Source organism: Anopheles gambiae, chromosome 3, assembly GCF_943734735.2.
Source record: "Anopheles gambiae chromosome 3, idAnoGambNW_F1_1, whole genome shotgun sequence".
In the NCBI taxonomy this organism is placed as follows: domain Eukaryota; kingdom Metazoa; phylum Arthropoda; class Insecta; order Diptera; family Culicidae; genus Anopheles; species Anopheles gambiae.
The window spans coordinates 54,985,435-55,116,874 of NC_064602.1; the positions used below are offsets into that span (position 1 = coordinate 54,985,435).

Sequence of the window (131,440 nt, forward strand, 5' to 3'; positions counted from 1 at the left end):
CGATTATGTCATCTAGGTAAACAAAGGCGATGGTTCCAATGTAATCTCGTAGAATGTTATTCATTGCGCGTTGGAATGTAGCGGGTGCATTTTTCAATCCAAACGGCATGCTATTGAAATAGAAATGTCCTAATGCAGTGGAAAATGCGGTTTTTTCTTTATCTTTTGGGTCCATTTCTATCTGGTGGAATCCGGATTGTAAATCAATTGTAGTGAAATAATTAGCTTAATAAAATAATCTGTGGGATCGGAAATTTTTCACTAATCGTTTTCTCATTTAATTTCCTATAATCTATTACTACCCTTATTTTCCGTTTGCCTGACGCGTCACCTTTCTTGGGGACTACCCAAATAGGAGAAGAATATGGGCTAGCTGAATGGCTTATGATACCATTTTTGAGAAGTTCATTAATTTGCTCCTCAACATCTTTGTTTGCCAGAGTTGACTTTTGTAATAAGTCATTTATTGACGATCTCCTAAGGCGTTTGTTAAAATTACTTTGATTTCGTCAAAATTTAGGGGGTTGCCTGCTAGGCATATTATATCCTTGGCTTTTCTCTCTATTTTATTAAAAATTGCTGTTACAAAGATATTAAATTGCGGTTCTGGAACTAAATTTTTAAAAATGTTTAGCGTGTTTTCGGCTGTGCTCAGCCACGCTGATAATTGTTTCTTGTTTCCGTCATAAGTCGGAATCGACTTTATGGGATCGGGAAAACGCTTCTGAAAAACGCTTCCGCACTTGCTATTACAGGTGGAGGCGATTGGTGACTCGTAACGGAGGTGTCACGTTGAACTAGTGCATTCAATGTTTCTTGTTGCTTATTCTGCTGAGCTTGCATAGCTTCCAGCATGCTTGCCATGGCGTTCATTTGGGCTGTGAACTGTTCCATGTTGTTAGTTTCTTGTTCTTGCAAGACAAGACCTTCTAATGTTACACACTGGTTGGTTGGAATGTGGGACAAATCTGCACTTTCTTCACTAGATAGCTCGCATTCAGAACTGCTATCTGTGTGAGTATTGAATTTGTTCCTACTTAAGAAGTGTCTAGTTTTTTTTAAGAATGTCAGACTGCTTAGAGTTTTTGGACATTTAAAAAAATCATGCCAATTTTAAACGCATTGGCTATAAGTTTATGCGATTACTGGAACGCAAAAACCGGAGAAGAAAAAAAAAATCCACTGTTTCACTTTTCTACCTACCCACCAAATGGTGTTGATTCGTTGGAAAAAAGAATGGTGTTGCTTCACTTCCCTATTTTACTGTGTATCTTTACAGATGATTTTAGTTCTGATTTCAACAATCATGTTTTTAACGGCAAATGCAACCACAAGCAAGCTAGAAATACGCAACTTAGGAAATGATCCCTTACTTTTGATTAAAAGAAAATAATGTAAAATCGTAACTGGAGTTATTAAAGTAGTTCATCCCATTAATCTGACAGTAATAGCAGAAAGCATAACGAAATTCAACAATATCGCTAAAAGCTTAGATAAAAAATTACCATTGACCAAGGTAGGTTCGACTCGCCGAGTCGAAACATTAATGTACAATTTTTATGAAATCAAAATTAAACTACTCATACAACTACCACTATATACTCATTATATATATATATATATATATATATATATATATATATATATATATATATATATATATATATATATATATATATATATATATATATATATATATATATATAAATATATATATATATATACATATATATATATATACATATATATATATATATAATTGGGTTTTTATTTACAAAAAATAACCTAACTTATCCTAACATAACCTAAATCCTAACTCCTAACTATAAAAAAATAAGAAAAAAAAACCTATCTCGTCCTAGACGTCTGTACTGCTCGGGAGATAACGGAAAAAGAGAGTTATCAGATCGTCTCTCGATCGAATGTCACCGTCACAAAGCTGCCACTACAGCCACGCGTATCACCGTTATACCAGTACCAAGGTTAATAATGGTTATACCACATAATTCGTCACGGGGGGAAAAGACGGACGTCCCCGGACGTATTACTATGACCTAATACGATGAATCTTATTTTTATGTCGCTTTATGTGTCTCGAATTCTCAAAAGTTATATCTGTTACATTGTTTATTGTTGTATTTCATGCTCTAGGGTCTAATTTTTTTCTTATGTTAGGTTTTACATAAACTTCTTGACCTTCTCGAATCAAAGGTGGAGTTTCTTTTCTAATATTTCCTTTCGTTTGGTTTTGCCTAGATCGTTCAATATTAGTTTTCGCATTCGCAAATATTTTTTCCGCTTGTTCGTGTATAGTTATGGGCCTCATTTCATTTGTTTGATTGAACAATATTTCGTTCGGCGTATACCCAGTAGCTGAGTGGACAGTTGCATTGTATAATGAAACTGCTATTGGTATAAGCGCTTCTGTGTCCATGTCCACGAATTTATGTTTGTTTGTATTATAAATTTCTATTATTGTTGAGTGCGTTTTTTCTACTTGGCCATTGCTCTCTGATGATGATGCGTATGTCAGCGAGCAACCTAAATTGCATAAGAAATTTTTAAGTTGGATAGATCTGAACGTTGTTTCGTGATCGGTAATTATTTGTAATGGAATCCCAAAAGTACTAAAATATTTGGCTAACGCATTCTTTACGTCCACCAGGTTTTTTGTATCTATAGGAATCATTTGCGCGAATTTTGAGAACGAATCTGCTAATGAAAGGAAGCTTTTCGATTTTATGGAAAATATATCCATATGAACACGCTCCATCGGTTTATCGGTGGCTGGCCTCGGTGAGATCTTGATGTTATACGGCTTTCGTTCGTATTTGTGCATGTTGCACACAGGGCATGCGTTGATAGCAGATTTGATTCGATCATGCATCTTTGGGAAAAAGTATGACCTCTTCATCTGATTTTCGATTTCGTGTATACCTCGGTGAGCTCTCTCGTGTTCTCTTGTTATTAGCTGGTTTTGCTCTTCAACGGATGCCACATCTTTGACTTGGGAGTGTGTCATAACGATGTAACCGCTGCAGCTAAAATGATTTTTATAAGAGTTTTGTATTATTTGTATTAGGTTTTGTGAAGCAAGAATGGCCGTTTGTTTCCCGTTATGGAATTTACGTAATATGTCTGTTATCTTTGATTCATCGTAGTCGGTTCTACGTATAATGGTTCTTTTGTAATTTGGAAATGGTATTTCTATTAAATCTTCATGTTGAGCAGCTAATTCAAAAACTATTTGATTGCGGGAGTAATTTAATGGCCTTTCGCTAGATTTAATATAAAAGTCGTCTGACGTACTTCCTGAATGATTTGTAGCTAAAATTGTTGTATTGGTTGAATTAATTTCGTTAGTATCTTCAGTTTTTCTGCTAAGGGCATCTGCTACAACATTAGCTCTTCCCTCTTTGTATTCTACAGAATATTGATAGTTTTCTAATTCTAGTCTCCAATTTAAGATTCTATTATTTTTGATAGAGGTTTTAATAAACGTTAGAGGTTTATGATCAGTGAAAAGTTTGAACTCATTTCCATAAAGATAAGCTTTGTATTTGCGGATTGCCCAAATTAATGCTAGTGCCTCCTTTTCTATAGTAGAGTAATTAATTTCTGCCTTATTTAATGTCCTACTGGCAAAGGCAATGGGCCTTTCAACTTTGTTTTGTATTTGCGAAAGTACCGCACCAACAGCAAAATCACTTGCGTCGGTGGTAAGAACGAAAGGTAAATTGAAATCCGGATATGCTAGTATTTGGTCTGATGCTATTGTTTCTTTTAATTTAGAAAATGAATCGATATACTCCGGGTCATTGATATTAATAGTCTGATCTTTTTTTAAGTATTTAGTTAAATGCTTAGTAATTTTTGAATAATCTTTGATGAAACGACGATAATATCCTGATAATCCAAGAAATTGTCGGATTTGTTTTTCATTGGAAGGTATAGGCCAGTCCAATATTTTTTTCACTTTTTCGGGGTTTGGTCTTATACCATCAGGAGATATTATATGACCAAGAAATTCGGTCTCCCTTTTTAGGAATTCGCATTTGTCTAGCTGTATTTTTAAATTAAATTGTGCCAATCTTCCGAGTACTGTTGAGACGTTTTCCAAGTGATCTTCTAAATTTGTTCCTACAATTACGATATCGTCCAAGTAAACATAACAGATTTTGCCAATAAGCTCAGCTAAAATGTTATTCATGGCACGTTGAAATGTAGCTGGCGCATTTTTCAGCCCAAATGGCATTCTAGTAAATTCAAAATGGCCATGGCTTGTCGAGAAAGCAGTTTTTTCTTGATGCTCAGGGTGCATCTCAATCTGGTGAAACCCAGATTTCAGATCTAATATCGTGAAGTATTGTGATTTACCTAAGCTATCAAGAATATCTTCAATTTCTGGCATTGGAAACTTATCGTTTATCGTTTTGTCATTTAATTTCCTGTAGTCTATGACAACCCGTACTTTCTTTTTCCCAGATGCATCCATTTTCTTTTGCACCACCCAAATTGGCGATGAATAAGGACTTGTTGAAGGTTGAATAATGCCAGAGTCGAGCATATCCCTGATTTGGGTTTCAACATCTTGCTTATAGACATGTGGGTAGCGGTATGTTTTAGTATAAACAGGCAAGTCATCGGTAGTGTTTATTTTATGTTTAATTATTGTAGTACTAGTTAGTTTTTCATTTAATTTCAAAAGGACGTTATGGTTTTTGATGACAGTTTCGAACAATTTCGATTTCTCGTAAAATGATAGATGATCTGTTCTTATTAATGTTTCGATTATTTTTTTAGTTGGAATGTCATTACAAGCCGATGGAATAGGTGTTAATGTTTCGAAATTATTTACAGTCAAGTTCAATTTAGGAATGTGTGGAGTTGTTTTACTGGTAGATAATACTTTAACGAAAGTTTTATTATCTATAGAAGAATATAACCCAGGTTCTATAATTATATTTTCTGATAAATTTTCAAAAGTTGGAACACACCAATCACCATTTTGATCGGTTTCAATTGATATTGTGTGGTGGTAAATTTTTTTTGAAGAAAATAATTTTTCGAACCAAATTTTTGTTTCGTTGATAACTACGACATTGTTTTTGAAATCTATGACGGTGTTTGTTTGACTCAAAAATTCAGTACCTATTATGCCGTCAAAAAAATCGTGAAATTCCATAATGTAATAAGTTTGTGCTGGTATGTTTGGGCCTAAAAGCTTACAAATAGCTTTTTCTTGAATAATTTTAGTACCAAAAATATTTTTAATACTCACTTGTTCTGTTTTAATTGTGTTTTTGATAATACCAGGTCTTATAATATTTTTATTTGCTCCTGTATCTATGAGCATACGGATTTGCCTGTTGGTTTTGCTGTCCTTCACTTTTATGTAAGGTAAAAAATTAGAACAGTATTTTATGTTATGCTGGTTGATGGCGAATCCAAGTGAAAATTTTGTTCACAATTTGCAGAGTTATCATCTTGTGAAGCAACCTCAAAATTATTAATCGTTCTTTTATTCAATGTGAGTCTGCTTCGCATTGAATTATCCACTTCCATAGGTTGTGGATAAGGTTCCCTATTGATGTTTTGATTTTGAGCAAAATGGCTTTTTTGAGTGGTAGCTGTTCTATTATTTTGAAAGAAACTATTTTTTTGTTGGTTGGGTGGTTTCTGGACCATGCAGTCTGCTGTTATTTCGTGTGATTTAAATTTACAAAGAAAAGCATAAGCCTCTTCAATGTCTTTGGGGCGGGCTGCCTGTATATGGCCAAAATGCATTCCTTTCAATCCTGAGATAAAAGCAGCTAATCCATCTTCGTCAATAAATTGATTAATTACAGCCCAGTTATCTTTATAAGCTTGGGTCTGCTTAGCAATAGTTTTAATGCATTGAATTATTTCTTTTGTTTTTTGGTAGTACTTATGTATTGTCATTCCGTCGACCATTTTGTTTTGCCACAATTTACATTTATAAGTCGACAATTCCTGCCGATCCCCAAATGCATCAAAAAGAATTTCTTTTAATGATACAAAATCGTTGATACTTCCGGCTAAACAAAGAATATCCCTAGCTTTACCTTCGATTCTATTTATTACTGCCGTTAAGTACATCTTAAAAACCTCACCAGTAACCCTATCTTTGAAAAGGTTAAGTGTTTCTTCTGTAGTAGTGAGCCATGTGGATAATTGTTTGCGATTCCCGTCAAATGATGGCAATGATTTTATAGGGTCGGGGATGCGAAAAAAAACTGGCTACATCGATAGATGGTTGGCTTTGCTGGATTGTCAAAACTGCAATTTTTTCTTGCAAATCTGCTATCGTCTGATTCATAATTTTAAGCTGCTCTGTTGGTTCCATTTCTATAGTGTTAATATTGAGTTGGTCTAAATTAGGAAGTGAACTGTCTTGTAAAGGTATATTCGAATATTCTCCGGATAATTCCGAATCTGAACTCTCTTCTGAAGCCGATAGATTTTTGAACAAAACGCTAAGCTCGATTCGAGGCTTTACGTTAGCTGAACTGTTCACATGCATGCGTGTCGATACAATTGTTATAAGCAGCGGCAACCGATGCCTCGTGCTCTTGCTATTCGCACAATACACACAACGCACACTACTAACAATAAGTTCACTCGCGGACAACACGAGGACGATTCTTCTTCGATAATCTGTTGACCTATCTGGTAGTATCAATACAGATAGTTTACGACGATAAATAAAAAATCGATCGCAAACTCACATGGACACAAATACACTGCAGTTATTTCAAGCCTATCTGGTAGTGCTTGAAACTAACCGAATACACATTCACTATGAAAAGATGAAACGTACTCACGTGCTTTGGATATAAAAAAAAATCCGATGGTCCGGTACCAGGTGTGTGCCGGGGGGCCCTCAAATCGAACAGCGGATGTAATCCTATAGCTGTTGATGCTGAATGCGGGAACCACTTACGTAACGAGGATTAATTCGTTATTTGCCACTATTTTTGCACTCTGGATTGTCTACAGCGCCAATTGCCTGCGAACAAACGGCGTCCACAGGCCTGCCCACGCCCGAAGGCAGAGCTGATGGCATACGATTCTATCTTCACCATTAACATGAGAGGGACAGAGCTTATACCCCGAACGTACCCGAAAGGTATGCATGCTTTACTCATCAGGATCTACAGGCAAAGACAAGGCAAAAGAGACACAGAAAAATTTCCTCACGGCTACACATGTCCTTTTGATGCGTTGTCTATGCGTCTCGCTCGGTATCACAGCAGCATACGGCAGGTAAGCAGTACAAATGCTGCTACCTGATACGCACACATGTTTATCGAACACAACTATTCGGTTCGGCTCGGTAAACTTCTCGAGGATGCCGGAACAAAAGGGCGCAGACTTTTTCATGATTTTGTATGACTTCGGCTGTTTTGGACCGTGCGTGTAGGCGCAGGCATTAAGTTTTTATTTACAAAAAAATAACCTAACTTATCCTAACATAACCTAAATCCTAACTCCTAACTATAAAAAAATAAGAAAAAAAACCTATCTCGTCCTAGACGTCTGTACTGCTCGAGAGATAACGGAAAAAGAGAGTTATCAGATCGTCTCTCGAACGAATGTCACCGTCACAAAGCTGCCACTACAGCCACGCGTATCACCGTTATACCAGTACCAAGGTTAATAATGGTTATACCACATAATTATATATCTCACTATATATAAAATCGAAAATCGCTACAATGACGTGAGAGTAAACATTCAGCGAGAGAGAGAAAGCGGTGAGAGCAGAGCTCTCTTAGCAACGCGCGTTGCTGCGAAAGGATTTGCTCCATGCAACACTGCCAGCCCGCGGGTAATGAGGGCAATGGTTACTTCGATTTTTTGTTTACACAAACCGAATTGAAAACACATGGTATTGGATATAATGATTTTTTTAATAATTAAAGTTGCAAATTAGCCACCTGATGATAAAGTGTCCCATCTCATACCCCTTCCCATTATTAATCAAGATATTCAAGGCAAAATAAAAAAAAACATGAAAACTATCCAAATTACCTTAATTGTGAAATGGTTGATATTCCAATTCATTCAATCATTAATAAAGCCACCCATACTCATTATTCGTGCTTAAGCACCTCGAATACTACCTACACCGTCGTCATCGGCAGATAAGTGTGGTACAGAATATCCTGTAAAACGGGTGGCTATACCCAGGAAGTCGAACATGTACACTCCCTCAAATCTTCTTCTATTTGGGCTAACGTGCTATGCGGACATGCCGGCCTGTATAGGCTTTCGAGACTTAATTCATTACCACGAAGCCGGATAGTCAATCCTTGCTACGGAGGGGCGGTCCATGGGCTTGAACCCATGACGGGCATGTTATTGAGTCGTTCGAGTTGACGACCACGTACCACGGGACCGCCCCAAATCTACTACTCCGCAATATTGGCTGAGTCGGGACAAGGACAACGCATGACAATAAGAGGCAGATGTAGCCGAGAGACCCTAAGCGGCCATATGCTAAAAAGCCTTGCTGAAATTCCGAGCAAGAAAGCGGTGGATGTTGATGCCTTGAAAGTTAAAATTGAATTTGTAACGATTTGCTCGCGGGCGGGAAGAACTACTTATTTCAGGATGTCCTTCCGGAACAAAGCACTAAAGGGAGAGATGGTTCATTGCACAACATGACTGCAACATACTGCGCGTTAGGTGAGACAACCGTGCGCACTGCATTTAGCCGGATCAGCATCAACTGCATAATGATCGACAATGAAACTATGCTTACTGTGACGTGCCCAAGAAGGCTGAAAAGATTCTGACTGTATCTATCAAGAGTGATGGCGATATCTACCATGTGATGCTATCACCGTACTATGGTGTTGATTAAGAACAACCACGTTATAATCAAGGGCACGTCAAATTAGAAGCAAAATCTGAAAAATGTGGGTCGTCAAGAGTAAATAAAGTAGTTTGCAAGTAAACGTGAATTTAGTTAATTGATGTGGAAAGGCTATAACAGTGTTGAACCATTCTTTTCTATAACAGTATAGATTGGAATATTAGAACTACACATTTGGAATGGTTATTTGAAGGGGATATGTTCACTGTTGAAATTTGATATTTGGCGCAACAATAACAATTGTCTCATACACAAATACCAATTCCATTCAATACTTCAAAACCAGTTTCAGGATAATAAAATAAAATTTTGACGGCGTTTTTGGAAATGACCTTTTTGAAATTTAAGACCGGGAAAATTTACATTGAAAATGTTCTAAGCAACGATTACTTATTACCTAACGTATGAAACAAAAGTCGAAAAAAAGAGTAGAAATGGAATTCGAACCACGTGCAATATCATATTTTTATAGTTCAATCTTACATCTATGGACACAAAAAACACAAAATGGATTGAAGTAGAAGTGAGCATTTAAAAAATTGTATGTTTTTAAGTACGCAATTGGGATTGGATCTAAACATGTTGTATATGTATTAGCGGCATCCTAATTGTTTTAATCCACTGCACATCAATACGTTATTCAATGATCGCGTTGTTGAGTTTACTACTTAGCTATGCTTTCCATAAAATCACGCCGATAACTAAAAAATAATAATCAAAAAATTATACATTTGTGTCAACAGAGGCATGGAACGTATCAGTTCGAAAATACTAAATTGCGTGACTTGGCTCAAAAGTAGCCTCAACGATATTTAACGTTCCTGCAAAGTACAGTAACTGTCCAAGAAGTTACAAGGTTAACACATTTGTGGTGTAGCGCATAAGAACAAATAGGTCTTTGAGTTATGGTTGTTGCCACTAAACGTGTAGTGTTTGAAAATAATTCTTAATTTGAGGACATCCGGTAGATTTTACCGGGCCTTAACTAGTATTTATATATAATTGCAAGTCGAGCGGAGTGAGTTTGAGATAACCTCTTTATTATACCGATCAAAACCGAATGTCGATCCCCAAATCCGATGTCGTTGGTGATGGTGCGGTTGCGGAGAATGCGGTTACAGGGTTACGCGGAATGCAGGGTTACGCATACGTAATTACTCTGGGGGGTAGAGAAGAGACGTCCTCGGCTCGTTGCATGCATTCACAATTAGAAGTTTTTCTTATTCTCTTTTTTTTCAAATACGTTATAATAGTTCGATCTTATTTCTACTTATTTCCTATCTTAGCAAAGACATTAACAGTTGGTACTAATTTTACTTAGTAATGAAAGATTTTTACTGATTTATCCTTTTCATAAATTTTTGTTGACAAAAATATTAGAGGATCACCTAATACTATTCATCATTTCATTCGTAGTTTGTTTTAATTCGTTTAATTTTTCCCTTACGTCTTTTGATGCCTCTTACATTTTCAAAAGTTCGTTCCTTTATTTGACATGCTTTTGTTTTGATTGCTCTTGCCTGGGTTTTTGTTCGTATGTTGGGTATTACAAAAACGTCTTGATTTTCAACGATATTTGGAGGGTTTATCTTAGTTTCGTTTCTAGCTGTTTGTCTTTTCGTAGCTTTATCTAAATTATGTTTTGCTTCTTTAAACAATTTATTTGCATTTTCTAGTATTTGAACTTCACTTCGCTCATTAGATTGGTTAAATGTCAGTTCGTTTGGAGTGAATTTTGTAGATGAGTGTATCGAGTCATTGTATAATGCTACTGATATCCTGACCATGGATTTTGTATCATGTCCAGTGTATTTATGTTTGTTGGAATTGTAAATTTCTGTTATGGTGCTGTGAGTTTTTTCTACTTGTCCGTTTGACTCAGAGCACGACGCATAATTCAGTGCGACGCCTAAGGAAGATAGATAATTTCTCAGTTGTACAGATCTAAAAGTAGTTTCATGATCCGTTATTATTTCTTTGGGAATTCCATAAAGCGCAAAATACTTGGTGAGTTTTTGTTGAACTTAAGCCATATTTTTGTTTCTTAAGTAGAACATCTGGAGGTGTTTTGAAAATGAATCTACAATAGACAAGAAACTGCAATTATTAGTTATATAGATGTCCATATGTACTCAATCTAATGGTTTGCATGTGACTGGCCGTGGTGATATTTGTATATGGTAAGGCTTTCGTTCGTATTTTTCTGTCATACAGATCTCACAACTGTTTACAAATTTTTTTATGAATTTCTGCATTCCCGGAAAAAAATAATTACGTCGTAGCTTATTCTCTACTTCTGCAATTCCTCGATGGGCTCTATTGTGTTCAGTTGATATTAGAAAATTTTGCCTATCTGTATCTGGAACGTCTTCTACTGTTTTTGTTGTAATTATGAAGTGACCTTTAATCGAAAATTTTTCTTTTACAGTATTTTGGATCAGTTGCAATAGTTCGGTTGGTGTGTATATTGCTGTTTGTTTTCCGTTGTGAATTTTGTTGATAAGGCTAACAATATCATCAGATTTGAATTCTTTTTTTATTATTGTTGTTCTATGAAAATACGGAAAAGGGATTTCATTTATGGTTTCTTCCCTATCTGATATTTTGAATATGATTTGATTTTTGTAATAGTTTATTGGGCGATGTGTCACATGAACGAAGTAATCGTCAGAATCATCAGCGGAGTGTACAGTAGAGCAGCTATCTATTAAATTTCTAGATATGTTATTTTCGTTGTTTGAAGAAGTATCTGTTTCATTCATATTTACTTCGGGAAAACGGCTTAAAGCATCAGCTACTACGTTTCCTTTGCCTTCCTTATATTTTACGTCATAATCGAAATCTTCTAGCTCGAGTCTCCAGTTTAATATTTTTGAATTTTTAAATGAGGTCTTTATGAACGTTAAGGGTTTGTGATCGGTAATGAGAGTAAATTTTTTACCATACAAATATGCTTTGTATTTTCTTACCGCCCAAATTATCGCTAAAGCCTCTTTTTCGGTGGTTGAATAATTGCTTTCAGTTTTGTTCAGTGTTCTACTTCCAAATGCGATTGGCCTTTCATGATTTTCTTGCACTTGCGATAGAACGGCACCTAACGCATGATTACTTGCGTCGGTTGTAAGAATAAAAGGTAATTCAAAATTTGGATAAGCTAAAACTTGATCTGATGAGATAATTGCTTTCAAATCATTGAATGATTTTAAGTATGAATCATTTGTATGATCGACTATTGCTTCTTTCTTTAGACATTTCGTTAATGGTTTGGATATTGCCGCGTAGTCTCGAATAAACTTTCGGTAATACCCAGTTAATCCAAGGAATTGTTTCAACTCTTTTTGTGTTGACGGAACTTTCCAATCAACGATTTTCTTTATCAAATCTGGGTTCGGTTTAACGCCTTCGGAGGTAATTATGTGTCCCAAAAATTCAGTTTCTCTCTTTACAAAATTACATTTTTTTAGTTGGATTTTCAGATTGAAATCTGATAAACGTTTAAGCACTGTATTAAGGTTATCAATATGAGATGTTAAGTTATTTCCAATAACAATTATAACATCCATGTATACAAAGCAAATTGTTCCAATTAAACCGATCAAGATATGATTCATAGCCCTTTGAAATGTTGCTGGAGCGTTTTTCAGGCCAAAAGGCATTCTGGTGAACTCGAAATGCCCTTGACTTGTAGAAAACGCAGTTTTTTCCTGATAATCTGGATCCATCTGAATTTGGTGGAATCCTGATTTAAGGTCGAGAGTTGAGAAATACGTTGAGTTTCCTAAGTTATCAAGGATCTCTTCTATTTGAGGGATAGGGTATCTATCGTTTATAGTCTTCTCATTTAGTTTGCGGTAGTCAATGACTACTCTAACCTTTCTTTTTCCAGATGAATCTATTTTTTTGGGGACAACCCAGATTGGTGAGGAAAAGGGACTGTTAGAATGTGTTATGATACCATCTTCAAGCATTTCTTTAATTTGATTTTCAACGTCTGTTTTGAAACTGTTTGGAAACCTATATGATTTTGTGTATGTAGGCTCATTATCTTTTGTGATTATTTTATGCTTTATAATAGAGGTTGAAGATAGTCTTTCATTTTCTTTCAACAGAACTTGTTGATTGTCTAGAATTGTTTTCAATAGATTTTTTTCTAGCAATGAAAGATGTTCTGTTGCAATAAGTTTTTCAATTACTAGTTCGTCTAGTTTTTCGTTATCTTGGAGCGGTATAGGGGAAATCCCAAATACCTTTTCATTAAGTGGCAATGAACTGCATGGGCTAATGATAAACACAGTTGTTTGCTTGTTTTTAGCGTGGTATAATCCGGGTTGAATTACAGCATTTTTGTAAAGGACTTGGTAGCTTGGTACAAACCAATCACCGACTGATAACGTGTTTATTGTTACTATATGATTATATAGCTTTTGAGCGGGAATATATTTCAAAAAAGGCAAGGAAGTTTCTTCTATTGTAAATGTTTCGTTTTTATAGTTCAAAATACCACCGGTCATTGCTAAATATTCTGACCCTAGAATACCATCGAAAAAGTTATGAAAGTTCATTTCGTAATAAGTTTGATCAGGTAATCGATGACCAAGTAGATTAATTGTACCTTTTGTTTTGATACAATAGTCACTCGTTATATTTTTAATCATTGTTTCTTCACAAAATTCAACGGAGGGGATGATTCCTTTCTTGATGAGATTTTTGTTCGATCCTGAGTCTATTAACAACTTTACTTCCTTTTTTGAAACACTATTCTCACACAGGATGTAAGGAAGATAGTCTACTTTGGAGGATGTTTTGTACTTGCCTCCCAAAAAATTACTAAAATTTTATCGCTTTCGCCCTCGTCGTTTTGTTTGCAGTCAAATGTTTCATTGTTATTGAATTCATTTCTGTTTATCGTTAACCTGGTTTTAGTAGTCGATGTATCCATGCCGTTTGGTGTACGAACTTGAAAAAATGATTTAGATGTTTGAGGTTGTGAGGGGTCGGTGCTATTATAATCATATGATCTTGTGCCATTTTTATTATAACTTTCCAGCACTCTGTTTGCATTCCCATTATTGCCTGAACTCTGTTGGCGATAAGTGCGCTTATGTTCCATGGGAAAAGATTCAAATTTGCAAAGAAAAGCATACGTGCTTTCCAGATCGAGTAGTTGAGCTGCTTGAACATAACCATAAAATGAATCGTTTAGTCCCGCGTCAAATGCAGCCAGGCTTGTTTCGTCGATAAATTCGTTAATAGCGTCCCAACTGTATTTGTACTTCTCATTTTGTTTAGCAATAACTTTGACTTTTTGTATAAGTTCCTTAGTATGGGTGTAGTATTCCGAAATGCGTCTACTTCCCATTTTATTAAGCCATAGTTTACTCATATACAAAGACAAATCTTTCCGATCACCTAGAGATTTTATCAGAATGTTCTTTACTTCTTCGAAGTTTTGTGGATTTCCCTCAGCGCTAATAATGTCTCTTGCCTTTCCTATTATTTTATTTTTTACTGCATCGACATAAACTTCGTATAGAAGAGGATCAATACGATCTTTAAACAAATTCAGTGCATTTTCAACCGTTTGTATCCAAGAAAACAATTGTTTTTTATTTCCATCAAAACTAGGAATAATTTTGATCGGATCCGATAGGCGATAAAACGCTTCAAGGGTTTGTGCTTGCTCTAACCGGGTTTGCATCACTCTAGCTGCATCACTTTGCTGCTGTGAAGCAACGACATTATTTAGTGCCGTCGACAGCTGCAAAATTTGCTTTTGCAAAGATTCTATAGCCGTATCACCCATACTATTTCCCTGCGGGTTATTCGGGTCACTAACACTAGGCTCCATTGTACTTATGCACAAATTCTCTAAAGGGAATTAAAGGCGATTGGTATAGAAATGTGTGCGAGATCGCCAGATTCTACGGATTCAGATTATTGTTCCGAATCGGAAGCGATATTATTCGGATTTCTCCACATAAAACTAATTAGAGCTACGTCTATTTAATAGTGCGTCTCTATTTTCAATAATAAGCGCCTCTAGAGCAACTCGTTTAAGAAATCGGATAGACCTATTTGATAGTATCTACCACGAGGCACGCAGCAAAAGTTTTTTTTTTCTCTATTACGATACACGCATATGTGTGCGTAGCACGAAGAGATTAAAACCGAAATTTTGCTTACCTGCGATGCTTGCGGACACGCTTGAATCCTAACCTCAATTCTCAGCTATTCTAATAGAGAAAAGAAGCTGGTTCTATTTTGTAGGAATGTTGGAAACGGCGTTGTCACAAGTCATCCGTGTTGTAAACGTTACACGGAGATGAAAATGTACCTCTATCTAATAGTGGGCACAAATCCGGACACACTGTGTAAGCTTTATTAATCACCTACTAGCACTGTTTGTTTTCTAACAATTTATCCTACCGGCTGCGCCAATTGCAAGTCGAGCGGAGTGAGTTTGAGATAACCTCTTTATTATACCGATCAAAACCGAATGTCGATCCCCAAATCCGATGTCGTTGATGATGGTGATGTAGAATGCGGTTACAGGGTTACGCGGAATGCAGGGTTACGCATACGTAATACCTGTTTATTCTAACTCCAAATTACAACTACTGGTAAACACGCTTCAAGCCCAGGTGGCCTGCGGGAGCCGCGTTGCGCTGACTTGCAACTGGAGACCGCTGTCGTCTGGTCCCACGGTCGATTGTCACTGGAGACCGCTGTCATCTGGTCTCACGGTCGCTTGTCACTGGAGACCGCTGTCGTCTGGTGCATTAAGCGATGGACTGTGTGACGTCTCCGGGGGTTGAAGAAGGACGTCCTCGGCCTTGGCTATTCTTATGTTTTCTGCAACGATGCTTTCTTCTTCTTCTGACATAGGCACATGTAGGCTATTAGTATAATCAAGCTTGTTGTTGTTATCGAAAGACCTCCAATAATGCTTAATATCCAGTTTTTATGCTCATACTGTGACAGTTTCAAATGATCCATCATTTTTCTGTGTATCATGTTTTCTTCCTTCAGGGTCTGCAGGTTGAGTGAGAGGCTTCTGTTAACTTCCAGGTTTAGAAAAGCTCCTTGTATATCTTCTTCGGTGGATAATATTGATTTAGAAACGAATGTCCGATTGTTAAGGGTTACGCTACAATTATTAAACGTCAACAGACTGTTACCAGATATGTAGCGGTCATGCGGACAATCAGAACGGAGTAAGAGCTTATATGCATTGTTGATTAACACCTTATTTTGGGCAATTAGATCGATAAGTGTGTTGTTGTCATTTGTAATGTGGCAGTGACTGACTTTCCCTTGTATAATGGAGACTGAACATTCGTCATAAATCTCTTGAAGGTACTCTTGGTACTGGACAAAATCGTTTGGTTTTGATGTGGTGTATAACTTTTCTGCTGTCTTTACGATTCTTGTAGGGATATTCACTATTCTAGTACCATTGATGATGGTGGCGAGTGGCTATCTTGGTCAATGGTAATTTTTATCTAAGCTTTTAGCGATATTGTTGAATTTCGTTATGCTTTCTGCTATTACTGTCAGATAAATGGGATGAACTACTTTAATAACTCCAGTTACGATTTTACATTCTTTTCTTTTAATCAAAAGTAAGGGATCATTTCCTAAGTTGCGTATTTCTAGCTTGCTTGTGGTTGCATTTGCCGTTAAAAACATGATTGTTGAAATCAGAACTAAAATCATCTGTAAAGATACACAGTAAAATTTATAAATTAGGTATTTTTCTTGAATCTTTTTATCTTGCTTTTGTTTCGTTTTATGTCTCTAATATTTTTGAATGTTTTATCAGTTTTATGATGTGCTGTAGTTTTATGAGCTCTCGGTTGGGTTTTGGTTCTTATATTTGGTAGTACAAACACGTCCTGATTCTCATCAATCTTAGGCGGATTTTCTTTTGTTGAATTAGATTTAATTACTCTATTATGTGACCTAAGGAGGTTGTTTTTGACTTCCTCAAAAATTTTCTGCGCATTGCTTCTGATCTGTTCTGGGTTTAGTTCACTATTTTGGTTGAATATTATTTCATTAGGTGTAAATTTAGTTGCGGAATGTATCGTTTCGTTGTACAGAGTTACTGCGATTTTTACTAGCTGTTTTGTTCCTGCACGTGGAAATTTGTGCTTATTGGTATTGTACAATTCTATTATTGTTGAATGGGTTCTTTCTATCTGGCCGTTGGACGCCGATGAAGATGCGTATTCTAAAGAAGTACCTAACTAGGTTAGAAAATTTTTAAATTGAAGTGAGCGGAAAGTTGTCACATGGTCCGTTATAATTTGACGTGGTGAACCGAAGGTGCTAAAATATTTTGTCATAGCCTTTTGTACATCTATTAGGTTTTTATGTTTAAGTGAATACATTTGGAGGTGTTTTGAAAAAGCGTCTATTACAGAGAGAAAGCTTTCGTGGTTTATTATGAAAATATCTATATGCACTCTATCTAGCGGCTTTTCTGTTATGGGCCTTATTGGGCTTATTTTAATGTTGTAAGGCTTTCGCTCGTATTTATGTGTATTACACACTTCGCAACTATTTGTGAATTGTTTTATGCGTTGCTGCATTTTTGGGAAAAAGTAAGATCTTTTTAATTTAGCTTCTACCTCAGTGATTCTTCTGTGAGCACGATTGTGTTCTGTTGATATTAATAGATTTTGCCTGTTTGTTTCTATGACGTCTTCTACTAGAAAGAAGCACATTACAAAATGTCCTTTAACTTTTAAATTTCTTTTGAATGCTTCTTGAATAGTTTGTATCAACATTTCAGGTGCGAGTATTCCAGTTTGTTTTCCGTTATGATATTTCAGTAAGTAGCCCGTTATATCCTGTATTGTGAATTCTGGTGGAATGACTATCGTTCCACGAATGACTATCGAAAGGGGACTCTACACTGATCGAACTAGAATGGTCAATTTTAAAAATGATTTGGTTTTTGTAGTAGTTCACTGGTCTCAGACTTGAATGAATGTAGAAATCCGACGAATCTTCCGCTGAATGAATCGTTTGTAATGAAGATGATTGTATTATCATATTCTCTGAACCGTTTGTGTTGTTGTGTGCTAAAAAAGAAGAAGGGTTATTGTTTTCTTCATGCGATGGGTTATGGTTTTACATTCTATTTTTCTGCTCAAGGCATCTGCCACGACATTTGTCTTTCCTTCCTTGTACATGATGGTGTAGTCATAATTCTCTAGTTCAATTCTCCAATTAAGAATCTTTAAATTTTTGTTACAGTTTTTTATGTACTGCAATGGTTTATGGTCTGTAAAAAGGGTGAATTTGTTACCATACAGGTATGGTTTAAATTTATTGATACCCCATATTATGGCCAATGCTTCTTTTTCTATGGTACTATAATTGGTCTCACACTTTGTAAGTGTGCGACTTGCAAATGCGATTGGTCGTTCTAGTTTGTCTTGAATTTGTGACAGTAGTATATATATATATATAATATATATCACCGGACGTTGCTAACGCAACAGTCTATAATTAAAAATAGTAAAAGTTGTGTAAAACTTAACAAAAAAAATTATTGTGTACAAGTCGAATTGAAACATTTACACGAATTTCCTCCTTTTCTTCCGGGCCAAAAAAACTGGAATTCAAATAATTTATCTTAGGATCAATAAGTAGTGCTGCTTTTACAACGATGTTTTCTTTGAGAACTTTAAGTCGCTGTTTCAGGACTTGAGATAGAGCCTCAACAAATCTATTGTTTTGAATGAAACTAATCTGCATGATAGTCTTCATCCACGTTAAATAAAATTAATTTAATGATGTATGTACAGCCTGCATCATTTTCGTTGCTATGTACACTGGCTCAAACGCTTCAACATATTCTTTTACGAATTGCCATTGTTCCATAAGGTCTGTATGTAAGTAGAATAAATTTTCAAATTAAAGTTAAAACCAACCTTATGATGAGTTTAATAATACAACCTAGCTCCGGGTACTATTGGCCCAGGTCACTGAATAGTTCCTCACGCTCACTAAAATATGTGTATACAGGTTCATACAGGTTGTTGAATGTCAAATGAATGTATCTTGAAAATGTATTTATGTCAAATGACAATTTTTGACGGTAATGTCAAATGACAGAGAGAAATGCGAATGGGAAGCTTCAAATCGAATGAATGTTTACAATTTTATGTCGATGAACGTCACCGTTCGCAATACTGAGCGGAATAGTCAAACATACTAGTGGTGATTTCCGAAACATTTTTTTTTTTTAATAACAACTTTTTATTTCGTCCAATCGAATAGCTGCGTCCATCCTTTCCTCCTCAATTTTCCTCCTCTCCTCGGAAAGCCTCCTATTTTGACACTTCCGTACGGATGTATCGCCTCTCGCTATCTCACTCTCTCTGCGATTAGCCTGATTTTTATTTTGAATGTGCCGATACTTTTCGTTAATCGCTATTCTATCTTAACTGTTTTCATGTTTTTACTTAATAAACTTATATTTGTATCTTCTTATCTGATTATCTGATTATCTGATATATATTTATTTTCCTTGCTGCTCTCGATCCCTACAATACTTTGAAAGAAACTGGACCACGGTTTATGGAAACAATTAAAATTGGTTGATATGGTCAATAAAACAAAAAGGAACTGCAAAACCCTCTCATCGGATGTAAAGACTCGAATTGCGTTCGCGCCCACTTCTCAGATATTATCGACTAAAAACGTGCAGAGGCGCAAACGTCGACTCGGACCATTTCCTGGTCATGGTAAAGCTGCGCCAGAAACTCTCCGTAGTTAACAACCAACGGAGTCAGCCCACCCCAAGGCTCAACCTGGACCGGTTGAAGTGTGCTGATGTGGCGGAGGGGTATGCGACAGCGCTCGAGGAAGCGAGAACAACATCGCCGCGATGCCCCTCGCAGACCACTGGCGTATGGTGGAACGAGCCATAAGCACTGCAGCCGAACACAAGATCGGCCGCTTACCACGTAGAGAGAAAAAGGAATGGTTCGACGAAGAGTGCAGACGAGCACTATCCGAGAAGAATGCAGCGCGCGCCCGCATGCTACGGCATGAAACCCGTCAGAACGTGGAGATCTACAGACGACTTAGGAAACAGCAAACCATGCTCTTCCAGACCAAGCAGCGCCGTTTTGAAGAGTCAGACGAACAGCTGCTGGAGCAGCTTTCTCAGTTGGGGGACACCCGCTTGTTCTACAGGAGATTGAAGGAGGAATGGAGCGGGTTTGCTCCTAAAACCGCAATGTGCCGGGATGCGGAAGGAAATCTCCTGACGGATGAGCGGGAGGTGATCGAAGGGTGGAAGTGCTACTACGAAGGATATCTGAATAGAGCAGAGTCAGGAGAGGCTGGTGCAAGAGGCAGAACAAGGCAACCACCACAGCAGCAGCACAGCAGTAACAACAGCAACAGCATCGGCAACAGCAACGACGAGGTGCCCCCGCCATCTCTGGATGAGATTGCCAGTGCCATCAAGCAGCTTAAGAGCAATAAGTCTGCCGGCAGCGATGGAATGGCGGCCGAGCTCTTCAAGAAGGGGTCGAAAAGGCTTACCGTCGAAATACATCAGCTGATCGTGAAAGTCTGGGAGCAGGAGGAACTACCGGAGGAGTGGAAGCTGGGTGTTATTTACCCAGTCCACAAAAAGGGCGACAGGCTGGATTGCTCGTATTTCCGAGCCTTCACTGTCCTAAATGCCGCCTACAAGATCCTGTTCCAGATCCTGTTCTGCAAACTTGCGCCCCTTACTACAAATTTTGTCGGCAGCTACCAAGCTGGGTTTGTCGGAGGCAAATCCACCACCGACCAAATTTTCACTCTACGGCAGATCCTCCAGAAGTGCCGAGAGCGCCAGATCCCAACGCACCACCTGTTCATCGACTTCAAGGCGGCCGACGACACCATAGACCGGAAGGAGCTATGGAGCATCATGCAGCGGTACCACTTCCCTGGGAAGTTGATCCCGCTGTGAGAGGCAGAACGGGGTGCAGTGCAAGGTGAGAGTATCGAACTTGACGTCGGAATCGTTCGAATCTCACGGGGGTCTGAGGAAAAGTGACGGACTCTCCTGTCTGCTGTTTAACATCGCTCTGGAAGGTGACATTCTAGGCGCGAAGCTAGGCAACGACATCCGTGGCACGATCCTCTGCCGATCTCTCCAATGTCTTGGCTTCGCGGATGACATCGACATCATCAGCAAGACAACAGCGAAGGCATGTGAGGCGTACACCGACTCAAACGTGAAGCAGCAAGAATTGGATTGAGAATCAATGCGACAAAGACGAAATACCTGCTTGCCGGTGACTCAGACCATCTGAGAAGCAGTGTATTAGTTGACGGCGACAGTCTCGATGTGGTAAAGGTGTTTGGTATCTTGGGACGGTCGTTACATCGGACAACAACATCAGCAGCGAAATCCAGAGACGAGTTGTGCAGGGGAATCGTGCATACTATGGGCTTCACCGACTGCTGAGATCCAGAAGACTTCGAGCCCGCATAAAATGTGAGATATATTGCACATTGATTCGCCCGGTGGTTCTCTACGGACACGAGTCCTGGACTATCCGAGCGGAGGATGTAAACGCTCTGGGTGTTTTGCGGTGTGTTCGAGCATGAAGCGTTGAGGAGAAGGATGAACTACGAGCTTGCTGAGCTGTATGGCAGACCGAGTATCCTGACGGTGACAAAGACTGGCAGGATACGATGGCTGGGGCATGTCATGAGGATGCCGGACTCATGCCCCACCAAGAAGGTGTTCGACAGCGATCCCTAGTTCGGTATAAGGCGCAGGGGAGCACAGCGAACTCGATGGCTTGATAAAATGAAGCGAGACCTGTCGGAGATCATGGATGAGAGACTACAGCCAGGGACCGAGCATCCTGGAGAATGATTGTTGAATGGGCCATGTCACCCCAACGAGCTCCATCTTGAGCAGGCCAACAAGAGAGAGAATGAAAGGAAAAGTAAAGAACAAAGATTTCTCGTATATTGCGTCTACCACAACAAGTCGTTTTTCGTGATTTGCGGAAAATCCATAAGAGATAAATAAAAACAGTGAATGTATGAGTTGTATAGAACACAGTTTCACATTTTCTTATATATTTTAAAATTCGATTTAAAATTCAAAAATATAAATAACATATTCAAGGAATGTTTTGGAGAAAAATATTTGTTAACGATTGTAAAAAAGTGTTTTTATAATTTATTTTAAGGTTTTATAAGTTTTATGAGACTAATTATCAACCTATAATTTTTTTAAATATGAAAAAAAAATTTCGCCTGTAATGATTGTTTTGAAAATGCAATCCAAAGTATGTAAAAAGATTTTCAAAATCTTTAATTATTTTGGAATTACCATGAGAACCTTATCAATTTTGTAAACAATGGTTCAAAACTGATCACACAAAAGCGACACAAAAACCTCAACAACGATGATATTTTTTTATTTTTAAATAATTTAATAATTTTTTAAAATATGAAAAAAAAACTTTCGCCTGTAATGATTGTTTTGAAAATGCAATCCAAAGTATGTAAAAAGATTTTCAAAATCTTTAATTATTTTGGAATTACCATGAGAAACTTATCAATTTTGTAAACAATGGTTCAAAACTGATCACACAAAAGCGACACAAAAACCTCAACAACGATGATATTTTTTTATTTTTAAATAATTTAATAATTTTTTAAAATATGAAAAAAAAAACTTTCGCCTGTAATGATTGTTTTGAAAATGCAATCCAAAGTATGTAAAAAGATTTTCAAAATCTTTAATTATTTTGGAATTACCATGAGAAACTTATCAATTTTGTAAACAATGGTTCAAAACTGATCACACAAAAGCGACACAAAAACCTCAACAACGATGATATTTTTTTTATTTTTAAAAATTGTATGTTGATAATTACTCTCTGTTGTGGGCAGCCGTGCCGACCCCTGGACTTGCCGTGGCAGTTGCGCTGCCACCGGTCAACGTCCAGGGGGACGACAGTGTGTACACGCACACTGTCGCACACACTAAGCGCGCAAGGCTTAGTGTGTGCCGAGTGCCGGGCAGAGTGTGTTTGCAAACCGATCGAGCAGGAGCTCTCGGCACGGGCGCTCGGTGCGGCTGGTGCGCGGCCACCGCATTTGTTATTTAAAAGTGTATTGTTTGTTTCATTTATGTATTATTTATTTTGTATGTTTAATAAGTGTTTAAATAAATTACAAAAGTTCCAAACATAAAACTCTCATAAAACTTATAGAACCTGAAAATCGTAAACAAATATTTTTCTTCAAAACATTTCTTGACTATGTTATTTAAATGTTTGAACGATTTTTAAATGCGTTAGTTAGCACAAAAACTTGTTTTTCGAAACATCTTTATAGTTATGGTTTTTCATAATGGTTATGGTTTTTTCATAATAAGACGTTTTAAAAAAATTGATGTACAAAGATGTGAAATAGTATTCTGCACAACTAATTCATTGACTGTTGTTATCTATCTCTTAGAGCGTTTCTACATACACCGAGACTGCAGCTGAGAGATGGCTGTGAGAGAATTGACAACCGGTTTCTCACGCTGGTGTGTGTAGAAGCTCTGAAAAGCGCCGAGATGAGACTTTTAAAATGATGTTGAAAAAATCCATTTTAATCGCTAAAATGAAGTCAAAAAAGTTTCTTTTACTTTTTAATAATATATCTACGATTATTAGACAGCAAAAATACAAACTATAATTGATCGATCGCTATAAACTGCCAATTCAATTTTTTCTCAGCTCCATCGTTCTTTGCATGCCGAGGAAAATGCTCTCACCGAAAATGCTGTCAGTCGCTGTCAAAGCATGCTGTCAGTTATTTTCTCAGCTGCATTCTCGGTGTATGTAGAAACGCTCTTATGGATTTTCCGCAAATCGCGAAAAATGACTGTCCATATAGTTGTGGTAGGCGCTGTGTAACTTTCTGACTAATAATGTTAATCGTTCCTGCGAGCGTACGGGCGTGCGTGCGGAAAAATAAAAATTGTTTGATTCTAACGCAAGCTTTACAAACTAACACCTTCAGCGGATGTCAAATTCCATACATTTTCGGAAAATGCACGCACGCCCGAAGAAGCGATTATTGCTGTCTACGTTTGACACAGAACATCTCAAAATAAAAATATCCAATGGTCTTGAATTCACTACCGAATACGCAAAGTTTTTTAACTGTATCGAACTTATTGTTTTGATAAAGCGATTTTTATTCTAACATATATTACAATGTAAAGAAGATAGTTTTATTACATGCAAAAATTGTTTTTCCTCTTCAAAACTCTCTATTTTCATTAATTGTCGTCTTTGCCACAACAACCGTTGTCGGTCATCGCCTACCTGTACCAGTAGTAGGGTATGGCTTTCAGTGACTTATTGATTACCATAACAGGATAGTCAGTCCTACGTATGGGGGCACGGTCCATTCAGGGCTTGAACCTATGACATGATGTTAAGTCGTACAAGTAGACAACTGTACTACGAGACCGACCTATTTCAATCCATCACTTCACGTTAACTTACAAGAACTCGCCCATAGGTTTGATTATTAGTTCGTGTATCTAGAAATATAAGACAGTATAAATAATTAATGTTTGGAAAAACAGTCCTTAAAATACTTACTTGAACATTTTCTGGTGTTGTGATTGCATATAATACTGCTTCTGCAACATCTTCAGGCTTTAGTTTCGGCATGTAATTAACAATTTCATTATCCTTTGATGTATTTGTTGATAAAATATCACCTTCTACTAAGCCTGGACTAATACTCTAGATATAGAAAAAAAGAACAGTATTTAATAAGGTACTGATTCAGATTGTTGTTTATTGTGACGATGAAGTTTTTGCTAAGCATTACGGTAAAGCCGAATAAAAAATGAAGTTTCTTAAGTCAAAAGTAACAAAGTAACTGGACTGCTTATAGCTCGATTGTTTTCTTAGAGATGCGATAATTGTATTTATATTATATTGAGTAATTGATTGATTTAATAGGCCCGATTATTAAACACAAATTGTAAAGACTAGTAGTCAAAATCGGAAGATTTGTATTATGTTTTATTATTTATGTTTTATTTATGACATCCGTTTGTGATGTGTGTTTAATAAAAAAAATAAAATTTAACGAAAAACAAACTCACAAGCACATTGCCAAGATATGTATTATGAAACACAAACGGAAATCCAAAACTGTCAAACTGCTTTCCGTCAGCTTTTTGTCACGGAATGGCGCCAATCTCAGATTGTTTGACCGACACAACACAACAACAGAGTTGTTGCTGTTGCTTTACGACAAAATATAAGTACAGGTGTCCCCCGAGATACGACTGTATTTGGGACCGAAAAAATGTCCCAAAGCAAGGCGTAAGTCGAAATAGTCGTATGCCGAATATCTGTGAATATAAAGTTTATAGTCGAAATTGAAGAGTCGGAATCTATGAAATCGAGTATTTTATTTAAAATAATGAACGATAATGTATTAATTTTCCTCCAAAAGCTATATAGATATTCAAACCCGGAGCGTTGTAGAATCTGTGGAAATGTGTTTGTAACGGTTATCAGCACAGAAATTCAAAAATATTACCAATTTCGTCTCAATGACAACTTTTGTCTGTCAAAATCAAACTCGAGGGGGTCGTAATTCGGGGGACGCCTGTATTTTATTTCAGAAATAATCAAAATTTATCATTTTAAACAAAATATGTGTACTGCCATATTTATACAACTGGCGATGCTGGAGATACTGGTAACGTGCTGCTATTTTGGCTTAAGAAGCTCCTTCCTCTGTTGTTGTTTGATGGTAGTCGAAAGATGAAGAGCTCACGCACCCGGTTTGCGTTCAACAGCAATGGATTCTAGCAACTTCTTCAGTGAGTGACTGCTTCAACAACCAACTGCATAGGCTCATGTAATTATTACATTGTAATGTTGTAGGTGTACGGACGTGTGTTCAGTCGAACGTCCAAACGGAAAAAAGAGTCCGCTCGGGTTTATTAATTTCTTTTATACAAATTAACACTAACACTTACAGATTAAACTTAACGCATTTAACTTAACGAATCTGACTTAACGAATCTAGCTTAACGAACCTAAATGGCCTAATTAGATAAGAACGCGGCTACACTACAACATATACAGGGTTTCACACTTTATCTCAAGACCGCGGGACCCCTTCCCGAATCTGTCTTAGTCAAAGCCAAGACTGCGGTATGATGCTTGAAAACGTTGATGATACCTGAATTCATCGGATGCAATGCTGAATCTGCGGCACATTTCTCGAAACACACTGGTCCGCGCCGAGGACATGCGGTCGAATATTTTTTTACACGGATAACCTTTGTGTACATCAGTGTACTGAAATCAGTGAATTATTTTTTCGTGTTTTTACCAGAAAAGATGATTTAAATAGTTCAAACTACTTTCTTAACACTTGTAAATATTTTAATTAAACAAATATGCATTCACTCATGTTATTAAATTGTCTTTTTTTGGTAAAAAAACGAAAAGGATAATTGAGTGTTTCTAATAGACTGATGTACACAAAGGTTATCCGTGTAAAAAATATTCGACTGCATGTCCTCGGCGCGGACCAGTGTGTTTCGAGAAATGTGCCGCAGATTCAGCATTGCATCCGATGAATTCAGGTATCATCAACGTTTTCAGGTATCATCAACGATTTCAAGCATCATACCGCAATCTTGGCTTTGGCTAAGACAGATTCGGGAAGGGGTCCCGCGGTCTTGAGATAAAGTGTGAAACCCTGTAATACTGAATACACATTAAGGAATCACAAAGACTCGGAGGGCTTGATCTCCGCCAGCATGTCAAGGAAAATTTCCTTTGACACACGAAAATGTTTCTTAAATCTGAAATTAACAACCACGAAATGAAACGTGTATAACATGGTTTGCACAAATGATCCACATGCTTAACTCACGCTTGCTAAGAAAGCTGTAACGGGTCGAAAACACTTCGAAGCAGTCGGCGCTGTTTTGCCAGATCTACCGTTGTTTCTTCTTCATTGCTGCTATCGACACTTACGAAGTGGGAGAAAATCATTTCGATGTTTTAAACAATGATTGTTAGCTTGATAAACGTTTGTGTCTTAAATAAACTTGTTTATACTTTTTATTTTGATTTCGAACATTTTGATAAATCGACAAAGGCACAGTTTTAACGAAAGAAAAAATTTAACGAAACTTGTCTGTAACAAGAACGGTTTCAAAATGCATACCTATTTTCCGTTTGTCTTGACGCACTTGTTTTGTGTCATTTATGTTCGTGTTTAATAATCGGGCCTAATATCTGATAATTTTAACTGAGATCTCACAAAAAGAACAAAATTAATTGAAAACATAATCCGAGCCAAAGATGTATATTTTTTACTTTAAATTTTCAGGCAATTCAAGATTTCTTCTTTTTACAAACTGGCAGCTATTGCCCAAATAGGTATCGTTTTTTTTCAATACAATTAATTTGATTCAGCATTAAAGTAGCTCCCCTGAATATATATAAAAAAAAAACAGAGGATCAGTTGTTTCATTCAAAAGCAAACAAAATGATGAAAAATAACAAGTTCAAAAGCCAGGTCGTCATTGTACTTCTTAATTTTTCTTCTTTTTGGCACAATAACCACTATCGGTGGTTGTGAAGGGACATGAACCCATGACGGGCATGTTGCTAAGTCGTACGAGTTGACGACTGTAACACGAGATCTACCCAACTAGTTACTGTAACTAGTTATCAGTTTCATTAAGTTTTGGGCAAGCGCACAAAACCGCTGTCATTTGGAGCAAGCGAAAACTTGTGAATAAATTTCACCAAATAAAAATAATATTCGTTTAATGCGTGAAGGATGCTTGGCTGTCGGGTTATTTGCGTGACAACACATTTGTTTGGTTGTGATAATGCTCTCCTTGTTCTTTTTTACATCTACAACGCGGTCATTTTGAGTTTTCGGGCTCCTGTCAAAATTATTTCGTATGATATTTCAGCTCACGGAGCTGATATCTTTTTGGCGTAAATTTTTCGCCTTGCCCCCTTTTGATCGAAAACTATTTGACATTTCAATTTGTGTACCAAAGCCCTAACTGCTGAATCTATGAACGAAAACACTGCTTACCCTTACAATCTACTTTTATGCTAGGTTACTGACAGTATGAAGTTGTCGCGATAGCTGAAATACCGAGGCTAGTTTTGCGTGTGGTTTTGCACGTGGACATAACTTCAGTCGCCTAGTGTCAAACTCCATGTAAAATAGCGGGGTGATATCGTTAAAGTTCCTAATGTCAGTGTTATTCTTTACAACGCTAGAATTGAGTTGACAATGTCCAATTAAGGGTTTACAACGCCAAAGTAAACATAATAGAAAACCAATTGCTAGGGTAACAATACCAGTTTTCGGCAGTATACCTATTTTGGGCAGGGTATCTAAAAACGTGAAATTATGCACAAATGTGTAACAAACGACCTTTCTTTATCAAATATTTAAAATTTCACGATTAATAATTCAATAACTTAAGAGAAAAACAATTATTTGAAAGTCAGTCGGTGCTGTTCTCTATAACCGTGCAACCAGGCTTCTCACCAAATAGTGTCGCGCCATAAAGCGTGAAGCCAACTTTGATGACATTCAATAATATTCAATGACAGGTCTATACAAAAACAATCAGTTTCACGACGAATATTTTCACGACATGTGTCGGTGCATGAAATTTTTTGGCATTTATCGAATTTTATCGCACCATACAGCAAAAATTGGAACACAGGCTGCGAAAAATAGGAACAAATTGCTGAAAATAGGAGCAAAACTATGGAATATGCTAAACTTGGAATTTCCCAAATATATAAAATAACATGTCTATGAAACGGCAAATCAAAAATATTTTAATATAATATGATAAACTAACAACCGAAATAACTACACTTTCATAAAACAAAAGTGTAAATGTATGAACAGTTTTTGTGAAACTGCTGCACTAGCCTGCCGAAGATTGATACAGTTACCCTAGTATGAAATAACGAAATGACCATGAAAACCTTGTATTGGTGTGATTTTTTTTGCGCCATATTATTCCAATCCATATATGAAGACGATATTTTGTTTTACAATTAAGAAGAAACTGTCCAGGAAGCCACAAAGATATTACATATCAAAGGTAATAAATAAGAAAGATTAGGTGTACGATTTAGGGCGGTCACTACTGTAATGCATAATGGTAATTAGGGTAAATGTACCAATAGTGGTGCAATTTGGAGTGGTACAAGTATGTTTTAAAGGATTTAAAGTGTCACGAAGGTAAATTTATGAATATTTTAACACATAACAATTGGAATATGTTTTGTCTACGCAATCACAACCATTTTTACCAAGAAACACATCAAATTTACAATAAATACATATTTTTGTGACTGCTTCGTTGTACCTATAATGGTGGTATGGTTCCTAAACTCAATACGACGTGTTCCTATAGTGATGGTAAACAAAGATACCTCAAAAGCTGTGTATAATTTCAATGGAACATAGTTTTGAAGCTGTTTTCTTGTGAATAGCAAGGATTACTGGCTTAGGATTTCATCATAAAAATGTATAAATTTGATTCACGTAAATATTCACTAAAATACTACATAACACCTGTCATCAACCCACACCCAGAAGAGTATGCTTGATTTAAAGTCGATTTTTCACTCAGCCAGATAAGCGGATTTTGGCCTTTATTTGGTAAATTAGTTACAGAAAACTCATTTATGTTGCTATGTGACATGTGAAAATATCCTCGAACAACTATAATCAATATAGGAACATGCCAATTTTGTGTATCTTTAATGGCATTATGCTAAAAACACTTTATAATACATAAATATGGTCGAAAGGCAATACATTTTAGCAAGACAATAACATTTCATAACAGTTAAGTCAAAAACTAATAATTTAGTTGTTATGTGGTCATTTAGAACATTAAGGAAACATAAGAGTTTCGTTTTTAAATCCTAAGGATTTTGGAAAAAAAATATGATAACTTACTCTAAATAATGGATTTTTCGGTCATTAGGTGACGGAATAACCCCATTTAACTTTTAAACCCTTCGTGAAACACCAGATAACATTTCTCACTAACATAAATAACTTAATTTCTTTTAAATTGTTGTATGGTACGCATTTTAGTGCAATACCACAACTATTGGTACTACCACCATTATACGTACGTTTACCCTACTAATATGATGATAAAAATTCATTTGGTAATTAGTACGAACTCAAAAACAATAAAAATAATCCAAACGAATACAAGTCTATGGTCATTTTCCAAGCATGCTTGAAGTGCTTAGTAGTTCTAGAGCTAGTAGTGTTGATATGATGATATGATATGTTTTGAATAGTAATCAGTTGAGTGATCATGCTGAATGAACTTACCGTAACTTTACAGCCCGTGCCTAAATAGACAAGTTCCTGTCTAATACACTCGGTAATTGCAGTGACTGCGTACTTTGATGCTGGGTACATTCCATTCAATGGTCGTGTTCCTGGAACGGCTTGATGTACTTTATGTCCAAATATGCTGTTTACGTTTATGATGTGGCCCTTAACATCACGTGCTTTCATTGATTTAACAGCTTCCCGAGTGCACAAAGATAAACCAATGATATTCGTTTCCATTGTCTTGTATAGGTCTCTTGTATTATTCTTCTCTGTTAGCAAACATTTCGTTATAATGCCTGCGTTGTTAACTAGCATATCTACTCCACCGTATGTGTTTTCAATCCATCCGAATGCATATTTGATGTCGTCTTCCACAGTAATATCACACTCAACGTAATTCAAGGAACCAGCTACGTCAAAGAGGCTAACGCGTAACTTTTCTACTTTGTCACGTCGTCTGGACAGCGCACACACGATCATTCCTGATTTGACTAGTTCAATTGCAATAGCACCACCAATTGCTCCACTGGCGCCTGTCACAACTGCAACCTTTCCATGCCAGCGTTTCATGCGGTCGGCAATGTCTAATCTAACCGATGGTGGCGGTATTGCAGGTATACTTTCGTTGTTATCATTATTACCATTGCTACCATTAGCCGCCATTTTTTAAAGTTGTACTGCAAATATATGAACCATACAGGAGAAAAAATGTTTAACGGGAAATCAACCGAGGAATGGTCGTTTTTGTAAATATTTTGAATGATTTTAACTAAATTATATTTAGTATTAATGCCTTTTGTAACTTTGAAGCATTAGGGGAAGGTAGGTAAAGACGGACACGTTAACACTTTAAGCGCCGTGTCATATAAATTCGCATGACGGTTTTGCTCACCGTTCAGCTTTGCATCTGACGCTCAGTGATTCTCTTGAGAACGAATGAGGTAGGAAAGAGAGAACGAGAACGACATGTGCTACGCCGCTTATCGCAATGAAACAAAAGAGTGATAACAATGGCACGAGAAACTGTCGCTCTCATTGCTCTCTTGACATGCGCTACGAGCTCACTCAAAAACTGTGACGTCAGGCCGGCGGTCAAAATGTTAAGGAAAATGGTAAAAATCTAGGGATATATGAGTGCAACGACCATGAAAATGTGCATACATTATCTTACATTCATGTTTTATCAGAAAATGTGTTAAAACTTTTAAGTTTCCATCGATTTTTGCGTTTTTTTCATGAATAAAAAACATGATTTTTTTCGTGCAGTTTTGAAATGTTCGGGTAAGACGGACACCTGATATGGGAAAGATGGACACCATGAAGGATAAGATGGACACCTTTAGAAAACGTTGGAAAGTGAAGATTTTAAAAGTATTTTAACAAATTGTAACGCTTTCCACGTCCTGGTACGTTTATAAACCAATTCTTGGCCTATTGCAACGACGATTCATTCAGCCGTGGTTTTAGGAATTGTAAGCACGGCTTCTAATATATCGTAGAATGCAGCATCTAAAGCATTATTGAAATATCGCACACTAATAACTGACGTTGCTCCAGCTTACGGAACAACAGTCTAGAACTTCCTTTTAGGAAATTACTCCGCGAAAAGTCCACGACCCCAGTATTTTTTGAGGGACTAGTTAATAGTTCAAGCCATTTTCCATTCAACAATTGATATTTGTAGTTCCATAGAATCTTGATAGAATCTTGAAATTCCATAGAATATATTCCTGAACGATTTTATATCAGTGTTTCTTCTTTTTGTTAATTAGAGTTGTCCAAGTTATGGCAAACTATTGGATCTCGTGATGTGCCTCACCAGAGTCGAGCGAGTAATAGCATAACGCATGACTGCTATTTTGACCGATGTTTCATTTCTCGCTGATTGCATTACTTGTTCTAGTTGCTGATTGGTTTATAGCTTCGGAATATCCTTATTTAAGGTATTTGAAGAAATATATTTATCACCAATTGATGTAAGAAGTAAAATAAATCAATGAATACGGTGTCCATCTTTCCCTACAACAAAGTGTCCGTCTTTCCCGCTTTGGTGTCATGAACTTTAAACCACCAGAAAACAAGATTTTGTGTTGCTTTTATTCTCGTTCTTTCGCCAGTTTTTTCATTATTGATCACCACAACTCATTTATGAAATAAAACTTCCGGAAATATAAAGAATACAAGTTGTAGAGCTTAAGATCCGTAGTAGTCAAATTAGATCCACAAGGGTGCACATGATTGAAAAATTATTTTGTTCGTGGATTTTACCAATTTTGCATATATTGTGCCGAAAATATTCTCAAATGTGTTGTTTAACTTTAAGTTAGGATGCTGCATTGTTGATTTTTTGAAAAATTACCATTTTGATGCATTTATAAGAAGTGTCCATCTTACCCGCAGTGTCCGTCTTTACCTACCTTCCCCTACATGTGGAATGAAATCCATTGAATTAGGGTAAGTGTACCAATTGTGGCTATAGCACCAATTATGGCTATAACGAACATTATTTTCGCTCTAAAACAGCCTATTTGCATTCTAAAACCACGGAAGGATTTTTCATTTCAATTATGAACATTTTAACACATTTGTGCTTCATTAGTTACATGCTGGTCATTTCTGTTTGTTAAATATCACCCTTTTAAAATGTGTTGCCAAGATTTTTGGTATCTCTTACCATTTTGCTAAGAGCAGCACTGTAGGATATTAGCGATTTTCAAGCACCTAATCATAATTTTATCACAAAATCATCATTTTGGTGCAAAATATTAGTTATTTAACGACTACATATCAAAATCTACCGAAATTCAATCAAAAATATGCCTTTTTCCTGTACGTCCACAATTGGTACAACTAACCTTCGGTGTGCTAAATATCGCAGTATGCTATGGATGCTTTGTTGACAATTGTCGTTTTGGTCGTAGCGCGTAGTTTACAAGTGAACAACTCGGGTTTCTCGTTGTTATTTTCGCAATCTAAAGTGTTAATATGTATTTTAAACATCATTTATTTGTTAAGTGTTCGAACCAGTAATCAGTGGAATAATCAGTGGAATGTAATCGAATCAGTTTCACCAAAATAATGCAGTCTTGAATGACTTTCATACGAAGAAGTGAAATCTGAAGCCGCACGTGTCGCCTTATTGCCAAATGCGTTCTTCTACTTCCCTGATCAATAGTTAGTGCTAGTCTTGCCCGGAAGTATCTTGGCCAGAAGATAGTTGAACTATGGCTACGATTCTTCATTTAAACAAATTCAAATAGACCACCCTGATTTGTGCTATTCTTTCTTCTTATTTCTGTTTTTATTCTGAATTATTTTTGTATCTAAAAAACGATCAAATTCTAGGTAGTTCTCAAATAATTGAACAAGATACATGGAGCTGTTTTTAAGTAAATTTAAAAATAATATTTAAATTTTCAGAACCAGGAGCCTATTTCACAAAATGTTGTGATTTTTATTATGTAATGATACATTGAGCTACCAATCTTATAGCTATGTATTTTTATAAAACCTGTTTTTTCTTGAACAGCCCTAATCAAACAATAATAGAGAAAAACAAAAAATGAATTTTTGATTGCAATTATTGAGGAAAAATCATAAGTTTTTAGATAGGAATTCCAAAACTACATGAACGTTTGTTTGACTCTGAAAACATTCTACATACGTCTACGGGGAAGTTTGGATGTCATCTTGTAATTTTTATGTCTTATATTTTGGTAAAATTGAGTTTAAAAAACCCCACAAATTCCACTTTACCTTTAATTTGACCACAAAATCTAAGTTATAGGGCATAAGTGGAATTTTGGTAAAATTGAGTTTAAAAAACCCCACAAATTCCACTTTACCTTTAATTTGACCACAAAATCTAAGTTATAGGGCATAAGTGGTAGCGAAAATGAAATTTTGGGTTCTATTGTATTGATTTGCTGAAGGAATGTTTGTTATGTAATGTAAATTAAAGATTTACTAATATAATCAAACATCGAGCTTGAATGATTTTTTAGTGCAAAACAAAGCAAATATCTATTGACGAGTGATTGAATTTTTTGTTACATTTCATTGTATGTATTATCGACATAACTAAACCACTAAATTTTCTTTTTAACTTTGTTGTAACATCTATTCCTTACATTAGGGTAGGTGTACCAATTGTGACTATAGTTCCAATTATGGCTTTCTTTCTTCTTCTTTGGCTCAACAACCAATGTCGGTCAAGGCCTGCCTGTACCCACTTGTGGGCTTGGCTTTCAGTGACTAATTGATTCCCCCCATAGCAGGATAGTCAGTCCTACGTATGGCGGCGCGGTCTATTTGGGGATTGAACCCATGACGGGCATGCTGTTAAGTCGTACGAGTTGACGATTGTACTACGAGACCGGCCAATTATGGCTATAACTAACAATATTTTTGCTCTAAAACAGTCAATTTGCATTCTAAACCAACGGATGGATTCTTTATTTCAAATACGATCATTTAAACACATTTGTGCTTCATTAGTTCCGTGCTGGTCACTTCCGTTCGTTTGATGTTTGGCATCTCTTACAATTTTGCTTACATCAGCACAGTAGGATATTTAAGGTTTCGATGTAATTAACCATATTTTTTTCTTTTTCTTTTGGTGCAAAATGTGAATTTTTTATCGACTTCACATCAAAATTGACCATCATTCATCGAAAATGTGCCTTTTTCCGTATGTCCACAATTGGTACAACTAAACATCTTTGTACTAAATATCGCAGTATACCATTGATTATTTGTTTAAAACTGTCTTTTTGGTCGTAGTGCGCAGGGTACAACTAGGGGTTTTCGTTGTTATTTTGGAAATCGAAAGTGTTAATATGTGTTTTAAGCATCATTGTATGGTAAAATTTAATAAAATAAAATCACTTTCATCTAAATAGCGCAGCCTTTTATGAATTTATTTCGAAAAAAATGTATCTTGAACACCGCTCGAGTAATCCTATTGCCAAATGCGCTCTTGTTCTTCCCTGATTCTTAAGTAAGGTAAGTCTAGGCCAGAAGTATCTTGAAGATAGTAGGACAATGGATACCATTCTTCAAAACAATTCGAATAGACAATCCTGTTTTGCGGTTTCCTCTGCGGCTCGTGCCGAAATTGTACATGTTTTACAGACAGTAGATAGTAGTAAACAAAGCGTCAATGGTATTCTATGATGATATTTGGTACACCGTTGATATTCCCTGGATGGCTTGCTGATGATATGAAAGATTGCCAGGTGATATGAAATGTGTAGGGGAACGTGGGGCAAAATGGGCATGTGGGGCAAAATGGGCACCCTCTATTTAAGCATTATTTGACTACAAAGATACTTTCCAATGCTCAAATTGTATTCATTAGAGTGTTCTATGAACACCATTTAAGTTTCATAACCCTTACATAACAAATAACCAAGAAAAATGCAAAATAAGGTAGCATATTGATTTGTTGCGCCGGTCTGGTGGTACAGTCGTCAACTCGCACGACGTAACAACATGCCCGTCATGGGTTCCAGTCCTGAATAGACCGTGCCCCCATACGTAGGACTGACTATCCTGCAATGGTAACAATTAGTCACTGAATGCCAAGCTCACTTCACTAGTGGGTGCTGGCAGGCCTTGACCGACAGCGGTTGTTGTGCCAAAGAAGAAGAAGCATATTGAAGCTTAAACCAGTGTCACAGAGATGTGTTGAAGTTTTAGATGACATATTTTTAAAGATATGATATTTCTATACAATTTGTCTCAAGAAAGCAAGGCGATTGAATGCGTATTTTTACTAATATAACAAAAATACAAAAATGTTTTACGTGGGGAAAAATGGGCAGTTACGCGTGGGGCAATATGGGCAGATGCTTTTGACATACGGCGCTTGGTGAGGCTATTGTGTTGTATTTGTCGCCTCAATAATGATAACAGGCACAGCTTCAAAAGACTCGATTTTTTAGATCGTGTAAACACTGTTTTAATTTTAATAACATATTTTTGGAAGAATTTTAAGGCCTTTTACTGACCAGCAAAACAAACGATAGGAAGAGAATACATTTCACGAAATGTGCGCAAAAGCATAGACCATTACCTAAGGCACTGGTCTATTTTGACAGCTAGCGCAACTTTGTTGCATGCCAAATTCAATCCAATTTGATTTTTGTCTGGCAATATTTTCTATTTACCTTTGTCATGGTAATCGGGTGTATGAAATGACACAGCAGCAGTGTGCGTTTTGTTGACATCCGCTAAATTTTGAATTATTGCATTTATAATACATTTTTTGGTGTATATTTTGTGTTTTCAACACTTTATTCAACAAGTGAATGATAAAAAATAAACTCTGATCTGTTAATTGGAAAATTTTCGACGCTAAACAATGTCAAAGCGAAATGTTGCCAGCAACCTTCATAGACCACCTCAGCGATATGTTTCCGAGCAACAATGTTGCGCGCAACAAGATTAGACCGCTGCCTAAGGCGCAGTTGTTGTGGCCCATATTGCTCCAGTGTTTTGACGTTTCACAGTTTGTTTACATATGCCCATTTTGCCCATTTTACCCCGCGTGTCAAAATAGCTTCTCGTAATACATCAACTTTTATTTTACATTATTTTCATGCTTTTAAGTTGTTTCATTATATGTGGCAATTTTAATCCATAGATAAAGGGTGGAGACATACAATAATGAAAGAAACATGTGTTTTGTTGCAAATTAAAATGAATATGCAGTAAACTGCCTAACATGTCCATTTTGCCCCACTTTCCCCTAAAAACACGGGCACATCTTGTGCCATAAATTGAGCGTGGCTATTAACACAACCAGTGATAGAGAGAGGAGATTGAAAAATTAAAATGATACGACAATATATAAATATATATCACCTCATATATATCCCAACCTGCCAGGTGCAATCCATTCCAACATGCAAGCATCCGGACCGCGATTCTTACTTTTAACCCAGCCAGGTTCAATCTGAACCTGTTTCTCCCACCGTTCTTTGCGATCCAATGTGAACCAGCTATTCTCAGCGTTCTAGGCGATCTTTGTTGAACTGGTTGCTCTCAGTGCTCTTTGCGATCCGGCCAAGAACGCACGACGGAGAGAGTTGCTCTTTGATTTAATGGGACGATTTGCTGTAAACAAAGCATCCAGGATCATTTTGAACCTGTTTCTCTCAGCGTTCTTTTGGATCCGGTCTGGAACGCTCAATCATCTGCTCTCTTTCAGACGATGGGCTGATTTGGTACGTACAAAGGCAGCAGGTGAAATCTGAACCTGTTTGTCTCAGCCTTTTTTTCGATCCGGTATAGAACGTCGTTCTCCTTTCTTTTGCTGATTTCTAGTATGAATACACATACACATTCTTTCTATGTGATTGATAACAGCGCGAGTAATATTCTCTCAATCACAGAGATAACGGTACAACACGGTACAGCGCCATGAAAAAGCCAGTAAAAAGATAGATATTTGTGATGAAGTGAGATGCTAATTGCTAAAATTTAAAGAGACAATCCTGCACTAGCGGTAAGCGCAATGAATGAAATGTCTCTCTTCTGCCATATGGATGTTATCAGTATAGGTGCGTTATTTGGACTGGATTGTGGTAGTCAATGAATTGCTATGTGTTTGGTGCTAAGCTGTTTCGTTGCATATTCAATAAACTCACTTGAATGTTTACCTGTGATTTTCTTTGTGCTACTAAAAACTTAGGGTGCACGACACGTTTAGCCTACCGTAATAATTTATTGAACACCGTTTATCGACCCGTGGAATAGCGCTATTCTTATAGCCAACTAGCTGACCCGACAAACTGAATCATTCAAAAAAAAATTAAAATATTCCATTATTGCTTTTTTACTTGGGATAGATGTATCGTGCCCGTATCCCCTCAGGATCCGATCATCGAATGTAGACCGCCAGGCACCTTACACCAAGTGTCAAAGTGCTGTACACAACACAACAACAATTCTGCTCTTTGTATGGGAGTTAGAAAATCATTATTAAATTAAGTTTAATGTAACATCTGAACGATTTTTAAGTCTTAAAACCTATTCTCATACCACCATAAGGTGTGTGCAAAGTTTCGTTGAAAATGATCCAGCCGTTTCGGAGGTTGCTCGCAACAAACACCGTGACACAAGAGATTAAAGTGCACTACCGGATAATTGGAAACTCCGTTAGCGCATCGTACAGTATAATGTCAACCCTACGGAAACAACTTAACACTCTATGTATTTGTTATAGACCGATGATTCGATTCGATGCTTCTATTGAGAAATATTGATTCAAGTGTAGTGTGCGTTGCAAAACATTTCTAAGTTAAATCATTAACTAGAAGAATAAAAAGAGAAAAATGATCAATTTTAGTTAAAAACGAAAACAACACAATATATCGACCTTTCAATAAAAAGCGCACTGTATAGTGGGATACTTTAGTAAAGCATTTTTCTTTTAGCAGTAGGATAGTTTTACACCTTCAAAAAGCTATCATTTAGCTTTGCTTGTATTGAAACTGTGTGATTATTGCACATAAAAGATATTACACAGTATCAAATGAATAAATGAACACTGTATTAAGTGAATACTTTCAAGTTATCCATATATTAAGTGAGCAACTGAAAAATGCGTAACCATGACAGGTTATCTTGAACCTGCGATCCGCATTACGTTCTTTTTCTCCAGATTGGCAGGCTCGTTCTGTTCCTCAATTTTCGTAACTATTCCTATCACTAATATATATATATATATATATATATATATATATATATATATATATATATATATATATATATATATATATATATATATATATATATATATATATATAAGTGATGCAAGCCATCAAGTGATGCAAGCCATTGCAATATACCATTGACGCTTACAGCTGTCAACTGTCTGTGTCCGAAAACATGTACAGTTTCGGCACGTGCCGCAGAGGAAACTGCAAAACAAGATTGTCTATTGGAATTGTTTTGAAGAATGGTAGCCATTGTCCTACTATCTTCAAGATACTTCTGGTCTAGACTTGCCTTACGTAAGAATCAGGGAAGAACATGAGCGCATTTGGCAATAGGATTACTCGAGCGGTGTTCAAGATACGCTTTATTCGAAAGACATTCATAAAAGGCTGCGCTATTTTAATGAAAGTGATTTTATTTTATTAAATTTTAACCAAACAATGAATGATTCGATGAACGATTGTCAATTTTGATGTGAAGTCGATGAAAAATTCACATTTTGCACCAAAAGAAAAAGAAAAAAATATGGTTAATTACATCGAAACCTTAAATATCCTACAGTGCTGATGTAAGCAAAATTATAAGAGATGCCAAACATCTTCGCTATAAATTTTGAAAGGGTGATTTTTAACGAACGGAAGTGACCAGCACGGAACTAATGAAGCACAAATGTGTTTAAATGATCGCATTTGAAATAAAGAATCCATCCGTTGGTTTAGAATGCAAATTGACTGTTTTAGAGCAAAAATATTGTTAGTTATAGCCATAATTGGAGCTATAGTCACAATAGGAACACCTACCCTAATGTAAGGAATAGATGTTACAACAAAGTGAAAAAGAAAATTCAGTCGTTTAGTTATGTCGATAATACATACAATGAAACGTAACATAAAATTCAATCACTCGTCAATAGATATTTGCTTTGTTTTGCACTAAAAAAATCATTCAAGCTCGATGTTTGATTATATTAGTAAATATTTAATTTACATTACATAACAAACATTCCTTCAGCAAATCAATACAATAGAACCCAAAATTTCATTTTCGCTACCACTTATGCCCTATAACTTAGATTTTGTGGTCTAATTAATAGTAAAATGAATTTGTGGGGTTTGTTAAACTTAATTTTACCAAAATATAAGACATAAAAATCACAAGATGACATCCAAACTTCCCCGAAGACGTATGTAGAATGTTTGCAGAGTCAAAGATATATATATATATATATATATATATATATATATATATATATATATATATATATATATATATATATATATATATATATATATATATATATATATATATATATATATATATATATATATATATATATATATATATATATATATATATATGTATAGATATACAAACTTACCTCAATTAGTTTTATCTTATAATGTCACAATAAAATGAAATTATTAAACACTTTTTGTAAATATGTATGCATTCAAAACTGCTGATAACCACGCACAGCTTTTCGCACTTATGTGAAGCAACAGATTTTACCAGAAAATGAACACGATCTCTCTGATGAGTTTCGATGAAAGCAGTAGAACAAAATGCCGGACGGGATTTTAACCACATCCTATTTATATAAGCTTTCGAGCTGCTAATGATTTTGATTTGCATAATCCCATCTACACTAGTACATCTTCAGTTTGCCTCAATACAATTATAGGTAGAATACCTCGCTTAGTGTAGATAAATAAATAGTATTAAAAAATCGTGAGAAATACTGCTACGCACGCATCTTTCGAATTAGTTACTGCTTTCGTATGCGTATTTTGATCTAAACAATTCCCAGCAAAAAATAAAAGTAGATTTCTCGCGCAGCATCGAAAAAACAATTCTCGACGAATGTTTTTGTCTAATTTTAAATAAATGAATTGAATGAAACTTTGAACATAAACTTCTTTGAAAGCAATAAGGCCTGTCATACTATTGAAGAAAAATAAACACGTGTGTCTTTCAATCAGTCTGTTACAATTTTAACAAATTTATAAGCTTGGCAAACATTATGTACAAGTATCCTGATTGTCTGTGTTTTGAAGTTTTAATACATTTTGAGGAAATATTTGACGCAACAGATAATAGATTGTTTTAAATAAAATTAGAAAAATATTAGCGTTTTTACGTTATTTAGTGGATAGTTAAAAACAAATTTTTTGATGAACAATGTTAATGTCATACTATATGATGACAAATGGCTGAAATGCATCTTAACAGTGTTACATCAGGGATGGTATGACTCGTTGAGCTCTCTTATTATTATTATTACGGGTCGATAAACAGGGTCGCTAACATACGGCAGTTAAAAGATTTCTTATTTTTTCTAAACAGTTTCTTTATACTGTCCTCTGAAAATAACTGTGATTGTAATCGTTTCTGACGTATGTACAAACATTAGACTTATCAGAATAACACGGAACAGTGATACATGATACTGATAAAAAAGTTGAAAATAATAATGTAATATCAATTTGAATCTTATATGTTATCTTATGTGATGTGTTTTTTGCGGTATATATGGAATGTTATTGTTTTACTAAAATTATTATGTATATAATCTCGCACGACTTAACGCCCGCATATATATATATATATATATATATATATATATATATATATATATATATGTTTTATTTGTGCATAAGTACTACATCCATCAATCCAATATCTATATAGTGGATATATTGGAATAGATAACTGTATCCTATATCCATCAATCTCAACAAGGAAATACGGACTCAACAGCAGTGTTTACAAGTCAAGAAAAAGAGAGAAAGAGAGAGATTTTGAGTTTAAGGAAAGGGTATGGGGAATTTTTCACCTCTACTACCGCCATGTATATGAGATCACTTTATGCAGTGTGATGAACAGTGTGATGAATCGGTGATATTGTTGAATAACAGTAATGATAATGATCTGTCACTCCAGTATAAAAAAAAGTGTACAGTGAATAATACCTTTGGTCTCTGAACAATAAACATGTCTGCCAATCCATTCTTCAAAGCGTATAAATTACCTTTAAAGCATTCATCTGCTGGCATACTGACAAGATGCTATAAATTATTCTTTCGGACTTGTTCATTTTGCTTTCTATCACCGCATTCTTGACCGTATCCAACGGAAGTGCTGTTCTTTGTTAAATTTGAACAAGTTATTTACATATATATTGTAACACATGTCAGATGAACACAAAAATCCGTTTCATTCGGTGACTAGAGCATCTACTCTTACCACATTTCATTTTATTCATTCTAGCTTTTTGAACTAAGTACTGTCACATTTAATTATTTATATGCTCCGCACGCATGTTTCATCTTCTGATACTCAGCGACGAAATGTTATTTAAATGGTCATGGGATGGCATGCTTTGATATCAGAGGTCTTAAAATAAAATTAATTGCTTTCGTCCCGTTTCGAAAAATTTCGGGTTTAATTTCAGGAGAAATGGTCCAAAAACAGTGTTCTTAATTTTATTAAATGGTAGCATGCATTTATTTCACCATTAAATTTTTTTGCGTATACGTAAAGTATACTTAGCGTGATTAAATCTTTCTCAAGCTTATTACTGTTTGTTACTCCAGATATTTCATTATACTAAACATGTATTTCAATTTTGGAGTCAGTTCGTTCTAACATTTAACTAAATTAATTATACATTTGATTGTTCAAACTTTTTTTACGACTTAACTCATCGTGCCTGGTGGCTATATTCATGAACGAATCTCTTCTGCAGCTGTCATCTCATCATTTTTACTGTATATTTTCAACAGACATTTAACAGCGGTAAAAAAGCCAAGAATGCCACAAGGATAAAAATATTAAATTTCTGTTTTTTTTTCAGGACAGGTGTTATTGATGCTCTCAAGGCAAATTATAGGTGCCATTTTAATTGCTTCGCGTATTTAAAATACTATTTCTGTTTGTTATTTTAAACTAGACACATTATTTTATTTAATCGTTTGACATAAACGTGTTATTTACGTTAGCAGTTTTGTTCGAATAATGTTAATTTAAATCTCTATTGGGCCTTGAAATAACGTCAAAAATCAATAAAATTTTAAAATATCATTATTTTAAACTAACGATGTCGATTACGTTTCTAGAGTTTTCAATTTAGTTGTATTTATAATCCTTATCTTATAAGCTAGATGTCAATTACGTATCTAGAATTTTCAATTTATATGTATTACATTTGCAAAACTATATTCATCACTAAAAAGCATAGAGGAAAATACACTACTATTTCGCGATATTCGATATTTAGCCTATTTTTTCGAAAAAAAATCTAATGAAACTATTTTATAAATTCTTACTTCTGCTAGGCTTTTTCTTAGCTCGAAAAAATATGTAGCGATTCGTTTCAATAGATTGTACAGCATTGTATAAGAAAATTGATTCCTCAAACGAACTTGAAGTCTAACATTAATGTTGGCTGATGTGGTGAAAATGGGGGCCATGAACTTGTCTAAATAGAACGCTCTTTTTTGTGAATAACAATTTCATCAAACCTTGAATGCCAGGCAACAACCTGTCAGCTGTCGGTAAAATTTTCTTTTCACATTCATGTTGTTTATACGTCTTTAACAGTGTTTTAAAAATAGCAACCGATAGTAATAAAAGAAAAGTACACGTCGTTGATATGGCCACGTTTATATCATGCTAATTCAAACAGTAGAAGAAAAAAAATACTTGGCAGTCTAAAGCAAAACAACTTGATATAAAGACAACAAAAATTCATAATACTGTTTTAAATTAAAACTCTGAATAAAATTGTTAATAATTTATGACACAATATGATGTGCTTTGTGGAATCCTCTTTACTGTCTCTTTGCTTGAAAATTATTGGATAGTTATTATGATATATGGATGAAATGGTACCACCGGGTTTTGATCCATCGTGTGTGGCGGAAAAAATGTTTAGAAGAAGGGGGTTAAACAATTTAACCGCGCTTGGCGCGATTGTTAATGCAATAAGAATATATCTTCTTAATCGTTTGACTTTTATCTAGCATCACAGGCGTAACCACCCGCGCATTGGAGAGATACCCGCTTACTGCAGAACATTGGTCCGTATCGTATAAGAAAACACGATTCGATTGCGATCGAACCTCAATTGTCGAAATCGAAATCGACTCGAAATAGGTATCGTATACGATTTGTCGATTTCGATCGAGAAAACGTAAACAGTCGACTTGTCGAGCAATTAGGGTAAATGTACCTATAGTGGTGGTAGTACCAATAGTGGTGCTATTGCTCTAAAATGCGGTTCATAGGGCAAATTAAAAGTAAGTAAGTAAGTTAAGTTAGTGTGAAATGTTCTTTAGCCTTTTACAAAGGGTTTAAAAGTTAAATGGGGCCATTCCGTTACTTAGTGACCGAAAAATCCATTATTTTGTGAAATGTGTCAACATTTTTCCAAAATCCTTAGGATTTCATAACGAAACTCATATTTCTGTTAACGTTCTAAATGATCACATACCCACGCAATTACTAGTTTTTCAACATGACTGTTATGGAATGTTATTGTTTTACTAAAATTATTTGCATTTTGACCATATTTATGAATTTTTAAGTGTTTTTTACCATAGTGCCATTATAGGTACACAAAACAGGCATGTTCCTATAGTGGTTATAGTTATAAAATCAATAAATACAGGCCATTTTAGATTTTTTCGAGGAAATTTTTGACATGTCGTACTGTTTTCACTAAAATAAGCAACAGAAATGAGTTTTATTTAGGTAATTAACCAAAAACAGGCCAAAATTCGCTTATCTGGCTGAATGAAAAATTGACTTCAAATCAAGCACACTCTTCCGGGTGTTGGTTGATGACAGGTGTGATGCAGTACTTTAGTGAATAGTTTCATCAATCAAATTTATACATTTTTTTACGATCAAATTACGACGACTATATTAGGAACACAATACGACGACTATAGGAACCATACCACCATTATAGGTACAACGAAGCAATCACAAAAATATGTATTTTTTCGTAAATTTGATGTGTTTCATGGTAAAAATGGTTGCGATTGCGAAGATAAAACATATTCCAATTGCTATGTGTTAAAATATTAAGAAATTGTCCTTCCTGACACTTTAAATCCATTAAAACACATCGGTACCTCTACAAATTGCACCACTATTGGTCCACTATGTCCACTATTGCACCACTATGTGTTAAAATATTAAGAAATTGTCCTTCCTGACACTTTAAATCCATTAAAACACATCGGTACCTCTACAAATTGCACCACTATTGGTACATTTACCCTAGTCATGTGTCAATTCTTTCGTTTGTTTACATTCATGCATGCGGTAAAGAGAGTTGATGCAGACTGGTGGCATTTTTTCATTTGATGGGATTTGATAATTTTATGTGTTATATAAATATATATATATATATATATATATATATATATATATATATATATATATATATATATATATATATATATATATATACAATATATATACATATATATACAATATATATATATATATATATATATATATATATATATATATATATATATATATATATATATATATATATATATATATATATATATATATATACATAATACATACATAATATAATATATTTATTATAATATATATACATATATATATATACATACATATATATATATATATATATATATATATATATATATATATATATATATATATATATATATATATATCTCCCCGATCGCGCGCACGAGCGAGTACGGCCACCTTATCGGAAGAAAGGCTGGTTCAGCATCTTCATCCAAAACGCCGGGCGGGGTGGGGGATCGCGGAAAAAATAAAATATTGCTATACTATACATTGTGCTACATGATGCTCCGAAGGTCGTTGAAGCATCAAACAAGTTCAAATTAAAAAATTAGCCGCAGTGGATGAAAATGTACGCATCATATTCAAACAGTGGGGCCCTTCACGATTCTAGTCAGATTTTTGTATGGAGTTTTACAGTTGGAGGCTGAAATCATGTAAACACTCCATACAAAACCACACAAAAAACTAGCCTGCAATTTTTAGTCTAGATTATTCTAGCCTCAAAGCTAGAATTAGATTCGAGTTTCTGCTCGAAAAAATGGCAAAACGAGATGATGTTTACATTTATTCTAAGGTGTATTAAAGAGATCAGGTGATGGAATATAGAATCAAAGTGTATGTAGTTCAATTTGAAAATCACTTTTTGACAGAACGGGTGAAAACTTTTGCTCAAATAAGCTTTCTGGAGGCTTGACGAATACACAAAACACTCTTAAAATCTTCATTCAGTAACAGTAGCGATAAAAATCAGTCTCCTGAATTCATACGCCTTGGGATAAGCCCATCTGTATATTATACCCAAATAGCCAGAATTGCTTAAGCAGTCAATTTTGGCATGCTAAAGATCGCTGCCTTTTGAATTCGCCTTTTGCAGTAGATAAACAGCATCAACAGCAGCAGCTTTCCGTTTGAAGTTCGTAGGCTGAAATTTCAGCCTGTCAGCTGTTTCCATTGTATAGCAGTTTTCGAGCAGCTATCTAAGTGAGTATAATATACAGGTCAGCGTATTCCAAGGTGTATGAATTAAGAAGGCTGATTTTTATCGCTTCTGCTTTTGAATGAAGATTTTAAGAGTTTTTTGAGTATTCTTCAAGCCTCCATAAAGCTCGTTGGAGCAAAAGTTTTCACTCGTTCTGTCAAAAAGTGATATTCAAAATTGGTTATAAAAATTGCTATGAGACCACATGTACTACATACACTTTGATTCCAGATTCCACCACCTGATCTCTTTAATGCACCTTGGGATAAATGTAAACAACACCGTGTTTTCGAGCAGGTACTCGAATCTAATTCTAGCTTTGTGGCTAGAATAATCTAGACTAAAAATTGCAGGCTAGTTTTTTGTGTGGTTTTGTATGGAGTGTTTACATGATTTCAGCCTCCAACTGTCAAACTCCATACAAAAAACTAACTAGAATCGTGAAGGCCCCCACTGTTTGAATATGATGCGTACATTTTCATCCACTGCGGCTACAAAATACCACGCATTTTTGATCTCGCTACCTGAGAGACAACGCAACCATTTGATTGGCACTACTATTTTTGCGACCGGCTCTGATGTTGGGGCTATTAAAAAGACACACGATCGAAGCAAACGTGCGTGTGATATGTAGCACATTTCTTTCCAATTCAGCTAGCGGACGCAAGTGGAAACAACATTTTGAATTGAATCCATACAAAAGAGGATTATGGATTTGTTTATTACGATTCGCGTATGGTGCTGCACCTGTCCGTCCAGAATCTGGTGGCTTGTTGGCTTGGAGTCGTTATAAAAACGCCGATTGACCGGCAATGTCTTGGAATAGGCTCGGATCGGTAGGTTCATGTTTTGGTCGATTGCATTCCGTTGATTTGTCGCGCCGTAGCGGTAGATCCTGCAGCAACAAAGTCAAGACAAACTCTTACCCGGGTGTGGACTGTTATGATAAGTTCTTATTATTATTATTATTATTATTATTATTATTATTATTATTATTATTATTATTATTATTGTCATTACAGCCAACGCGATCATGCCAGCCTTTTCAGGACTTGAGTACCACGTAGCCGGATAGTCACCTCTTGCTACTGCGGACGGCTCATACGCGGTTAGAACCCACGACGGGCATGCAGATGTGCGTAATGATGGCGGGCCGCGGGACCGCTCCTATCCAGCTGGCAACTTGCATACAGCCACAATGTCTCCTGCCCGATGCATACGCTGCATCGAGGGGAAGGATGCACCTCCACGATAAAAAACAGCGTCATGAACCAGCGGTGGATCAAACGGTAGGCGGACTAGGCGGTCGCCGAAGATCTCTAGTCGGTAGTATGCCGTATGTTTACAAGTGGACAGAATATTACACACGACAAGGGCCCCCGGAAAGATGGTCGTTGGGGCCCCGTGGCTGGAGAACCATTTGCCTCCCCCTCCCCCCTATGGCGACAACAATTTTAGGGCCTGTGACCGATGATCGTAAGGGTCCCATTGCCCCCCCCCCCCCCCCCCCCCCCCCCCCCCCATCCACCGGGAATTTAAGTATACTGTTCAATCTCCCAACAGCTGTGTGCCAGTACCCCCTCCTACCGGTCATCAGCTACCATTTACAGGGGCCTGACCTCGTCTTTCCACCTTTCATGAACACCTTCCTTTCTTTGACCGATGGATCATAACATTCCGGAAGAAAACACATTGGCGAAAGTGTTGCACGCACACTCACACCCTTACGCAGACGGCTCAGTCTATCTGTGTAATGTACACCATACGAAAACAAAAGCTTACTGCTTAACACGTTCAGTTCGATGGCAGGCCCCAGGGACTGCCAATGGACTTTCCAGTATGCCGGTTTTACAATTAACTTGCGTTCTAGATGCCGGCGGAAAGGAAAGTTGATGAAAATCAGCGCCGGGCTGAACGTGTTAATGTGAATTGGGGCTCTGCACGTTGCACAGCAAACCCTCCAGCGTGAGATAGCGATTTCTTGGTCATTTTTACATTGCAGCGTTTGAACTCATTGCGCTTTTTTGGTTTGATTTTTGAAAATGCAACTTCATCGCCGATATGTTTGTTAACGGCTTTTTTAAGCACCGCAGCAACTCATGAGTATTGACCACAAGCGAGAAAGAGATAGCGCTATGGAGGGAAAAAGCACGGACGACGGCTGACAGCGATTGGCCGTCTGACGCACCAACACATCCAAACTAGGGACGGGTAGCTCGACGAGCTGCTTCACAAATTTGCCGTTGGAGGGAAAAAGATGGCATGATAAAATTCTCCGGACGCCATGTTTTCTTCCGTCGCTTTGCACAGCGGGATTGGTTTAATTCTAGGTTTTTACGCACACTATGTTAAAAATTACCCGCTCTTTGCCGGTAGGATCCTCCGCAAAAAGCCTATGCAGAATGCCGGCGCCTAGAGTGTAAAATATTGTATTAATTTTTAATGTTGGCTATACCAGATCAATGCAGATGCTATGAGAATATGTTAGGGAGTATGTGTTGGATAGCTAAGTAAATAAAATATAATAATAAATACGTAAACAAGGGCTGATAGGGGCTAAGTAAATATCAACACATGAGTAAACGTTGAACTCTCCGCGTTGTGTAGAAGCCAGTTTGACGTCTTTCTTCACAGTTGGTATGCAGACGGGCTGTATGGATCGATCCAGCATATCCAGGTTTTTGAATAATTCTTTTCTGATCTGAAGATCTTAAGCTCCACTATCCACTATTACAATTTTCATCCAACGTCGACTCTGATCCTTTCATAAACGATACAACGATACAAGAATTTTCGAGGCTTGGGTTGCACTGGGTTATTATCGGCCCATAACCTTTTAACAGAGCTAAAAGACCTTCACTATATATGGTGGTTGAAAGAGAAGGAAACATTTTATTAACAGTATTTCATAGGATACTGCGATCAAATATACACCAGTATGTCATATTATACTTGGATCAATTGTACACTTCAATATGGCCGTTGGGTGCACCAACATATCTGAACCTGCAACAACCTTGTCTAAGTGAAAGTCACTTTGTAACTACATTACTCTCGTTTTTTTAGTTGTTATGGTTTTTTTATAGTGAGATAAAATGTATTTAAGATAAATAAGGCGCAAATAAACTAAACTTTGTAAAAAGGCAGTTGTAGCTGCATTTGTATCGTTTTGACTCCATATTATTTAATTTTTTTATTATTGGATTAGGCATTGCATAAATTAATTAATTTCATTTGGTACTAAACATTTTTTTATGAAATAAGTTTCAAAAGTGTGTAACATGAAACCAAATATACAAAAATGCAATTAAACGATTTAATATTCAACCCAATAGAAGCGAATTTCACGCAATTCATGATCACTAAACGATACAAACATAGCTCCATCAGTTTACACTGAAATTATGTTTTCTTTCAACTGTTTCATGGAATCAAACATAAAACTATTTTTTTGTATTTTTTGTATCTTTGTTGTGTTACTATTTAAATATATAACTTCATAAGAATAAGAAGCTTGCTGCACTGATTTTAAACAATGAAAAGGAAAAACAGTAATTTAAAGCGAATATATTTCGATGCAGCTTCATGTTTTGTTGTTTTTGTATTCAAAACTAACAAAATGTTGCTAATTAATAATATTTGTGTAGGGCTCATCAACCAATAAAATAAAATAACCCCAAAGGTAATACTCTATACATTTATGTAAAAAACTAATGTAAATGTAAAAAGTATTTTTTAATACTGCCAATCCAATAGGTTTGACAAATTTCTATTTGCTTGCAGTTCCTCCTAAGCCATACGTGAGATTTAATTTTGACTAAAGGTAATACAATTTCTTTTTTTTTGGTGGGCAACCAATTCCAATCCTGTTTCATTTAATCATGTAGTTATTTAAAAATATCTAGAATAAATACTAATAAAGAATTTTTACGGATTAGGCACATTCAGTTATTCAAGGTATAAAAAATACTTTAAAATAATCGTATGAATACATACAATATGAACGTAAAGTAAAAATATTGTAGATTAAAGCAATGGTAAACAACCTAAACTATTTGTGCGTAAATAGAAGACAAAATAATCACCAAAGAATAGTTTTTTGTGAAAGAAAAAATATTATATTTTAAAATCTTATGAAGCTGATTAGATAAATTATAAATATTTATGGTATAATCTATTTACTTTTAAATTTTAACAACGACCTGCCAGATAATACTTTCTTAAGCGATGATTTTCAATTTCATTTTTTCATAATCTTCATAATACATTTGACATGTACAAATTTGGCGAATTTCAGCATGAAAAAATTATTCAGAAAGAAAAAAAATGTGAAGGCCGTGAATGCATCCACTAAAGCGAAGTATCAAATTAACGATAAAGTCATTGATATAAAAATTATCGAACAATTTAATCATCCTAAAACATACAACTGTTTACGCATTTATTTATTATCAGCAAGGAAGCATTGCAATACAATACTTTATTGAATACTAAATGACATAATGAAAGTAATAGAAGCTTAATTCTTCGTAAATTCTGAATATTCTTAACAAGATTGGATGATCACGTTGATTACAACAAAATTATATCACTAAAACATTTACTAGAACTGATTAAATGCATACAAAATATTTTGAATGGTAAAAAATTTAATAAATTTGGTATTCTTCTTTCATTAAAAAAAAAATAATAATGTTAGTTATGGGCGTTTAAGGCTAGATGATCAGAAATCAAATCTACAAATAAACATGTATTTAAAACATCGTGGTAATATTGTATGTCTACTTTTTTCATTTAAATGTCTTTATCATAGTTCTGAGGTCATAAAAATCTGCAAAATTCCCCGTCATGCGTTAACATTTAACTCATATCTTGAATTAGACAATCGATGTCATACTAGAGTTCTGATTTTTATTCAAACTTAAAATTATTTGCTGGTTTTAAATTCTTCATTCATTTAATTCGTATCACTTCAATGAGTCGCTCATAGGTATCGTTTTAAGATGATGAATTCCAAATGGACGAAGTAATCTTTCACTATGCACAACATGTACAACACCGGGAGAGTCTACCATATCTACACTAGTTTCCTTGTCAATCCATTTACGTTGCTGATGTCTTCGAACACACCAACAACACCAACCTATGATGATTAACACTAAGGATCCAATAGCCCCACTTGCTATGCTAGCTGTTTCTAGCATAACTCTTGGACGAGTAGCTACAAAAAAAAATATATATATAAATATAATATAATTCACATTCACAAACATCACATTGCAAAAATACTTACGCAAATATGAACCATCAAGATCTTTATATTCGCAACGCGGTCCCATATAACCATCAGCACATCTAAAATTTTGAAAGAGTTATATATTATAAGCCGGTCTCGTGGTACAGTCGTCAACTCCTATGTGCATGCAATATATCTCATTTTGTACACGATTTGAAACATTGCGACACATGTGTTGTGTCAAATACCGTACGAAATGAGATATATTGCACACATATACGCCATCTTGTGAACATAACTTTAGATGCTTAAGTATTGATTAAACATAATTTGTCTATGGTGGAAGAATTACACAAAATAAAATGTCTGTAAAATGTAAGACGATCGAATTGCCTTGTTAACCGACTCATACCCAACTGGAAAATATCGAATAACTTTTACTGAATATTTTTCGAGGGGTCCATCGAGTTCATAACCAGAATTTATGCTTACAATCTTTTGTCAGACCGAGAGAAAAATTTATTTGGGTTGAAACCAAGGTGGCTAGTTTGACTACAAGTGGGTTATTAGCCCTGATTTTGTTAGCCATGATGTATGGAGATTTATATGGAGATTAACAAAAAGGGCGTTTAGGTTGCTAAGACAGTGCTCTAGAATCTATCGTATACGACATACGAAAACCGACAAAGACAAACGTGTGGTACTCTATGGAGGAGCCTAAGACAAACCTGTCAAATATGGTAATACAATTGTCAAACGACAAGTCAGTTTGTTTTTCTCTACACTCCTCGTAAAACATGTCGTTATTACAACTTGCATATTTGTCTCTTGATTTAAAACTAAATACACGTTAATACCCCCTCTGCATAACGACGGAACCCAAGCGCCACAGATTAAGCTTAAACGACTGGAAAATTGAATATCCATAGAAAAAAAATGAAAGCTCCATAGCTTCATTGGTTTGATCAATAGATGGCGTATTAAAACTGATTATTATATTGCTATCCTTTTCTTGCAATGTGTTTCGACAAGTTTCATCTTATCATGACTTATATAGCCTTCTAACTTTCTGAGCAAAAATCTATATAAATGGTCGTGTGGTCAGATACGTGGGTATCAACACCAACGACTGTTACTCAAATCTCACTTGCTTCAGTGCTGGTGGTTTCCATTGGAGTTTAGTATTTAAACAATTGTATCGCCGTTCTAGTTCTAGCGATGCATAACTTCAATGCGAAACCATACAACAGTACAGAGGAAATGAGAAAGCTCTCCTCCAAGCGAGGAAGCTCAACTGGTTGGGTATCCCACAAACAGATGGCGCCACCAACTTTTTTGCTAATTTTAGAATGCATGAGTCGTTTGCCGTCTGCTAAACGAAGTCTTTCTATATTCCGTATAGGTAGAGTGCTTGAGTCGTTTAGAAGCCGTTTAGTGGTCGTTTAGTGGATTTGTGGCACTTGGGAAGATATCATTCCCTTTCGCACATTTTCTCATGTCTTCTTTTTCCCTCCAACGGCAAATTTGTCAAGTAGCGTTTCAAGCTACCCGTCCCTGGCTCTGCTTCATACCCCTCGCCTGAGCGCGCTGACGAAGGTTTGGATGTGTTGGTGCGTCAGACGCCCAATCGCTGTCAGCCGTCGTCCGTGTTTTTCCCTCCATAGCCCTCCATTTCTTTCTCGCGTGTGGACAATGTTCATGCGGCGCTTAAAAAAGCCGTTAACAAACATTGCGGCGAGAAGTTTAATTTTCACAAATCAAACCAAAAAACCGTAATGAGTTCAAACGCTGCAATGTAAAAATGACCAAGAAATCGCTAGCTCACGCTGCAGGGTTTGCTGTGCAACGTGCAGAGCCCCAATTCGCATTAACACGTTCAGCCAGGCGCTGATTTTCGTCAACTTTCCTTTCCGCCGGCATCTAGAACGCAAGTTAATAGTAAAACCGGCACACTGGAATATCCATTGACAGTCTCTGCGGCCTGCCATAAAACCGAACGTGTAAAGCATTAAGCATATCTTTGTTGTACTAAGCTTTTGCTTTCGTATGTAGTAGATTACGCAGATATGCTGAGCCGTCTGCGCAAGGGTGTGAGAGTACGTGTGTGTGCAGCGATTTCGCCAAATATATTTTCTTCCGGAATAATATGATCCATCGGTCAAAGAAAGGAAGGTGTTCATGACAGTGGCGGAGTAGGGGGATCGGGGTCCCCAGGCGGAAAGATGAGTTGAGGCGCCTCTAAATGGTAACTGATGACCGGGAGCAGGGGGTACTGGCACACAGCTGTTGGAAGATTGAACAGTATGCTTAAAATGCCGGCGTATGGTGGGGGTTGGCCATGGGACCCCTAGGATCATCTATCACACCTAAAATTGTTGCCATGAGGGGGGGGGGGGGAGGGCAAATGGGGGGGTGCAAATGGTTTTCCAGCCACGGGGCCCCAACGACCATCTCTCCGGTTGTAGACATACGGCATACTACAGACTATCGATCTTCGGCGACCGCCTAGTCCGCCTACCGTTTGATCCACCGCTGGTTCATGACGGTGTTTTTTATCGTGGAGGTGCATCCTTCCCCTCGATGCAGCGTATGCCTCGGGCCTGAGACATTGTGGTAGTATGCAAGTTACCCGCTGGATAGGAGCGGTCCCGCGGCACCGCTATCATTCCGTCCATCTTAACAGCATGCCCGTCGTGGGTTCTATCCGCGTATGAACCGTCCGCAGTAGCAAGGGGTGACTATCCGGTTACGTGGTACTCAAGTCCTGAAAAGGCCGGCATGATCGCGTAGGCCATAACGCCAATAATAATTATAATAATAATAATAATAATAATAATAAGAACTTAGCATAGCAGTCCACACTCGGGGAAGGTTTTTGTTTTGACTTTAGTGCTGCCGGGTCTACCGCTGTGGCGCGACAAATGCACGGAATGCACTCGACCAAAACATGAACCTACCGATCCAAACCCATTCCAAAACATTGCCGGTCAATCGGCGTCATTATAACGACTCCAAGCCAACAAGCCACCAGATTCTGGACGGACAGGTACAGCACCATACGCGAACCGTAATAAACAAATCCAGAATCCTCTTTTGTATGGATTCAATTCAAAATGTTGTTTCCACTTGCGTCCGCTAGCTGAATTGGAAACAAATGTGCAACATATCACACGAACGTTTGCTTCGATCGTGTTTCTTTTTAATACCCCCAACAGCAGAGCCAATCGCAAAGATGCCAATGCCAATGGTTGTGTTGTCTCTCAGGTAGCGAGATCGAAAATGCATGGACTTTGTAGCCGCAGCGGATGAAAATGTACGCATCAGAATCAAATAGTTTTGGGGTTTCCAAACGCACGCACACACACAAACATACAAACACGCGCGCGCAAACTCACACACACACACGCACGCATGAACATGCATGAACGCGCGCACGCCAGCACGCACGCACACATGCATGAACGCGCGCACGCCGGCACGCACACACTCACGCACGCACGCACGCACGCACGCACACACTCACGCACGCACGCACGCACGCGCCCCCGAAGTCGCGCGCGCGAGCACGCGCCCCCGAAGTCGCGCACGCGATCAAGCACCCTCCACCAACCCACCCCCTCCCCACTCCTCCCGCACGAGCGAGTACGGCTACTTTATCGGAAGAAAGGCTGGTTCAGCTATCATGTAGCGCATCCTCATCCCTAGCGCCGGGCGGGGTGGGGAATCGCGACATGACAGAGTGAACGGTCATTTTCCCCGCGCTGTGTGTGTGCGTGTGTGTATCGAGACCCGAAAACTCGAGACAGATTTCGGCACATAAAAAAAATATTGCCACTTTACACTGTGCTACATAATGCTTAGAGGGTCGTTGAAGCATCTAACATGTTCAAATTAAAAAAATATTAGATTAGTGTTAGACGTTCTCCTACGCTTGTTTTAAAGGGGCTTCGTCAACCTCGATTGCCACGGGCATCGAATGGTCTCATCAGCAGCAGCACGAAATAAAATAAACCATCAATACACCGATAACACTTTGAATCCCAATCCAGCTTCTCCCACAGCGTCTCAAGGTCACACACAAATTAATAAATGCTAACACCCACCAATAACAATACACAATCGCAATGCACATAATGAGTATCAACGCATACACCGCAATAGCCAATCAGCTGGCGGCGGAAGACACGGGCAGAAGCGCAAGTAAGGCAAGGCAGGGTGAGGGATGGAGAAGAAGCGGACGAGAAAATGGGCGCCAATAATTTTAAATTTTTTGACCGTTTTTTTTGCTCCGCCGCCATAAATAGTTCGTCCATTTCGCCAACAGATGGCGCTAACCCTGCGCAGGCCTGCGCAGGAATCGCTGAAGTCCCACGTGGGAGACCAGCCAAAATCTGCGCAGGCCAGCGCAGGCTTTGGTACATTTCATGCGCAGGAAACTGATCGAATTTGCGCAGCGGGGTGTTCATTCAAAATGAACGTTTGTTCATCGGATTTCGATTTCGATCGCAATCGAAATGGTATACGATACAGGCCAATGCATCTTCTTTGATTGCATAAAGTGCGTAAGTCGTGACAAGATATTGGATTGCGTGAAGCGCCTCATCAGCGTCGAGCAAGTAATAGCATAACGAATGGTTGCTTTTTTGACTGTTGTCGTTTCTCGCATATTTCCATTCTCTAGTTGCGGGAAGGTTCATATCTTCTAAATACCCTTATTTAAGACATTTAATGAAATCTATTCATCACAAAATGATATAAGATAGAGGTCGGCAAAGTCCGGCCCACGGGCCAAATGCGGCCCGCCGCAACATTCAATCCGGTTCTCGAAAGGTTTTGACTGGTTTTGAAAGATGGGAAGAAACTATTCGTATAGAAATTACTATTACAAATTACTATATTCATCTTTTCGAATAACATTTTGTACCATCGTACTCTTTCAACTTTAATTAAAGTACCATGGAATGACGGATCGTTCAGTATGTTCGAACTCGTCATCAATATCCCCGTAATGTTTATATGAAAAAAATGCCTTTTTTCGGCTGGCTGTAGAAAAAAAAACTAGGAGAGATAATTTCGTAACATGTACAACATTTCAAAGGTAATTATTAAAGCTTCCTTGGACAAATAAATCTAAGACTTTGGAAGTTGCCATCAGTTATCCGGAATTTTCGCCATTATAGACGAAGACATCCTAAGTTTTCGCGATAAATTTGTTAGAGTAGAGCTTTTGTATCATGTTGGTCCAGAAAAAATCGATGGAACACATGTGACGGATGTTGTACTAAATTATACCAAATAAGCATGTCGAAATTCTTCCGAAATTCATCTAATATGAACGAAATGAGTTTTGGCGTCATTGTTTGCCATTGCGAAGCCAGTGGACGCGATTTCTGCTTCCTGATATGTATGTTCATGTTTCTCATATTATTTCACTGTCTGGCGGGTCGCATCGATCTCCCGGCCCAGATAACCCAGTAATGTAGCCACTTGTACCTCTGTCTTCGTTTTTAGCTTCTTTTGGAACCTCAAAAAATGAACCTGGGCTCTCTTGCGATGCTTCGATTGTTGCCTAATAGTGCCAAGATGTTGGTGACCAAAACGCAGAAACGTTCTTACGCGACGACAGACTTCTGTACGCTGTCCATTTAAGACGCTACGAGGAGTCATTCGTTGATCGTGCACGCTTCTAAGTTGGTTGGTTCACTTTGCCGACCGCTTATATAAGAAGTAAAAAAAATCAATAAATTCGGTGTCCATCTTTCCCTACGACAGATAACTTGTCTTTGCAATTTGTGTTTAATTATCGGGCCTTTTGTATGGAAAAAAGATTATTTTTTGTGAAAACTGTATATTTTTTGAATTTCTAGTTAGATTTGCATGAAATCTGGCGCATAGGTGCATAATATTGTTTGTTAACATATCAGTGTAAAATTTTAATTTAGCAAATATTATATTTTTTTATTTATTTCAATTAAAAAAAATGTAAAAGTTGTATATCAACCACAGCCGATCAGGCCATAACTTTGAAGTTAATGTTTATGTCTTTTTCTAGTTTTGACGTACGTTTCGCTCAAAAGTTAGATAGCTATATATATACGTATATACGTAACTGTATGGCTAGTGTGACGGTATAATACATTTGTTGGTATCGGTGTTAGAAATGATAATACCAGCTCACACATTAGATTATAATAGTATATTAAGCGTATTAGTGTAAGTCTATCCATAAGTAGTAGTGTTAGTCCAAAATGTAGAAATATATCAAACTATCGCAGTCGAGCAACACACTCCGAAGCGACAGCATCACTCGTTGTCATAACTTATTTACATAGATATATCACGGTCACGGTGTTTGTTGCGAGCAACCTCCGAAACGGCTGGATCATTTTCAACGAAACTTTGCACACACATTATGGTGGTATGAGAATAGGTTTTAAAACTTACATCATTTTCAGATGTTACATTAAACATAATTTAATTTCAATTTTCTAATCCCATGCCAAGACCAATATTTTTGTTGTTGTAGACCAGCTGTGTCAAACTCATTTCATCAGAGGGCCGCAAGTACAGATTTTCAGTGATTCGCGGGTCACAAAGAAAAAAAATATACCTCAATATTTATATAAAATACTATTTAAAATCATTATTGTTAAACAAATTCACTTTTTATACTCCTCGCTTCAAATCTGGAATCGTTTCTAATTCAAAAATGTGCCATGTTATTTTCCATTGTGGTCTTTTTTATTAAAAAAATGTTTAATATAGTTTTAAAGTCACATGCAATCTCATTTTATCCTTATTATTAAAATAGGATATTTTTCATTTGTCGCACGGCAGTTCTGTTAGAAAATATCGCTCAACCGCACTTTTTTTTTTTTGAGGTAGAGGAAATCTAGCTGCCTGTTGCGAAATTTTTTTTTTATAAGCATTCTCAGCTATTCATCGCTGGATGAATAACAAAAATATTTGTCTGCAATTTTTTGACAGTTCAAGAGAAAAATTGAAATAAATTGTGTCTAACATTAGTTTTCGCTAATTTCCAAGTCCCAATTGTTCTAGTGGTATATTCATTTCTAATAACAAGAACCCGTTGTTCATGAATAATTTTGTTATATTACGATATTTTTATCCGACGCAGATTCGTGGTGTATGAACCCAAAAAGATTGGCAAATATTTTTTGACACTTGAAGGGAAATGATTTGCTAATTAAGGAAAGGACTGTGTAAGCTAACCTATTAATTAGCTATGTATTGCAGGACTTCGGCATTTCGTTTATTTTAATCCTTAATGTAAATCTTTTTATCTTAAGCATAATCATTTCATTCTGGTTTTGATTTTCGCGGAGGTGGCAAAGTACAATTCATCTTGTAGAATGTGAGATGCAAATAAATTCAACTTGGCTACAAACGCTTTCGATAAGTCGTACATATTGGATATTAACTGATTTTTATGGTGGGATGATTAGGAAAAAAACAGAACATACTAAGGTCGGAGCCGTACAGATCTGTTCGGAACAATTCGGAGCCGACTGAAGCCTTTACTCGGCAGTCAGAGGCATTAAGATCGGTAGGACCGTCAGAAATGGTTCCGACTCCAGACTAGTCGCTCCGTGCGACAACCGATGACTCCAACGGTTCCGAATGACTCTAGATGGCTCTATAGACTTCGGACGGCAACGAGCGAAACTGTTGGTTTAACAATCCATCACTAGTTGTGGCAAAGTTTCCAAGTGTGTGTATCTTGTTATTTTCATTCCTATTTCGTTTCTAGGCAGACGCAAATATGTTTTTCCATATAGAATGTGCAATCGAGTCTGCACAAAATTATGCTAATATTCAGAATTTAATCGAAACATAAAACATATGAGTTTGCATTCGATTTAATGTTTCTTAAGGGTCTCGGTTTTTCTGTACGTCACATAAAATGTCAAATCAGTGCAATTTGCTTCAAGAATTGTCCAATTATACTGTATTGGACAATTCTCATTTTGGCTGTTAAATAAATCCCCGTAAAAGCCAAAAATATCAGAATGTATTACACGAATCGTATCAAATAAATGATTAAGTGTATACAAATACTAAATTGATTAAAAAATATCAAGTTATCAAATGTCATTTGACTAAAAATATCGAAATTCGACTTACGTGGATAATCGAGTTACGCGGATTCGGGAACGTACAAACCGCGTAAGGCCCGTGTCTGTGCTCCATCGGATGCGATTTTATTGACAGCACGTGCGATAAAATCGCATGCGATGGAGCACAGACACGAGCCTAACTCGGGATCAGACTGCCATACAGGCAAAGAGCAGGATATTTTATCATGGTGTGTGTAAAAACCTAGAGTTAAGCGGAGAAACGGTGTGAAATACAAGGATGCGAGAGCGCGTTTTGGTTTCTACACATTTTTGACACTAACACAGTTACAAATGTGTAAATGTGTGCGTTTACTTTCCGCCAGTGCGCTCAGTTTGATCTGCTCGCAGCGCTGTGCTGATATCGGTGTCTCGCTTGCACTGCTGCACCGAAAGTTCCTCTGTGTGCTCTCATCCCTACAAACAACGAGTGGGATATTTTATCATGGTGTGTGTAAAAACCTAGAGTTAAGCGGAGAATCGGTGTGAAATACACGGAGGCGAGAGCGCGTTTTGGTTTCGACACAGTTTTGGCACTAACACAGTTACACATGTGGACATGTGTGCGTTTACTTTCCGCCAGTGCGCTCAGTTTGATCTGCTCGCAGCGCTGTGCTGATGTCGGTGTCTCGCTTGCACTGCTGCACCGAAAGTTCCTCTGTGTGCTCTCGTTCTTGCTACCACACGAAATCGTCAGTACAGCTCAAGGATCGGCAGCGAGCGGCCGCACGTGCGTCAGCCTAAGTCCTGGACGATTGGTGTTATGATTTTGTAAAGTGTTCAAGTGTTGTGCAAATTGAAATGAAGCTGCGCGAATTATTCGTAATGCATGTTATGTACATCGCGCAGCTTCATTTCGTACCTTTTTTACAGAAATCAACGTGTACAAAAGGATCTACGCAGATATTCGGCCACTTCGACGTTTGCATCGATGGAGCGATCGATTTTATTTTAGTTTAATATTGTGTATGTAAATGTGTGAAATCGTGTAAAGTTATGTAAATGTTTCAAAAAAGAGATGAAAAAAAATCTACTCGTGTTTGTTTTTTTGTTTAGCTTTAGATAACAAAAAAATACGCAGCGAGTGTGAGCGATCGCTGAACGAAAGAAACGCATACAGCGCAACACGAAAGAAACAAACACAATCACACGAAAGGATGCTCATGCATGGGCGCGAGCATTGAGAGAGCGCACCGTATATTTTATATGGGAGCGGGAGAGAACCGTGGTACTCGTTCCCGCCCCCTGTTTTAAGCCTAGGAAATCTTCCATCGGCTAAACTCTAGGTTTTTACGCACACCACGATAAAAATTACCCGCTTTTTGCCCGTAGGGTGTACAGCACTTTGACACTCGATGTTAAGTGCAGTTTACACTAGAGTTGAAAACCCGCTGAACAAATTCCGCAGTTTACGAGCTCACATGACCCTACAAACAACGAGCGGGATATTTTATCATGGTGTGTGTAAAAACCTAGAGTTAAGCGGAGAATCGGTGTGAAATACACGGAGGCGAGAGCGCGTTTTGGTTTCGACACAGTTTTGGCACTAACACAGTTACACATGTGGAAATGTGTGTGTTCATTTTCGGCCAGCTCGCTCAGTTTGATCTGCTCGCAGCGCTGTGCTGATGTTGGTGTCTCGCTTGCACTGCTGCACCGAAAGTTCCTGTGTGCTCTCATTCTTGCTACCACACGAAATCGTCAGTACAGCTCAAGGATCGGCAGCGAGCGGCCGCACGTGCGTCAGCTTAAGTCCTGGACGATTGGTGTTATGATTTTGTAAAGTGTTCAAGTGTTCAAGTGTTGTGCGAATTGAAATGAAGCTGCGCGAATGATTCGTAATGCATGTTATGTACATCGCGCAGCTTCATTTCGTACCTTTTTTTATGTTTATAACAGGATCTACGCAGATATTCGGCCACTTCAACGTTTGCATCGATGGAGCGATTGATTTGATTTTAGTTTAATATTGTGTATGTAAATGTGTGAAATCGTGTAAAGTTATGTAAATGTTTGAATGAAGTGATGAAAAAAAGATCGACGCGTGTTTGTTTTTTTGTTTAGCTTTAGATAACAAAAACATACGCGCGAGTGTGAGCGATCGCTGAACGAAAGAAACGCACACAGCGCAACACGAAAGAAACAAACACATGCACACGAAAGGATGCTCGCGCATGGGCGCGAGCATTTAGAGAGCGCACCGTGTATTTTGTATGGGAGCGGGAGAGAACCGTGGTACCCGTTCCCGCCCCCTTTTTTAAGCCTAGGAAATCTTCCATCGGCTTAACTCTAGGTTTTTACGCACACCATGATAAAAATTACCCGCTCGTTGTCCGTAGGGGAGGCATCGCAATCGCGATAGCTTTATAGCCCCGCTGCGCAAAACGATCGAAAGCTCAGCATCTCGCTCAATGTAGCTAGAGAGCAAGAACCAATAATGATAAAGCGTGGTAAAAGGATGGGGAAGAGGAGAAGGAGGGGAGAAAGAAAACGTGGGTATGAACTATTTTTCGGCCATTATCATTTTTGCGCCAACACGGTCGCGTACCGAAGCTTTTTTGTCAGAAAGACATACAGCGCGCTCTCTCGAACAACCGTAAACGCTTCAATCGATCAAGAGCTTCGATCGGTTCTTCGGGAGTTTTTGCTCGCTTTCTCGATCGGTTTTCGGCTAGAAAGCGAGCTCAAAAACTGCTCGATTTTGTTGAGCAGGGCGCCAATGACCTCGCATGAAAACAGGTTTAATCATCAATCAACGAGTCACAGTGAAGAATAAAAATTATTTAGATAAAAAATAAATAAAAGCTAAAACATAAATAAATTTCAAGTGAAAAAGCAGAGATGGTATGCTTTAGTTATTTGAGAATACTGTTAGAATATTTAGCGCGTTCTTTCGATTTGTAGGAATTTAACGGGGAAAGAGATGTGATCGAGATAGATTGCGAGATAAGACTAAATTAATTTTATTCTGTACAAATTCAACTGGAAGATTTCGTGGTAGTAGTGTAATGATCCTTATATAGCGTAGGTAGCATAAGTTTGTAGTATTAGTGTTAATAGAGGAACGCGTATTAGTTTCGCAATAGACACGGAAGCGTCAAGGTGTGTACGGAACCTTACAAAGGTTAAAAGCTTTCGGCACTTTACAGTGCGTTGCAGTAATAAGGTTGCCACAAATACACTAGATCAAAAAATTGGAATTGTAAACGACGTTTTTCATAACGGTATTTTTTTTCGGTCGGTCTGGCACAAGGTGGATTTAAAAATATCAGGTGGTGGACTCTAGTGCATTTTGACAATTCGTCACTTGACGTAAGGTCCTCAGGATTCAAACCTTGTTTATATTTATTAAATTTGTTCATATAATTTATCTACCCCATTTTTCGATTAAATATTCTTTAAAAATATATTTTGGACTTTGAGTGTTCTTATTTAACATTAAAACATGGATTAAAGTGTGTTATTTTGTGTTATTCCGTGAATTTATTCTATAATTCATTGTGTTTTCGACATTTTTGATGATACAAATTATGAAATCATTATTTTTTTCAATTTTCACATTGATTCCTCATTATCTACAAGCCGCATGGACAATTTGCGTTAGATTAGAACTCTTACTCACATGATTTTAAATTTCGTGCATAAACAAATCATCAAATACTTTGTTAATAAATCACACAGTCTGAACTCACTGGTTGAGTTTCGATTCCCTGCCAACTATTGAATATGTGTTTTTTAGTTGGCACGTTTCTTCATACAAAAAAAATTTGAAATTTTTCTCAGCAGGCCGTGAGATTTTTGTGATGTTTTCAAAAACCGGGTTTTTCATACAAAAGTATGCTTTTTAATTGACTGTCAGCCAACTATCGAGCGTTCAGGTAAAAAGCATGCCAACTAAAAAGCGTTCAACTATTGAATTCTATACATGGTATATGGGTCCAATAAACTCCGTGGTAATCCAAAAACTCAGTGGTATCCAAACGGATCATTGCCATAGAAGATCTTAATTACCTACGGTTATTACGACAGATAAGAAGAATCGAAACTGTGGGATAAAATCATTGTAATCATTGTAATCATTGTTTTTGTACTCCTCGGATTGCATATTCTTCTATTTTTAATTAAAACAAGACATCAATTTTATCCCGTGTGAAGCTGGGTAAATCAGTTATAATGTATATATTAAATACTTCTTTTTCTACTTCTATTTGGCGTAACGTAGTACGCAACCATGATGACATATGCAGGCTTTCAAGACTGATTCAGTTAGCCATTTTCCCAAACTCTATCGAAGATAGTCGCCGTGCCTACACAGCAATTTTTTTCATGCAGCTTCAGTACGGTTTTTTACTGAAAAGGTTCAGTACTAGAATATTTTACTGATTTTCAGCATAAATGTCATTTTTTACTGATTTTCCGTAATACAATTTACTGAAAATAAGTAAAATCAGTGTTTGTTGAGCCACAGAAACGGAAGCCCTGTCATTTGTCGTGTTTAACGAGACACGAAGATCATTTCGTTGAGTTTTGAGCTTTCGGCTCGGGCTCATGGTTTATAAGTATAAGTGTAGTTTTAGAAATAAACTCTCTTCCAATTTTGCAACTGAACAAGTAACAACCGCTGGTAAATATCGAACGCTAGAAAAGTTACACCGTAACACGCAATAAAAGATTATCCGAAATCGCAAGATTAAACAGTGTTAAATTAGTCGTTTCACTGAATATCAGTAAAACAAATTACTGAAAATGCAGCAACTCATTCTGTCATATCGACCTGTCAGTTAGAACATCAAAACAATGCATCACGTTGTGGTCGTGATGTGCAAAAAATTGATTTGGTAGGCGCTTACAGGCAGGCCGATAAAAATTCAGATGATATTTCGGCTTGTGGGATTAATTTACAAAGAATTGGCAGCCGTATTGGCGTGTACAATCTTGGCTACAATTTTCTGTGCTTGCTGACATTTCGTGGTGTCTGTAAGTGTTTATTGAACCACCAAAACTTGTTCCGGGAAAATAAAGTATGAAAACAATAGCAAACAACATACAATATGGATGAATATGATCTTAAGGACTGGCAATCTCTGCACATCAATACTACGCATCATCAGAACTCAATTTAGAAGAAATATTTCGTCACTTTTTAATCACTACCAACTACTGAACAATCCGTAATATGATAAAAGGCTTCACTGTGATTTCAGTAAACGAGCTGTCATTTTGGTGAGCACCGAACATTACTGAGTAATTTTGTAAACATTATTTTTAATAAAAGGATTATTTAATCTTCAGCTCAAAACTTCAGTAAAATATTACTGAACTTCATTTTAAAAAAAGTTGTCTGTGTAGATACAGATGTTGCTTTAATTTATTTCATGAGTATCCTGCTCAATTTTACGTAAAATATGTCAAAATGTTTGAAAAACATCAAAGAAAACCACCATTTTGTCATTTTTCCAATCGCTACGATCGTTCCCGAATTTGATCGAGTTTGGGAAAATGCTTGAGTATCAGGTAGCCAGATAGATTGCTACGGGGGGAGGCTCCATTATAGGATGGAACCCATGACAGGCATGTAATTGAGTCGTTCAAGTCCACGACAGCTCCACAGTATGCTTGCAGAATTCCCCAAGTCGATTGCAATACTCCCCTATACGGTTGCAAACTTCCACACCTTGCAATATTCTCCTACCGATTTGCAACATTCCCTTAAGTGATTGAACTATTCTCTTATATGATTCGAAATCCTGGATATGGCATACCCGGGTACGCAGTTGTTCACTTATGTACAGTTTTTTGGTCATACACATGACGATTAATGGCCCATAATCCATAGCAGTTATAATTATGTACCGTTCAGCTTAAACATAACAATAACCCACGTTGTTTCTTATTATTTTGTTAAATTACAATAATTGTATCTGACCATGATTGATAATATATGAACGCAAAACAATTTTTGAATCTTTTTCGACACTTTTTTCTAGTGGAAGGGGAAAGAGTCGTCAAAAAAGGTATGAGGTATGTAAATGTACTTGATGAAAATGGTAGGTTTTTAACATATTTTTTTAAATATTTATTCGAACAAAACCAGGGTCTGAAATATACTTACTCGCAGTTGTATAATAAAGAATCTCCTATTTTAACCGTAAAACAGGTGGCGTCGTTAAGGCAATACCAAGCCGCATACGCTGGAGGGCATTTATATGTATGAAAAGTAATATTGGGCCTATTTGTAGGACTGGGAGGACGAGGCTTTGGTGTTGTTCTACTTGAACAAGCATCTGTAAAGATAAAGTATGAAAATATATGAATTTAGGATGTAGTTATTAATCGGCATTAACGATTTCATAACTGAAGGTAGGAAATCTGATATACAGGCGGTCCCCGAGATACACTATTAACTGGGACCGAAAACGTCCGCAAAATCCGCGTATCTCTATTTTCCGCGTATGTGGAATTTTCCGGTCTCCAACCAAAATATCACTAGTTTTCGTGTAATTTTGCTTGACGTGATAGTTTATAGTCAATAATTGAATGATGTGTTTTAGTTCTGACTATATATTTCATAACTCAAAGTTGCTAAAATTGATAAATGTTCACCCTGCATGAACGAAAGGAAACGCCAGGCAGTAAAGACATTAGTGATACGCGTAGCGTTTCGAACCTGCGAGGTACGATTCGTTCCAGCATACGGACTAGTGATGCGCGTTGCGTTCCGAACCTGATAAGTGCGATCCGTTCCAGCATGCAAGCATCCAGACCGCGATCCTTACTTTTAACCCAAGCACGTTCAAAGTGAACCTGTTGCTCCCACCGTTCTTTGCGATCCGACCTGAACCGACTGTTATCAACGATCTTATCGATCCGATCTGAACCGGCTGCTCTCAGCGTTCTCGGCGATCTGTGCTGGGCCGGTTGCTCTCAGTGCTTATTGCGATCCGGCCTAGAACGCTAGACTACTCTACTAATTCTACCTCTTTGTATTGATGAGCCGGTTTGCTGTAAACAAATCATCCAGGTTCAATTTAAACCTGTTTCTCTCAGCGTTCTTTTCGATCCGGTCTGGAACGCACGATCATCTGCTCTCTTTCATACGATGGGCCGATTTGGTACGTACAAAGGAAGCAGGACCTACATAATGAATGTAGGTCAAAATTAGTCGTAATCATAAAATAAGTGTAATAAGACATTGTGTCATCACTGTTTAAGAATGCGTTATAAATAAAGCTTATTCGAAACAGTGAGACAGTTCATTAGTTTCATACACGTAGATCACTCGTGTTTAGTGTTTCTCCCCATTAGCAGAAGCCGCCGAAGGCTCTGCCCAATTGATAACCATGTTTGGTTATCAGCTGTTCAGTCGGTTGACCGATCAGCAATACCCCTTCTACGGAAGAAGTGCAAGTTTGCACCTTAATCGGTTAATATTCCCGCACCGTTTTAACGCCGCCTGGAATCCGATCCATCGCGCAAGTAAAGTCCCGTAGTTCCACCCGTCCGTTGCATAAGTGTAACTTGACCATCTCTTCCTAACGAAATGAAAGAATGATACAATTCGTTCGCAAGTAAACCAACTACGGTACGTTCTCACCGCGATACCCCGTCTCGTTCTGCACGCTTCCTCCACATTCCGCGCATTGACTTACCGCACACGGTTCTGGTAAGCAAAGTGCGCGCCGAACCTACCACACGCTGATAGGGGGGTTAGGGGATGTCGTCAACCGTTATGATTTGTTACATGGAGAGTTGTGACGTAACGCAAAATAAAATTATTGATTTTATTATTATTTTTTTAAAATAACAAATGAGTAAAAAACGAGGATTCTTCTTGGTGACTTCACAACCATCGCTGTTATGCCGGTCTAAAAAAGATCTCGTTACTATTTATGTTGAACTTGGTTACCTCAGATGGACGGTTGGAAAAACTTAACACAGAATCGTCGCAGTAACGTTACATTCCGTTACTGCGAAGACCACAGTGTGCGTGTGCCCCTCGATTATACAGGAGGACATTTGTTGATAGTAGCATGCGATTCGCAAGCGACGACACGCTATTTGAAGAAAATGACACAATAATTAATAGTAACGCTTAAAACAGATGTAATAATAATCCAGCTCATTACAAACCCAATTTGTTTCAAACAAATTGAAGATGGAATTGATAGCGGAACTTGGGGCAAGTGTGCCATACGGGGCAAGAGTGCCACCAAGCATTTTTCCTTAAAAACTTTAGTTTAATGATCAATTGTGTATACAGTTGGTTGCTTTCCAATGACTAAGTATACTGAGCCGAATTTCATATACACAAATCGATATTTCCCATTGTTTTGAACTGATTTATATTGAGTTTAAAAAATTGAGCAGAATATTATAATTTTTTAATCCAATCAAATAAGCTCTCAAAAATCATGCGAACAATCAACCGAGAAAATTTTTACACCACCGTATAGCTGAGGAAACGTGAATTTTTTTGTGGGGTTAGTTGAAAAAAAACTTTCTTTTTGTCACTGAAAAATTCAATTTAAAAAAAGATACAACTTTTGGGGCAAAAGAGCCATCTCTATTTGGGGCAAGTGTGCCACCATCTTTCACAGGCGCGAGCTGTCAAAAATGTAAACATTGTTGTAGCGTTCAGCGGTATGGTGCGCTTTTACGAGCGGTTTCTACTCCGGAAAAACAGACCAGCAACAACCCATATTGCGATACAGTTTGTGATGAAAAGGGGTTCATTGGTGACTCAAGACATGTAGGAATACATACACTAGTGGTACAAACGTAATAATTTCCAATTATCTAAGAAATACGGTTGTTTTAACCAGGTGGCCGTCTTGCCCCATACGAGTGGCACTCTTGCCCCATAGCCCAAAAAACAACGTTTTTTCACCCTTTTTAAAACGCTTCAAAAACTGTTTTGTTTGCACTTTTTTCAAGCGAAACTCATTTATAAGTGAGGAAATAGATGTAAAATGGTTATGAGATTTAAATTGGCTTTTGAAAAACACGTTTTAGTGAGCTATAACTTGAAATGCTTAAGGTGGCACACTTGCCCCAATTTCCGCTACAGCCGTTTTTTTCATCAGAGTTGATCATTGGTCGTAATTTAAAAAATACATCGAAAATGCAGCCGAAACTCTAGCAAACATTACCGATTTCGCTTGTAAATTGTAGGACATGCGTAACATATTAAACATCATCTGTTATGTGAAATAGTATAGTCAATTTGATGATGATAAAACATCTTAAGCCAAAAAACATTTCTGTTAAAATAGACATATTTATGAAGGATAAGGAAGATGGCATGATGAAAAATGATGATAGTGATGCAATTATGTGGCAAATCGTGCAGAAGATCGATAATCAGAACCGTTTTTAATTTGATTAATGCATGGGTATTTCTTTATATAAAACAGAATGTAATTTTTTTGGTTAATTTAAAAAATGGAAAAAATACCAGAAAATAGTAAAAAAAGGGGGAAAAATCACAAATACTGATTTTGTTCATTAAACTAAACTATTTGAGGGGGTGAGGTCCATCAGTTACGTAATTTAGGGGAGGGGGGTTTCTTCCAACGTTACAGTTTGTTACACTCGGTCGAAATTTTACAATTTTTGAGATAGTAATTGATGGATGGCCTTATTGGTTATTTGGACACACAGCGTTAAGGCCGGGCTACATTGATCGTACTCGCAAGCGTAATTTTGATTTTCACTAGCGCATCTGGCGGCGACTGGTGGAAGCTTTTTTGGTCATCGAGGGAATGATCATGCCGGATCTCAAAATTAAGTAGTTTTTCCATCGTTTTCCATTGCAAAAATGGATGCAATGCGTGCAAAACATGTGTATCTACGTTTTACAAAACTTGTCTCCTCCGATTTAAATAAAAAAAAAACATGGAAAATTAACGTATTTCTGGAGCGGCTCCAAATTGTTTGGCTAAATGCTTCGGTCAGCCACCGCCAGATGCGCTAGTGAAAATCAAAATTACGCTTGCGAGTACGATCAATGTAGCCCGGCCTTTACAGCGTTATTTGGACTGGATTGTAGCAATCAATGAATTGCTATGTGTTAAGGCTGGGGGACATTGCCCGTACTCGCTAGTGTAATTTTTATTTTCACTAGCGCATCTGGCGACGACCAGCGCAAGCTAGATGTTTCTAAAATTTATGAGTCAACATTATTTATACTTGGTGTCTCATCAAGTTTCGACCAAGCTACTTGTATGTCGTTTGAAATGTTGATAAACGCCCATTAATTGCACCAAAATAGGCCGTTAATTGTTGTTGTTGGACAAATAGTCATTCATACAAAGCGCTGGGCAACATTTTTCCCCATCTTCCAACCTCTATCCATCATTGCGTAATATTAAGGCCGGGCTACATTGATCGTACTCCCAAGTGTAATTTCGATTTTCACTAGCGCATCTGGCGGCGGCTGGTGGAAGCTTTTTTTGGTCGTCGAGGGAATGGTCGTGAGGGATCTCAAATTTAGGTTGTTTTTCCATCGTTTTTTGCCATGAAAATGGATGCAATGCTTATAGGACATGTGCATCTACCTTTTGCCAAAACTTTTCTTGTCCAAATTAGGTTAAAAACATGGAAAAACTACATATTTTCTAAAGTGGCTCCAAATTGTTTGGAAAAATGCTTCAAAGCAAAGCGACGGAAGAAATCATGGCGTTCAAACATGATTTTGCATGTTTCATTACCACATTTATGTGTGCCGTCGAACACTGAACGGAACGTTCGAACGCGGTCGGTGTAGTCAGTTTCTTCCAAAAGTCCTGGTCGTTCTTTTTATTAGAAACCTCGTTCGTTCGTGCACCTTACCGAACTGTTCGAACGGTGCGATTCTCGTTCATTTTACACATGCCTAGTGTTAAGCATTAAGCTTTTGCTTTCGTATGGTGTACATTACACAGATAGACTGAGCCGTCTGCGCAAGGGTGTGAGTGTGCGTGTGTGTGCAACACTTTCGCCAAATGTGTTTTCTTCCGGGATGTTATGATCCATCGGTCAAAGAAAGGAAGGTGTTCTTGAAAGGCAGAAAGACGAATTGAGGCCCCTGTCAATGGTAACTGATGACCGGGAGCAGGGGGTACTGGCACACAGCTGTTGGAAGATTGAACGGTATACTTAAATTGCCGACGGATGGGGGGGAGGGGGGGGCCATGGGACCCCTACGATCATCGGTCACAGGCCCTAAAATTGTTGTCGCCATGGGGGGAGGGGAGGTGCAAATGGTTCTCCAGCCACGGAGCCCTAACAACCATCTTTCCGGGGGCTCTTGTCGCTGATAATCTGTCCACTTGTAGACATACGGCATACTACAGACTACAGATCTTCGGCGACCGCCTAGTCCGCCTACCGTTTGATCCACCGCTAGTTCATGACGGTGTTTTTTTTTCGGAAATCGGGCCAAAATCTGCGCTGGCTAGCGCAGATTTTGGTACATTTCCTGCGCAGGAAACTGCTCGAATTTGCGCAGCGAGCCGGCCTTCCCGGCCTGGATTGGGAAGAACTGTTAACACTAATCTAATATTTTTTAATGTGAACATGTTTGATGCTTCAACGACATTATAAGTATCATGTAGCACAGTGTTAAGTGCCAACATTTTTTTTAATGTGCAGAAATCTGTCTCGAGTTTTCGGGTCACGACACACACACACAGCGCGGGGAAAGTGGCCGTTCACTCTATCATGTCGCGATCCCCCACCCCGCCCGGCGCTTTCGATGAGGATGCGCTACAAGAAAGCTAAACCAGCCGTTCTACCGATAAGGTAGCTCTAATCGATCATGCGGGAGGAGGGGGGGTGGTCTGGTGGGGAGGGGAGTGCGTGCTTGCGTTCGCGCTTTCGTGGATGCGTGCACGCGTACGTACATGTGTGCATGTGTGTGTGCTCGCGTTTTTGTGTGTGTGTGTGTGTGTGTGTGTGTGTGTATGCGCGTGTGTGTGTGTGTGTGCGTGTGTGTGTGTGTGTGTTTGCGTGTGTGTGTGTGTGTGCGTATGGAAACCCCAAAACTATTTGATTCTGATGCGTACATTTCCATCCGCTGCGGCTACAAAGTCCATGCATTTTCAATTTCGCTACCTGCGAGACAACACAACCATTGGATTGGCAGCACGATCTTTGCGATCGGTTCTGCTGTTGGGGGTGTTAAAAAGACACACGATCGAAGTAAACGTGCATGTGATATGTAGCACATTTCTTTCCAATTCAGCTAGCGGCCGCAAGTGGAATCAAAACTTGAATCGAATTCATACAAAAGGGGATTCTGAATTTGTTTATTTCGGTGCGTGTATGATGCTGCACCTGTCTGCCCACAATCTGGTGGCTTGTTGACTTGGAGTCGTTATCATGACGCCGATTGACCGGCAATGTCTTGGAATAGGCTCGGATCGGTAGGTTCATGTTTTGGTCGATTGCATTCCGTTGATTTGTCGCGCCGTAGCGGTAGATCCTGCAGCAACAAAGTCAAGACAAACTCTTACCCGGGTGTGGACTGTTATGATAAGTTCTTATTATTATTATTATTATTATTATTATTATTATTATTATTATTTTTATTGTCATTACAGCCAACGCGATCATGCCAGCCTTTTCAGGACTTGAGTACCACGTAGCCGGATAGTCACCTCTTGCTACGGCGGACGGTTCATACGCGCTCGATGCATACGCTGCAGGCAGGGGGAAGGTTGCACCTCCACGATAAAAAAAACACCGTCATGAACCAGCGGCGGATCTACCAATAGGCGGACTAGGCGGTCGCCGAAGATCTCTGGTTTGTAATATGTCTACAAGTGGACAGAGTATTAGCGACAAGGGACCACGGAAAGATGGTCGTTGGGGCCCGTGGCTGGAGAAACATTTGCACTCACCCCATGCCTTGTTAGGTCAACAATGTTAGGGCCTGTGACCGATGATCGTAGGGGTCCCATGACCGGAGCCCATCCCCCTCCCTCCCTACGCGGGCAATTTAAGTATACTGTTCAATCTCCCAACAGCTGTGTGCCAGCACCCCCTCCTCCCGGTCATCCCGGACCACAACTCGTCTTTCCACCTGAGGCCCCCGATTCCTACTCCGCTACTGTCATGAACTCCTTCCTTTCTTTGACTGATTCCTACTTCGCTACTGTCATGAACTCCTTCTTTTCTTTAACTGATCGATCATAACATTCCGGAACAGCATACATTCGGCGACAGTTTTGCACACACACGCAAACTCACACCCTTGCGCAGACGGCTCAGCGGATCTGTGTAATCTACACCATACAAAAGCAAAAGCTTAGTGTTACAAAGCTTAATACTTAACACGTTCAGTTCGATGGCAGGCCCCAGGGACTGCCAGTGAACTTTCCAGTATGCCGGTTTTACAATCAGCTTGCGTTCTAGATGCCGGCAGAACGGAATGTTGATGAAAATCAGCGCTTGGCTGAACGTGTTAGTGCGAATTAGGGTTCTGCGTGTTGTACAGTAAACCCTCCTGCGTCAGCTAGCGATTCCTTAGTCATTTTACTTGGCAGCGTTTGAACTCATTGCGCTTTTTTGGTTTGATTTGTGAAAATGCAACTTCATCGCCGATATGTTTGTTAACGGCATTTTTAAACGCCACAACAGCTCCCATTGACCACAAGCGAGAAAGAGATAGTGCTATGGAGGGAAAAAGCTCGGACGACGGCTGACAGCCATTGGCCGTCTGACGCACCAACACATCCAAACCTTCGACAGCGCTCTCAGGCGAGGGGTATGAGGCGGAGCCAGGGACGGGTAGCTCGACGAGCTGCTTGACAAATTTGACGTTGGAGGGAAAAAGATGGCATGATAAAATTCGCTGATTTTATGGCCATGATTTATTCTCTAATGGCATGATTTCTTCCGTCGCTTTGCACAGCGGGTTTAAAGGCCAGGGGACACTGTCCGTACTCGCTGGTGTAATTTTGATTTTCATTAGCGCACCTGTCTGACCGAAGCATTTTGCCAAACAATTTGGAGCTGCTCCACGTTATTTTTCCATATTTTTAGCTTAATTCGGACGAAAAAAGTGTTGCAAAAGGTAGATGCACATGTCCTGCGCGCATTTCATCCATTTTCATGACAAAAAACGATGGAAAAACTACTAAATTTTGAGATTTGGCATGACCATTTCCTCGAGGACCGAAAAAAGCTTCCACCAGCCGCCGCCAGATGCGCTAGTGAAAATAAAAATTACACTAGCGAGTACAGGCAATGTCCCCCGGCCTTAAGGCCATTGCCCGAAGCATTTTTCCAAACAGTTTGAAGCTGCTTCAGAAAATATGTATTTTTTTTATGTTTTATACTAAATTTGGGCGAGAAAAGTTTTGTAAAAAGTAGATGCACTTGTCCTGATCGCATTGCATCCATTACCACGACAAAAAAACGATAGAAAAAAACTACTTAATTTTGAGATCCGGCATGACCATTCCCTCGATGATCAAAAAAAGCTTCCACCAGCCGACACCAGATGCGCTAGTGAAAATCGAAATTACAGAAGCGGGTACGGACAATGTCCCCCGGCCTTTAGGTACTTCGTTGCGCATGCATCTTCAATTAACGCACTTAAATTTTAACCTGACATGTTTAGCCTTCCGCAATAACTTATTGAACACCGTTTATTGGACCGTGGAATAACCCTATTCTTATAGACAAAGTGCATTACCGGGCAATCGGACACTCCGATAGTGCACCGTACAGTATAATTGCAACCCTACCGAAACAGCTTAACATTATGGGTGGTATTATTGAATCCGTTCGTAAGGGTGGCGTACGTCCCGACACTCATTTTCCCAACGTACTAGATGGTTGCTACAGTTATTTACCGCAGCGTTATAAGACCGAGCACAAGAAAACTGTTGCTACCACTAAAATTTCTTGTGAGCGCCGTACGTTCCCGCTACAAGCGGATTCAATAATGTAAGTTAGAACACGACTTGCTGGAAACAAGATTGCAAGCTGGCATTCCGCACCGGCCACGAGCAGACGACGACGTAACGCTACACCGGCCACGAGCAGAAAACGGCGACACGCGACACGCGAAATGCGACACGTAGACCGATCGTGAGAACGGACCGATGCAACCAGCAACCAGCGATCTAGTTAGCATATTAGCTTGATAGGTTTAGTCAGTCGAAGTTTAGAATCAGTCAGACATAGTTCAGTTTTAGCATTAGTCAGGGGTAATCCTGTTGGTATAAATAAAAATCTTTTTTTATGGCCAACCGGTCAAGATAAAGATTAACTTGTATTTGTTATAAACCGATGTTATTAGATGCTATTTATATTTAATTTTATTTAAAAATAAATCCTACAAAGTGTCTTAAATGTTTAATTAAAAATGCACTGTGTATCGAGTTACTTAAGTTTACCGTTTTTATATAAGTATATTATACTTACTCTAAAACAATCAGTTTTACACAATAGAGAGAGATTAGTTTTACTCATTCAATAAACTATTGTTTAACTTTGTTTGAATTGAAAATGTGTGATTACTGTACATAAAAGGTATTAAACAATATTCAATGGATACTTTCAAGTTATCCATTTATAAAGCGAGCAAGTACCTATATAGTACCAGTACTCACATACGCCTCTGAGACATGGACACTGTCCAAATCTGACGAAGCCCTCTTAGCCGCGTTCGAGAGGAAGATGCTCAGAAGGATACTTGGCCCCGTATGTGTGGAAGGACAATGGAGGAGCCGCTATAATGACGAGCTATACGATATGTACGGCGACCTCACTGTCGTACAGCGTATTAAGCTCGCCAGGCTCCGGTGGGCTGGCCATGTTGTACGCATGGAAACGGACGACCCAGCCCGTAAAGTCTTTTTAGGCCGTCCACAAGGACAGAGGAGGCGTGGTAGGCCCAAATTGAGGTGGCAAGATGGCGTGGAGGCGTCCGCCATTAAGGCCGGGATAACGGACTGGCAGACGAAGGCGCGAGACCGTGAGCGGTTTCGGACACTCCTGAGGCAGGCCAAGACCGCAAAGCGGTTGTAGCGCCGGATAAGTAAAGTAAGTAAAAAAGCGAGCAAGTAATCATGGCAGGTTATCCTGAACCTGCGTTCCGCGTTCTGTTCTTTTTCTCCAGATTGCACAATGGGCAGTTTAGAACAAATTTCGGGATAAAATTATTTTTGCAGAAATTGTTAGTTTTTATCGTTTGTAGTAAAGTGTTATGATAGTAAATAACATTTTATATGTAGTTCGCATCCATACCACCAGGTGGCGCTACATAAAATAGTGTTTTAAGGGATCTTTGCTTTTTTTTAGTTTTGTGTTTTTTTTTCTTGTATTTGTTGTTTCTGGGCCGGTCTGGTGGTACAGTCGTCACTCGTACGACGTAACAACATGCCCGTCATGGGTTCAAGTCCCGAATAGACCGTGCCCCCATACGTAGGACTGACTATCCTGCTATGGGGGGGAATCAATTAGTCACTGATAGCCAAAGCCTACAAGTGGGTACAGGCAGGCCTTGACCGACATCGGTTGTTGAGCCAAAGAAGAAGAAGAAGAAGAAGATTATTATTATTATTATTATTATTATTATTATTATTATTATTATTATTATTATTATTATTATTAATCCTGAACGGTAACCGGTGGTAGCGCAACTGCCACGGCAAGTCCAGGGGTCGGCGCGGCTGTCAACAACACAGCTTTTTCGTGTTAAGGCCGGGCTACATTGATCGTACTCGCAAGCGTAATTTTGATTTTCACTAGCGCTCCTGGCGGCGGCTGACCGAAGCATTTTTCCAAAAAATTTGGAGCCGTTCCAGAAAATACGTTATTTTTCCATGCTTTTTACTTTAACTGGACTGAAAAAGCTTTGTAATTGATAGATAAATATGTTGTGCAAGTATTTCAGCAGTTTTCGCATCAAAAAACGGTGAAAAAACTAATTAACTTTGAGATCCAACACGACCATTTCCCCGACGACCAAAAAAAGCTTCCACCAGCCGCCGCCAGATGCGCTAGTGAAAATCGAAATTACACTTGCGAGTACGATCAATGTAGCCCGGTCTTTATATTAAACATGCTAAAACATTATTATTCGCATCGACTAAATCGATTGTTGGGGATATGAATCAGTTTTTCTCACTTTGAGAAATGAATATAGCCCCACAAGCTTTATTTGGAGCTTTAAATAGAAAATGAAACCCTTTACAATTATACACATTGCAAACCTTTACAATTATACACAATTGCTCATATTTCAGTCAGCCAATCGCTCCATTGTCACCTTTCTCAAAAAATTCTCAAAAATTCTCAAATCGATTTTGTGCCGATTTAACAAACGTTGAGACCGTAGGTTTCTCAAAAGCACTCGAGGGCTTGAGGAAATGAGCGTTGAGTAACCCCATGGCCCCGCGGCCTTACAGGCCTGTGATAGGTTGGGAACAATATAATCCCGGTTTTTTTAAAGTTTCCGATTTTTTCCCGAAAAAAATAAAATTCACAACTAATGTCCAGTTTTCCCGGTTGAGTGGGCACCCTGGCATTTTTCCAAAACGACGAAATTGAATTAACACGAAGACGATTGTGCTTACGGCATTTTGTTTTATATAGAGCCAGTTAACACTTGAATACTAAAGCTATTATAAGGCACAAATTTTAATTTCAATTTTTAACATCGTTGGTTGGAGCATACACTTACCTGTCATCGGAAAATAAAAGTTCAAACTAATAAATATCATAGCACAATACACCAATGTCTTGCTAAATTGTTGAATCATAAAATCTATTCGCCTCCTTCCTAAAAAATAGAAAAATACAATACAATAAAAATTAATAGCTTATTGAATGCTTCGAAATGTAGATAATTTGACTATAACTAATTCTATAGACTATAACTTGACATAAAAATCAGCGTACCGATGAACTCGTACATTCCCGGGATCGTCCGCCGCGACGCTCATTTTCATTCATTTAATCAAACTTTGAACAACACCAAAAATTTGAAAACCGTCTATATTTTGTACTCCCCAATATATTGCTACACCCCTGTCCACTAATCATTTACGAATGTTTTTTGACGAACGAGTTAACCGTAACGGCAGTATACAAATATAGACAGTCCAAGCATCTCACAACACAAAAAGCACAAAACAATTCTCACTTATTTACGTATCCCGTGCTACAACCGGTTTGCTGTCTTGACAAGCTTTGGCGCTACAACCGCTTCGCGGTTTTAGCCTCCTGCAGAAGTGCCCGATACCACTCACGATCTCGCGTCTTCGTCTCCCAATCCGTTATCCCGGACATAATGGCAGATGCAGGCCTCCATGCTATCTTGTCACCTCAACTTGAGCCTGACTTTAACCCTGTCACTGGCAACCGGAAAAACATCATATTCAGAGGCAACCGGGCTACCCGGGTAGCCAGCGACTTTGGAGGCTTATAACTTCTAAACGCGTTATCCAAATACGATGCAATATTCGGATGAAAAATAAAGCAACTTTTCTAGTTTCTATATCTGTACATATATCGTCTCGTTATCGTTTTAATGGAACATTTTTTAAAGTTGAGAGGTTTGTTTTGAAAAAAATGACAAAACGTCAAAATATTGTTTTTGACTACTTTACAATTTTCAACGACGAATATTCACGACAAATTCACTCTTAGTGCTATTAGATCTATATATGACACACCTTGCATAAATTTTTCAGAATTTTTCTGTAGGTAAAAAAAAGTAATGCAAGTTTTAATTTGAATAAAAACCGTTACACCAAACCATGTCCCGGTCTTAGTATGTTTTGCGTAATATTTTTACACTGATATCTACTATTTTTTTGGATTTGTGTTAAAAGCAAATATTCAATAGTTGGTAAGCAACCAAAGTTCAACCAGCGACGTCCAACTTTAAATAGCCTGGCGCATTTTCAACCAATGTTAAGACAATCCAAGTGACCAGAGTTATCCATTTGTTCGTACTGCTAAGATTTTCGATAAACCTAGCAATCCTCAACTTTTTACTCCAACTATGGATATTTTCTATAAATCAAATACACTTTGATGTTCATACATTTTATTTTGGTGTTAGTTTTGATCGCGTTTTATTATCAGTAGGATCAAATGTGTAAGAACAAATGTATAAACCTCTCTATACCGATAACGGAGAATAAAATCTGGCCACACCTACGACATCGGTCCAGAAAACCATGCACGCATACGAATTTCGGGAATTTTGATTTCATTATTATAACCGTCTGGCTCAGAATGTATTGTCAGAGCAAAATTGTTTTCCAGCATTGTTATTTCGTTTTCAGCCGTGGTTACTTCTTGATTGTGTAAATTTAATATATAAAAGTAAGTAAGTATTGAAAAAGCACAATCAGGTAAAATATCATGATGAAAAAGACAGGATACTGATTGCATGTTGTATTGTTTCACAGCAATGACGGATATAGAGTGGTTAGAACTTTCTCCAGCCAAATTAGTATCTTTGAGTGATGCTGATAAATTAAACTATCGCCAGAAAATACTAGATGAACTGAGTGAACAAGTTGTAGGATATTTAGAAGAAGACGATATAGCATCGATAGCAAATTTTGATGATTCCGATGTTGAGGGTATTGAAATACCTCTGTATAATTACGATGATGAAGATTTTGACGATGAATATGAACTAGAGAATGCACCGGAATCTTATACAGCAAGAGATGGTACAATTTGGAGCACGCAGCCTCCACCAAAACGTAAGATGCTTATGCATAATGTCATTAAAGATAACTCAGCAGGTCCCACCTCAAAAACGAAAGACAAATCTGCTGTGGACACATTTAAATTATACCTTTAAACTCCAATTTGTGAAATTGTAATAAGGGAGACAAATCGAAAAGCGGATCGAAAAGCAAACATCCAATAGCAACCTTTAACACCTTCAGAATTAGATGCGTACAATGGAATACTAATAGAAGCTGGTGTCACACACAGTAACGATTTAGCTCTGGAAGAATTGTGGAAAACCAATTCCCATATAATCATATGGAGGTGCACTGTCAGACACAAACAAATAAACAAGACAAACATCGAGTCAAACATGTCAGTTGATTCTCGGTCAGAGCATGGACTCCGTTCGACGAAATCCGTTTCGGCGCTCAGTACAAAATAAATTATGTTCCATTTAAACAGATGTTTATACCCGGATAAACTGATACGGCTAGTTAGAATGACTATGACCAACGTCACTTGCCAGGTGAGGGTGAATGGAAAACTCTCAGGACCTTTTGCTACTACCAAGGGTCTACGCCAGGGGGACGGGCTTGCCTGTCTCCTATTCAACCTGGCGCTAGAGAAGGCCATCCGCGACTCAAGGGGGAGACTACGGGAACCATCTTTTATAAGTCAACCCAGATCTTGGCATACGCTGATGATATAGACTCGTACATATAGATATAGATATAGATCATTGGTCTGCGGCTCTCCTATGTAGCAAAAGCCTACCAAGGGATCGAGCAGGCGGCAGAGGCTTTCCCAGTCCAGTTAAAGTGAAAAACATGGAAAAATAACGTATTTTCGGGAGCATCCCCAAATTGTTTGGCAAAATGCTTCGGTCAGCCGCCGCCAGATGCGCTAGTGAAAATCGAAATTACACTTGCGAGTACGATCAATGTAGCCCGGCCTTAATGCTTCAAAAAGTATCATTTTGTAAAATTTTATGTCGACGACTATCACCGTTCGCAACAATGGTTGTGCATGCAGTGGATTGAATGCATTTTCGGTAAAGTTTGTTCATTATTATTTGTTTGTTCGGTAAGTTGACCAATATAAAAAAAGAATTATTGGGCAATTATCCATTGTAACAAGATTAGTGCCCAAAATTAGGACGAAATTATGTACAGCTCAAGAAGACCATAGCTAAGAGGCTAGATTACTGATTGTGGTCGTTTTTAAATGATGAATTACTGAAAAAGTACTCCTTGCCTCGTCCATGAGAAGGAAATGTAATGTTACAGTATTGTATTGTATAACGCAGAAAATGCACAATTAGCCCTAAAAAGTGTTTGGTTGAATGGTACCGTTAGTGCACATTTTTTCATCTAACTGTCAAAAACAAGCTTTGAACATGGTGGACCAAAATCGAGCTATGCATCGACCTCTGTATTATATAGACTTTGGTGTAAAGTTCAGCCGGTCTTATGGTACAGTCGTCAACTCGTACGACTAAAGACATTCCCGTAATGAGTTCAAGACCCAAATAAACTGTGCCATTACTCGTAGAACTGACTATCCTGCTATGGGGCAGGCCTTGACCGACAACGGTTGTTGATCCAAAAGAAGGAGAAGAAGGTGTGAAGTTATGGACCGTTCAATGCCTGGTGATACGTGTACATAGCAGGATGCGTCTAATTAACGAAATATCAAATACGATTAGAAATTGATAGGGTACCTGTACCATGATTGGGCAGATTAGTGCAGCAGGTTCACAAAAACTGCTCATACACTGGCAATATTTATTATTTTTCATGAAAGTGGAGTTATTTTGAACGATAAAATATCGCAATAAGGCCGGGGTACATTGTCCATACTCGCTAGTGTAATTTCGATTTTCACTGACGCATCTGGCGGAGACTGGTGGAAGCTTTGTTTTGATCATCGAGAGAATTGTTGTGCCAGATTTTAAAGTTAAATAGTTTTTTTCACCTTTTTTATACGAAAATGGCTGAAATACTTACACAACATATTTATCTACCCATTACAAAGCTTGTTCAGTTCAGTTTAAGTAAGACATGGAAAAACACATTTTCGGAAGCGACTCCAAATTGTTTGGCAAAATTCGGTCAACGGCCGGCAGATGCAGTAGTGAAAATCTAAATTACACTAGCGACCACGGACAATATACCACGGCCTTTATGCTGTACTATTTTCTATTTGTCGAATTAAATGTATTTTTAAAGAGATTCATGAAAATGCAATCTTTGTTTTTGTTCCTATTTTCGGCAGGCTGTGCTCCTATTTTCGGCATCTCGAATACGTTCGGAAAATGTTTTAATCAATGCAAATAGGCGGACATAAATGTTTAAAACAGTTTAACACTTTCACTTTCCTAAGATTAGTGTAGAAAAATACTTAAATTATTAATTTTATGTTGTCTATTTTGGTCATTATACTGGTAGATTTTATAGTCTCCTTGATGTGAGCTACAAACAAAGTAGGCATTGAGGACAAGAGACGGCTGTAGAGTACGGCTCCGACTGGCTCACAAATTATTTGATTATTTATATTGAATTCGGTGATATTTTATACAAGAAATGTTGTTTTATTTGTCGACATACGCATCGTAGTGTTCTAATAAAGTTTTATATCAATATCCATCAAAATCAAAAGTGTGTTATTGTTTCAAGTTTCGGCAAGAGTCATCAGGATTGATCTGTCTAAAGTGAATAATTACTTGTTTTTCGTGATTTTAAAATTCCAAGCAGGCTAAAATAAATTCTACTACCATAGAATATTTCATAAGAACCTCACTTTCATTGTTTTACTGGCCTGGTTCTCTTAATAACGAAATCTGCCGAATTGTCTGACAGCAAATCTGCCGGAAAATGTTGAACTCTGCACATTTTGTTTGATATTTTGAAAAATATGCAAGGAAATGATTTGAAGTTTTGTATATGAATAACAAATGAGCATATCTCTATATACAAAAAATATGCTGAGACAATTTTCAATGTGTTTTTGCATGATTTTACGTTTTTAGTTACCCCGCCGAAAACTGATACCTGACTGGTGGAAAACTGGTGTTTACCTGACAAATAATAAAAAAAAGTTTAAATACACTGGAGGTTTGCAATCATACAATGGAATTCTGCAACCAAATTGTGGAATTTTGCAAGCATACTGTAGAACGGTTGTCAGAATGTAGGTTCTGTACATACCCAAAACATTTTCATTAATTTCAACAGCACCCTCAGTCCGATGGCATCTCCACAGTATGCTTGCAAAATTCCACAATTCGGTTGCAATCAAGGACTTCAGGAACCAGGTCATGTAATGTAGAACGATTTGACAAGTAGCCATCTGAGTTTGACATCTGAAAGCCGAGCTGGTAATCGTAGTAAAATTGTTAATTAGTTAAATAAATTGTACAGGAAGAATATCTATGCCTCTAGTAATAAAATAAATTAAAGTATGATGAGCTTTCAAGGCTGCTGTCAGATGGCATCCGAGTTGGTCAACTCGATTTTGGCTTTAATTTAACCTCGTTCCTACAAAGTCATTGGTTGCAACGTTCCATTGTATGATTGCAAACCTCCACAGAATGCTTGCTCGATTCCACTACCGCTTTGAAACATTCTCTTAACCGATTGAACTATTTTGTTATATGATTCAAAACCCTGTAAACCGTGAGATTTTCATTACTAACTCTACCATAAGATTTAAAATTTGAATGAAAGGAGCAATGAAATTAACCTCACGCTTTTAAGGCATTTTTAGTGAATTAAAAAATGTGTTTCAACTTTTTTATTTCTTATTCTTTTATAAATGAAGCCATAAACAAAACGCTTAACTCAACAAAGCAAACGGATACAATTATGGATGAGAATAATTTAATTAAGATTGAACGAAGTTCAAATAAGTATAAGTATTTCAGTTGGACTTAATCATTCAAAAGTGACTCTGTAATAAGGCATTATTGTCCCAAATTCCTCACTTTGTACAGAAGAATTACATAAGAAATCAGTAACCGAGAGCACAACGAAATTGATAAACTACATCGTATGTATTGTATACAAAACACAATAATTTTTCAGTTCTTCCACATCATTTTCAACACACACAAATTGAAATGAGGTCGACAATTGAATGTGTATTGAAAACGTGTTGAATATCATGTGAAAGATGTAGACATATATTGTGAATTTAAAACTATTGATAAACATATCTCAAACAGTGCAATCATAATAGAAAAAAAAACCAATAAACCCATCTAATAAAAAAAGACTATGAAAAGCCTGTTTATTGAACTAATATCTTATTACTCACCGGAATGTCGAGCTAGGAACTTGTAGAATCCGATTACACGTGTTTCAGGATAGGCAGCGAACGAAGATACTCCATTCGTTTGTTTAGACATGGTTGAACTGATTTTCATGTAATGTTTTCAACATACAACATACATAATTTGCAGGAGAGTCAAGACATGTCATTTTAACATTGAAAACTTAAAATCCTATGTTGCAGTTTGAATGCGGTTCCACAATGTATATGAGTTCAAAGCCATTCACATTCACAGATCTCAAAACAATGTTCGACAACTTTTGTTTGCAGCATATTGTTGTTTGTTTATAATATTCATTCAAAACTAAAACATTCGTGCGCAATGTTAGTGCTGAACATAACCTGTTGTCAAACATATTTTAAATATTGTGTGTGTTATATATATATATATATATATATATATATATATATATATATATATATATATATATATATATATATATATATATATATATATATATATATATATATATATATATATATATATATATATATATATATATAGTATATGTATATGTATATGTATGTATGTATGTATATGTATATACAAATATGTATGTATATATAAATGTATATATAAATATACATGTATATATGTATATATATATATATATATATATATATATATATATATATATATATATATATATATATATATATATATATATATATATATATATATTTATATATATATATTCCTATACCTATACATATACGCTGCGCTAATTGAACTGTATTATTGAACTGTATTATCCACGGCGTTTGTGCTGTACACATTTTCATTACTTTATGTCACACTTCTAATGCCGTAATTATACAACTCATACTCACAGATCACCGGACACAGCCACCAAAAATCGATCACAATTCATGTTTCTTATCGTTTTGTCGTTATTCCTAGATTTACACCTACAAATTCAACATCAATCCAAGCCACTTTTTCCCTGCACAATCATTCCTTCGAATGCAATTCTTGTAAAAGAAGGAGTTGCAGCAAATAGGGCACATCATAGACGATGATCATTCGTTTCGGCTATTTTATTTCACATTCCATGTCTACTCCGGAAACACCATCTAACAAGCACACTAACACATAGACATTCATTGATATGTAGGAAGCGGTATAATCGATCTTATAAAACATAACTTTTAAAACAAATTTAAAACATAAAACATATCTTTCAAATATTGTCATAGCAAAGCATTGTTGGGTTACATACTCTCAACAAATGTATCATCTGCATAAAGGCGTTCTACAAATAATTTTCGTAACTGTATACACACATTCTCACTACACCACATACAATAGAAAAGAGACGCGTATCAATAGCTTAACATCTGCCTAGATTCTGTATCACATTCAAGCTTTAAGGCCTTCTGCACACAATACATGTATTCCCCGATATACGCTATTCATACGGACCGGAGGCAATAGCGTATCTCGAACATTAGCGAAGGTTGAATTTCAAGGTTTTTAGTAAAATTGTAACTAATTTTCGTATCATTTAACTTGAAGTGGTAGCCTTAAAACACTTAATATATAATTCGATCTGATTTTACATGAAGATTACAATTTTATACCTTTTGAATTAGTTTTTTAAATTCGACCAAAAGAAAATTTATTTTGCATTTGACATTCGATGTGTCAAATCAGTACAATTTGCTCAAGGTGTGTTCATTTAGAAGGTGAATTATTAGGCTGGAAATAGACGAACCGAGATCGTCGCGGTACCACGAAATTCGCGCCTTGTTTATAACAATTGTGGAACCATTGAGCTGTCAAATCTTCCACTCCTCCAATTGCGCCTGCGTTTCGCAGAAAAACCTAAATTCGGTATTGCTGAGATTTTATTGCTGAGTTTTTTTTTGCGGGCGCAAGGTGTATTTAAAAATATCAGGAGGTGGACTCTAGTGCATTTTGACAATTCGTCACTTGACGTAAGGTCCCCAGGATTCAAACATTGTTTACATTTATTAAATTTGTTCAAATAATTTATCTACCCCATTTTTTCGCTTAAAAATTCTTTAAAAATATATTTTGGACTTTGCGAGTTCTTATTTAACATTAAAACATGGATTAAAGTGTGTTATTTTGTGATATTCCGTGAATTTATTCTATAATTCATTGTATTTTCAACATTTTTGATGATAAAAATGAAGAAATAATTATTTATTACGGTTTTTACATTGATTCCTTTTTATCTACGAGCCGCATGGACAATTTACGTGAGATTAGAACTCATACTCACATGATTTTAAATTTCGTGCAGAAACAAATCATCAAATCTTTTGTTAATATATCTCATTTTTTAAATAAAATCAATAGACACACAAAAATGCACATAATAACAAAGAAATCTGTTCTATTTGCTAAGCTTTGTGTGCGGAAACCAATGGTTAACGGTTCTAAAATGACATAAAGTCCCTCAACTATGGCGACCCCCCAAAGCAAGGATAATGTATTTAGAAGGTTGATTTTTACCGCTTTTGCTGGGCGACATTGTGGGGGACATCTGTCACTCTCTGCATACAAATTTCATTACCCCGCACCAGCCCTACCCGATTTTTATACCGGAGCCACCGGAAGAGATGTGTCAAGTCGAGAAACGTCATTTTGCTCTGAACAACTTCACCTTGTCATTTATAACACCTTGCCCCAAAGGCCCTAATCCAAGGTGTTATAAATGACAAAGTGAAGTTGTTTAGAGCAAAATGACATTTCTCGACTTGACATTTCTCTTCCGGGGGCTCCGGTATAAAAATCGGGGAGGGCTGGTGCGGGGTATTTAAATTTGTATGCAGAGAGTGACAGATGTCCCCCACAATGTCGCCCAGCAAAAGCGATAAAAATCAACCTTCTAAATACATTATCCTTGCCCTAATCCACGACCTGATATTTTTAATCCACCTTGGCCGGGCGCCGTCATTGAGTATTTTTATGTCAAATCGCATACAATTTTCTATACCCCCCTCAATGATAATTTATTTAGAAGATTGATTTTTATCGCTTTTGCTGGGCGACATTGTGGGGGACATCTGTCACTCTCTCCATACAAATTTCATTACCCCGCACCAGCCCTCCCCGATTTTTATACCGGAGCCCACGGAAGAGAAATGTCATTTTGCTCTGAACAACTTCACCTTGTCATTTATAACACCTTGACCCCCCTCCAGCCCTTACCGATTTTAATACCGGAGCCACCAGTATTGTTATGTCAAGGCGTGAAATGTCAATTTGCTCTTAGAGCGTTTCTACATACACCGAGAATGCAGCTGAGAAAATAACTGACAGCATACTTTGACAGCGAGTAACAGCATTTTCGGTGAGAGAAATCTCCTCGGCATGCAAAGAACGATGGAGCTGAGAAAAATTTTAATTAGCAGTTTATAGCGTACGATCAATTATTGTTTGCATTTTTGCAGTCTAATAATCGTAGAAATATTATTAAAAAGTAAAAGAAACTTTATTGACTTCATTTTAGCGATAAAATGGATTTTTTCAACACCATTTTAAAAGTCTCATCTCGGCGCTTTTCGGAGCTTCTACATACACCGGCGTGAGAAACTGGTTGTCAATTCTCTCACAGCCATCTCTCAGCTGCAGTCTCGGTGTATGCAGAAACGCTCTTAAGCACTTCACCTCCTAATATCCAAACACCTTGGGCGCCATCGATCACTGAGGGCCAAGGTGGATTAAAAATATCAGGTGGTGGATTAGGGCAAGGTGGATTAAAAATATCAGATCGTGGATTAGGGCCTTTGGGGGGTCGCCATAGTTGAGGGACTTTACGTCAATTTAGAACCGTTAACCATTGGTTTTCGCACACAAAGCTTAGCAAATAGAACAGATTTCTTTGTTATTATGTGCATTTTTGTGTGTCTGTTGATTTTATCGAAAAAAATAGATTTATTAACAAAGTATTTAATAATTTGTTTCAGCAAGAAATTTAAAATCATGTGAGTATGAGTTCTAATCTCACGTAAATTGTCCATGCGGCTCGTCGATGATAAGGAATCAATGTGAAAATTGAAAAACAATAATGATTTCTTAATTTATATCATCACAAATGTCGAAAACACAGTGAATTATAGAATAAATTCACGGAATAACACAAAATAACACACTTTAATCCATGTTTTAATGTTAAATAAGAACTCGCGAAGTCCTAAACATATTTTTAAAGAATATTTGATCGAAAAATGGGGTAGATAAATTATATGAACAAATTTAATAAATGTAAACAAAGTTTGAATCCTGGGGACCTTACGTCAAGTGACGAATTGTCAAAATGCACTACCCATTCAGACCAATCGGACTTAATTTACCCCTATCTTACCGCTAAATTACCGGTAATTTAAGAGTAATTTAATGGTAAATTAGCAGTCGTTAATTTACCCATTCGCACAGTTTTGACAGATCCTATTCCTTCCTCTATTTTATTTTTATTTTTGTCGGCCAAATTGTTAATAAATAACACGCAATATATTATATTACAGTTGAGTGCTTTTATTCAATCACTGTCCTTAACTAATACAAACGATTACAATGTATTTTTTTGAGCAAACTCGACTTGAACAGCCGCTTTACCCGGAGAAGGTGGTGCACAAATAGCACTAATAAATTCAATTTCTCGGCTGTTTTTTTACATTTTGTAGTTTTAAACACACCGCCGATGTCTTCTTCCACTAAAAGATCATAAAAACAGTACACTTTTTGTTCTAATTTACATCTTTTCACTGACAACAAACGACATCACTTCGTACCGCTAAATTGCTCTTAAATTACTGTTATGACAGACACAAAACTGCTCAAATGGGTTAATTAACACAAGGATGACTGACTGGGTATAGTCCACCACCTGATATTTTTAAATCCACCTTGGTGCGGGGTAATGAAATTACTCAAGTGACATTTTCGAGCAGATTGTTAGCGTTTTTCGAGTTGCTGGAATCTTAAAGAGCAGGCTTAAGGCCCGTGGCAACGCTCATCGGATGCGATTTTATCGGACGAGATTTATATGGGTTTTGACAGATAACGTCGGACGTGCGATTTCGTCGTCCGACGTTATCTGTCAAATCCCATATAAATCGCGTCCGATAAAATCGCATCCGATGAGCGATGCCACCGCCCTAAAACTGGCTTAACCGTAGAGTTGGCAACCAGATTTACACACGTAAATTGGCAACCGGCATACCCGGGTATTCCACACGTTTTGATGCAAAAAATTAACGATTTTCATAGGTAAACAATGCTTTCTATATTTTAATGCTGTAAGCAAGTAATGCCGACCATATATTCTCTTCTATTTCATTTATTCATTAAGTTTTTTTCATTTTATCATAAAAATAACGGTCAAATTGAAATTTGGAATCGCTTGAATTTGACTCGAAAATAAGCACAATACGAAAAGAGGAAGAAGAGAAACGTCATTCTCCATACAAAATGTTTGGAATACCCGGGTATGCTGGTTACCAACTTACGTGGTAAAGTTAAAAAAATTCAAAATAAAATACTTAGAGGCTGTTTAAAATTACAACTCATGGACCAAAAAATCATTAATTAAAAATTTGGGAGCCTACGGAAAATTTCGGGTGAATAAAAGCAATGAATCAAAAGTTATTGCAGTTCGAAGTTGAAAAAAATACCCGGGTATACGGTTGCCAACTTGAAGGTTAAAGAGCAAGCGATATTGCAGAGTTTAACCGTAGAGTTGGCAACCAGATTTACACACGTAAGTTGGCAACCAGCATACCCGGGTATTCCACACGTTTTGATGCAAAAAATTAAAGATTTTCATAGGTAAACAACCCAAATAGCCAGCTCGTACTTTATAGCTGATTTAGGGCTGTTTAACGAAAAATCGTTCCAATGTCGTACTTTGTGGCTGATTAAGAGATAGACGGCACTTTGCGGAACTATGGAGCTTTTTAACAGGCACATGGTACTCTTTGGAACTTTGCGGCTGATTAACACTATGTGTAGGATTCATGATGGAACTTTAAGGCTTGTTAAGAACGTGTACCGAACTTGGTGGAACTTCATAGCTTTTTAATGCATGACATCGGTACAAGGTGGGTCTTGTCAAAGTGTCAAAGACAGACGCCGCCAATCATCTCATTGCTGCTGTACAAGTTAGATTAGTTCTTTGAAGAAGGGATTTTGAAGGAAGTGATGTGATTGTACAGTAAATTGTGATACGTTTCGTGTAATTTATGAATATTAAGGGTTTAAAAATATACACATGTACACAAACAAAACAAATCCTGTTGTTTATTTAATCAATGACGCTTGCTTGAAAATAAAACACAAAGAAAAATAATCCCCAGCACCGTAGCTTAAGGAAGCTGCTTAGGCGCTATTTAGAAGGACCGCCTGGAACTTTGATGCTGTTTATCTACTGCAAAAGGCGAATTAGAGCAGCGATCTTTAGCGTGCCAAAATGAGCTGCTTAAGCAATTCTGGCTATTTGGGAATGCTTTCTATATTTTAATGCTGTAAGCAAGTACAGGCGGTCCCCGAGATACACGGTTAATGGGGACCGAAAACGGCCGCAAAATACAGCGTATCTCGAATTTCCGCGTAAGTCGAATCTCGTGATTTCCAGCTAAAGGTTCACTAATTTTCGTGTAATTTTGCAAGTAGGGGGCGGTTTTAGTCACTTTATGAGTTATTTGATATGATTCTGACTGTATATAACAGTTTTAAACTTTTTGAAATAGTTTTTAACATTCGATCGAAATGGAAATTATTTGGCAATATACAATTGATGTGTCAAATCAGTAGATTTGCTCAAAGAACTGTCAAATTTAGAAGACCGCGTATCTCCGAATCCGCGTATAAGAGGTACCGTGTATCTCCCCAAATAGCCAGAATTGCTTAAGCAGCTCATTTTGCACGCTAAAGATCGCTGCTCTAATTCGCCTTTTGCAGTAGATAAACAGCATCAAAGTTCTATGTGGGTCTTTCAAACAGCGCCTAAGCAGCTTCCTTATGCCACGATGCCAGGGATTATTTTTCTTTGTGTTTTATTTTCAAGCAAGCGTCATTGATGAAATAAACAACAAGATTTGTTTCGTTTAATCACATATGTATATTTCTAAATCTTTTGTATTGATGAATTACACACAATTTTACACAATTTACTGATAATTCACAATCACTTCACTCAATATTCATTCTTCAATTAACGAATCTAACTTGTGCAGCAGCAATGAGATTATTGCCGGCGTCCGTCTTTGACACTTTGACAAGAGCCACCTTGTACCGATGTCATGCATTAAAAAGCTATAAAGTTCCACCAAGTTCAGTACCCTTTCTTAACAAGCCTTCAAGTTCCACCATGAACCCTACACGTAGTGCTAATCAGCCGCAAAGTTCCAAAGAGTACCATGTGCTTGTTAAAAAGCTCCATAGTTCCGCAAAGTACCGTCTATCTCTTAATCAGCCACAAAGTACGACATCGGAACGATTTTTCGTTAAACAGCCCTAAATCAGCTATAAAGTACGAGCTGGCTATTTGGGTCGGGGACCGCCTGTAATGCCGACCATATATTCTCTTCTATTTCATTTATCCATTAAGTTTTTTTCATTTTATCATAAAAATAACGGTCAAATTGAAATTTGGAATCGCTTGAATTTGACTCGAAAATAAGCACAATACGAAAAGAGGAAGAAGAGAAACGTCATTCTCCATACAAAATGTATGGAATACCCGGGTATGCTGGTTGCCAACTTACGTGGTAAAGTTAAAAAAAATCAAAATAAAATACTTACAGGCCGTTTAAAATTACAACTTATGCACCAAAAAATCAGAAATTAAAAGTTGGGAGGCTACGGAAAATTTCGGGTGAATAAAAGCAATGAATCAAAAGTTATTGCAGTTCGAAGTTGAAAAAAATACCCGGGTATCCGCCCAAATAGCCAGCTCGTACTTTATAGCTGATTTAGGGCTGTTTAACGAAAAATCGTTCCGATGTCGTACTTTGTGGCTGATTAAGAGATAGACGGTACTTTGCGGAACTATGGAGCTTTTTAACAGGCACATGGTACTCTTTGGAACTTTGCGGCTGATTAGCACTATGCGTAGGGTTCATGATGGAACTTGAAGGCTTGTTAAGAAAGGGTACTGAACTTGGTGGAACTTTATAGCTTTTTAATGCATGACATCGGTTCAAGGTGGCTCTTGTCAAAGTGTCAAAGACGGACGCCGGCAATAATCTCATTGCTGCTGCACAAGTTAGATTCGTTACTTGAAGAATGAATATTGAGTGAAGCGATTGTGAATTATCAGTAAATTGTGTAAAAATTTGTGTAATTTATCAATACAAAAGATTTAAAAATATACATATGTGTTTAAACCAAACAAATTTTGTTGTTTATTTCATCGATGACGCTTGCTTGAAAATAAAACAAAAAGAAAAATAATCCCTGGCACCGTAGCATAATGAAGCTGCTTAGGCGCTGTTTGAAAGACCCACATAGAACTTTGATGCTGTTTATCTACTGCAAAAGGCGAATTAGAGCAGCGATCTTTAGCGTGCCAAAATAAGCTGCTTAAGCAATTCTGGCTATTTGGGCGGTTGCCAACTTCCCAAATAGCCAGAATTGCTTAAGCAGCTCATTTTGGCACGCTAAAGATCGCTGCTCTAATTCGCCTTTTGCAGTAGATAAACAGCATCAAAGTTCTATGTGGGTCTTTCAAACAGCGCCTAAGCAGCTTCCTTATGCCACGATGCCAGGGATTATTTTTCTTTGTGTTTTATTTTCAAGCAAGCGTCATCGATGAAATAAACAACAAAATTTTTTTGGTTTAAACACATATGTATATTTTTAAATCTTTTGTATTGATAAATTACACAAATTTTTACACAATTTACTGATAATTCACAATCGCTTCACTCAATATTCATTCTTCAAGTAACGAATCTAACTTGTGCAGCAGCAATGAGATTATTGCCGGCGTCCGTCTTTGACACTTTGACAAGAGCCACCTTGAACCGATGTCATGCATTAAAAAGCTATAAAGTTCCACCAAGTTCAGTACCCTTTCTTAACAAGCCTTCAAGTTCCATCATGAACCCTACGCATAGTGCTAATCAGCCGCAAAGTTCCAAAGAGTACCATGTGCCTGTTAAAAAGCTCCATAGTTCCGCAAAGTACCGTCTATCTCTTAATCAGCCACAAAGTACGACATCGGAACGATTTTTCGTTAAACAGCCCTAAATCAGCTATAAAGTACGAGCTGGCTATTTGGGCTTAAAGGTTAAGCTTATTTTTAACAGTTGAAACGTCAGTGTGAAGCGTTTTTTCTGGTGCCATTTTGAGAATTGTCATCACGTTGTGCAAAAGCTACAGGCCCAAAACAAAACTTGTGTACTCTTCAATCCGTATCAAACAAAAAGTTTATTAAAAAACATTCTTTCACGTTGATTTGTTGGTCCATTCATTTCCTCACTATTCTGATACTCCTGGAAAGATCGTTTATTTCTTCTTACTCAGTGTTTTGGTTGTTGTTCACCGAGGACGAAACTGCATGCTTCCTGTTTGCCCGGCTTCTACCGAAGTTCTGACATAAACTTCAACGCTTCAACACATCGTTGTTCACTTACACACCCATGTTTTCAAGTGTTTATATGAGGCAATGGGTTAAATCGAGCTGTTCACGAGGAGTTTAAGCTAAAAATGTAGAACAGTTGTCACCTGGGTTGTATGCAGAAAGTGACAGATGTCCCCCACAATGTCGCCCAGCAAAAGCGATAAAAATCAACCTTCTAAATACATTTTCCTTGATACAGAACTAACTGATTGCTGATTGCTAGCGAACTGATTGCTAGCGTGGTCAGATTGATCAATCGCACACAGCCGCACAAAAAGAACTCCTGCCGCACACTGACCCCATACTGAGTGAGAAAGAACACTCATAGCCGATGGGTCATTCGCACACAGCCGCACGCATGTTCGGTTGGGTCAGTCGCACACATACAGTATCGGACATTAAGATAGGACCCTTTTTTTTTCAATGCACCGTGCACTTGTTTTGCATCGTTACTTGTGTTTGTGTGTGTGTATGTGTGTGTGAGTGTGTGTGTGTGTGTGTGTGTGTGTGTGTATGTGTGTGTGTGTGTAGTAGTAGAAAGAGAGTGTGCTTTTTAATGTGTATTTGCAAGTGCGCGGGTTTGTGTCTGAAAAACATAGCTTGCCATGATGTCATATTGCGTTGAAATTATTCTTATTATGTGTGTTATCATGTGAAACATTGTGCGTTTACACTTGGATAAAAACTAAAGTTTGCATCGACAGCAGCGCTTGTTCCTCGGACGAAAACGCAGGTGTGCTGTTTCATGAATGTGAATGCGACACCGGTGCGAAATGGACACGCGCACAATAGCAATGAACTCGGCATTCCCTCACAGGTGTTTCTCCAGTGCACGCCATTGAAAGGCCTTCGTGCATCTCTGCGTTGCACGTTGTGTGCGAATGGTAAACTTTGTGCGTGCATTGAGCTGGCGCGCAGTTATTCTTTTCAATGGGCGTTTTGTTTCATGAGCGCGGCAGTATTCTTTTCTCGATTTTGAAGGGAAGACGCTTACTCGCGTACTCGTTGATAGTTTTTATCCATGCGATGTTTTCGCTGCTCCAAAAGATGTAATTCATCGCGTATAGAAGTAGAACGCAGGCAGAGCACGGGATCAGCCGTGTTCAAGTTTTTAACCAGCGCGTTCTTGACGGTCCAAGCAAGCAATGTTAGTAACAATGGGTCGAGGTAAACGTTGTACCGATCATCAGCGCCATATGTAAAAGCGAATGGCTGCTGCTGGCATTAAGCGCAAAAGGATCGAGTTCGTAATGGAACGATCGCGCACTTTTGTGGCAAACGCGCTTCGGACAACCGAAACGTGCTTAGACAACTGAAACGCGCTTGGACAACCGAAACGCGCAAGTCAACCGGACGTCCTCAGAAGACCACGGCGAAAGAAGACCGTAACATTGTTAATATATCGAAAACACACTGATCGCGAGGGCGGTGGTCCTGCTTATCACACCAAAAACCTAACCCAAAACACAAAAAAAACTATTTACAAATCTATCCGAAACGACCTACTTGTGAAACAAACACACACATCAATACACATTCAAACATACATCCACACACGCACACACACATGCACACACACATGCACACACACACACACACACACACACACACACACACACACACACACACACACACACACACACACACACACACACACACACACACACAAACACACATACACACACATACACACACACACAAACACATACAAACCACACATAAACTTGGCCCAACGGGTGCACGGTGCGTTAAAAAACCAATGCCCTATCTTTCTGTCCGATACTGTACCGCACGCGTGTTCAGTTGGGTCAGTCGCACACTACCGCACAAAAAGAACTCTTGTCGCACACTGCCGCAAGCGCGTTCTGTTAGTTCGGTCGCTCACTGCTGCACGCGTATTCAGTGCGATCAGTCGCACACTATCGCACAAAAAGAACTCTTGTCGCTCACTGTCGCACGCGCGTTCAGTTAGTTCAGTCGCACAAAAAGAACGCTTGCCGCACACTGCCGCACGCGCGTTCAGTTAGTTCAGTCGCACAAAAAGAACTCGTTAAGCGCACAGCAACATAAAAGAGAAAGCTTGTAGATTTTACTCGTTTAGATCAGCTTTCGTTACAAATCAACTTAAGTATATACAGTTTGTTCTCGAGCTACGTTTTCTAAGTTCTTGTGTGCAATTAGTATAATTGGCTCAAAGGATTCTCAAATGCAAGATAAATTACTGTTTTACCAAAAAATTGAGAGCCTCTTAAAAACCAGAAATTTTTAAATTTTCTGCATGAATTGTGATACATTAATGGTTTAATGTAAAAACCTAGTTACCTAGTTATGCATGAACCGCGTATCTCGGACAGACGGTATTTTTGTAATTAAAAATGCAGCCTTAAAGCAATAACTTTCTGTTCTTGCATTAAAATCTCTATAAAATTAAACATGATATTTAAAAAAATGGTACTTAGCTCCAATTGAGCGACTGACCTACCGCACGCGTTTCAGTTCATCATAATGAACGAACTACATCGCACGCGTTCACTGAAAAGAATCAAATTGCCCAAGCCTAGCCAGCACGCACGCAGTCACGTACGCACACACACACGCACGCACGCACCCATGCACGTACGCGCGCACGCGAGCACGCACCCTCCCTCCCTCCAACCCCCTCCCCCTCCCACGCGAGCGAGTACAGTTACCTTATCAGAAGAAAGGTTGGTTCAGCTATCATGTAGCGCATCCTCCTCCCTAGCGCCGGGCGGGGTGGGGAATCGCGACATGATAGAGTAAACGGTCACTTTCCCCGCGCTGTGTGTGTGCGTGTGTGTATCGAGACCCGAAAACTCGAGACAGATTTCGGAACATTAAAAAAAAAAAATATTGCCACTTTACACTGAGCTACATAATGCTTAGAAGGTTGCTGAAGCATCAAACATGTTCAAATTAAAAATATATTAGATTAGTGTTAGACGTTCTCCTACGCTTGTTTTAAATAGGCTTCGTCACCCTCGATTGGCACGGGCATCGAATGGTCTCATCAGCAGCGGCACGAAATAAAATAAACCATCAATACACCGATAACACTTTGAATCCCAATCCAGCTTCTCCCACAGCGTCTCAAGGCCACACACAAATTAATAAATGCTAACACCCACCAATAACGCAGCGCAAGTAAGCGCAAGCGCAAGGGCGAAGCGCAAGTAAGGCAAAGCAGGGTGAGGGATGGAGAAGAAGCGGACGAGAAAATGGGCGCCAATCATTTTAAATTTTTTGACCGTTTTTTTCTTTGCTCCGCCGGCATAAATAGTTCGTCCATTTCGGCAACAAATGGCGCTAAACCTGCGCAGGCCTGCGCAGGAATCGCTGAAGTCCCGCGCGGGAGACGCTTGCTTCTACGTGGTGCGGCATTAGCTTACGAACCTTTCGTGGTTTCCGGGCACAGAACCCACCGGCGTGTAAACGGCGCGACACCGTTTTCGCCGAAACTTGCAATCTAAGCTCCTGCTTAATACGATTGCAAGTTTTGAAAGGGTCCGCCCTGATTATTTCAACCATCTGCGCGTCAACGTCAGCCGTTGTTTTTCGCGGACGACCTGTGGATTTACCCGTAGCCTCGCTACGAATGGCGTTGTCCACAAACGTCCGCGAACGGCCGAACACCTTGCAGATGGTTTTGATAGGCACGTTCTCACGATACAAACCCTGAATATGTTTCCGCTCCTCTGGAGTGCAGTGCTTTCCGCGACCCATGATGAACTTGTGGAATTTTTAAATAGCAACCTTTCACCTTTACCACTGATGTGTGGTGGACAAACGGTTTCTTTACATCCAACTCGAAATAATTACACCGATTTAGAAATACTTTTTAGTCTTTGTATTTTTCGGGCAGCGTTTCCTCTTAGTATACAGTTTCCTTAATGACCTAATTCCTATTCCTAACTCTTATTTATACTACTCCTTTTCGCGCCAAAATTTACCCTACGTTTTTCTATTGGCTAAAAGTATTTATCTTAAACATATCTTATGTGGCTATTAGCTTATCTCCCTATCCTGTTCTATCATATGCCCTATATTCTGTCCTTATCTAGCTAATGCATTTTTATGTAATTTACTTGCTATAATTATTCCTATCCTTCCTATCCTATCCTTCCATACCATAAACGATCGCTACCATAATTGCTTACTATAATTGATTATTCCTAGTATTATACTAATTGCCTAACTATCGGGCGCTACACCTCACCCCTTCAAAAATGAAAAGCGTATGCTTTTCATCCCTTAATCAATCTATTTTTATGTACCGTGCTCAATTTATTTGTAGCCTTGTTCATAATTGTACAATTAGATGTATCAAAGCTTACTACTGTATATGGGCCTATGTATACTGGGTCTAACTTTTTCCTATTCTCGTTTTTTAAATAAACCGCGTCTCCTTGCTTTACATCTAACGGTTTCACATTGACATTTGCACTATCCTGCCTTTTTAATTTTTGCTCAATTAAATTTTTACGTGCTATTTCATTTGACTTTTTCAATTTGTATTTCATTTCGTTATAATATGCATCATAATTGTACACTGGTTCAATATTACTACTCCGTAAATCCTGTGGAAGGTTAGCTTTTTTTCCAAATACCAATTCATACGGAGTATAATTTGTATCTGTGTGAGGTGTTGTGTTGTAACTGAATTCATAAAACTTTACCCAATCATCCCAGTCATCACCATGCTCATTCGTAAATGCTCTTAGATATTCATTTAATGTTCTATGATTTCTTTCCAAAGAACCTATTGTTTGTGGATGATATGCGGTTGCAAAAGTCTGCTTGACCTCGAGTATCTCTGCTATTTTCTTTAAAATTTCGTTATTATATTCAAGGCCTTGGTCGGACTTCATCTCAAGAAATTTTCCGTATTTCAGAATAAAATTGTCTACCATAGCCCTTGCAATTGAGTTCGCTTCTTTATTCTGTGTTGGAGCGAGAACAATGTACTTTGTTAACTCGCACTGCATCGTTACAATGTACCTATAGTTTTTTTGTGTTTTTGGTAAAGGGCCCACTGTGTCTATGCATACCACTTCAAATGGTTTCATGGGCGTAGTCGTAATTACGCTCTCTTCTTTTGTGTGTCTCATTATTTTATTTTGTTTACATTTTTCGCATCCCTGTACAAAATCCTTAATTTCTTCTTTCATATTTCTCCATTTAAATTTTTCTCGTATTTTTAAATACAATCGATATTGACCAACATGTCCTCCCGAAGGTAACATGTGATAATTTTTCAAAATATTATGTATTTCTTCCTGCTCTGTAACCCATTTCGGCGGAGTGTATGCAATGATTTCGAAACCGGAAATGGCTTTATCCGCGATTTCCTTTACGGTTTGTATCGAGTATTGCTTAAATAATGAATCTTGTACAGAAATCGCTACCCTGTTTCGTTTATACTCTTTCACAATTTTGCATACCTGTAGAAGAGCAGACTCGAGTGCCTGACTTCCATTTACGTTGCATTTTATAGATGTGCTTCCCAATTCCTTATTAAGATTATTATTGAATACTACAAATTTAATTGTGTTAAATTGCTTTACCGACTGAATCTTTAAGAGTTTATTTACTTCTGAAGGATTTTCAGTTTGCCAAAAAGTAGGTTCTGTTACGGACCTATTTTCTTCTTCTTCTTCAATAGCTTTCTGTGGGATCTTTAATGTGTTTTGTTTAGTCATTGCTCTAGTGTTTACCATCAACAGAGATTTATTTTTTAGCACCTCCATGTTTTTTCCTTGCATGTCTTTAAGTTGTTGTGAATCAATGACGATTCTTGATAGTGCGTCCGCCCCTGTGTTTGATTTACCTTGAACAAATTCTACTTCGAAGTCAAATTCCTCAAGATCCAGCCTCATACGTGTTAATTTTGACGTGGGATTTTTCATATTAAATAGGTAAACCAAAGGTCTGTGATCTGTTCGGATTTTAAACTTTCTCCCAAAAATGTATGGTTTAAAATGGTTTACTGCCCAATGAATAGCTGTCAGTTCTTTTTCTATCGTTGGTTTGGATTTTTCCCCTTTTGTAAAACTTTTACTTGCAAATGCAATTGGTAAATCATAATTATCTTTTATCTGGGATAGAATTGCGCCACATGCAACATCCGATGCATCTGTTGTGATAATAAACTCTTTCTCAAAATCTGGATACTGTAATATATTTGGTGATGCTAAATTCCTTCTAAGAGTATCGAACGCGTACTGACATTCTTTCGACCAGCAGAACATTGACCCTTTCTTTAATAAATTATTTAGTGGTTTTGCTATTTCTGCAAAACTACGAATAAACTTACGATAGTAGTTGCAAAAGGCAACAAATCTTCTAACATCATCGGCATTTTTGGGTAAAGGATAATTTTTAATGGTATCAAACTTAGATTCATCAGGATATATACCTTTATCCGTGATCTTGTGCCCTAAGTAAGTTACACTACTCTGGAAGAATTTGCATTTTGATGGATTCAGCTTCAAATTGTAACAACGTAGTCTATCAAAAACTTTTCTTAAATTTTCAAGGTGATGTTTTATTGTACAACCTGTTATTATGATATCATCAATATAGACGAAAGCACTCTCTGGGGTCAATCCTGCCATTGCTATGGTTATCATACGCTGAAAGCTATTAGGGCTTATATTCAACCCAAAAGGTAATCTTTTAAATTGATAGTGCCCTGATGATGTTGAAAAAGCTGTATATTTTCTTGATTCTTTGTGCAAAGGGATTTGATGAAACCCGGACATCAGGTCTAAGGTGCTGAAATATTTTGCTCTACCTAATTGGTCCAAAATAGTATCGATTCTAGGCAAAGGGAATTTATCAGGCATAATTTTTTTATTTAGTTGTCTGAAATCAACAACTAACCTCCATTTTTTGCTGGTATCTTCGGATTTTTTTGGAACCAAGAGGATAGGCGAATTATATGGTGAGACCGAATGTTCTATTATATCATTTTTGAGCAGCTTATCTACCTGATTTTTTATTTCATTACTTTGAGAATAAATTTGTTTATAATTTGGAATATAACATGGTACATTATCTTTCAACTCTATTGATTGCTCGTAAAAATTGTTAGTAGTTATTTGCTCATCATCAGTGCAAAATACATCACTATATTCAATGAGAATTTTTTCTAAATCTGAAATTATATAATTTGGAATATTTTTATACTCTATTTGTTTGAGAATTTCGTTTATTTTAGACTGGCGTTTTAAACTATTTTTGGATATTTTATTTTTAGTTGTATAGTTCTTAACTGGATCAACCAGAGGTTTGAATGAATTATTGGCGATGAACACATTATTATCAGTAGTATTTATGAACTTTACATACTGTTTATCGATTGATACCAAGGAGTTGCCGCAAAAAATTCCTGGTTTAATTTCATTTGCAAGAACGATTGAATCTTCGGTTAACCTATTTAATTTTACTCTTCGTACTACTTCACTACGTAACGGCAGTATAAAACCATCATCGATACTATCTTCGATTGGATGACATATTGTTATGCCCTCATAGTTGAAGTTTAAAAGCCAGTGATCATAATCGATTACGCATTTATGTTTTGTGAGAAAATCTCTTCCCAAAATACCGTCTGCCTTTATATCTATATCTTTAGGTATGATATGAAATTTATGATTAACAGACACGTTGCCAAATGATATATTAGTAAACGTGGCTGCTAATGTATTTATAGAATTATTAGTAATACCTGTTAGATTTATTTTATTTTGTTTATAAACTTGTTGTTTTAACTTTATTTTATCCACTTTGAATAATGACACATCTGCTCCAGTATCTAAAATCAGTATACTTGTTTTATTAGTAGCCATGTCTATTTGAACTTTTATGAAATTACTAGCATGGAAATTTATTGCGAATGTTGATAGTTTTCCGTACTCTGGAGAGTTTCTTCCAGTGTATCTGGATCCCCTAAAAAATGCTCCTGTTCTTCAGCTTGCGCTGTGTATAGCCTATTAAAATTTGTGTTTGACGCTGGCATTCGCCTTTGACTGTTATGAAAATATTTTTTATTTTGAAATCGATTGTTATCGGGTTGATTGTTATTGTACGTTAAACGATTGCCAAACCCTCTATTATGTGTATTTTGCATATATCTACTGTTTGTGTTATGGGGAAATTTGCTGCGGAAAAATCTTCGGTTACTATTTATGTGTGGTGTGTAATAGTAATTTCTTCCGAAGGATAATATTTGCATATCATTATTATTTTTTTCATTTTCTAACACCTTTTCAAAAGCATCAGAAATACAAGAAAATTTACCCGCTTTTAAAAGGATTCTTGTTTCCTGATTTTTTACTTTTTCAATAAGAGTGTTAACACCTTGTTTTAACGCCATTTCTTTTGCTACCTGCTCGGGTATTTCCTGTTGTAAATAAACGTTTTTAAGTTTAGTGCTGAGTAGTTCAACTTCATCACAAAGAGTTTTAGTGTCTCCATGACGAATCGCTTTTAATTGATATATAATTCTGTCGGGGTTTAGTTTTTCTTGACACCTGGACCTAACATCATTTATTAATGACTCAAAATTATCAATGTTAGGCGATAAACCTAATCGTGCCTTTCCTGTTAATCTGGTCTTTAAAAATTTAACCAACATTAGTGTATTTTTTGGAAAAAGCTCATTTAATAAGTTGGCGGAATCTACAAAATTGTCTAACCCATCTGGGTTGCCATCATATGTGTGTACCAGTGCAGTAGCTGTTTTGATGTCAAAATTGTCCATTTTGCTTTCACTCCAACGACCGAACACGACAACGAGTTTGGCTAAGGTTTTAAATTTAATCCGAATACGGTTTGATTGATGATAGTTTATGTGGGTTTGAATGTTACCAAAAATTTCAATGATCTCTTTTAAAATTTGTTTGAGTTCAATGTTGTTTGTTAATGGTTCTATTTCTTGATAACTATTCAGATAGGCCTTAGTTTTTTCAAATAGGCGGTTTGCAGAGGCACTATAGTGTTCAAGCAGACATCCGCGAAACTTTCTATCACCAGATAATGTTTTTTCAATTTTTTTTTTTAATCTTAGAACATTCTCGTTTATTTTTGATAGCATTGAAAAGTGGGAAGTTGGGTAATGTAAAGGAAGGATGTTTTTTTTTTTCTTTTTTTTTTTTTTTTGTAATATTGTGAGCAACCAGTGCACGAAATTAAATAAACGTATATTTAATTGAGCAATTACAATAATATCATTTATAAATTTCTCTATTCTATTGCCTACCTTGTTCTATTTCCTAACTTACGCTTAGTCCTTACGCCGCTGCCCGATATATTAATACGTCTGCTTTCCGCTCGCCATCCGTCGCTTCACCACTTCGTTGCTTCGTCGCTTCGTCGCTACGTCGCTTCGACGCTTCGTCACGTCACCTCTTCGCCGTATAAACACATTCACTGTAAGCTCCGATTCTCTTGCTGAGCTTCGTACTCGTTCTACCGAATTACAACGGTGTATAGTTTATCTTTGTCACGTTAAAACGATCTGGATGATCTCCCGTCGTCACGACTGTGTTGGTTTTCTCACTCTCGCTCTCCTTCTTAATTAGCGTTCTCTTTCACTCGCACTAATTTGGACGAACTGAATAATCTCACGGAGCTACAATTTCATCACATCACACAGCACGGTTCAGCCTTTCCTTCTCGCTTGTACAGCCGTTATCGGTCGATTCGCTCTTTCGCTCACCTTACCGTCTCTTCCGCTTCTCACACGTTGAACTGAGACTATTTGATGATATGTCTCTCTCTCTCGATCCACTTTTACTCCCAATTCTCTCACTCGTACTTCTTTCTCTCTTTTTTTTTTTTCGTGTTCACACGTCGATAGTTTTTCGATAGGTCACTGCACTAATCCGGCTACGCACGATACCGTTAACTATTATTAATTTACGGTATAGCTTATCGGATTTTATGGAAACTGTACTTCACATGCCATTCATTTTAAGACAGTTTCCAATATATATAGTCTAGCGTAACGTCACTATATATGTCGTAGATTCTATGCAGTTCCCGATATTGCACACTTACGCACTTACGCGACACATTCTTACGCACTTACGTAGGTTCAGTAACCTCGCGTTATTAAAATCGTTTCTCGTTATTAAAATCGTGCATTACTAAATTATCACTTTCTGCACACTGTCACGGTCGCCATGTGGTGGACAAACGGTTTCTTTACATCCAACTCGAAATAATTACACCGATTTAGAAATACTTTTTAGTCTTTGTATTTTTCGGGCAGCGTTTCCTCTTAGTATACAGTTTCCTTAATGACCTAATTCCTATTCCTAACTCTTATTTATACTACTCCTTTTCGCGCCAAAATTTACCCTACGTTTTTCTATTGGCTAAAAGTATTTATCTTAAACATATCTTATGTGGCTATTAGCTTATCTCCCTATCCTGTTCTATCATATGCCCTATATTCTGTCCTTATCTAGCTAATGCATTTTTATGTAATTTACTTGCTATAATTATTCCTATCCTTCCTATCCTATCCTTCCATACCATAAACGATCGCTACCATAATTGCTTACTATAATTGATTATTCCTAGTATTATACTAATTGCCTAACTATCGGGCGCTACAGATGGAAGAATGAAGCGCAACACGGTTTGGCTCTCCTTTTTTACTGCCGCAAAACGCTGCCGGTACTCAATTTTTTTGCGAAGTACTGCTTGTTCTTCTGTTCCAACGAACTGTAACGATACATCTCATGTAACATGTACCTAGTGTAAGCGCCAAAACGGTAGGAAACCTAGCGAGGATTTAAAACATCTTGTCTTTCAACAAATTTACATGAAAGACATGTAAGGCAGCTCCCCCTGCCCACCCGTAACGCACAGTGCGCTCGGCAGTTCTCAATGTGTTTGTGTTCTTTCCAGTCATGCTACGAACACATCTAAAGATAGTTGTTTCTTTCGTTTCTCGTTTTCTTTCATGCATAGACACGATCGCAAATACGCACTTATTCTTACAAGAAACACAAACAGGGTCATTTGTGTTGTGTAGGTAGCGCAGGTGTAACCGCGACTCAATGCGGTCAAGTAACTGACGGCATGTGATGTCAAAAAGGCCGGAAAGGACTTCGGCAGCGATCGGGTGATCGATCGCTGCGACTCGGTATCAAGCTGCGGACCAGGATGGTCGATGTTTTATAAATGTTGTAAATAGAGTATAAGTCTTATAAAGAGCCCGAGTGTGCCGTTTTATTTAAGTGTATCAAATGTACGTCCCGTTCCAAAACACAACAGTGGCGACGAGTGTCTAATTCTTTGTGTATTATTTTATCTTCTGGGGAGAAAAATTCCACGCCGTAAGCGACCAAGGATGAGCACCGAGGAGACGGGTGCTGCGGAAGAGCAAATGAGGATCGATGAGGAGCAGCGTCGTGCATCGTTTGGATTGGCCAGCACCAGTGGAGGGTTAAATCCGCCGAACGGAGGACTGTTGCAGCCGCAATTACATATTTTTGCTGACCAACGCATGTTCGGGAGTGTGCCGCGAAGTGAAACCGCCGCGATGCAGACATGGGCTCAGCCCCCATCGCATTCGGGGCCATTGCCTCACTTCCACGGTGGTCAGGCGCCATCGCAGTCAGCTCCAGCGCCGCCATCGCAAATGCAGCTAGCTTCAGGTCCGTATGCTACCAAAAGTTCGATATTGCAAACGCTTCAGCATCTGAAGCAGCAGATGGCACAGCAATAACAACTGATTAATCAAATGCAGCGTCTAACTAACCTTAGTGCACCTACGGCCGCGATACAACCCGAACAAATAATAGATACGGTAGCTAGGAACATTACGGAATTCAGATTTGATGAGGAAGGTGGAGTTACGTTCGGTGGGTGGTTTGCGAGCTACGAAGAGTTGTTTAAAAAGGACGCGGAGCGTATTGATGATGCGGCAAAGGTCAGATTATTATTGCGGAAGCTCGGGCCGGTCGAGCATGAAAGATATGCGTCATTCATATTACCGCAGCGGGCGGGAGATATCTCTTTTGTGGAAACGGTTCGGATGCTTACAAACCTATTTGATACACGGGAATCCTTGTTAAGTAAACGGTTTAAGTGCTGGCAAATAACTAAGAAAAGGAATGAGGATCACTGAGCGTATGCGTGTTGGCTTAATAAGGCTTGCGTTGAGTTTGAGCTTGGCAAGCTATCGGAAGAGCAATTCAAGTGCTTGCTCTTTGTGTGTGGTTTGAGGTCAGAACATGAGGTCGAATTTCGTACGAGGCTTTTGGCGCGCATCGAGGATAAAGCCGATCTGACGCTTCAACAATTGTTGGCAGAGTGCAACCGAATAGTGAATTTAAAGAAAGATAGTGCCATGATAGAGTCCCCAGCACAGGAAAGTGTGTTGGCAGTCTAGTCAGAACGAGTACATTTTAAAAGGTCGCAACCGGGTCAGTTTATGGGACCAAGTAAACCGTGTTGGGCATGTGGTGATAGGCACTGGGCGCGCGATTATCCATATCGCAACAAAGAGTGTTTCAAATGCAAGGGGATAGGCCACAAGGCGAGCCATTGTAAGAAAGACTGAAGGCCATTTAGACAATCAGGGTTCCAATTTAATCGTGGATATAAGAAGCGGAATAACAGCGTATCACGGGTGGTTACGGTGAAAGTGCAGAATATAGAATCCGGAAGAAAATATGTGAAGGTATTACTGAATGCGCCAGTTCGCATGCAGCTCGACACAGGGTCGGACATATCAATTATCAATAGAAGCGCATGGAAGTATATAGGGAGTCCAAAGCTTACGCCCGTATCGGTTATAGCGAAAACTGCATCAGGAGCTGGACTTGAGCTCGAAGGCGAGTTTATATGTGAGGCCACATTAGGGAATGCAGCGACAAAAGCAACCATAAGAGTGGCAAAGCAAGATCTTCTGCTTTGTGGTGCAGATCTGTTTGATGCTTTGGATTTGTGGTCGTTACCCATACAGAGTTTTTGCTGCTACGTAGAGGGCTCAGATTCGAAACCGCTTGATGTGCAGAAACGGTTTCCGCAAGTGTTCCAAGGCACGGGGCTGTGTAAGAAGGCAATTTTAAAGCTTGTGATCAAGGACAGCTGTCAGCCAGTATTTAGACCAAAAAGGCCAGTAGCGTACGCCATGCAAGAGGTCGTCGAAAAAGAGAGTCAGCGCCTAGAGGAGATAGGTGTGATAACCGCGATAAATCATTCAGAATGGGCAGCACCAGTAGTGGTAGTAAGGAAAGCCAGCGGAGCAGTGAGAATTTGCGGAGATTATTCCACGGGACTGAATGATGCACTTCAGCTGTATTTTGCCTCTCCCGGAGCATATTTTCGCACGTTTGGCAAACTGCAGCGTCTTCAGCAAGCTAGATCTCTCCAGGTAGAGATAGATCCGCAGTATCGGTCGTTGTTGACCATGAACACGCAACGTGGGCTTTTTAGTTACAACAGGCTACCACCCGGTTTAAAAATAGCACCGGCTGCTTTTCAGCAGATTATTGATGCCATGTTAGCTAGCTTGAATGGCGTATTTGGATATATGGATGATATCGTATAGAAGAGTATGGATTTACTATTAAACCGGAAAAGTGTGCATTTAACGTGGAGCGTATCAGCTATTTAAAGCGTATCAGCTATTTGGGGCATGTTATAGATCGTAGAGGATTAAGACCGGATTCAGCAAAGATTGAGGCTATCTTGAAACTCCCAGAACCGACTGATGTTACCGGAGTCCGTGCATTCTTAGGAGCTGTTAATTATTATGGGAGATTTGTGAAGAGTATGAGGGAGTGGCGATACCCTCTAGATTGCTTACTGAAGGGAGACAAGCCATTTCGTTGGACTGAGGAATGCAGGGCGGCGTTCGAGAAGTTTAAAGCAGTGCTATCGTCTGATCTTTTGCTCACCCATTACGATCCAAGACAAGAAATTATTATTTCTGCGGACGCATCGTCAATAGGCTTAGGCGCTACTATAAGCCACAAGTATGCGGATGGATCGGTACGTGTAGTTCAACATGCCTCGCGAGCACTAACAAAAACTGAGCAGGCCTACAGTCAGATAGATCGCGAAGCACTTGCTATAGTATTTGCCATCACAAAGTTCCATAAGATGATCTTTGGCCGCCGCTTCCTTTTGCAAACTGATCACAAGCCGTTATTGAGGATATTTGGATCAAAGAAGGGGATCCCGGCCTATGCCGCGAATCGCTTGCAGCGTTTTGCCTTAACTTTGTTGGCGTATGATTTTGAAATCCAGTATGTGCGATCGGAAGAATTTGGAGGAGCAGATGTTTTATCGCGGTTGATCGGAAACCACAGTAAGCCAGAACCAGAATGCGTAATCGCGAATATAGAGACCGACAATGATTTAGCGTACGTGGCAGTCAACGCGCTTAGTATTTTCCCGCTTTTGTTCAACGAGGTTGCTGAAGCTACGCAACGAGATTACCTTTTACGCAACGTAAAAAACTAAATAGTGAATGGATGGCCGAAAAAGATGGAGCATGGCTCAGAGCCTGCTAGCTTTTATAGAAGAAGAGAATGGTTGAGCAACGTAAAAGGGGGCATTCTTTTTGGAGAGAGGGTAGTGATACCAAGAATACTACAAAAGCGATGTTTAACGCAGTTGCATAAGGGACACCCGGGAATCGTACGCATGAAGGCAATTGCGCGTAGTTATGTTTATTGGCCGCATATGGATGAAGACATTATTGAGACAGTGCGTACCTGTACATCGTGTCAGTGCGCATCGAGATCGAAGGTGGAACCAGCAGCTTGGCCCAAGCCGTTAGGTCCGTGGAAAAGGATACACATTGATTATGCCGAGCCGATAGACGGAGTGTATTTCCTTGTGATCGTGGATGCGTTTTCTAAATGGCCAGAGATAATTAAAACCACGTCTATCTCAGCATACGCAACCATAGCCTTGTTAAGAGCAGTATTTGCTAGATACGGATCGCCTATCACCCTCGTAAGCGACAACGGTCCCACAATTTGTCGGACAGGATTTTAAGGATTTTTGCAAGCGTTACGGCATAGCACACATAACCACTGCACCATATCATACGCAAAGTAATGGACAGGCCGAACGCTTTGCTGATACGTTTAAAAGAGCTTTGAAGAAAATAAGAATAGCCGATATAAAGCTCGATGAAGCTCTTGATACATTTTTGCTAACGTACCGCACTACCCCGAACCCTTTGTTAGACCGAAATCAAATACCCGCTGAAATAATGTTTGATAGACCTATTCGTACCGATTTGGATCTCATAAGACCGACTGCAAGCAAAACCGAGAATGAATCGTTGAAGACCACAAGAGCTTTGAGTGCAGTAGATAGAATATTCGCAAAGGTTTACGCAAACAATAAGTATAGATGGATGTGATTAGTAAGCGAGTCGGAAATGTTTTGTATGAGATTAGAACTGGCAATCATCAGTTACACAGGCGTCATATAAATCAGCTACGTAAACGCATTATACCGAACCAAAACAGAGAAACCACTAGTATTAACTTGCCGCTTGATATTTTAATGGCTGAGTGGAAGCTACCGGAACAGCGCAGTCCGTTACAAGTGTTAGAAGCTAGGCCACCTATTCCAGTTTTAACGAGTGATATATCGAACCCTCCGAGACGTCGTGAACGCGTGTATGTACAACTGGACGGTTCACCTCGCCGTTCTTCTCGCATTAGAAGACTGCCGCGTAGATTACAACCGTACCAGTTGAATTAAGAGAAGGAGATGTTGTGTAGGTAGCGCAGGTGTAGCCGCGACTCAATGCTGTCACGTAACTGACAGCATGTGATGTGATGGGAAGGACTTCGGCAGCGATCGGGTGATCGATCGCTGCGACTCGGTATCAAGCTGCGGACCAGGATGGTCGATGTTTTATAAATGTTGTAAATAGAGTATAAGTCTTATAAAGAGCCCGAGTGTGCCGTTTTATTTAAGTGTATCAAATGTACGTCCCGTTCAGAAACACAACAATTTGTTATTTCTTTAAACACTTTATTGAAACATAAAGTACACTTTCACAACACATTCAGAATCTATCATACTCACGAATGGCGTCATAGTGTAAAGTACCGGGTCGAGCCAGGCTGCGGGAAACTTGTCGACAATCTGCGTTGCCTCTGTTCAGCAAATTCTTACCTGTCGATCCACGCACAGCATGTGCGTCTGTGCACACTGTTTATTCACTTCAGACTTTACCAAAACACACCGGCGCACGAGACTTTGAACGAAATGCGCACCTACGCGCAAACACTGCGCGCGGGACTTAGAACAAAACGCGCACAACCATCTCCGACAAAGCGTCGCGCTGTACTGGTGGTTTTGTACGCGTAGGAGGGGGGAGGACATACGGAGCGATGGTTTGATGCTGTAGTGTAAGCGAGACAACACGATGTGACGAGCAGTTCCAAGTTGTTGAGCTCGCTGTAAGAAGACACACACATTCACAGACGGCTCGTCAAAGCACGGTATTTGTATTGCTGTTAGTGAAGCGCGCGTGTAAAACAGAATGCGAACTCTCATCGCAGCGCGTTTCTCCTTGCTTCCTCAAGCTTCCTCATACCCCTCGGCCTGAATCACTCAAAATTTGGGGTCTCATTGTTTGCGTGGGAACTCTCATCGCAGCGCGTTTCTCCTTGCTTCCTCAAGCTTCCTCATAACCCTCGGCCTGAATCACTCAAAATTTAGGGTCTCATTGTTTGCGTGGTACATAAACGTCGCGCGCGTCGAAAAATAGCTCAAAATTTCACTCCGTGTAGATCAAAGTAGCTCATTTGACTCAGTCAACCAACATGTTTTATATATGAAAACACACAAAAATAGGTTAAAATGTGTTCAAATCTATTTTTTTACGTTTGGCATTAATCTGGCGTATAATAATTCGATTATTTCGGATGAAGCAGATATGTCCGCAAACGGGCTCAACTGTAGTGGATAACGCCGTACTCCTGCAAACGTTGAACATGATGCAGCAACAAATGGCCCAGCAACAACAGCTTATTAGTAAAATAATGGCCCAGCAAATAAGCCAGCCCGCAGTTACGCCAAATTTTAATCCAGAGCAAGCAACGGAAGCATTAGAAAATTCTATTATGGAATGCGCATCACTTTCAGAACACCGCATCATTGGCATCACCTTCAGAACATGGTTTTCCCGGTACGAGGAGCTGTTCAACGATGATGCAGCAAAATTGCGACTTCTTTTAAGGAAGCTAGGTGCAGCCGAGCATGATCGGTATTTGTCATTTATCCTGCCCCGGCGTTCAAATGAATTTTCATTCAAGGAGACGATCGCAAAGCTCGCTGTGCTGTTCGACGTACAGGAATCCTTGATAAGCAAAAGGTACAGGTGTTTGCAGCTTACAAGGAAACCTGAAGAGGATCTGCTTACCTACGCATGCCGTGTGAATAAATCATGCGTAGAGTTCGAGCTCAGCAAGCTCGACGAGGAGCAGCTAAAGTGCCTCTTATTCGTTTGTGGATTAAGAGAAGAACGAGACGTCGAAGTGCGAACCAGATTGTTGGCGAAAATCGAGGATCGAGAGCAAATTACGTTGCAGCAACTGTCAGAGGATTGCAGTCGCATTGCCGCACTAAAAAGAGAAAGCGCAATGATACAAGAAAATGAACGGCAAGTACTCGCATTGCATAACAATAATAATACAAAAATATTAAACAACCATACTAAAGCTAACAATTCGAGTTTTCAGCACCGGCAATTCCCCAGAAGAAATAATATCCAAAGATATAGTAAGCAACATCCTCCCGCACGGAACACCCAGCCCAGCCGATCATGCTGGCTTTGTGGCGATAGACATTGGGTGCAAGACTGCGAATACAAATCGCACACGTGCCAATATTGCGAAATAGAAGGGCACCGAGAAGGACACTGCAATACCGCAAGTCGATTCGGAAAGTTTCGGCACAGCCCATCAGCGGAGGCTAAAATCGTCACGGTGAATGCTTGTGCAGTCGCAGTAAACGGTAAGTACGTAAACGTGCTAATAAATGAGAAGAATGCCAGGTTACAACTCGATACGGGGTCCGATATCACGATCATAAATCGACCCATGTGGAAAAACTTAGGAGAACCTTTATTAAATGCATGCGAGATAAGAACAAAGACAGTGTCAGGAGCTAACCTTCACATAGACGGGTAATTCGAAGGAATTATTACGGTTGGAGGAATTACGAAAACAGGCACAATACGGGTAGCTCGCGTAAATCTTTTATTATTGGGTGCAGACGTAATATAATCTTTTAAGCTGGGATCGTTACCAATGAATGCGTGCTGTGAATCAGTTTCAACAACGACACCAATTGCTAAAAGCTTAGAATATCCCAGCGTTTTTAAAGGATCAGGCAGCGATTATTATTTTACAAACGGAACAACGACTGCCACATAAGAAAAAAAGAGAAAATGGAAAATAACGATACCAAGATTCATACATAAAGAGCCTGAAAAGATTATTGCCATATAGTTGGAAGATATACAAATGTAATATAAAAAAATGAGATGGATAAAACGCAAAATGATAAAAAAAGGAAATGAAATCAATATAATAGAAAGTAGCGCATGCTTAAAAGAAACCTGATCATCAATAGTGTCGTATAGACAACAGCTTGCACGTTAAAAAAAAACTAGAGGGCTATAACGCGATTTATTATTTTTTTTAAGAGAGAGTGGGTAGCAATCCCCATATGCAAAAGAAATGCCTAAGCGAAAATTATCATTCAAGAATTCAAAAGGAAAATAAAATAATAGCGACAGTTATGTTCAGAATGCTCAACTAAAAAAAGGAATGTACACACTTAAAAAAATTTGCCGAATCTCGGTTATTTTTGCCGAGATCTGCACTACTGAGATCTCGGCAAAGATCTCGGTTAAATTTTTGTTGCCGAAATCTCGGTTAAAAATTCAATTGACATTTTGTTTTGACGTTTACGTTCAACCGAGATTTTCGGTTAGAGCAATCCGAGATTTCAGCTAATTATAAAAACAATTTTTTTTTTTAAATTTTAGTGGTTTTATTTGCGTAAAAAGTTAGTTCGAGTTATAAAAACAAACACAATTATTTATTGAGCCATAACAGCCACAGCCATAACAGCCAGAGCCCATGCTGATTGCCGATGTACATTTTCTGCAGCATGATACCACCATCGTATCTGTAGTTGGACGGCAGGAAGTCACCTCCCCCCCAATTGTGAGAGTTGTGGTGGGATGGGAAGCGCAGGGACGGGCGCCGGTACAACACCAGATGGTGTACAGCGTCTGGATGTAGTAAGGGTGCAGGAAGATGGGCCGGGCATAGAGCGGACACCGGTACAGACACGGTTCTGTAAAGCGGGCAGAGTGAAACAAGCCTGAGTGAACCCTGATTGGAAGTCACGTGGTCGAGTATTTGGATATTTACCTCGTGAAGGTAACTGGAAATGAAACCAGGAAGTCCGAACGGGCCGGCAAAGGTTGGTCCAATCGGACTAGCATCCGGTAATCCTTGGATAAGGACTGCTTCGAGCGACGATCTTATGTGCACTGGCTACGTGCGTTGACAGAGCTTCGTAGCCCACCCGTGTCCGATCGTACGCTACTGATGATCGGTTTCTTCACGCTGGGTGTCATATTTTCATTTATTTTTCACACTATTAATTTTATAACACAAAATCACTCCGAAAGGTTTCTGCATCGACAAAATGATGAATGACAGATAGAAAACCGAGCCTCGGCTAACTCAAATAGCATAGCCGATATTTCGGTTATTTTGACGGATGACCTCGGTGACAGAAGTGTTAACGTACGTAATCGGCATGTTGTGTTGCCGAGTTTCAGTTAAAATATTTGTTTAACTGATATTTCAGTTTAAAATGGTACTGATTATCGGCAATGGGAAATTTTCAACTGACATATCAGCAAGAATCGAAAGAGCCGACGAATTTCGGCAGTTTTTTTAACCGAGGTCGTGAAATATTTTTAAGTGTGTAGTACATGAGCAACACAATCAAGCAAGAGTACCAAGTCAAAAACCATTAAATAATAATAATACAGCACGATTCTCGAGCACTTACAAAGCACAAAAAGATTACAGCCAAAAAGGAAAAGGGATTGGCAGAAGTAAAAGAACACTCTAACACAGAAAACGTTTTAAACAAAGGCTGTTTGAAAAAAAAAAAACAAGTTTTATAAACAAGTGATCTTGCAGCAACAACAAAATGACCTCAATGGTTGATTCAGCGCATCGTCTACGCAAATATTTAGAAGAACGGCAACCGCACGTCCTAGAAAGCTGAAAACGGGTACAGGAACCACGAAGCTATTCTCGCAATAGAAGATTACCCAGTCGGTTCGATGTGTACCTTACATTTTAAGAGAGGGAGATGTTATGGAGGCGTTTTAGGGCGAAACCCAGCCAACAATTTCCGAAGGTGACCCGTGTAAAAAATTTTTACTTTAAGCTTTCCTTAAGTTTTTACACTAGCAGCAGCTAAAGTAAAAACTTTCAGCACGGCACAAACCGACGCACACATTCAAATGCTTGGATTGCTGGTCCTACTTACGCATACATTTGTATTTATCCCTCCCCTTATATTTTCGGATTGCTGGTTGTAGTAGTGACACTTTTTCTTTTTGCTTTATGCACACTTTCGCATGCTGTTTATTGGTGTTACTCTTTCCACATGCGTTTTGGCACACTCACACTCTGTATACGGCAGGATGCTTCACCCCTTCCAAATGCTGCGGTTGCTTTCTATTACCCTTCCTCTCGTTCTTCCTTCTACCCTCTGCGCTAGGATATCCTCGACTGGTGCTACGCGTGTTCAGCCGGCGCCTGTCTGGAAATGACGTCACGGACTGGTGCTGCGCATGTTTAGCCGTATCCTAGGCGTCCTTGAAGTACGCTCTTCTACGAAAGAGATGTAATGAAATCTGTTGATGAAAATTAACCAATAATTAATCCATGTTTTTTATAACAAACTAAACAATATTTTGCACATAGGATTATAGAAACGCTTACCTTTATATTTTAAACCCGGACACCGTTTTCCTTCCGTCGATCGTTTTGCGGGATGTTGGCAACCGTCGATTAACATGCGCGTGCACTGTAACTTTTTAGACGACAAGCGTTAGTTGAATGTATCCATTGAAACACACACGAGGATAAGAAACTTACCTTAGAAATTAACAAGGATAAATCATTCCATAATTGAAGAAGAAGGAACACGGCACAAAACGTAGACGAGCAAAGTACGGGGCACAAGAAATCACACATCACTCCAACACACCCTTCCACAGTGAAAGTTCTGGACAGACTGAGGATGCCTAACACCCGGATGAGCGCGATAGCAGAAAAATCATGGGAGATCGAGAGAGATGTGTAGTCTCGGTTCAGCGGAATACGCATGCAGATGCATGCGTGTGTGTCACTCGAAGAATATCGGTTTCCCCTTCTCCCGTTTTTCGTTCATAGGCCACACGATCGGCGTTGTGCCGTCCAAAACCTAGAGAAAAAAGACATGCTCTCTCGCTTTGGCACACAGGAAAGTTTTCCAATAGCTTCGGTTTTGCTGGTTGGGAATGCGATACCCAACCAGCAAAACCGAAGCTATTGGAAAACTTTCCTGTGTGCCAAAGCGAGAGAGCATGTCTTCTTTCTCTAGATTTTGGACGGCACAACGCTGATCGTGTGGGCTATGAACGAAAAACGGGAGAAGGGGAAACCAAAATCCTTCGAGTGACACACACTCATGCATCTGCATGCGTATTCCGCTAAACCGAGACTGCCCATCTCTCTCGATCTCCCAAGATTTTTCTGCTATCGCGCTCATCCGGGTGTTAGGCATCCTCAGTCTGTCCAGAACTTTCACTGTGGAAGGATGTGTTGGAGTGATGTGTGATTTCTTGTGCCCCGTACTTTGCTCGTCTACGTTTTGTGCCGTGTTCCTTCTTCTTCAATTATGGAATGATTTATCGTTGTAAATTTCTAAGGTAAGTTTCTTATCCTCGTGTGTGCTTCAGTGGGTACATTCAACTAACGCCTGTTGTCTAAAAAGTTACAGTGCACGCGCATGTTAATCGACGGTTGCCAACATCCCGCAAAACGATCGACGGAAGGAAAACGGTGTCCGGTTTTAAAATATAAAGGTAAGCGTTTCTATAATCCTATGTGCAAAATATTGTTTAGTTTGTTTTTTTTTCTTATAAAAAAACATGGATTAATTATTGGTTAATTTTCATCAACAGATTTCATCACAGCTCTTTCGTAGAAGAGCGCACTTCAAGGACGCCTAGGATACGGCTAAACATGCGCAGCACCAGTCCGTGACGTCATTTCCAGACAGGCGCCGGCTGAACACGCGCAGCACCAGTCGAGGATATCCTAGCGCAGAGGGTAGAAGGAAGAACGAGAGGAAGGGTAACAGAAAGCAACCGCAGCATTTGGAAGGGGTGAAGCATCCTGCCGTATACATAGTGTGAGTGTGCCAAAACGTATGTGGAAAGAGTAACATCAATAAATAGCATGCGAAAGTGTGCATAAAGCAAAACGAAAAAGCGTCACTACTACAACCAGCAATCCGAAAATATAAGGGGAGGGAAAAATACAAATGTATGCGTGAGCAGGACCAGCAATCCAAGCATTTGAATGTGTGCGTCGGTTTGTGCCGTGCTGAAAGTTTTTACTTTAGCTGCTGCTAGTGTAAAAACTTAAGGGAAGCTTAAAGTAAAAATTTTTTACACGCGGCGCCTTCGGAAATTGTTGGCTGGGTATAAGGTTAACCTGCGCAAACAGTTCGGCTCCGACTGGCTGGTCACTCAGCGAGCCGAGAGGCCACTCAGCACGATCGGAAGGACGATCGTGCTCTCTTGGAATAAGGCGGCCGAGCGGGACGGACACACACAAAAAGAGCACTTAGCAATAATAAATTATATAGGTGTATTATTTTAAATAAGTAAAATATCATTTGGCCAATCCCCCGCAATGTCACAAAAACCACCCTATCGCCGACGTTTATATTGCTATCTTTCGCCCCCCGATGTTTGTCAGCATACGTTTTGCTAACTATTTTCGCAAACGCATCGTCCTCTCGTACTGCCAAGCGGTCCAGCGGTTGCTTCGATTCCCACAGGCACGGGAAAGTGCCTCGGTAACGCCATCCCACTAACAGCTCAAATGGTGTGATGCCCAAACGAGAATGGTGCTTCCTCGTGTATGGATATACTCATCCATTGCAGTCTTCCAGTGTTTTCTTTCGGCTTTAGCAGCGGCCATGGCCTTAATCACCCCTTGATATTGTCGCTCAATAGCTCCATTTGATTGTGCACTCAGAGGTAAGGATTTACGTACTCTCACCCCTTTGGACTCCCAGAAATCTACAAACTCTGTGCCTGTGGAACTCTGTGGAACGGAGGCCCGTTTTCGCTCTGGAGTATTAAAGGCAAGCCCCAAGTGGAGAAAATGCTGCATAATGCCTTGTTTGTGTGTCTGGCGTCCGTTTGTCTCATCTCGATTATCTGTAAACATTGAGAATACGTATCAACAATAATTAAAAACTCACCACTTCCGCAACCTTGTATCGATAGAAAATCTATCTGGAGGATTTCCCATGGTCCGTTAGGGAGCTGACGACAGGATAATGGGATCGGTGGACCTTTTCTCGTTATCATTGAGCACGTTTCGCAACCGCCCACGTAGTTCACTGCTTCCTTTGCCATATTTGGCCACCGGAAAAATTCGCGAAGGATTCGTTTCGTCGCCCCGCATCCGACATGTCCGCGATGCGCCGCTTCAAACGCCTTTGGTCGAAGGATACCAGGCAGCACAATTAAGTCTTCTTTAAACACTAGCGGTCCAAGAGTACGAAGATGTTTTGATTCTGATTCGTACCGCTGTAATTCCTTAGTCCATTTACCGCATTTTAGTGCCTTACGTACTTTTATCAGGTAAGGGTCTTCCTCCGACGCGGTTTGTTTTTCTGTCCACGTAATGTTCATGTCTGCTGCATCTAAAGCGTACAGGAGGTGTTTATCGTCCCCGTCATCAAAGGGTTCATCCGTTTGTCAACTGAGTATTAGTCTTGATAGCACATTTGCAACATTTAGGCGACCCGGTACGCTTTCAATACTGAACTGGTATGGTTGTAGCCGAAGTGACCATGCTTCCACGCGGGTCATAGCACGCTTGCCTGTACGATGCTACCCGCCGAATATGAATTGATTTGCCTCGGAATCCATCCTGACAATAAATGATTTATTAATTAAGTAGTACTTATACCTCTCAACGCCCCATACGATACCTAGTGCCTCTCTTTGTGTCTGTGGATATCGTTGTTCTGCATGTGTGAGGGCTTTTGATGCGCTTGCTATAATACGTGGTGTTTTATTTTCATCGAATTGAATGAGGATTGCTCCTAGACCCGTTGGTGATGCATCCACAAATAATTCTGTGTTATCTTTGATATCTAAATAGCCCAGTTTTGTCACAGCTTGGAGTGCTTCGTGTTTAAGATAACCGAATTCATTTTCTTCCTCTTCTGACCAGTAGAAGTTATCAGATTTTGCTAATGATCTTAATTTTATTGTTTTATCTGCTCGATGGGGGACGAATCTTTCAATGAAGTTAATTAAGCCTAAAAAGCTTTTCACCTCCGATAGTGTTTCGGGTCTGCGAAAATTTTCAATTGCCTTCTTTTTGTCCTCTTCGACTCTCAAACCACTTCCCGATAACTTAAATCCGAGGAATTTGATGGAACGGGCTGCGAATACGCACTTGCTGGTGTTAAGGCAGACATTATGACTTCGTAAACGTTTAAGAGCTGCTTGCAAGTTCTCATCATGTTCTAGTTTGGAACGCCCGTAAACTAGAATATCGTCCAGATAGTTTAGAACCCCCCGACAATTCTCCAGAACTACGGTTTGAAGTAGCTCTTGAAATATGTCGGGTGAATTACACAGCCCAAATGGTAATCTTTTGAAACGATATGTGCCATTTCCTCCGAACATGTTTGTTAGGTGGCGACAATCCTCGTGTAATTCAACATGAAAGAAAGCGCTCGTAAGATCGATTGTAGAAAACCAGGATGCTCCATTTAGTTTAGCTAGAATTGCTTTGAGCGTTGGCATTTTGAAGGGTGTCCGTATGATGTTCTTGTTGGGCCCTCTTAAATCAACCACTAAGCGAATGTCGTTCTTTCCTTTTGGGACGACTAACAGCGACGAGCAAAATGACTTCTCCATTGTGTTGGTGACCTTTTCTATAATTCCTGACGATAATAACTCCTCCAACCGTCGCTCGGTTTCTTTTCTAAATACCGGAGGAATATTAGTAAAAATATTTCTTGATGGTGCGGCGGTTTTGTCGTAGAAAATCATGACGGGAGCAACGTTGAACTTTGGAAATTCCTTTGCTGTAGATAAAACGAATATTTCTCCTGGTGATATTTTTGGTGTGAATCTTCCTGGAGGAGAATTAATTGGAACGTTTATTCCGAGTTGTAGTACACTGTATCTCAATGATGTACTTCTGCTTAGTAGCGGTCTAGCTTGTTGTCTAACGTAAAACTGTTCCATATAGCAGGGACGCTCCTCAGTAATAAGTAATTGAGCCACAAACGAGGCTACAACTGGAATTTCGCCCGTCATTCCATAAGCTTTTAGCGGTCGGTCTGAGCCTCCTTTTAAATTAAATATAATTCCTTCTGTAACGTCGCTATTTTTTAATTGGGTGAAGGTATTCTCGTCGACTGTATTCACGTCTGCTCCCGTATCAATTAAAAAATCCACGAGAATTCCCGCAACATAGCCTCGAATGATTGCTTTGTTTGAGTTTTCGTAACAAAGTGAAGCGTAGAATTGTTGGCTATCGATTGCCATTACTTCTGCCTGTAAAAAAAAATGTGTGAGTAAGAATGTATGGAATTTATCAAGCGACATTCATTTTCCTAATTATTTTTTTCTTTCACAATCGCAAGTTGTTTTGATGAAGTAGATTAATTGGGATGCTATTTAATTTTTGAAAATGTGGATTATATTTCAGCGTTAATAAGATTGTATAATAAGGAGTTCGTTCTACCATTTAATAACTATTAAGTAAATTGGAAACATACCATGAAAATTTTAATATCGTTTAAGGATAATACGAAAAACATTATACGATGAAATGACATCCCTAATTGTTTGTTTCGGACAGACTTACGGTTTCTTTGTCCTCATCCGCTATTACGTTCATATTGTCTTCGCCGTTTGTGATTGCTGTGATCTTCCGTATTTTTGGATGGTGCGGTCTTTCTTCCTCTGCTGGGCGGCGTTTTGTTCCTGCATAATTGTTACACGCGCGATCGATGTGGCCCATGGATTGACAACGACGGCAGCGTTTGTCGATAGCGTGACAATTTCCTGGAGTATGGAAAAAGCTCGTGCATCTCCAGCACAGCGGTCGTCGTGTGCTTGAATTTTTATCTGCATTAGCTCTATGCATGCCTCTGCCTTTTTGCATACACCCCGATCGTTGATAAGGTCTTTGAGGTCCGTACATGTTCTTCCAGTTATCCCGCTCTATTGTTTCGGATCGAGCTCCGTAACCAGTTTGGGGTCTGCGTGATACCGCCGCTACTTCTGCAGGAGCCCTGGTTTGCTGATGGTTATTTTTAAATATTTCTTCGTTTAGCTTTTCGATCTCGCATTCCCGCACCTTGTCTATTAAGTTTGTAATAGTACCGTTTTTACGTACAATTTTCCTTGCTGCTTCGCGAATCCTTACGTTCAAAGCATTCGATTGAATCACGTCTGCCACTATTTCAGTCATTTGTTCATCATTGTAGTCACATAGCTTAGCAAGTTCGATAATTCTTTTAACGTCAGCCAAATCTGTTTCATCGATATTTTGAGTTGACGATCGTAGTTTTTGCTTCCGCAGGAATATGTAGTCACGTGAGTTGTAATGTGTCTCCAATCTTTGAATCGCATTTGAGTATGGACGTAGTTCTTCGTTTGCATACTTGATGTTAGACTGAATACTATCGAGCATATCTATCAACTTACTTCCTGCCTTCATTTTGAAAGCGCTTATTTTCATGAATTCACTAGTAATACCAGCGAAATGCATTCCTGCTTTGAATTGATCCTTCCAACGAACGAATGTTTTCTTATCGATTTCATCCTCCCCCTCTTTGGGCTTACACTCGGATACTTGAAGCGTAGCGAAAGATATTGTTGATATTATGGATGGTTCGTTAGAAAATTGCAATGGATCATGAAGTGGGGTTGGAGCTGCCCGTGGTGCAGCGAGTTCGGGTCAGGTCGGGTCGGATTGAACCTATCTTGACCCGACCCGACCCGAACTCGCCGCACCAACGGGTCGGAGTCGCTTATGCTTTCTCGCACCTACTGATCTATCGGGTCGACCCGAACTCGCTGCACCCTCGGGTCAAACTGAACCTACCGTGACCCGACCCGACCCGAACTCGTTGCACCAACGGGTCGGAGTCGCTTATGCTTTCTCGCACCTACTGATCTATCGGGTCGACCCGAACTCGCTGCACCCTTGGGTCAAACTGAACCTACCGTGACCCGAGCCGACCCGAACTCGTTGCACCAACGGGTCGGAGTCGCTTATGCTTTCTCACACCTACTGATCTGTCGGGTCGAACCGAACTCATAGCACCCGCGGGTCGGATTTGATTCCGACTCCGACCTAGCGCACCCGCTGCACCCACGGGTCGGAATCGATTCCGACTGGCTTGCACCCGACTCCGGGTCGGGTCGTGGAATGAATCGTATGACCCAACACTAATATGTACATCTGTATACATAAATACATATGCACGTGCACAAACACATACCCATGTACATATCATTATATATTATCATAGACAGTGAAGTATCTCTTTAATACGATCTTGATTTTCTTGGAATTTTATATAATTATAAGTAATACGGATTTGTGAAGAAAAAAAAATTTTTTTTTTGTTTTAATTAAATGTATGAACTAGGATGAGTATGATATCTTGTACCAATTATTTTTGTTTTTGTGGTTGTACATGAATACTGAAAATTGTAAGGGTAATTAACGAGCATTTAGCTCTAAAGAACTATACTTGCTGCCTATGTACATCCATACATGCATGTACATATATCCATATATACATACATACATATATGTATATACATAAAACCATATACATCTATATAAATATATACATACACCTACACACACTCTCAAATACGTATACATATATAAATAACATATTCCCGAAAGGTTCCACACGCTATGACTGTAAGACATTAGTAATTTCGAACTTGTGTTCTTTCGTAGATAACGAATCATGGATATATCGTAGAATAATGTTTTTTTGAAAAATGTGTTAAATAACACTTATATGTGGTGATTATTGGTTTTATGTTATTATTAGGGGTCGTAAATTGTGGTAAAAAAATTTACCATTTTTATGCAGTAATTAACGGCTTTATGTCCACTCGGAGACACCGAAAAATATTCGTCCAATTTTCCATTTTTAGGTACATTTTCAGGTTTACGTCCACCTGGAGCACTGATGTCCTAATATCCTCACGGAGATTTTGAATTCTCCACTCGGAGAGAATCTCTCTTTTGTTATAATTATCGGGTTTACGTCCAGTCGGGGACACCGATATTTTGTTATCCTCACAGGTATCTCGAATCCTACGCTCGAGGGGCATCTCTCTTTTACGGTAACTATCGGTTTTACTCGGAAACACCGATTTTTGTTTTTTTTTTTTGTTTTTTTTTAGGTTAATTTGTGTTGTTTTACTTATCTAAATTATATGATTATTTTCGGGTTTACGTCCACTCGGGGACACCGATGGCTTCATATCCTCGTAGGGTTCGTGAATGTTCAGCTCTGGGAGTATTTTTCTTTGTTATTATTATTATTACTATTAGTATAATAATAATTATCATTGGTTTTACATTCTCTCGGGGACACCAAACAATGTTTTTTTTTAAATTAATTTAATTATTGTAAACATGCACGTATAAACCTAGCTTAAGTTTAGATTATAAACGTCATTGCGCGATACTTGTAATACCTTGTGAATAAACTGACAGATAACCGTCATTCGAAGATTGACGCATAAGCGGGAAAGACGTTGTTGCTACAGATTTGCTATTTGGATAACGGTCAGGCGAAATAGAAAACGCATCGAGCGAAACGCACTAAGCGAAATGGGCAACGCAGGAGAGAAAACGCATTGTTGTTTCGTCCGACCGAGTGAAAAAAGGAAGAGAGGAGTTTCCGGAAAAGAGACGATCTTTTTGAGATAGGAAAGAGCAACGTGGGCAGCATCAATTTTTAAAGCGTCACGAATAAACAAAAGTGTGCTATTACAAAGGTGTTTAAAGTTTTCCATCTCTACAAATTTCTTTAAAAATTGATCAGCATCAAGAAGTGGGAAAGATGAACTGCGTTGCTTGCCATCGCCCTGACGAAGCGGAGGATATGGTGTCATGTGACAAGTGTGGAGAGTGGCAACATTATGGGTGTGCAGGAGTCGACGATGAAATTAAGCACAACCCGTGGATGTGTGAAAAGTGCAGTTCTGGAGTGAAGACCACAGTTGATTCGATGGAAGTTACGAATCACGCAGAACAGGTGAGCGGATGCGTGGAGACGACACGCAGTCTATGCTTAGTGATGGAACGGAGCGGCTGGAGGTAATCGACGGGCGGTCGATCGTGCGTAGTGCAGCGGTTCGACGGCGTGAGGATGATACGCTATCGAAGAATAGCGGCGTAGCGGAGCGGCGAGAGGAAATCGGCGGACGGTCGATAGTTCGTGAAACAGGTGAGCGGATTCGTGGAGACGACATGCGGTCGATGCTTAGTGATGGAACGGAGCGGCTGGAGGTAATCGACGGGCGGTCGATCGTGCGTAGTGCAGCGGTTCGACGGCGTGAGGATGATACGCAATCGAAACGTAGTGGCGAGACGGATCGGCGTGAGGAAATCGGCGGACGGTCGATAGTTTGTGGAACGGGTGAGCGGAAGCGTGGTGACGACATGCGGTCTATGCGTAGCGAAGTGATGGGACAGCAGGATCATTTCAACGAGCGGTCGATAGGTCGTGGAACGAGAGAGCGAATACCTAGTGACGACGCGCGGTCGGTGTGTAGTGGTATAACGGGACGAAGAGAGGGAAATGACACGTGGTCAATACATGAGGGTGAGGCAAGGCGGAGACGAGATGGTACAAGCCAACGAAGGTGTGAGGACGATGTACTCTCACGGTATACGAATGAGACAGTGCGCAGGGGAGACGACGAAGAAGAAGAATTGCAAGAGAAATTACTGATAAATGAGATTGCATTGCTCAGGTTGCAATTGAGTAAGCGTTTACGTGCGGAGAAAGAGAAGCAAGAGAGAGAGTTGGATGAATTGCGTGCCACTAGAAATGCAAGATATGGGTTGGATAAAGACAGTGTGCGATCTATGACGACAGAAAGTAAAGTAGAAGAATGGTTAGATGATGCGTCTAGAAAATGTAACAAGCCAAGAAAAAATGGCGTTAAGGAAGATAGTGAACCAACAAACAAACAGATTGCAGCGCGGCATATAATTGGGAAGGATTTGCCGATGTTTTCGGGTGACCCCAAAGAATGGGCCATATGGTACGCCGGCTACGAAAGAACCACCAAAACATGCAGTTTTTCATTAGACGAAAACCTTATTAGGCTGCAACGGTGTTTAAAAGGGCAAGCTCTAGAATTAGTGCAAGGCCGCTTGTTGATACCTGACAATGTTCCTTGCGTGATTAACCTCTTAAAAAAACGGTTCGGCCAACCGAATGGTTTGATACGATCGTTGATCGACAGGGTTAGGATGACACCTTCTCCAAGAAGAGATGACCTGCAGAGTCTAATTAGGTTCGGAAGCGTAGTCGATGGTTTGGTACAGCATATCGAGGCAGCAAGAATGAAAAATCACCTTAACAACCCTACACTGTTGCACGATGTAGTGCACAAGCTTCCTACAGAGTACCAATTGAAATGGGCAGAATATAAATTAAAGGAACGTAAAGAAGAAGACCTCGGTATGTTCGGATGCTTCATGAATCATCTGTTGGATTTAGCTTTCGAAATAGTAGATGATAAAACGGTCACTGGAAGAGGACACGTCAATGTCCATAACAATAATACGCAAATATGGTCACAGAGGACATGTGCGGTATGTAATGGAGGAGGGCATGGAGTATCGACCTGTGCCACATTTAGATCATTAACAAATAACGAGCGGTGGAGGCGAGTAAATAGTTTGTCATTGTGTCGAATGTGCCTCAACACACATAGTAACTATCCATGTAGAAGCTTTTCTGAATGCGAAATATCGGGCTGTCGCCTCCGACATCACACGTTACTACATCGAACAAATTTAATAGATGATCAACAAAATAATGAATCTCCACGGCAAACGACGAGCAATAGCGGATATTGTGGTACTCATTCGAATATAGGAAGAACAAGTTTGTCCTTATTTAGAATTATACCTATTACGTTCGAGAAAAGCGGTCATACAGTGAGCATTTATGCGCTGTTGGATGAAGGATCAGACTTGACGTTACTAGATGAAGAAATAGCTCAACAAATGCAGATAAGCGAAACTCAACACGAGTTAAAAATGATGTGGACGGGACAAGTAGCAAGGACAGAGCGATATTCCATGAAGATTAACAGTTTAACAATTTACGGCCAACAAAAAAATAAAAACCAGCACCGGGTTTGTGAGAAGGCCTGCAGTTAAGCTGGCATTGATAGACTACAACACTATAAATAGGAGTGAACGCAAGCGGTTCACGGGCGGGGGGATGTTGCTACAGATTTGCTATTTGGGTAACGGTCAGGCGAAATAGAAAACGCATCGAGCGAAACGCACTAAGCGAAATGGGCAACGCAGGAGAGAAAACGCATTGTTGTTTCGTCCGACCGAGTGAAAAAAGGAAGAGAGGAGTTTCCGGAAAAGAGACGATCTTTTTGAGATAGGAAAGAGCAACGTGAGCAGCATCAATTTTTAAAGCGTCACGAATAAACAAAAGTGTGCTATTACAAAGGTGTTTAAAGTTTTCGATCTCTACAGACGTGTTTAGTTGCTTTGTGTAAATTTATTTCTTTGTGAACCCTTTTTACAACTCAGAAATAGGATAAGTTAGCCATCGTTATGCCTACAAAGGACGAAATGCTGTGCGTGCTTGAACATGCCGAAGTCAATGTACCCGCAACCGCCACATTAGCAGAAATCCGACGGCTCTTTGAGCAATCGTGTTCGATTGTGTGCGAGCAGGAGACGCCAGTGCAAAATATGCCTCTTAAAGCAGTTCACGAAATCGAAAATCATGGCGAGCCATCGTGTAATGTGCCTGGAATTATCGAGCTTGAGGAAAGTTTATTCATTCCCAAAGGAAAGCATGATCCAATACAAGGAGAATACGGCGATGCAGTTGCTGGGGTGAGCACCAATACCAAGCCGCCGTACAAAATGGCCTCAATGCCCGATCATAAGACATGTTTCATCGTGCCCAAAAGAGTGAGTGAAGCGACACAAAAGGAGCATGTCAAACCAGTTTGCGGAGTGCTCACCAACACCGAAACGACGCGTAAAATGGCGACCAGCGAGGATAGTAACTTTGTTGTATCGGTGAATCCGAAACCATTGCGAGAAAACCGTGCTGAATGCGCAAGTATTGGTGAAGCTAACCAAAAGGTGCTTCCGCTATCCGAAGTTGTTGCCTGTGTGGAAGGTTTAATGGATAAATTTAGCGGTGATAATGGAGAAGATGTTAATATGTGGGTCGGCCAACTAGAAAAAACATTTCACATGCTACAAATTGACGATGTACAAAAAATAATAGTTACACGCCGATTGCTCCAAGGAACCGCCGCAATGTTGATTACATCATCTATCCATACCGATTATGAGGAACTGAAACAGAAACTGCTGATTAATTTTTCTTCAAAACCACCGACCGAAAGTGTATATCGTCAACTCCGACAACGTAAATTGCTGCCGAACGAGACCACAACACGATATATAATGAAAATGGAAAACATCGCAAAAAGAGCAATGATTCCGGAACAAGAACTCACTTCTATTATTCTTGATGGAATCGGAGATCCTACTAATGCTGCTGCAATTCGATTAGCGACCAATAGTATGAACGAGCTACGAGCTGCGCTACAACGATACGAATTTATTCGGCCCCGTCAGATGAAGCAAACAATAGCAGCACCAAATACTGCCCGATCTGATACTGCAGTAAAATGCTACAACTGTGCGCGTTACGGGCATCATCAGCAGGATTGTCGACAACCCAGACGCCCGCCAGGAACGACGCTTCTTGTGCCACAAGACAGGACATGTAATTCGCGATTGCCCTCAACGTGTCCCATCTACTTCAGCGGCAGTTCAACAGGGAGAGGTTACGTCTCACTACGAGCTTCAGCCAACAAACGAAGTCCATCCAATGCAAAATGTAAGTGTGACATTTTTTTCTAACAATCACGTGAGCTCTCCATTCTCAAATGTGTATTCTCTTTTTGATACGGGTAGCCCTAGGAGTTTTATTAGTGAACAAGTAGTCCCCAGAATTGAGTGCTACCCAAAACTATCAGAATATCGCGGGCTAGGAAATGGAAGACTAACGACACTCGGACAAGTAGAATGTTTGAGTCGCTTTCGCCGTTCATTTGTTCAGCATTCGTTCAATATCATCCCATCTAATCAAAAGGCATGGCCTATGATCATCGGTCGGGATTTGTTGGAAAAACTGAAGGTTAATCTTTCTTACAAGCGATGTGCTTATTCTATCAATGAACTTTTGAAAATATGTACTACAAATAAAGTTGCATTACGATCAAATATTGAAAGACGCCTACTTACGCTAGATCTTATGAAAAATAATTCGACTGATTTGATGAACAATAATGCTACTGCAATAGGATTTGATGCTAGAGTGTTATCAGCTGCATTTTCTGAACTTTGTGCAATTGAAATCAGTGTCACCGAAAATCATTTTGATGTAGGTTCTAATCTTAATTTTGAGCAATCACTTCAATTGAATTGTGTATTTCAAAAGGATTATTTAGAGTTCACGTGTGAAGTAAAAGCTAACCCAGATCATTCAATGAGTATAAACTTAACGAGTGACACACCCATATTTTGTAAGCCAAGACGATTGTCATTTGCTGAGCGTAATCAAGTGAAGACGACTGTGCATGATCTTTTGGAAAAAAAACATCATTCGGCCTAGCAATTCACCATACGCGTCCACTATCGTTCTTGTGCGGAAAAAGAATGGAGAAGTGGGCATGTGTATAGATTACAGGCCGTTGAACAAAATAACTGTGCGCGATAATTATCCATTGCCACTGATAGATACATGCATTGAGCATCTCAGCAATAAGCAGATTTTAGCCTGATGGATTTAAAGAGCGGATTTCATCAGATAGCAATGAATGAAAAATCAATTCCATACACAGCCTTTGTAACTCCTGATGGCCAATATGAATATACAAAAATGCCATTTGGCTTAAGAAATGCACCATCCTAATTTCAAAGATTCATTAATTCGGTGCTGCGCGAATTTATAGAGCAGGGAAAACTTGTTGTCTATCTGGACGACATAATTGTTGGTAGTGAAAACTTTGAAGACCATGTTCAAACACTCAGTGCGGTATTAAAAACATTGCGCAAGAATGGGTTGGAGTTAAGGTTGGATAAATGTAAGTTTGGCTACAGTGACCTTGACTATCTCGGTTACCATGTAAATGCCAACGGTATTCATCCGAGTGATCACCATCTTCAAGCAATACTTAATTATCCAGTTCCCAGAGATGCTAAAGAAGTTCAGCGTTGCTTAGGTCTTTTCTCATATTTCCGGCGATTTGTACCATCTTTTTCGAGAATTGCCAAACCATTGAGCAATTTGCTGAAGGAAAAAACACCTTTCCAGTTTGATGATGATTGTATGAATGCTTTTCAAGAATTAAAGACAAAACTCCTAAATTCTCCAATACTAGTTATTTTCGACCCCAAACGCGAAATACAACTCCACTGTGACGCTAGCTCGTCTGGTTTTGGGTCAGTGCTATTGCAGAAGCAGGATGATGATAAATTTCATCCCATAGCATATTTTTCGAAAACAACATCTTCGTCTGAATCTCATCTTCACAGCTATGAATTGGAGACATTGTCGGTGATTTATGCCCTTAAACGCTTTCATCATTACGTACACGGCCTTCACATAATTATTGTAACCGATTGTAATTCGCTAGTTGAAACTCTCAAGAACCGAAACTGCTCTGCTAAGATCTTTTGGCTCTTTGAAAAGATGGGCTCTTTTTTTGGAAAATTATAACTATAGCATTCAATATCGCCCAGGAAGTACCATGGGTCACGCAGATGCTCTTAGTCGCGTATCAATGGCAGGTGCTGTGAGCGAATTGGATATTGATTATCAGTTGCAAATTGCTCAAACACGTGATCCGGAGATAATCAAGATAAAAGAAGAACTGGAAAATGGTTTGTCAGAAGGGTTTGCACTTCACGATGGTGTAGTATATCGTGAACCGTCTGCAGGAAAACTTTTACAGTTAGTACCGAAACAAATGATCAACAATGTTATACGGAATGTGCATGAAAAGATAGGCCATTTAGGTGTAGATAAATGTTGCACAAAAATCAGTAGACATTTTTGGTTCCCTGCAATGCGGAACCGGGTGGACAATTTTATCAGAAACTGTTTGAAATGCATTGTGTATTCAGCACCCGCTCGCAAAAATAAGCGTAACCTTCACAGTATTTCAAAGAATCCCGTACCGTTCGATACTTTGCACATAGACCATCTTGGGCCGCTTCCTTCTTTAAAATCAAAGAAAAAGTATTTATTGGTCGTTATAGACGCATTCACAAAGATTGCCAAACTATACCCTACATCTTCTACCAGCAGTCGAGAAGTTTGTAATGCATTGAATCAGTACTTTGCTTACTACAGTCGCCCTAGACGGTTAATAAGTGATCAGGCCACCTGTTTTACATCTAAAGAGTTCACAAGTTTTCTTAATAACCGTAATACAATTCATGTACTAAATGCAGTTGCATCTCCTCAAGCAAATGGACAGGTGGAGCGAGTTAATCGAGTTATCAAACCAATTCTTAGCAAAATTTCCGATCCCCTAGACCACAGCGACTGGTACAGTAAATTACAAATAGTAGAATATGCGTTGAATAACTCTGTACATAGTTCGACACAACAACTTCCATCAGTTTTGTTATTTGGAATAGAACAACGAGGTACAGCAATAGATGAAATACCAGAGTACTTGGACGGAAAACAGGAAAATAGTGTAGGTTTAACCGAGTGTCGTAACACAGCTTCTCAAAATATAATTAAATCGCAAATGGTTAACGCAAAGCAGTTTAGCAAAACACATCGCCCAGCAGAAAAGTTTGAGAAAGGAGATCTTGTAGCAATTCGTTACACAGATCACTCCGTTAAAACTAACAAGAAGCTCCTACCGAAATACAAGGGCCCGTATATCGTTTACAAAAAGCTCCTTAACGATCGATATGTAATACGTGATGTCAACGGTTTCAAACAAACCCAAATACCATACGACAATATTTTAGAGTCAGATAAGCTAAGGCTTTGGAGTAGCTCTGAAATGGAATCTGTGCCATACAATTCCCAACCAGAATTTGGAAAATAGTGAAATTGAGGGCAATTTGTAGTCAGGAACGGCCGAGCTGTAAACATGCACGTATAAACCTAGTTTAAGTTTAGATTATAAACGTCATTGCGCGATACTTGTAATACCTTGTGAATAAACTGACAGATAACAGTCATTCGAAGATTGACGCATAAGCGGGAAAGACCAAGGTGTATGGATATTAGGAGGTGAAGTGCTTCAGAGCAAATTGACATTTCACGACTTGACATAACAATACTGGGGGCTTCGGTATTAAAATCGGGGAGGGCTGGAGGGGGGTATAGAAAATTGTATGCGATTTGACATAACAATACTCAATGATGGCGCCCGGAAAACGCGCTAACAATTCACCTCCTTAATAAACACACCTTGGGAAAGACGTGTTTAGTTGCTTTGTGTAAATTTATTTCTTTGTGAACACTTTTTACATTATACAAATTCTAACATTATTTTCGGATTTATGTCCACTCGGAGACACCGATATTATGCTATCCTCCCTGATATCTTGAATTCTCCACTCGGGGAGTATCTATCTTTTGCGGTAATTATCGGTTTACGTCCACTCGGAGATACCGAACCATATTTATTTATTTTTTTTTATTATTATGCAAAATATAAAATAGTTCTTATTTACGCTCACTGTAACACCATGATTTATGAGCCGCCCACTGTGCGTCCGTAAAGTCCCGTGCGCAGAGTACGACTCGTTCTTAAAGAACATTGATATTCTCTATAATAGTCATCATTTTCTAGGCGTGCTTGATCTAAAAATGCAGTGTATCGCTTTGTAATTCAATTTCTTTTTCTTTTATTTAGAAAATAGTTCATCGTGAGTTTGCGATTAAAATTCTCGGTTAACACGATTTACACAGCGTAAGCATATTTGTCTCATATGTCCATGCCATTTAATTTGCATATAAAACAATAGCGAATTAATATAATTATATAAAGTTTTAAGGGTTCTAGCCTTTGTAATTGTAATCGCTTCTAAAGATACAGTGAACCCTCTGTTATTTGACACCTCTCCAATTTGAAAAACCTCTCTTATTTGAACA

General features: G+C 38.6%; 2 protein-coding genes and 2 long non-coding RNA genes across 28 annotated transcripts; 2 read left to right on the forward strand and 2 right to left on the reverse strand.

Moving 5' to 3' along the window:
• The first annotated feature begins 19,805 nt into the window (after nt 1-19,805).
• LOC133393124 (uncharacterized) lies at nt 19,806-20,888 on the forward strand. Its single transcript, XM_061656584.1, has one exon. It carries the CDS (start codon nt 19,806-19,808, stop codon nt 20,886-20,888), a length of 1,083 nt encoding a protein of 360 aa, XP_061512568.1.
• A 3,225-nt stretch (nt 20,889-24,113) lies between these two features.
• On the reverse strand, nt 24,114-85,699 carry LOC4397777 (farnesol dehydrogenase). Of its 25 annotated transcripts, none has more exons than XM_061658640.1 (7): nt 85,596-85,661; nt 84,846-85,100; nt 84,000-84,356; nt 66,106-66,277; nt 30,338-31,020; nt 24,550-24,696; nt 24,114-24,488 (listed from the first exon to the last, which is right to left on the reverse strand). In XM_061658640.1, exons 5-7 carry the CDS (start codon nt 31,004-31,006, stop codon nt 24,447-24,449), a joined length of 858 nt encoding a protein of 285 aa, XP_061514624.1. In that variant the 5' UTR covers nt 31,007-31,020; nt 66,106-66,277; nt 84,000-84,356; nt 84,846-85,100; nt 85,596-85,661; the 3' UTR covers nt 24,114-24,446. The 25 variants fall into 25 exon arrangements, 24 of the variants coding, with proteins under 24 accessions (XP_061514624.1, XP_061514620.1, XP_061514622.1 ...); XM_061658636.1 differs by lacking the exon at nt 85,596-85,661 and adding an exon at nt 85,235-85,431 and having other exon boundaries at nt 84,928-85,100; XM_061658649.1 differs by lacking the exons at nt 24,114-24,488; nt 24,550-24,696; nt 30,338-31,020; nt 84,846-85,100; nt 85,596-85,661 and adding exons at nt 51,331-51,843; nt 51,916-51,977; nt 77,671-77,769; nt 82,892-83,058; nt 85,235-85,423.
• A 28,255-nt stretch (nt 85,700-113,954) lies between these two features.
• Nucleotides 113,955-115,234, reverse strand: LOC133393481 (uncharacterized). Its single transcript, XR_009766187.1, has 3 exons — nt 114,829-115,234; nt 114,673-114,763; nt 113,955-114,584 (listed from the first exon to the last, which is right to left on the reverse strand). It is a non-coding gene; the product is annotated as an uncharacterized LOC133393481 (long non-coding RNA).
• A 155-nt stretch (nt 115,235-115,389) lies between these two features.
• LOC133393482 (uncharacterized) lies at nt 115,390-116,282 on the forward strand. Its single transcript, XR_009766188.1, has 3 exons — nt 115,390-115,643; nt 115,709-115,799; nt 115,899-116,282. It is a non-coding gene; the product is annotated as an uncharacterized LOC133393482 (long non-coding RNA).
• Nucleotides 116,283-131,440: the final 15,158 nt, after the last annotated feature.

Bases quoted from the DNA above. Each gene is read 5' to 3' on its own strand.
- LOC133393124 (XM_061656584.1), top strand. From the start codon at position 19,806: ATGCCCCTCGCAGACCACTGGCGTATGGTGGAACGAGCCATAAGCACT.
- LOC4397777 (XM_061658638.1), bottom strand. From the start codon at position 31,006: ATGGCGGCTAATGGTAGCAATGGTAATAATGATAACAACGAAAGTATA. The intron at 24,697-30,337 runs GTAAGTTCATTC...TTCTATATCTAG, and splicing joins GCACGGGCTGTAAAGTTACG to AGTATTAGTCCAGGCTTAGT. The intron at 24,489-24,549 runs GTAAGTATTTTA...TTATATTTCTAG, and splicing joins CAACACCAGAAAATGTTCAA to ATACACGAACTAATAATCAA.